This window comes from Anopheles marshallii, chromosome 3 (assembly GCF_943734725.1).
Source record: "Anopheles marshallii chromosome 3, idAnoMarsDA_429_01, whole genome shotgun sequence".
NCBI lineage: Eukaryota > Metazoa > Arthropoda > Insecta > Diptera > Culicidae > Anopheles > Anopheles marshallii.
Window position 1 is genome coordinate 46,833,756 of NC_071327.1, and position 134,158 is coordinate 46,967,913.

Here is a 134,158-nt window from a genome sequence, read left to right on the forward strand (position 1 = left end):
GAAAGCATCCTTACCGGCGCGTTGGGTTATCATTTTTCCCACTCGGTCCATTTCGATCCTCCGATTGGCTGGAGGAAAGCGACGTGTTGGATGTGCAAATCTAAATTTAATAGCACATAATTGCAATTAATGTACAGGCCGGGCACAGGGTGGCTTTCTTACTGCCACCACAGCTTAAACGGCTAAAGTACAGATTTAATTAGCGCCGCTTTTCAAACCCAACACAGTCGGAAAGCAACAGCTCTCCTCGGTGCGGCGGTTCTATGCTGCTCGTACCGATTTGGATGATTTAATTGAATGCAATTTTGCACTGCAATTAGTCCATATCGTTGAATGGATAGAAGCGCTAGTGCCCGCATCACGCCCAGCGGATGGGGAAAACCCCCCGGTAATGGGTCCATTTTACCATCACCGGCGCACCGGTGTCCCATTGTGGTAGCCATCGTGCGTAAGTTGGAAAATTGTTGCCAATTACATAAACCTATCACAATAACACGCTGTTGATGGTGGGCACGCCGTAGGCCACTGCCACTGACAGTGGCTGAAAAGGAGTTGAATGTTTTTCCTTCATTCCATTCCATCGAGACAGAACATCTCGAAAGCTGCGCGAGAACAGAACCACTTGCAGGATGGGTTTTCCCGGAGTGGCTTCGTCTGACGGTTTATACATTAGTATAATCCTTGTAAAACCCCATCCAAATGGTTAATGATCCTATTAATGATTCCTGTTGCCTAATTTCGTGTCTGCCGTGTTGCTAATCTAGCGAATACAGTTCAACAGAACAATACACTGCCACAATTATATATTTCCAGGGTTGAGTATCACCTTGGGTAATATTTTTCGCCATTATCGCTACAAATTTCCCTCTCTCTCTCTCTCTCGCAACGAAAAGGAAGTGGATAATGAAATTTATGTGCGGTTGACTGGCGGACAATAACATCTCTATTTGCTACCGGTTTCCAGTAAACACATTCCTTGCCTGGAAAAGACTTTCCCGCTTATTCCGACGGTGCAGCGGAAGCAATCGGATCCGGAGAATCGGTTTCCTACTAATTAGCGAACAAATTTATGCTAATCGCAGTCACACCGGACGGAACGGAATCCGCTGCGTGCCCGCTCTTGCCGACACCCTAATAAATCATGTTCTCACCATTATTTTTACATATCAAACACACACACACACACACACATACACACATCTAGGCGCGGGAAATGCATCCCTCTTGGGAGCAACGTCAAATGTCAAACAGGAGTGTTTTCCACACCGTGGCCAAAGACCCAAACCAATGGGAATGGGAACGTGATGTGAAAAATGTTTATTATAAGTTTATTAAAAGCGATTAATACCGATCGTCACAATGGGCCGTTATACGGTCAGTACGCCGATGCGCGTTCGCTCATTATCCCGAGAGGAAATGACGGCGAGCACGGCGACGAGGAAAAAAAACATATTCATGTTATTCAACCCCACGAGGGTTGACAAATCCATAAGCCAGCTTCCACGGGTAAGGGGCGATGCGTACGGAAGGGAGGTTTCAGAAAACGGTTTCAATTACACACGCAGCCTGTAGGATTCCCGCAGGATTGTTCCTTAGACCGGAGGGATTAACTGCCAGAAACGCTAGAATTGGGTTCCGTATCATCCCTTCCGTCCGTTCGCGCGTACGCACCGAAACGATCCTTTGGTAGCGGATTTGCGCAATCCCGAACGATCCACTCCACCGATTTCGCGTTACGCCACATTGCAAAGGGCAAACATTGGACGATGCGCGCGAGGAACGCAGCAAATGACACAAACAATTCCGTTTAAGGCGAGGGTTTCTTAGTGAGACCTCCGGGGAAATGAGTTTCCGTGGGGTTTTCGGACCCGTGCAAACTTTTCTACCTTAAAAGGTAGACTTGGAAGGCAAAAAAAAAACAACTGCCAATGAACTAAAAGAGCACCGAATTTGTTTGCCAACTAGAAGGAATGAAGTGCGTGTGACCTGTTTCGCTGCTTTTTTTTTCCTTTTCATTCCCATTCGAACAAAACCGTGATTGTAATTTGAGGTTTCGTGCACAATTATCATATGACAAACTGGATTGTTGTAATTGCAAAACCCGACACTCACCGTAATTGTGTTTTTATTTGCAAATGGGGGAAAACGGACTTCCTTTTGCAGCAATAAAAAAGCCTCACACACACACACATACCGCGACGGAACAACATTCCAAACCCATTTTACGTAAATCTCCACTGTCACACAACCGGCGTTTGGGTGTGTTAGACCAATTAGTGCCTAATAATGTCTGGCAGGGTTTTGTTTCGCTTCCCGCAGGGCATGGTGCACCTTGAGCGACGGGCCCAACACTCCATTAAACACACTGCGTAATGCGATTTACACGCAACGGGCAACGGGGCGGGAAAACCCACGTCAAAATCCCGAAACCAATCTCACCGCACCGCAACTACATTACTTGGCCATCCATTTTCGACCGCACGGTCGATTATTCAACCGAGCTAAGTGGTGCAGTGACAGTGGTGTTACTGTGGCGCTCTTGACCAACTACCGGTTGGAGCGATAGAGGTTGGTGGTTGAAATTTTGCACGACCTACCTGTACACGCGCCTCGCTGAGGTCTAACCGCATCGCCAGCTCTTCCCTGGTGAACACATCCGGATATTGCGTTTTCTCGAACGCCCGCTCCAGCTGGTGCAGTTGGTAGGTGGTAAACGTTGTCCGAGATCTAAGGGGAGATGGTAAAGTAAAGTGCATCCCGAAAAAAGATGGCCACCAACGGCTGTGTTATTAACGTTCATTTCGAAAACTAGAAAAAAACGCCATTTTACCTTCGAATTTTTCTCGGACGGCCCATATCGTTCGGATCGTTATCCATCGGATCGATGTCACCCATGATCGGTAGCTCATCATCGTTGTCCACATCGACGCCACCACCGTCGTGCACCTCCACCGGGGATCCTTCGCGTTTGAGCGAATTTTCCTGATCTGTCAGCACCCGGAAACGGAACATGGCAATGAAATGAGAAACAAAAAAAACACAAAATTAGACCACATCAAATTTGTAAAACCAAATCAATCCCATTGTACCGTGGTCAAAGAGAGCGTTTCAATAAAAAAAATGCAATTTCCTTTCGAAATTTCATTTACTTCGTACGGCCAAAAGAGGTTCGTGTCTTCCCACACACACTCTGACTAGTCTAACCACAGGGCTACAGCGGGTAGTATCGAGGGACAGTTTAGCTCGCGGCTAAATGCCAAAAATAATAAAACATTTTTTAAATGAGTTTCTACCACACACACGGTGCCAAATTTGTCTGCATCACTTTGAAGCCTATCGAACCGTTTTGCCATTGCGTTTCCATCGATGAGCAGCGTACAGGGGCCTCCATATGTTTGCTTTGTCCCGAAACTGTGTCCGCACACTGGACGGTTCATATAAAACAATAAAAAAAGAAAGACATCAGTGCACCGGACGACATCGAAAAGTTCCTGCCCTGGTGTGTGTAGTACGTGTTTCGGGGCTCGACCGAATGAATGCACCAATTAAATAATCATCATCCTTTCCACGCACAGCCAAAGGCGACTTGGATGTTGGACATTTTTCGTCGTCCATTTCGGTGCTTACGTTTCGATAGACGAATTTTACGATACCACACGGTACCAACGGTTTCGAGTATGCTTAATCCTTTGAATGTGCTTTCCTGTTCCTGCCGTCTGTATGTGTGTGTGTCGTTTCACCCAAACGTTCTTTCAACCCGGCTAGGATTCGTTTTCCGATGCTGGATTTAAATTTTTTAGCCCTTTTTTCGTTTTTGCAACCAACCCCGCAATTGGCCAATCAAGTGAACAGAGAAAGCAACGAATCTGTGAGACGACTCGTTGTTCATTTTCCGTTTTTGGGAAAATTGTGCGATTTATTATTTCCTCGAGCGATTCCAGGGTTGGGAGACCAGGTGGGTGGACCGGTCGGAGTTTGAGTGTTTGGTAGAGGGTGTATTGCGAAAAGGCTCATCCCGGTGTGTCTGTGCGTTGGATTTATTTTCTTTCCTTCGTTCATCGAGTTTTACCAATTTTGAACTATTTTTTATTTCGTATCGGAACATATTTTTGTCTGCTGAGCCACGAAGCAGATCCCGCATGGTAACGACCATGAATGGAAGTTGCAATAAAGCATTAAAAAGGGCTTTTATAACCTTATGACGTTTGATTGGGATATTGCTATCAACATTTATTTGTATCAAATTTTCTAAATTTGCATAAAGACCTTATGCTCATTCTGTAGTGAAATTGTTTTTTTACTATGAAAAAATTATTTAAGTGGAAAATAAACATCCCTTCCAGAGGACGTACTTTTCCGAGGCCGACTACAGTACTCATCTACACTGGTGTAAGTGTGTTTGTCGTTCAGGTGCATCCCCATTCCAATTTCTTTTCAAACCGTTACCTTTTCAAACCACGCAAATTAAATAGTTGAGAGCGCATTATATCATGCAAACCACCCTCGCGCTTTGCAAACAACAGCCATCATACTGAATGGGTATGCCACGGAACAACGGAAAACAACAGCAACAACAACAAAAAAACAGGACGACGAACCCGAAAGCCAAACACGGACCAACAATACGACAAATAATAATGCAACCGACCCTTCCGACCCGGGTGCGTACGGAGGGACCAGTTTTTATTAACAATAAACCGCTTAACAACTCGTGCAAACATTGTCAACAGAGGCTGATATGGATTGTGCTGGAGTGATCGCCCGATGCGTGTACTACCTCACCCGATCTCTCATACCTCCGGAAGTTCTGAAAAACGGACTCCTACCCCAACCCAAAATTTCAACATTATCCTTCAAACAACCAGCGACAACATTATCGTCATCATGCTCATCGCCAGCATCGGCGACGACATAATTTGCGTTCCCGCGGTGTTCCGGACGTACAGGACGTACAGTGCGCACCGTCATGTTGGTCCACCCGCTGCGTTGTGTGGGCCCTAATTGTGAGTATATTAAAATTCACCACCTCCGGAGCTGTGGAACGAGGTAACTGATGACAGAGGAGTGCGTATGCAAGCAGAAAACGTAGAAAAAGAGAGAAAAACTCCTGAATTTCCCCCCGGTAATGCGACGCACATTAACGAGTCGCGCACAATGAGCACCGGCAAGCATTAACCGGTGTCAATCGGAAACAGCTACATACACACGAAATCGAATTTATAACGATAAGTTTGCACAACGTTTTAATTCAATCAGGTGTTGTGCCTTCCCCAAAAATAAAAAATAAATAAAACCCACTCACATCCCGAACCATATTTCAATGGCCGATTTGATGTTCAATTTCCGTTCTGGTGCAAAGCAACAGCACACCAAAGGATTCTTGTGATCCGGAGCACTCACGAATCAAAAGCCCTGAGCATCCTGTGTATGTGCGGGTCGGTTTGACGCTCCGGAACCAAATATAAATATGTGACGTTTGGTGGGGATTTTCTTTTCCTGCCTACCCGCAAGGCAACAAGTTAAGCGACAGGACTCTCCGGACACTTTTCCGGAAAGTGTGTCTAACGATACAGCCATGTTGGAAGCATCATTCGCTTCGTGCTGGATACAGGTTCACAATCAATCTCTAGCCTGTGCGTAGGATCAAACGAAATGGAACACACACGGTGTAGTACGTCCCGTTTTCATCGGTTCGCGTTGCCAAAGTGTTAGCAATCAACGGAAGAGAGAAAAAATAGGTATCTCGATACCTCCATTTTCCCATCGGAAACGACATCTATTTTTGTGTTCGCCGTCGATCTCCGCTCCCATTAAGATATTTCAATAAAAGCAACGTATATACCTCCCTCCAACGTAGAGCGGAGTGACAAATAAATCGCGTCACCGCAGACCAATTAAAGGCGGCATGTTTTTATGTGCGATTCGCGAGTTCCAATTACGGTGGATTGTTGAAGGAAATAAATAAAAAAAAACTCCTCTCACTCCTATTTCCTTTCATGGTAAATTGCAAGCAAAAGATTGAAAATAATTTCCAACATGCTGTATTATCACATGCGTCATCACATGCTCGTCAGGTGTGTGAAAGGTTAAGGTGCAAATATACGACCAAATAGTACCGTTGTTAACACCATCTCGAAACTGGCGCGTCGTATCCTGTATGTCCAGCAAGGACCTGAGCCAAACTTTATGGTTTGTTTGGAGAAGTAATAACGCCCAAAAAAGGGGATCGTTAGAAGGGAACGAAAAGATGAGTTCATAAAACCTGGCCCATAGGATACCCCTTTTAAATGGAGTTCCCAACCAGAGAGACCAATGAAATGGAGAGGGAAAGAAAGGTAACCACAAAATCCTAATTAATCCACGCATCATTGCCCTTCGTGCTCTGTATCGTGCTCCTGCAGGTACTTAACCCTTAACGGTGTGATTTCAGGGGCTCTGGAGGTTTGACGCGTCCAAAAGGGTTTCAATGTGCGTGTCAAGGAATTACCGGTCATACTGGGGCCATCGTTCCAAATCGACCATCCCGGTGAAGACCTATAGCCGTAACAATAACAACAGTTGTTGCTCCGGTAAGCTGTACTAAATATACTTTCTTATGGGTGATCTTCTCCTGATCCCCGCCTGTCAGGTAAACGCTTAGACCAAATTGTTTTATGGCCCTCTTCACGAGTTCCCAAAGTGAGTGGCCAACACTTAAGGTTGACCGTTGGGTAATCGATTCTTCATCGATGTAGTGAACGGGTGAACACGGATGCTGATATTGGTATGGGACGTGGAGAATTACATAGTGCCTAACGCCAACCGGACGGGAAACATGTTTATGACGCTAGACAGGGAAATAGAAAAACCGTCATGCAAGATATGCCTACATTTATGACAGGAAGGCAACGCATTTCCTCCGAATGGTTCCACAAACAAGACTGCTGGATTTGTGCTTCCGGTTTGAACGTAATGGGGCCACGGCATACAATACAATAAAGCCTTATTGTTTTTTCAATATTTCAACGAAACATTTTTATTTAGGATGTTTTCCTCTATAAATTACCTTTCATCCTCTTTCCTATCATCTACTTTATTGTGCGACGAGTGCAAAGAAGTAGAGTTTTATCACCACCAACTCACAGACATAGATTAATTTGTTATATTTATATCCAAACAACACTCCCACCCTGGGAATCTATTTCCAACATAAATGGCTATTATCATTTCATTATTGTGTTCCGACTCAAAAAAATGAAAGCGCCAGGATATTCCTACATCGTGGCACAAAAAAACATCTGCTGATTAGGGCAGAAGGGCACATGTTATTTATCATCTGCTGGTCGCCCATTCCAGGGCGGCTACTTTTTCACCGACTAAACTCGCTAATGATGTTCAATAAAGCAACCCCAACACCCGAAAAAAGGGGTTCCTGTTATTTTCTTTTTTCGACGCGGAAAACACAGGTGTAAGTTTTGATCGTGTCAACCCCCTTCCGAACTGGATGCATGTGAATGTCTCATTTACGTTCGGTTCGTCCCAAACAATCTGAAGTTTGTAAGTAAACGCACCATTCACACCATCATCCTTTCCATGCACAAAACGCTTAGTTCCCTAATTCGCCGGTACCGCTCGGCACCGTGTCTATTCAATATTGCTTCCAATTCCCAACCCCGCAAACACACCACGTCTGATCGTTGGTTCTGGCATTAATTGATTTATTAGATTATCGATACTCAATTACCCAGGGGCCAAATGTTTCGATTCCCATCGTTTCGGTGGGGGGGGGGGGAGCAAAAAAATTAAACGACACTCCTTTCAGGTATATCGCGCCCCGTTCTGAGGGTGTAACTCCTACACGAAGTAGTGATCGCTCACATACACGCGATAACATCATGGACCCTGTTTATATCCCCTCGAACTAAACAAAAAAATACATACCGAGGCTGTTGTTGTTAATGGTAAGACTGTTGTTGTTATTGTTGTTGTTGTTGCTGCTGCCATTAGTCCTTCGCGTATGGTGATGATTGCCCAGTATTTGATCTATACTGTAGACCGCTCTCGGTTTCGATATTGCGCTGCTCTGTGGCGGTGCGCGGATGACGCGTTCGGCGTGCACGGCTCCTGACATCATCTTCAACATTGATTCAACAGTTATGATGAATGGCTCTAATACAATTCGCACCACACTTAGCTGCTGGAATATCTTAGTCTTTTGTTTCGTTTCGACTTGTGTGTAACTTAAATAATATTACACAGGTGTTTTTTTTCATTCAGTTTCCAACGTTAAACCAGTCACTTCATACAGTTTAATCACTTTGTACACTGCCGTAAATTCGTACGATCACTTCATATGGCGTTACAATCACTTTCAATTTTAAATCGCACAACTTGTTTGTGTTTTCTTCATCCACCTTTTCGCGTAACCATACCCAGCACGGTCCTGTTCCGTTCAACATCAAACGCAAACCACAATTACCGACCCTCCAACTGCCTAATTCACTGGCCGTCCGAAGTGATCTGCTCGAATGTCTGCCTAGAAGTGAACGTAAAGCAGTGCGTACCGTCGAATAAATATTAAAAACATTCCAAATAGAGTTTTCCTCCCTTCGAGCGGTTACAAACACCGTTGCAGTTGTGGAACCTGTGCCATTCTACAAGGTAACCCTCCCATACACAAACACACAGCCACTGCAAACCTAATGCATCTAGTGCGCATGCCGGGGTAGAGTCGGAAAATCGGAATGGAAAGAGAACGCACGGTTCAAAAATAGGGGTAGTTTTCTTCGATATCTCGGGGTGCCTGCGTGACTGGTGTCGTCCCGTTCCCGCAACCTGGCAGGTAGACCCGTTTCCCACCGCAGCTACACGCGCGTTTCATTCATCATCCCTTCCCTAACCTGTGCTGTGCATTGAGGCTTGTGGAAGTATCCCACGAATGGACACTGCACGTTGACATGGTGACGCTGGAAAGAGACCGTCCGTGGAGCGGGTGGCACTGGAGCATGGCAGCCGCATCCGAAGACGCGCGTGATTGGAGGAGGACACAACAAGTGTGTGCCAAAGCCTAATGTTGCACTAATAGGCCCTTGCGTTAGTTTGCAATTGTTACAAATGAGACATAAATAGAGTCATCTTTATGGGTAGTTTGTTTGACCAGTGGTGTTACGCACGGCAATGAATTATACACATTTTATTGTATTTTTATTTAGAGAAATCGGCAATAATTATTGGCGTCTTGAAATACGCAAAAAAGCAAAAAATATAGCAAAACATATTTTTGAATCAATTTTATGATACAATTACAATTATATCAAAGTTCAAGTTTCTTTACTTAAATGTTACAGCTCCTTTATAAACGATTAGATTAGAAATGTGCTCTAAATAAAGTTCGTTAGGTGACAATTTAATTAGCTGCACACCATCCACCACGACGCATAATTGTTGTTTTGACTGTGGCATTTCAAACATTTGTGCATAAATTAGCAATTTATTGTCGCCGTTCGTTCAGCGCATGCATGTTTGGACATTATTAAACATTTAAATAGAAATTCCAACATTCATTTCCGGGTAACAGACTTTTCCGGACCAAGATCTTCGAGCGAGGCGTATGTAAGTTTCCCCGCAATTAATGATCGACACAAAAGGTGTGTTATTCGTACACCTTCTTTTTGGCACTGTTTCGCAAGATGCAAGACCAGGCAAAAGATGGCGACTAATTCAAATGGTCTGCGGACGGAAGGAAAAAAAAACAAAAAAGTCCACTTTCAGGGCAAGCCTACCTCGGGCAACACGGTATAGGGTTACAGACGATGGTCAGCTTCTGTACCCCGCGTTCCGCTAGTTGTTCTTCATTCATCAAAACCTAAGGTACACTTAACTCTCTCCAACTTCTACCCCGTTGCGAGTTGATCCCGTAAAATCCCCACTCAATTTTCGACCTGTCCGAGCAGGCACCCCGGTTGAGGTTCGAGCTGGTGAGCTGAACCATTCCATTCAGTAACATCCAACGCTAGCGTGTAAAATGTCGCGACCAAGGCCAATCGCGAACAGGCGGGCAAACGAACGTAACCTTGCCGTGGCGATAGGTAGCGTCCAGCATAAATAACCAGCATCCTCGCCTGGAACGCTTCGCTGTGGGTTCCATTGGCTGGTGGAATGGTGATAGGAGAGGAAGTAGTCAAAACAAAAAGATTACAACTATTTAGACCAGAAGGCACCGGGCGTAGGCCAAACAAAGTTTTGCTGCAGGCACGCCACGAACTGACGGGTGCATCTGGACCATCGATGCGAAGGAAACCATGGAAAAGTTTTACGACCGTGCTTAGCTGTGGTTTTGTTATTCCTTCCGTTGATCCTCGATGATCCTTCGATCGAGGAACGTCTCTTGGCGGCAGGGTAGTACTTTTGAGACCAAGACCAAGGTATGGGGTTAAGATTCATTCATTCACAAACATATCACAAGATTTGCTTGTTGAAATTTAAACATTCGCATCCATGATGACGGTATCGCTGAGAGGTGCCTGAGCAAATTTGGCTGCCGCAGACCCCGAACTCTATTCAGTCAGCTCGGGGGTAATCCTTTGTTTTCATTGGTGCGAAAAAAGATTTCCGTACTAGCAAATGATTATTTCGAGGACAAATCTGATCCATCATATGACTGCAGCAAGATCAGGGAAACTTCCTGCTTAACCGCAACCGCAGCAGCAATTTGGAAAGCCCGATCCTTACGATACGACGGTTCATCCAGTACAGACCCTTTCACTTTGACCCGGGTGACACTAATGATAAGACTAATAATGATCTTCGCCACAAACGAAGCATGGAATCGGATTAATTTACATTGTTTTGGCAAAGCAGCGTTAGGTTGCGGTTAGACCCGAGAATCCGCAACCCTTCCTTCAATCGCTGTTGCAACAAATGGTACCAGAATCTTAGCGTAAGGTCTTTGGAAAGTCACGTAAAGTAAAACCATCATCATCGGGGATGTGTACGATGAGACATTGCGCGTTAACTGTCTTGCCCCGAACGAGCCCACTTGTAAGGGGTACCAAACATATCCCCATTCGGCAAGACATGCGCAGATCGATACTGAGCTTTGATTGGATGGCGTGAGGAATGCTTTGCCCGATGCGTACATCAGTAGCGCTAAATTGCAGTACAGTTCACACCAACACACAGCTACGGAGGGCGAGTGGTGATGCCGATCAGCTGGTGTTAATTTATACAGATGCAATTTGTCGAACGAAACAGGATAGTTCACTGAAGGATGCTGCTAACAGAAAACACTTTTCACTATCATTTGTTTTTTTTTGTAATATCATTTATAATAGGGGAAAATTCTCAATGCGTTTTTTATCTTTACTGCTTCTTTAATTCTTAAAGAACGGCCAGGTACTCGTTAGTCAATAATCTGGAGACTATTGAACTACCAGATGAACTGTTAGCTTTATTAAGAATTGCTAGAATAGTGCACCACATATTCTGGTGGGAATTGCAATTGTTAGAATAAGCTTTTTAAAACAAAAATGATTCTTCTTTTTTTAAATAATGTATTAATTCAAGTAATACAATTCCAATACAAATATAACTGTAGTATCAAATAGTAGTAAATTAAAAAAATATATTCTATTATAATTTTTAATTTGTTTTATCTTACAACTTATCGTATTTAACTAAAAAATTTAAAACATTAAATTATTTAAAATCTCCATTAGCTCCACAACATTCCTTTCATGACAGTAAATACCAACCTCAACCGAAATCAAACCAAACGTTGCACACTACCATTGCAGAAAATTTAATCATATTTCATCCCTGGCGAGCCTGTAACTCAAACACAAACTCCTATATCAATAATGCTACCCCGCAATTATCACTTATTCGATTTCGTTTCCCGGGCGTACTAAACACTCATTCGGCCATTTGCCCACCAACACACCCAACCCCCTCCCCCTCTCGCTCGTGATCCCGTCGCACAACGGCCGAATCCTCGCACTCAAACGGTCTTAAAAGGCAATCAACTTTTCAATCACAATCATCGAAAATCGCGAACAAATCTTCAATTTCCTTTTTGCCTGGCTGCCGTTTGAATGCTGTTGTGTTTCTTTCACATCGAAAACGGCAGGCAGCATCTACTTCTACGCCATTGTTACAAAAAAAAGCCTCACAGCAAAGCAATCGGTATTGGTGTGTGGTGTGGTGTACCCCTAATACCATCCCGTGGCCAAACGTAACGATCGAATCGGTCCAGAAAACAAGAGCATCAGAGGAGCGAGCAGAAAAAAAAGCAAGAAAAGAATCCCCAAACGACCCGTTTGCCCCATCACTTGACTGGGATGGAAAGTAGTATTCGAATGCCGTGACGTACGTCTCGATTTGAACCGGCACCCGTTCCACTTTATATTCCTCCCAACGTGATACATTTCGATGACAGTAAGGATACGGATTGGATCGCGCCAATCCGCTAAGCTCGTAGCGGGAGAAAAGTGTGCCGGTGGGAGGAGCACGGAGGACTTCGAGGACGATTACGCGACCGGAAAAGTGCCGTCAATCGATGGTAATGTGCCGGGAATATGGCATTCGCGCTCACCGAGATAGGAGATGAGCAATAATCGGTCCACTTATGCCGTCGAATGCCAGCGCACACGAGCACGGCAAATCGGAAGTGGATATGTGCGCACATCGGTGTGAAATGAAGGAAAATGCAATAAATGCTAGAATGGGAGAAAGATTGCAAATAAAGGAAAACAACATCATAATCGCCACAACTCAAATACTACGTAATGTCTACAATTGAATCATAATAAATCTCTAAATGGGGAATATTTAAAAATTCTACAGCAAAATATTCTTCTTTTTCACATTAACCATTGGAGGAAAAGTTTTAGTGAAATGATCCTGCTAGCATAAATGAGCGCAAGCAGTTTGAAAAATGGGAAGAAATTAACATGTATTGATGGAACGCGGTTGAGCTATTTGCCCTTTTTATCGATTACATTTATAACTTACAAATAATTTAATGAACAGCAATAAGTAGAAAGTTGTACATTCAACCAATTAGCGGTCTTGACATGCCTGTTTATTGCTAATTATTCCACTTGGGTCCACTCGGCATATGTTGGCGGCCTAAACAGACATCAAGGGTTGGGTCGTCTGGTGTCATTCTCATGACATGTCTAAGGGTTTGTTCTACAATTAGCGAGGTTATCGTTCAATTAATAGAGCACGTCATTCTAACGATTGCAAAAATTATGAATCTATCAAACCATTAACTTTTTCATGGATTTGAGGGGCGCAATTTAATTCGTACACATTACCGACTCTGACGAAACAACAAAAAACCCATCCAGTTAACAGATGAATGATTTTGGAAAGGTGTCTGCATTCCGTTCAAAACTCGTTGCTCTTTTCATCACATTAAGCTATGTAAAGTATGTGCCGTTTTATACGCTTTAATAAATTCATTTTCACACCCAATCCGCGACAGTACAGGCGGTGAGCAAAGTTTAAAATCATGCATGAAGCCGTTAAGCGTGATAAACAATTTCCGATACAGAGGGGAAGGATGCCATTTGAAGTGAAAGGGAAATTATCCATCATTATGTGACACGTGCCATTAGCACAGAAGGAACGTTTACATCACTTTGTTCTTTGTATTTTCTATGGCTGAAAATATGATGTGTTCTCTTGAAGTCCTAATCCGTTAAGAGTTGCTTCTTTTCAGGTGTAAAATAATTTCAAGAACATTCCTCTAATGACACATGTGATATAAGAATAGAAATGGAAATCTTTCACAACAGCAGTAGAGTATTAGTAATTCCCACAATACGTAAAACCTGCTTCATATTCCAAGTTCTATAAACTGCTTCATCCTGCCAAAGTGACCGAACTCGTACAGATCCAAGTTGCTTCAGTGTAAACAAGCTCCAATTTAAGGATACCAAGAACGACACCACATCTCCCTAGAGTCTCTACGACTTACACGCCATACACGATGAAGCAATACAATCCAACCGGTCAGATATCATCCACCAGGCTGCAACGCCAAACCAACACAAAGTTCGCAGTCGCAAACGAAACGATAAACTTCCAATCCGTACACCGCACAAGTAAATTCCCAATCTTGTTTGGCCCTTTATTGGCGTCCATTGGTGCCCCTCCCGTGTGCACTAGGAGCAGACCCGGTTCGCCGTTCTTTTTCAGCCGCCGTCCAGTCCGGTGAATGGAGAGCGACCGGTAAATGGAAACAACCAACAATCGACCTAATATCAAACATATACAGAAAATAATTCTCTAATAAACTTTATTACGGTCGTTCCCGGTGGAGATGTGGCTAGCGGCCAAGCAAGGGTACATACAGCAGCCGAGTCACACGGAACGTGTAATTTAAGTTCGAATTGGAAAATGCACATATCGTCCGTACGCTCGCTTGGGGTTTGTTTGATCAAACTTGCCAACTCAAACGAACGTTCCGAACTATTGATCTAGATTTTATTGGAACCGAACGTTCATAAAGCGTTCGTTGGGAGGTTCTTTGTGTGCACTAGTTAGGGAATTTATTACACACGTTTTGGGTGACCCGTAATACAAGCGAGAAGTAATGCAATAATAATTCACATTAGTTCCTGAAGGTTAATATTGTGGACCCTTTTACGAATTTTCAGTCATCGTCCAAGTACATGGAGGGTCTTCTTCGACAATGATCCATCCCCTGCCAATTTTGCCACAAATTTTTTCAACACCTGATTCATAAGAATGTTAAAAAAATATAAAAAGTTCAAGAAATGGTTGAACTCCCATTGATTACTTGGGATCTTTCTATATCTGTTGTATTCAGTGGTCTTGGTTCCTTGAGGCTTGTGCCATAGTGCACAGTGTCCTAAAATGATAGCTCGTTTTTTTCCATATGAGATCAAGATGAAGCATCGAATGATTTATGATTTTTTGTTTTGCATTTAATGGATAACTTTCCTACAAGAAAATCTGAAAATGACACAATTATATTCGTAGATAAAAAACAGTTAGAAATAATGGTGTTCCGTCATAACGGTTAGCAAAGATTTTTATTAGAGTTCAAAATGAATGCTGAGAGACCATAAATCGAAGGAAACAGAACGATTTAGTAATCAGAAGATCCTGAATTACTTTAAAATTGAACTTTCTGATCATATATTTTTGTATGGCGAACTGATAGGAATCACATATATGTTTTAAAAATCGTCGGATGTTTTAGCAAGTATATGTAGTCATCGACCTCTTAGCAAACCATTCGAAGGTCAATCTGATTCTATCCTATTTGGCTTTTTGATTTAAGAGGTTTGACGACCCCTGGCATAGATTCATAACAGTGCAACATCTTTAATTATCATGATTTATAATTAGCTGCAAATCCCACCTGTTGCCATAAACAATCAAAGTTCTTTAAATGAGAAACTACAAGAAGAGTTTAACAAAAGTGCCCATAAACACTTGCCGTGCCACTTTTTAACACACACACACACATACAAATGTGGAAAATCCTTTCCAATCGATTCACGATTGTCCTCGAACCAACTTTTCCCAGCCAATAGAAAACGGTTATTATGCCTTCGGGCTAGGATATCGATAAAGTTTTATTTATTCTGTACTGTTAATATCATTTATGCGTTTCATGTATGCCATCGTCTGCACCGTACGATTTGCCCTAGACTAGCCTAGGCACTAGAGTTCTAGGCTACGCTAGGGAGAAGGTGAAAAAAATAACCCGACCACCCAGTTCCGCCACGAAATTCTGCACTGAAATGGGACAAATCCGCACTGGCGTATACGATTTGGCTTTAGTTTTAGTTTTTCCGTCGTTTTGTTTACCATTTAGATTTCCATTCCAAACTTAAGAAAAAAGGACATTCGCCGCTCACACGGAACGGTGACACGCGCCCGAAACAGCTCACGGTCGAATTGTTTTGCCCCCGAGGTGCCTCTGTGTAACGGGCTGACCAACCGTCGGGGGAGCGTGCGGAGAAAATCAAATTCAATAAACCTTCCGCACTGACTGGCACGACATTTCCCAACCATTTTCCTGCACCTTGTGGAGTTGTGATGAGGCGAAGAATTTCAAGTCGCCGGTGCCTTCGAGCGCTGGTAGTGAAATGTCTTTTTCCTGCCTATTTTCTGCTGTTTGCCCGTGTTCGAGACGCATCGATATGGAGTTATGTTTGTGTGTATGTGTGTGATTGCCCATAGTGAAACGTATGTCCCTTTGCCGGTTCGTCGGGCGAGTAAACAAACAAAAATCAACAACGTAGCGACTGTCGTCGATTGACATCCTACTTTTTTGCTTTTGCCATTGCAAATCCGGCCATTCGTACGGTACGCCTTGGTTTGTGCTGATTCTCTTGCCACTCTTGCTTTATCTGGGGCGTAGGTAGCCCCTATCACCCTACCACCCCCCATCAACAACCCCTTATGTGACAGCCGCGGGGACACGTTGCCAGGATCGTGCAACCGTTTTGAAGGACTCCGGTGTACTGAGCTCCGAACCGAAGCGCAATTGAAGAGGATTCTGTGTGTCTGCCTGTCTGCCAACGGATATGCTCAACCCGGGTGAATCAAACGACGTCAAGCCTGGTCGTAGGGGGCGAGCCCTGCATTGCCCTAGGTTGTGTGTGGACGAAAATAGAGTAAATCAGTTTTGTATTAAATTGATTTTTGTAAAGTTATTTGTGGCTTTTGCGTTCGCACGCATCCGTGGCACCGTGGTGGTGCCGGTGTTTGGACAGTAAATATTATCGTTTCGATTTCGGAAGCCAATCTCGCCGATGCGGCACACGGCCGTACCGTGAAGCGGAGTGAACTACCCCTTTGGATCGATTGGTTGCCTGTGACAATCGTTCGTATCGAGGAAGATTAAGGGAGGAATCCCCTTACTAGGGAATGCACAGCAGCGAATAGACTGCAATGTGCAACGTGGCAATTAAAAAATATTCTTTTTAAACATTTACATTTACACATTTACAGCACATTTTTCGTTTTGAGCCCTTAAGCTAATGTCTAATTTATCCAATGAAGGTCTCCAATCCAATCTAACTAGCTTATCCAACGAAGTCAACTCTGTCATACTAAATAATGTTTAAAGATGTGATTCCTCGTACCGAAAATTGCTCATTTAAACCATTTTCAAGATGGCATCTTCACGAGATGACTGCAATCATGCTAAGTGCTTAAAATGTGCTTCATAAAAATATAATATCTCCAACCAAGATGATCTGTACCCCGTTCGCGTCGCGCGATCACGTGTGGAAAATGATGCGGCACCGTGTGGTACATGTGCGATGAAAGTTTCATATTGAAAGTTAAATCCACTCACGACAGCTCACCAGCTAATATCATTGCCCTGCTCTATGCATATTCTTCTGTATAATTACTTTTTCACTATTCGTACGTTCTGTTTCGTCTGTAAAAGGGGAAAACGCACAGAGTGAGAGAGGGCAATAGGTCAAAGCTTGGGGAAACCGTCCATAAGCGCACAACCAATGCAGAAGGAGTCATCTTTAATAAGCGCGTATTACACCATCCGGCAAGTGCACTCGAAAATTCAATTATACGGATTTAATTAAAGCTTCTTGGGCAGCGGCATTCGTACGTATGTGCTGTTTTGTATATTTTTTTAGCACAGCTTTTCCAACGTTTTGGTTTTGTGTCAACCATTTTGCCAGACTCAATCTAGACGAGATTATACAGAAAGGATTACAATATTGTCATGCACTTTTAAAAATTTCATGTTAGGGATGGATTGCAAAAAACAATACTCAAACTGTCCTTGCAGTTCATAACGTTTATTAAAATTTTGTTCCAAAGGTTTACTTTTTTGTGGAAAGTCTTATTTTATACTTTTTAGAGCGGTTGTAATCTTATGAGCCACTTTATTTGCCCCAATTGGCAATTTACAACAATAAAATGAATGTTTCATTTATTTCCAATTTAACCTTTATACTGCATCAGGGTAAGTGAATAACAGTAATTCATGGTTGAGGAAACACGAAGAGTATTATACTGTTAAATTAAATGTAGTTTAAACTCGTAGTAACTTTAAATTTTAATGGAAACAAAATGCGTTAATGAGAAGGAACATTATTATGTTTGATTGCAAATTTACTGTATCACAATCGAATCCTGCAGGGATTGAAGACTATCCTTTGCTAATTAAAAACGGACTAACGGTGCACACAAGTCCCCGCAAACATCAAACACCGAACCAGATCTTATTTGTGCACTGAAGCCAATTTACTCGCCAATGCAAACATAACGCACTCACGACTAGTGAGAACCAGCCCGATGAGAAAATTCACCATTCACAAACATTCACCCACCCACATTCCTGTCACCCAACAACAATCAACAAATCGAATAAAACTGATTTTCCCATTATTAACTCGTTTCCCCCTTCGGTTGCCTTTTTGTTTGTGCAGTGCTAATCGCGCATCTCCGACACTCTTTGCTCTTTTCCTCTGCGCTCTGTGCATTAATGGTCATTGTGGATGGTTCGCTCAACGAAAGGGATGCAGCTTGCAAACGGCACTGTATGTTTCCCATGAAAGTACATGAACTTTTGGTGGGCCTAAAATGTTTCTTCCAGCATCCCCTACTGCTACCGCCCGGCTTCGGCCGAAACGCAAGCAATGGGATTAGGGCCAATTTGTTGCCATGATTTCCGAGTAAATACGGTAGGATTTCTAATTGTGTCGAGGCGACAGGCGATAAACACAACCCGATTATTTTACCAGCCTAATAAAGAGCCAAGTGACGGTACGGCAGCACGATATCGCTCTCGAAATGAACAATCGCTGCTGTGCTGTGCTTCTGACCATGAGGCTTTTTCCGCAGCTGCTGATGGCCATCCATATGAGCGTGCTACGAATGTGTAGTTTATTGTTCAAGTCGTTCGTTTCGCCCAAGTTTATCGTAACCGATCGACAAAAGCAAGCTAATTCCAGTCGCTCCTGGAAAACATGTGGTCCAGCTTCTTTCACCAATTCCAAGACTTGCTTTCTTCACACTTGGGCATTCATTGCCGCATAAAAAAAAAACCAACAACTTCAAGTGGTTTCACAGCTTGTTTAATACTCTTTTTCGTCATCCGACAGCAAAAAAAAATGGCACGCCCTTATTCATTCCGACGACCGCGGACAAAGCGGCAAACTAAATTGACCGTACAGCATAATGGCACTACCGTGAGGGAAAAGTGGGAGAAAAATCCTCACATGAGATGCTTTTTACGTCGCCGACCTCATTTGTTTCCATCAGCTTGGCCAAAAACTCAAGCACTGCGTGTATGTGCCGTTTGCAAATCTGGTCCATATCCTTCGGGAGATTAGCGATGCATGTGGCTTTTGCAGGAACGGACAGCAAAATACACATCGATGCGTATCTATTACTTTGGTTCTAGTCTCCAAGAAATCGGACAATGGCGGTGCTGTGAAAATCAAGCACCTATCGCAAGGCACAAAAGAGAAATGCGTCCCGAAAGATGGCACACCACTGCAGCGAGGACATGGCAAAGAAAACAGATCATAATCTAGAGCGGACCGGGTAAGGATTAGGTAAATCCTTTAACATAACAGCATAAACATTACATTGCCGTCAGTGCAGATTGTACGGAATGTGCACTAACTTACTACCATTTTTGTGTGTTAGTGATTTTGCGACTACAATTAACAGCTGTTCAGCAGATTAGCAGCAGGCTTCTTCCACCTAACAAACAATAGATACTTCCGTGGAGCCTAATATGAGCAAATTTTATCGCTACAATAAAACGATACGCCTCCTCCAACGAGCAAAACTTAACGCACAAACGCTTCAACGTTACCACCAAGTGAGAAAAGTCTAGCCGGATCAGCGGAAAATGAGTATTCAAAACAGAGCGAACGTGTAGCAACGAGCAACCACAAAACCAACCTAATCAACCTAATCCCCGGCTACGCATCCCCTGGCTGAACGGTTGCTGCCCGCTAAGCTTAACCGCGGACGACAATGCACTCTATTTGCAAACATAATGCTTTGTTTTCATTGTGTCTCGGTGGCACCGGAGCTTTTCCTTTTGGGACGCATACCACCCGGCGGAGCAATCGTGCAGTTCGGCATGCATGTGCCGATCCGGTGCCCCGTTCGTCTTACGTGTGTGTGTAATGTTTTCCTTACGGTAAAGGGATATGTTTTCTTAGGATTTTGGCTCTACTTCTCGTGTGGTACGTTTGTCACTGTCTGCTGCCGGTCATTGTAAACCGGGCCACATCTATACAGCGCCCCCTATTGTGTGGAGCGAGTGAAATGTGAGCTTTGGAAAATAGTAACAATAATATGGAACGCATGCAGCGACACACGCATCGTGCCAAGCAGCTGCCGTATCGTTGCTTCCATATGTGTATCAAGTTCATTGCGGATAATTCTGCACGTGGAGATGTAAAGATTGAGGTCTACAGCAATGTGCTATCTGATTTACTAGTTCTCAAATTATTTCAGAGGAAAACTTCACATGTTGAATCCAGTAGCAATAGCAATAGCCAAAAAAAGTAGCATTTTGTTACACCTTATGTTATAGAATAGCCGTACATTTGATCTATTATACTTAGCAATGACGCAGACTTTGCATTGTCGTCTGTATTTCTCTAAAATACACAACGATCGAGGTCGCTTAGATCAGATTAGAATAGATAAACCACTAACCACCCATGTATTTTTTAAAAAAGGGACCAAGTGTTTCGATTATTCATGCCATTACCCTCCTATCTGGTGATCGGTTTACTAGCCATTAGGCTATATGTACTAGAGAATACTACATACTGATAACATTCACTCCATCAGTCGGTTAGCGTCTTGTTCTTATTGATCCATCCGGGAATAAACAAGTCTTCACATCACTAAGGAAACATCTACAAAATTCTGGTTCTTCTGAAGCAGCGAGAGTCCATCGATTGGAATCCTGATTTCGGCAGGCCCGAGATATCATCAGAAGTTCAAATGGAAGACGAAAGGCATGGCATATACCAAAAAGGTATATGGCTGATATCCGCATGCGGAATGATCAGTCTATTCAACGGTTTAAGATTCTGGTAAAAGTATATTTTCTGGCGAGCCTGGGTGTTGCTATGGACGACCGATCGATAAGTTCTGGGTCAATTTTGAGAAGAACTTATTTTCCAATAACTTCGTGATCGTAACAACAGACGGTTTGATCACAAAGTTTAACTAAAGAAGATATGTCTACAGACTTCTTTTCGTCACTGAGGGTTGTGAGAAGTGCCGGAAAAGGTTGTCGGTGCTAACCTTTGACCCAAAATAAGTGAACTTTGAAGGTGCGATTAACTATCTCTACGTCACCTCTGTGTAAATTAGTTTATTTATAATCATGGCCGCTAACGGTGACACCGTCTATTTGGTTTTTACTTCGTTAATTTCCGAACCGAGGATTTCTGCCGCCTGTTCAATCCTTTGGCAATCTGCTAATTTGCATCTGCTACGTAGGAGAGCCGTAAATCAATGGTGTACTTATAGTAGATGGTCCCCGGATTTTGCTCCTACGAGGTTGAAGAGTAGACAAGTTAGCTTATCTTCTTGAAGCAGACCCTTGGTAGTAGCAATAGGCCTGGAGAGTTTCCCATCCACCATCACCTAGTATGTAACGTTGATCATTGTCATTCGTACTAGTCTGGTAAGGTTGGCCGGGATTCCAAACGTATGCGCCTTTGAAGCCGATGAAGAGATGGAAGGAATGTAGCTGTTACTCCGCCATCTTCTCCAAGATCTGCCGCATGGCGAAGATCTGATCAATGGTTGCTTTTCCCCTTCGTCATCCCCTCTGATAGTTACCAACTATCTCTTCTACGAATGGAACAACCAGATCTTTTAGTACAAGCGAGACTGATCGCGATTTTGCGATTTTAACATAACTAGGCATTGTGTGTTAAAGCCAATCTAGCCAATCTAGAAGCAAATTTTAAAATAAATATTGTGATTATTGATGGAATGTTAAAACAAGTTTTACTTTAAACATTTTTGTTAAGCTACATCACATGTCATCGGACACGCAACGAATAGATGCTCTTGATGCAAATCACATGGCGAAGATTTTAGCCTTTGTTTTTTTGTTAATATTCGTTGAATGAAACTAGGAATCAGATATTCATTCGAATAAAATTGTAATCACCTTTCAAAAGCCTCCCTCAATCCTGTCACCAACCCACTGTACCACTGGCATCATTCGGTTGAATGGAAAATTAACAGAGAAAATTTTCAATTGTCTCCCGGACTGTGCACGAACCCGCACTTGCCACTTGATTCGGGCTTAGGCAACCATTACGACGAACCGGTGTACAAAACATTCCAGTCAACCAAATCCTGCCACTCCATCAAACACTTGCGGCAGAAAAGGGAGATGCCCTCTGATCTCGGCTGTGCCTTTTAATGTGGTGTCCTACGCGCACCGCCCGGGAGTGACAATCAAATGAGGCAAAGCCGATACTCTCGTCGGCACTCGCACTCGTAAATGAATGCAGTCAAGGGCTTGGGACTCGCGCTCCACCGCCTAGACAAAGTAACGAAATAAAGAGCCTGTAAATGGTAAATCCTCTTGAACTTTTCCACTTTTTCACTCGATTTGCAGCATCTCGATCGTACCTTTCGTGTGGTTGTGGGACGTTCTGTTGCTTCGCGTCCCTGCAAGCGCTCAAGAATGGAGGAAGAAAACTTTTTTCCGCGTATCTGGCGAGCGTGGAACAACAAGGGCGAAAGGCGAAATAAAATCGTACCAGTTGAAGCGGTCGGAAACGGAAGCAAAGTTTTTCCGTCCTCTGATGTTGAACGGCACGTGAAAAACAATCCGTCGAACTGGAATCGCTAATGCGCTCGAATTGTGATGGCGAGTATCGAATGAGTCGCACGGTTGGAGCTAAAAGATGAATGCGAATTCAATATCGCATTCGTTAAACTCGTGAAGGTGGTGGGGAAAATAAGCAAAGTGCTGAATTAAAAATTGCATTCAAACCGATCCTGCACGCTGGTGCACATTAACGTGTAGTGGGAGCTTTTCTTCTTCCGTTGAATATTGCATTGCACCCACAGTACTGGCTTGTGGCACAAGAAATACACAAAGTCAACTCGCACAGTAAGAACGAACGGAAGAGGCTTAAAATATGGTACGATGCTAGCGAGCGCTGCAGTTAGACCGTGAAGTGGAAATTCACAAACAAATAAGTCCTAATGGAAGTAGTGACAGATTGCGTGATACTTCAGTACGAAACACCTACAACGGAGCACAGCACTAACAAACTGTTGACCTCAAATCATTCAACACTTCTTACTTCACAATTGATGTTTGAAGACTGAGACTGGAGATGGGATATGTGCAGGAAACTATTTTACGTTGACCGCATTTTATTAAAAAAAAGGAATGATAGAGCGTTTAATGACAGAATCTCGTTGTTTCTGGAATTTGTTATTAGTATTAGGATGTGGATTTGACCCTGAATTAGCACCCCTTAACTTCTTCATTGGCGTAAGCCACTTTTAAACGTATCTCCTACAACTTACTATCGCTTTCGGACCTTTTTTGCATTGTTTTTAATTTTAAATTCATTTGGTCAAGTTCGATTAGGTCGCAGTATTTGAATTGATACCGCAACAATCATATTTACACGAATTTTAACAGAATCTATGCAATCCCCGAAGGTATGCAATTACCCGTTCTATGCCGGGTCTTTATTATTTTCCCCTAGGAATGGGAATGGGAATGTATAAAAAAAACACAACAACAACAAAATAAATTGAATGATTGTTGCTTACAGTGTGAAAAAAAAACTTTTCTAAACATTTAAACGTAAAGCTCTACAAATCATGTCTCAAGTCCACGAAGTCAAAAACTTGTCGACTCAAACATGTTTTCCTAAAAGCAATCTGTTTTCCGCTTCTCTTATATCTTGTTTGCAATAGATAATTGGCCCTATAGTCTTCATCATATAACCATGAGTGAGTTTGTACACTTTTGAAAAATTGTATAAAATATCCGACACCTTGTCAAACTACTACTTTCTTTCATATTTGTAACATTTGCTCTTATTAGATATGAAATCGTTCCAGTTTATACTTTGAAATACGCAATGGACTTTTGGCATATTTTACACCATTAAAATATAAAAATGCAGTAACAATTGGAGTAGTCACTCACTCAAATAAAATTAAGCTTTTACGATGTTTTATAACCTTCTAAAAGAATTTCATGTTATTATACATTTCAGTGATTTAGATACTAAATCTTCTTGATAAATCTTAATAAAATACCCAATTGTAAATTGTACCTCTCGCACAGTACGACAAGCAATGAATGTAATTTAATGAGCCGCTGTGACGATATGAAACCGAAAACAATTGGCATATTTCGCTCATTAAAAAACATTTCATTCCACCACATACACACATGTCGTTACAAACGAAAAAAAAGATGGTACAATATTTCCATCGCATTCGCTTCCCAGAAAGGAAGAAAACTGTAACAATTTCAATTACACAACACCATCCATGGCACCCGATGCCCTTGTCCTATCCCGCACGCCCTTGTACTGCACCTTATTTTATTATGTCTCATGAAAGGCAATCGCTCACTACTCTGCTCAAATGGCACTACCGGGACGGAATTTCGCGTGGAATGAATAACGCTTATTAAATTGCATACGTGCACACGGCGGATGGATTTTCCATTTTAAGATGAGCGGCCCTTTTGTAGCTAAATGGCGGTAAAAATATTGTCCCGGTGTAATCGGTGCGCAGGAAAGGATTGGGATGCCAATAAAAAGCACTGCACAGGTTCATGGCACTGGCTGGATGGTCCTGATACGCCGTACAAAAACCACCTCACAAGCCACACGCTCGCTCTCCTCCTTTCCATACCATCTCGTTACCACCGGTGAGTGAGTACCATCGCTATCATCTTACAATTTTCTTCGGTATGTGTTTGGCCAGATTGAAGTCAATTCACTCAACACGGTTGTACATTATTGGAAATTTAATAATGTTTTCCCTTTGCCGTTTTGCAAGCGAGAGTGGGAGCTAGCAATCGAATATACTGAAGGGAATTGAGTTTTCTTTTCAGCTTTCTGCCGTTTCCTCCGGAATGAGCTGGATGGGAAAAAGATACCAGTTAGTGTGTTTCGGGAAAGAGCAAATATCGTTTGACCTTAGTGTTCTACTTCTTTATTTAAAATGATGTATTAAAGTATTCGAAAAAAACATTTGTTAATTTTTGATATAAATGTATGCTTAGCTGATCTTATCTATAAATACCTTACAATTCACTGTGAACTATAAAACCTATACTTGCTCTTATTTTGTTCGGCACTGTACCTTCGGTTCATCCTTTCCAATCGATCTGCCCTGAAGGTGCTTAGTGTGCTTACTTTTCTCGGTCGTTGCAAAGCGATTCCGCTACGTTTCTGTCATCGATGGGGACACCCGCAACCCTACCCAATCCGAATCGTAAGGATACATATTGGGTAAAGTCAAATAAAAATTCAAAATTGAGTGAAATGAACCTTAAAAGCTTTGCTTCACCTCAAGGTATATGGGAATATGCAACTTCATAAGGATGGAAGGAGGAATCTCTCCAACCGTTTCGATGTGCTTTGCTCTCTTCGGTTTTGCTATGGGTTTTTTGTGCCCTTTTTCGTTGCCTTCTAAACTCCCATTTCTTCCATTCGAGCGTCTTACAGCAATGGCTTTGAACAGTGGGGCTGCGATTTACACTGCGCTGAATAAACGATCAGCTGCCTCACAGCGAGAAGGTGAAATTTTTTAATAAAATAAAGATTTTCTACACCTTTTCCTACACCGCCACTCACAAACATCTTGGATCGTACGGATAATCACCGGAAGCTGGTGCTGTCACGTGAAACAAAATCGTTATTCCAATAAGCGCAGAAGATTATCGGGCTGCCGCAAAGCTTTACCAAGACGCCAAACGCTTCCCGCTGCTACCTTCCACCACGCACCAAGACACTTGTTTTGTAACCTTTTGAATTCGATTATTTCCCCCTTTTAATCTCCATCGAAAACCTTGCGTGACATTCAACCGGAATGAACTGATGCGGCACTTGATTCTTGATCCGGTCTCCCTACCTTCACGGGACCCGAACATTTTGAGAGTGTGAGAGCGTTTATTCAAAAGATTGTCCCCGCTACTTTGCAAATAAATGAATCGAAATTTGACATTCATCTTGCTAGTTAGGCTGTGCTGCCGTTTACAGCAGGAAGCATTGCGGGGCAACACCCAATGAAATTTGTATCTTTTCCTGGGAGAGTAATGTTTACCGGAAGGATCAGAAAACCAATTTATATCGCACGCAGTAATTTAATGACAGTTTTGTACGACACTAATATGCATTCATTTGCAACACAATATGTATGGGCGATTTACAGCAACTTGATCTTGACTCTTCAAATTTATTCAGAGTTGGAAAGCTAAAATTCTACTTGCGGAAGATCGGTCTATGCGAGATTTGGCAGCCATTCTGTGGTGTAAAGTACCAGCGACATCCCAACTTAACCATCGCGCCGATCGATAAATTTGCTTACGACAAGAGGTAAAAGGTAATCTAAACTGTTCAATCTTTATTTTTTAATCGTAGTTTGTAAAGAATATTATGCATTTTTTAGGTTTTTATCTATATTAGATCATTTATAGCTAAAAGAATAAACGATTCTGAAAGACATTGCTAAAACCTTTTTCAATATGGTTTCCTTTCATCCTTTCTTAGCTACTAAATGCTTAAAACAAGCTAGAAATGAGTCCAATTCACGTTATAAATGCTATTTACCACGCAAAAAAAAAACAGCCAAAGCCAAAAAAACAAAGCCTTTTACACCCCTGGTCCAACGCTCCATTGCTGCCAGCAAAACAAATAACTATGACTTCACCAGAGCCATTGCAGAAACATGATTGTTTATCTCGTTTTATTCACACAATAATATTTCCTCCAAGCCGGATTCTGCACCGTCGTTCGTTTTGCTTTGAAATGGATATGTTTTTGACATTTGCCATCGTACGCCCGGGACAACCGAAAGGGTAGCTGCCCCTGCCCAACTATCTTGCTCCTACGTGCGCTGGGGGATGCAGTCGGTACAGAGAGCAAATCATCCCGGTAGTGCACCGATGTCCTGCTGATTTTTCCATTATTTTTTTATTATTATCATCAGTTTGTTAATTGAAAAACTTTTGACTGCACGGGGGCTGTTGTTTCTGTTGCTTCTTTACCATAGTCCGGTGTGGTTTATGCAACGCTTGTGCTAATAGTCTGCTGGCAAGATATGTCGTCTTCGCCGGAAGCAGACACCCAAGCACGATAGAAGCAAGCCCCCACCTCCCCCCCCCCCCCCCTCCTATCCAGTGGTTTAATAAGCCGGTTAGTTTGAAAATAATTATTCCCATTCAGTGACAACGGTAGCGATGAAACAGGTGCAAAGAGGGTTATGGTGCATCAAATTATCCGTTTGCGTGCGTGTATGTATGTCATGAAAACAAATCGCACAACGACAACGCAAGCTCAACATAATAATGGTTGTAGTTCAAACCAACGATAAAAAAGAAGCTTCACCCTTCAGCAAAACGGTATCTTAATTAAACCACATCATCCTTATGCCTATAATTCCTTGCGCTGTTGGCCCTAAGATTGCTGCTAAATGTCAACTATTTTCCGCCTAACATGATGGCCAAGCCGGGTGCTGTACAAAGGTTCGTCTAGCAGGTTTCCAGCATCCTCCGCTGGTATCATGATGCGCCATGGCATCGATATCACCAGTAATGTGGTCGTCTTCTGGGACGCCTTTGTGTCGTTACCGTGCTCGTCATCCTTCGCGTCATTCGCATAATAACTTAAGCAATTTAATTTCTTTTGTTCTCTTTTCCAACCTTCCAACCGACCAAGTCGAAAAGCGGGGTCCGCCGACCTGCTAACCAACCACACACAGCCGGGACAGGCACGGTCAAAAGTCTAACCCCAAGTCAGCCCAGTCCACCCCAGCTGTGGCGAAAAGAGAACACTGCGCTGGGCAAAGCTAGCGAAATCATCTCCTTCCCGGTGGGAAGACAATTTTTCACATTTTCTTTTCATGTCGGCACATCCGGCCGGTTGGCGCGGTGGGACCGACCGAGAAACCGTGTCTTTGTGTCTGCCGCATGGATCTTTGTTTTTCGCACCGGCGAAGCCTGCGGAAGGAACCCAATTGGCAGTGCAGCCATGCGGGACAGGGTCCTTACAACGTAACGGAACCACTTTCCCTCCCAGCAGACGATGGGTGCTCACCTCACCGACCGTTCCGCCTACCGGGGAAATGTTTCATTTTCATTTATTTATTGACCCACGGGTGACCCGGGGGAGGGTGCAGGAGTGATGACGGACGAGGGACAATTACGCTAACCTTTGGTCGATTTTCCTGATGAGGTTATTTATGAGTTTTTATCTAGCTCCTCCCCCCGCCGGCGACGGAAGCGGCAAAAGGGGGCAGAAAATCGGCGGGAAACTGTTGAAATTTGCCCTCATTTTACACTCAATTTTTCCTCAAAAGTTATTAATTCCTACCATTGCTGGTCCCCTTTTCGCAGCCATCAGACCGCACCCAACCCCGGACACAAATTTGTGTGACAGTTTCAGTCGGTTTAGCGCTGAAGTGCTCCATCCATCCGGGCCTCCCGAACGGAAACGCTTTGTTGGTACAGATTGCCATTTTACAGAACACTTACCTGCTGCGGTAGTACGGATCCTATTGCTGTTTCGGTGCGGGGACAGCACGTTACGTTACCTACGCGTGAGGGCGGACGCGTACGAGTGTTGCGCACATAGATTTCGCATAGTTTCGCATGAATTAGTTGCGAGTCCTTTGTAATGGATTTCAATTAGTGCTCCGGCAATCATCCGAAGCAGTTGACAGGTTTGTAATTTTCTTCCTTTCAATGGGTGCTTTTGAAGGTGAAATGGTTGTGCGCCTTCAGTAAGGTTGAGTCGAGCTAAGCATGTAATCGTAGTTTCAAAGATGCACACTGCATTCGCTTTCATTTTACGAAATCAATCATAAATCTATCAGCAAAATAGAGCATACCAAACGAGATGCTAATTTAAACAATTGTTTAGCAAATATTTCATAGCGTTGAATAACTCATGCATGTTATTTAGGAATACAGTGGATGTGCACATTTCATTAACTTTTTTCTGCTGCAAAATCTGCGTACTTAGTATTAACACTTAATTATTGTATTGATGGTTATTTTTAAACAATTTTGAAGCTGATTTAATTATTTTTTAATATTATTTGTTCGTACTTCAGAACATTTTGGTGCAAATTATGCTATGGTAGAATTATTTGACTAGAAAAATTAATGAAGTTAAAATGCAGGTTTGGCTTGTACGCTACCCTGAAGTCTAATTCTACGCTCTCTAAGCTTGTAGACTCTGATTTGACTTTTTGAGACTTTTTAAATTTGTAACTTAGTATGAATTTTTAAGTTCAATGGTGCTTCATTTTTAACTAATAAGTTTCATTTACAAATATTTACACCATTTCCAATACGCCTACGCTTATGTAACGCACATCACCATTTCTTGGACCTCATTCTTTGCCCTATTTGGTTTTCGGCGCCTAAAAGTAGACTTCTACATGCGAAGCTATGCGTCGTCCATTTATTACGAAACTCTTGTTCGGGATTTGGAGAGGATTCTTGTTACATTATGTTTGTGTTACACACAATGTAAGATGTTTCCAGTTCGCAAAATTTGTAAACTTCGAATACAAATTTAAGCGTTGTTCAAAATGAGCTTCTCCCTTGTCACCTATGATTGTATTTACATACGTATTCCCATTTGGGGCGGCCCGTTGGGTTATTGATAGGGGCGCCTGTCTTCACACGACAGGTCCGGTCCAAAATCCATCTAAAGCATTCCCCCGCACGCAGAGTTGACTGTCTAGCTGCGGATAAATTAAGTCAAAGAAAGTCAGAAATGACAGGCCTAGGTCTCTTTAGTTTGTTGTGCCGATAAAGAAGAAATATCCACTTTTGTAGCAATTATCTTGTGGTTGTACAAGAGTTTATGACTTAATTTATTAGTTTGTAACAGCTATTTTAAAACACGAAGCTGTAATGTTGCGTGCGCGAAGCTTACTTCGCGGCGCTTATCTTTAGACAGGTGCAAGTCAGGCCAATTAGAGAGCAATAATTCCGACGCGTTTGGTTGAAATATTACCTTTTATTGCACAACATATAATTTATGTACATATTTACAGCTTATCGATCGTGAATGCACTTTTACATTCACATTTTACTTCTATTGGCTGATCAACCGATCGTCCGATCGATGCGGCTTTAAATCGATAAGTGCACATTATGCTACACGTTGACTTAATTTTAACTGATCGACATCAGCAATCCTGGACACCTGGAAAACAAAGACATTGTTGAGCAGTGGTGATTAAAAGAAACATCTGATGATGTGACTCCTGATGATTGATCCGATACCACAATACTTGCATTCTCCAGATAAGCGTTGATGACTCCCTAACCAGTAAAAACTTCTTCTGCGGTTAACGATCACCAAAAATAAAATGTTCATCTCTTTGAGATTTGTAGTGATTGAAGAGATTAATATGAAATATCACGATCAACGTAATTAAGTATATAAATCCTAGGTATCCTAGGATATAATTTTTCCCTGAGGACAACGAGAATTGGTGATCTTTTTATATCCGCTGCTTTCGGATTTGTTTAGTTTACTGATTTGGTTTACATCTTCGGAAGTAATCTACCATATACGCTGAAATTTTGTCACCGAAGTACCGAATTTCATGATTTTGGTCGTTAAAATCCATTCCTTAAGTATTGTTTTATATTTAGCTTTTTGTTTAGAAAAAAAAAATAATGCGCAGTTTTTAACTAATATCGGGCGATAACTATCGTTCAAGGAGGAGTATGTTGTACGTGAAACAATTTTTTTCAACATTATTTTGTTTCTGAATGGTATTTCTTAAACATATTTTTATGGGTAACTGACCTTTTAGTTACTTCACGGAAGAATGTGTGATTTTTGTGAATTGAAATTATACGTCTTGTGTATTTTTTTCATATTTTTTCTACCATTGCTACATGTAATAACACGAATGGAGTCGCCCAGTAGCGTATGCTAAAATCTGTTTTACAAAAACTGTAATAACTTTAAGAGGAACAAATTCGTGCAGATGTTTTCTTCTACGAAACTTTGAGGAAAATTGGACTGTAACCTACACAAATTTAAAGTTTGCAATGTCGCGAAGTTTTAAATGGTTTAATGTCTAAAGAAAAATGTTATAATATGAAGAGTAACTTTCGTTTATTATGTTAGTGATTTAGAGATTAATACTGAAGACTGCAAAACTGCGCTTATACATGAAGAAGACATATAAACCTTCCCTTAAAAGTATAAACTTGAGGGTGTTACTATTACTTTTGCAGATTTAATAGTACTTTCGCTCGATTCAGCTAATTTTGTTTTAATCTATTGTTTTTTTGCGTTACGTAATGAATAGACGTTACTAAAAGGCATTTTGATTTTCAAGCAAATGCTGTGCAATTTTCAAATGATTTCATACTCTTATTGGTAAATATCTATCATCAAAAGTGAATTAGTCTTACAATTGGTTTTTAAGTCCTCAATATTCTAACACAAGCATTCGCGTATTATTGTAGATCAAAACTGAAATCAATAACGATGGTACCCAGTTCGATATCGAATCGAAATAATCAAATTTCGCAATGATTTCCCCATGCTGTATCGTGCCAGCACACTACGATCGGCCAGCATAATGCAAAACTTCTGCAATATTTCGTATATTGATCCTGGCGCACCATTCGTCCCCAACCCAGCACTGAAGCATACTTTCACTACCTACGTTTTCAGCTCATTCCTTGACGTTTGCGCTCAATATTGCTGGATCTGGGATTAACGGGATAAGCAAACAGAAAATAAAATTAATTATTCTATAAAATAAAACTGCTGTCAATGTTTTTACAACCACCAAATAAAAAAAACGTAACTCCCCTTAGCCGGAGGTCCTTTGATCCTTGGCGTTGCGTATCCTCCACAACCGTTGCAGGTTGGTGACTGTTGCTCCTTCCACCAGGGATTTGGATGATTGGTGTGCAATTTATTTAGCTTCAGCATGAAATTAACTTCCGAAATTATCGTTCCAACGATTGCCCGAACCCAACCTTGTCGCGGTTTCCTTCGCGCAGCGCCATTTTCTGCTACCGCTAGGGGTCACTTTGTTAACTTTTTCATTTATCGAGCTGTAAGGCAACGTTAGAACGCTTGCCAAGCGTTCACAGAAACCCCTTTTTGCCGCTATCTTAGTGAAACCTAGATGTTCCCAGCCGCGCAGAACAGCGGGTCCGTAGTGTGTGTTGAGCTGCAAGTAATTTTTTTAACTTTCTCCGATCTGTTTGATTTGGTGGCCGCTTTCCGGCGACACTGACGATCTGCCGCTCTGCTCAGATGAGGAAACGTAAAACACCGTCCTTGCGGGTGGATAACGATGAAAGACGGTAAGGTAGAATTTAATTAAAATTTGTTTTAGCTCTCCACTCTGTTTGGCTTTGGTTGGCTTTTTCACCTCGGCACACTGTGATGGAACGGATACTGGAACAACGCGTGGAACGATGGGTGGTTAAGGGAGGGGAGGCCCGCTTCCCAAGCAAACTTTTGGCTTGATAAATTTAAAATTAACTTAATGCTTCACTTGAATTCCGATTAACTGCTACAGTACTATCAGCAGAGAGAAGGAAAGAGTACTGCTTGTTCCTATCCCGAGGACGGTGCGAATGCTTTCGTCATTAATGTCACTAGGTCCAATTAATTGTCCTTACACAGATTCTTGTTTATACAGTTAAAATATACTTTAGTTTAGTTTTATTTATTATCATCAGCTGTCACATGGTGCTTTGCACATTTGCTTAAAATACATTACTCCAAATCGTCTAAATTCGTTCTTTAAACAGAAAATCATCCTCTCTTAGGCATTTTACTCTTTCTTATACTTATACGAACAGCCTGTTCGCAACATCACCTTTACGGGCTACACTCTTTGGCGGCCTTGTTGATTTTCACCGACAAAAACTGCCGTATCGTGCTGCAAAAACGAACCAATCGCACCGAGCCGGACCGGGCAAAGCACAACTCGCACCAAGGGCTTCCCTCTGCTAGCCGAATTTCAAATGTTGCCTTCACTAAAGATTGATTCATTATTTTCTTTTCCCCCAAAAAACAGCCTTCCTTCTAAGGCTGCAGATAGTTGAGACCCTGCAGATGTCCCTCGTCGCGTTGCCGCTGGAATGCAAGCCGTTCGTGGTGTTTGCCATCAATACCGAGACCTATTCGTTCGATTATCTTTTCACCACGGTACCCATGCAGCTGAAAAATACAAACACAAGGTGAATAGTTTGTTGAGTAAGAAGTAGAAGAAGGATTGTTGTTGAACAATATGTCTATTGCGTGCAACTAATTTTCCTGTATTTAAGCTTCAGCCAAATAGTGAAGCTCTTAGGCACGACACGTTTAATCACATTGTACAACACAATTTGCATGTCTAATGAGTAGAAGTAGTTATGAGCAGGCGTTACAAGTCTGATCATCAATGATTATCTCGAACTGGTACTGGATGTGGCGAGGAGTCGTTTAAAGAGTTGCGCAACATACAAAAGGCACTAGTTGCCAATGATCGCTCACTCGACACATAAGCCACTCGGGACTATGGTTAGCTTCATGCGCCACAAAACCCTCTATCTTATCTAGCCAATACCAACCTCATAGTATAGCTCCCTTCGTTTTTTGCTTATCTCCGGATCGAAGTCATACTCCTCCGTCTTGTGAATGAGCGGTATGCCAGCGACATTGTTTTGGATGAAGTCCGTTAACAACCTTACCACGGTTGCTTCAACACGATGTTCCACCGAAGCCACTAGAATGGCTAAGCATATCTGTGCAATAAATTAAACGTACACTGTAAACACACGATACCGATAGCCACAAACTACATGCTACACTTACAGCAACAGCCAGTTTGGTCATGGTTTCACCGCAACTTTAGCTAGCCCGAAACACGAAACACGAACTCTCCAGTGTATTAACCACGCACACAGAACATACGGTTCGTACTGCCACCTTAAACGTTCCTTTCCCAGTCGTTTACCTCCGAAGCCTTAGTTCAGTGCTCCCACCCAGTCTTAGTGCGCTCGACGCCCCGATGCCTAGTAGTATGGTGGAAAACCCACCATCAAGACACTCACTAACTCCAACTCCCTCCGTGGTTTGTTCTCAGACCGAAATGCAACTTGCAACGAAACCGGTCGTTCGATTGGTAACCTCGGCAGTACATGCATTAACAAAAGCACCACCAACGATCGTGTTCCTGGCACGATCAATGCACACAAAGGTACGAGGAAATTCACAACGGAGTTTTCCTCAAAATCTTTCTGTTCGCTTCCTGAAACAGCTCAGCAACAGTTGAATGCGCACGCGGAACACACCGCGAATGGGCGAAATGAACGAACTGCACTACGCTACGGTTCGGTTGATTATGGGGCAGACGATTAAATCATCTACCGCCCGGTAACAGACGACGGCAAGCCAAACGATGGGTTTCAACCGTTCCAAGCGCCAAGAAAGACGACGAAGAGCCATAACCAAGCAACATGAAGAGAGGAAAATACGTACAACCCAAATCTGTTTGCTGGACACTCCATCGAAGGCTTTCGGTTTAGGCATTAGGTGACCCACACCCAGCAAGGTGGAACGCGATCGCAATTGAGCATTTGACCCAATTTTTCTACCACCTGTGGAATTGCAGATGAGATCTGTGCGGAGATAAGTCGCTTGGCCGTTTGGCAGTGTTAGACAATCGTACGAATATCTTTCCTACATCGATACTGGTCTTCGTATCAACTTGCTACAACGAATCTTATAAACAACACACCGTTTAGGACAAAACTGTGAAATTTAATCACATCCAGCACCCCTCCCAATTGCCCTCAATGATGATGCAATTTTATTTCGAATCGCGTCCATCCATGGTCCGGCCTACGGACGATCACGCATATGATCTGTGTCACGAGCACACAAACCGACGCATCCCCTTAGTAAAGATGCTTCACACTTCCGTAAACTTACCCACAGTTCGCACATTGCTTGGTCTGTTGTTTAGTGTTTGATGACTCTGATAAATGGAAGTAGTTCAGGGTTCATACCATTTTTTTTATTGGGGAAAATATGCCACATTCAATGACCTAAAGGTCATTATTAATATTTGAGAAAATAAACATTTATATAAAAGAAGGCATTAATATTTCGTTGAATAAATTACATCGAAGATTGTTTAAATATTCGTGAATCATTTCCTGTCTTGCAATTCGTCCTTACAAACATTTCTGAAAACTCATTACACCGTAGCAAACGTACGGTGTCCTTCATAAAGAGGATAGTTACATCTAATTCCGCATGCGGACAGTTACTAACATTCGCTTATCCAAAAACTTATTTCATTGCTAACCTTCACTTAGCGCTATGAGATCAGCCTCCAAAACGAATGGCGTAAGAAACGCAACCGTCTCAATAAAAAACCGATCATACACAGATGAACCGGCAGCTTTAAACACGTGCGTGCATAAGCTGCGTCACGTTTTTTGGTCACTTGTATCATCAAGACCACCGCTTCTTGAAGGAATGTCCGATCATCCCAGCTAGCAAAAACATGACAACGGTTTCCTTGGTAAAACGCGAAGGTTCGTCGCTTATACGCGCGACCAGCTCTTTCGTTGCGCTCGCTCGTGATCGCGCGCTTGTATTATAACCAATACAGAGCCAAACTATGCGCACTGTGTCACTGGGTGTGCGTTGCTGGTAAGATCTTCGTACCAAAAAAACTGCATTTGCGCTTCTTGCCCATTCATTACAAGAATCCGGCCGCAGGTAAAACTGTAACTTACACTCTCGAAACTAGTGTAGCGTGGTGCTGGTGTTGTGATAACAAACCGAAGAGGAATCGCAAAACACACAGACTACGGGAAGGTGTACGTGCCTGGTGTCGGTCGGTTCGATCTTCGTGCTGCAGTACGCACTAGCATCAATTCCTACTTTCACTTTCCACCCCTTGCACCCCTCCCGGTTAGGCTGGTGGGAAACGTTCAACCGATGTTGTTGATCGCCACGATCACAAGTTCGCTTCCGCTATTCGCTTGTGAGGTTGCGTTTTGTTCATCGAATCGAATTTTACTTTTAAATTATGTATTCATTTTCTTGCATATAAAATTACCAACGTTACTATTCAATCAGACGATTTTTTTAAAAGAATGTAAAGATTATATAAAACTAAATTTACTTCACTGTAACACTTAAATATTTACACATTTTTACTAACTGTAACCAGTTTTTCGTGCAAATTATGTGTGTTTTTATTTCGGTTTTATATATTTTTTAGCCTATTTACCTTCACAATAATCTTAAAATAACAAAATGTAGATGTCTTTGGTGGATCGATCAAACGGTTCGTTTGTGACGATCGTGCCACACGAACAGCTCGTTTCGTTTTCCCACTCCTTCCAAGATCACCAAAGGTGGTAAAAACCGAAAGTACCGCGCAACCAGGCACGAGGCCACTGCTAGATCGTCCCCCCTACGGCATTTCGTTTCTGCCATTGTATCCGTGAAATGCGAATGCCACCATCGTTCGAACGACGACCTGCGCTAACCGACCGTACACGGTAAGACGATCATTCCGAATCTCAGTTTATGGTGGGAAGTCTTACGCGCCGGAGGTTTTGTTGTGAACGCGCTCGGACACATGCTTAAGCGTACAATTGCGTACAGAAACTGGTGACCTACCTCGCAGCTAGCGTGTGGTGTTTGTGTGTGCGAGTGAGAGTAAGTGTGAAGGTTGTGCCCCAAAACACGTTGGGTTGCTCCCTACAACGATCCGATCCCATCATCGTCTCTCATCAGCAACTGATCGTTCAACTGATGCTGAGCTTGTATCTTTCAGTTTCTACCGCAAAAGTGCTGCAGTGCCACAAAAGGAGCTACGGTACCACGGTTAAATAACTGTTTTGCGCCCCGGGAATCGAAAATTGTTCCGCGCAAAAAAAAACAAGAGGAATACACACACAAACACACGTTCATTCAGCAGTAGTGCCAAACAGCCGCCACCAAAATGCATAAGTGTGTTGCATTGTGTTTCACGGTACGTAGCGGGAACAAAGCTGGAGAAATTAACGAACCGTACAGTATAGCGTCTCATGGTATGTTCGTAGTTTGAACTGGGTCCCGGGAAAGTGTTACGCCCTTGTGAGCGACCATGCCGGGTTGAAGCAGGTTGTAGAAAGTGGCCGAATATTCCAGAACGGGGACAGTGCGTTCAACAACAACAACAATCCTAGTCGAAAAGCGCCGTTGAATTTGAAACGCGCGATCGCTCTGCGTACAGGCGCGATCAAATGATCCGTTGGTTTACCTGCCGAGCTGCACGTTTGCAGATTTCCTTGAACGATAGACCCCACCAAACAACGAACATCGCTGTTGCATAACCACGTGTAAAGGTGTTCGAGGGCGGTAGCATGACTTACTCGCGTCACTGTTTGTCTTTTGATGAGTGTATGTGTGTGTGTTGGAGCTAACCGTATTTGTTTATTGCGACCTTTGGGATAGATTAAGTGTTTGTCCAACATGTTGAAGATCATGCGAATGATGTAAAGATGGTCCTCGGGACCAACGAATTCCTTTTTCAACTGATTTTACTACAAATTCGTTATAAATCGGTACTAAATATTTGGGTCACTCATATTTACAGATTCTGGCTCTTGTGCTAGCAACCCTTCTCCCTATCGCAGAATCAACGCTGCAACCAAAAGCTCCAAATTTCCAATATTTTGAAAGGTAAAGAATGATTTATGGAATACTGTTTGGAGTATACTTTAAACACATGTTTACGGATTCCATTTCACAGGCCAAAGTACAGGTATCCTTACTACGACGAAAACGGAAAAGGGAAACTACTATACGGCTATGGAGGACCGGAGCTGTACCAGTACAAGAGCTTCTCACCTTTGGACGGTATTCATTGAGCCCCTTGGGTTTGCATTAAATTCATTTGTGTCCTGAAAGCAATGGAGCGATGTGTCGGCGCTTTATCAAACCATTTGTTGAAGGTGGCATCGCATTAGTCCGCGACTGTTTCACACATCCTGCAAGACTGTGAACTTGCGGTCGGATATCAGTAATGGCCAAGACTTCATTACGGCTACGACTAATATAACTAAGCGAGCTTGGGAGGAGCTGAGCATAAGAAAGGGAATGTTGTGTTAAAACATTTAAGTAATTTGTTACCAAATAAAGAAAACAAAAAACCTTCTTTTTACACAGATCCACCTTTTTTATTCTGCACAATAGCTGGCCCCACCTTAGACTCGTCTCTTTTGCGTCGAAATGTACAGTACATTATTTCCACGGATAAAGGCGTCCCCATATTTGTTCTTCAGTTGCCCATTTACGTACTCTTCGGTTTGGTCCAGCGCAATGTTCATGTATCCGTCCAGGCAAGCAAGTACACCTTCGTTCAGAATAAACATATGTTTGTTAATGTATTTTGCTTGCATATGGGTCACATATCACGCTCGTGCATTTACCTCTGTAATCGACTCCACTGTTGAGTTTGACGACAACGGGCCGGCCATGGATTTGGTTAATGAATTGAGAAAGCGCTTCTTTGCGGGACATTGTGAATCTGTGAATAGGACAAGGTGGGTGTTAGGCAAAATTATTCACTATCAGAAACACTACATTAACACTGCAGATTTATGTGAAAAGTCCGCTATAAGTATTTATGTACAATTGATTTTCGTGATTTCTAGAAGAACGAATCAACACCGGATGGAACAAGTTTTAGTTCAAGTTTAGCGATTAGTTTTTTAGCCCCTACTGGCCTGAATATCAGCTAGCTGATAAGAAATTATTAGTTAAAATCTTTATCTACACAGATTAATCACGCTAATCATATCATTCTTACCTTTAGTATATGTTTAATTCTCAATCAAATCTTGTTTAATTTCGCGTGTGAAGTGCGGTCTTTTGCTGTTTGTTGTAAACAATAGAAATGCGACGCGAAAGATTTGACACATGGTTTGACATTTGATTTTCCTTGGCATGTTCGAATATTTTCTTCGAAATTGTTTCGGATTGTTTTATTACAACAAACATTTGTGCATTCACGAACTAAAATTTACTCATCTAATAAATAAAACCAATTGTTTCAGTGATATTGTTTTTTCCTATCCTATTCCAGAATAACAAAATAACGTATAACAGCTCGTTTTCGAACCCGTAGAACAGAATTCGAATCGGACAAACTGCGAACATCATTGAACATCTCTCCACAAAAATAATGTACAATAAATTACTTTATTTTTATCTTACAACACAGCATCTATGTTCAATATTTCCCAAAATTCTTCCCAATCGCACCGTAGTATCGTAAAGCCTGTGGCGAATAGCCGTTACCGATCAGGGCGATCAAATTTTCCCCTCGATATCCAAATTGCCGCTGATAAGCTCCCCGGAGCTTCAATGCACGATCGGGATCAAACGGAATATAATATCGTTTCTCCTGCACTGGATGTCCTGCAAGCAAATTGTGAAAGTAAGTCACAACCGCAATCGCTTTTTGTGCTACAGATGCGTCTCGGGGTGGGAGCCTTTTGCCATGATGTGGATGTTTGAAATATTCAAATTTCTGAAGATTCAAATTGTAATCAAACGGATTGTAGAAACTGCACACTTGTTGTACCACGGCCAACAGTACAATCCAACATACGAGCTGTAGAACAAAGATTAAGCACATCACTTTACGCTTTTGTTTTATGAATTCCATGCAGAACTACAACACTTACTGATTTCATGCTGAGGGCACTTTTGATGAAAAAAAAAATACAACTATGCAACTTATCGCTTTCAATTCGACTAGTGGAATGAGCTCCACATGCTGCCAATAGTCGTTACTATCCCGGTGCATGGTAAATGTAGATTATAAAACAAATCTAATTGATATGCTCAACGGGTTCAATCGGGTAAAGCCATGAGCTACCCCACTTTCGATATGCACCTATGTCCCATCCATTGCGCACGTGACGTAACGAATCGAATCGAAAGTTTCAACATTACTAACATGATCCGTACATTAAAAAGCTTTTGCAAGCACGTAGCGTAAAATACTTTCTCGTCTTTTTCATATTAAAACTCAAGGTTAAGGAAAGTATTGTGTCATAAAGATATGGGTCACTATTTTTCCGCTTCAATGGATGGATTGGCCTATCGCATCCATTCATAAAGATTCAGTTCCTTCCTAATTTCTTAATATTCAGCACGTGGTTTGTATATCGTTTATCGTAATTTATTTGCAGAAGTTTGTTTCACTGAATAGATTATTCATCCAACGTCTAACAAACGCATAGCGGCACATTTTTTCATCCAATTTTATCCTTACGAGCATTCTGGTACTCTTTTCCTCTGATGCAGCGTCACTTTTTGCTGGACTACGCACTTTCAATGATTGCAGTTTATACAAAACATAAGCAGCAACTAAAGCAAATTATGTGGAACGCGTCTCGAAGCGTGAACTCATAAATATCAAACACCTTGTAACTGTTTCCGCTGGGAAATGGGATTTCGCGACATTTCCTTCAACTATTAGGGCGAAATAATGAACCCGGATTTCATCCTACAGCATCAAAAACGCCAGTGAATGAAAGTAAGTGGATTATTTGACAACGGTTAATCACTAACATAAGTTGACTGCAAAGAATACATTGATTTTGTTTGCAGTACTATGCTCTGGTTGTGTATCATTGCTCCTGATCCAGTCAGAATTAGTTTGCCCACGACATCAACTCCTTCATGTCTGGATCGTCTTCTTCGGCGACAGCGGCTAAAAAGAATATAATATTCATAATTTATTATCGAAGCATAGCAAGTCTTCCTTCCTCCCGCAAAATGATGCCTGGAAGAATTGCCCGCAAGAATAGATGAACAAAAACAGATGAATTCAATGGTTTGATTAACATTCGATTCCGTAGCAAATTAATGACCAGCTGCATCAAATACAGGAAGCGAATGTATATAGCAAACGATTCGGTAGTGAAGCCATCGAAGCGGGAACACGAATGCACTACACAATCACAGTTGTAAGCTACCTTTCTTTTTCTCCTTCTCCTTGGCCTTGGCTGGCAAGTCCGTGGAGGGAACTTCTGGTAGTTCGTCTGTTTCGGGCTGCACTCCAAGCAGTTCCTTGTCAAGCTCCTCTTGCTCGAGCTCCTCGAGCTCCTTCTCCAGCTCATCCTCATCGATATCCTGACCGAAGCCAACGGCAGTAGATACGGCATTGGATATTTCGTTTGCAATATCGTTCTGTTCAGCAATGTCGTCCATTAGATCGTGCACATCGTCAATATTCCTGAAAGTATTAACGTACAGCATCACTCATGGGCTGCCGTAATAGTCACCGCACGGTCACACAGCACATCCCAAATACATACATATCCTTATGGGTAACTTTAAGCGCATCGGAAGCCTTCTTCATCGTTTTCAGTACTTCTGCGTTTGTGTTCGCATTTTCCAACGCTTCTCGCTGCATTTCAATTGTCGAAAGTGTACCATCAATTTGCTGTAGCTGTTTCTCATATCGCTTCTTCCTCTTCAGTGCTTGGATGGCCGCTGTGGACAAAACGACACGAATATGACTCATGCTTTAGCGGGCCTACCACGCTAACGGCAATCGACCACCACCGCTTGGACGTACCTCGTTTGTTTTTGGTACCATTTTTTCTGGCTGTATCAATCTCGACCTCGATTTTCTTCTCTAGGAACTCTTGCTTCTTTGTGAGCATATTTTCTATGTCCCGCAGCTTCTGTATCGCTTCGCTCGGGGTCGGCGCTGGTTCGCCTTTTTTCCCCGAAAATAACTTTCCAAAGAAACTCATCTTCACTCTACTGTTGCTTACTGAGTGTACTATCGAGAAATATCTGCGATGATAGCGATCACTGATTATAAATAACAAATTCTAAACCGAAAGAAACTTGTGTTTTTCTACGATCTCGCGAACAATTGACGAATGCGTCATCCGTCGTGTTCAAAGTCAATGTCAACGAACGAGAGGTTAGGCCAAAGTCAGTCATTGGAAGCCATATTTATTTTTAGCTTGACAACAACAGTTGATGTTTATGTACAATAATGGTGCGATACGGGGAGAACACTATGCGGGAATTGTAAATTCTTCGTTATTTTTCGAGAAAACGCGAATATACGTTTAGAATAAAGTGAGATTTTTTTAAATAATATCGTTCAGTGCGAGAACGGCCCGGTGGCATGATGGTAGCGGCGCCGGTCTTCACACGAACGGACCGGACCAAAATCCCATCCGGGCCAATCCCCCGTAACAAGGACTGACTATCCCGCTACGTGGTAAAACAAGTCGATACGGTCAGGCCGTTCTAACGAAAATATATCGTGCAGTGCGAGTATTTATAGTACTAGTTTCATCCTATTTCCTTGGCTTTGCTGGCACCTACGCAATGCTACGTTCTTTCATTTAAAATGAATATCAAATCGTTTTACTACCCCATTTAGTAATGCAGCATTCTATACTAAAATAATGTATTTATCACATTCCAAATATCTTAACAGATGCGTGTAAGTGGTACCATATCCCGTGAGTTTGTTAGAATTTATCGAGCTGTGTTTTACAACGTCTATCAAGTCTACTTAATTAATTGATGTGTATGTAGTGGTTTGATACATACTTTGGAAAATTCTTGCAAATCTGCAACGAGAAAATTTACAAAAATAAATCATACCGGCAAATGAGAGAACTAGAATTATGGTCTACTTACATCATTAGGCACGAACAGGTGAAATAGACGGTGGCAGTGATTAAATTAAATGCGCCCGGATACCACGACAAAGTACCCTTGTACACGAAGGTGTACAGTGGTGCCGAAAACAGCGGAGTTATCGATTCGATCGATGTTGTCAGCGAGAAAATCTTTCCAATATCATTTGGCGGTGCCGTATTTGAGATAACGGCCCTGCTCATAGGACCTGCAATTCCTTTCATAAAGCAAATCGCTACACCCATGTACAATTGCCATGGTTCAGATGCCAGCCCGTGAACTGTGCTGTTGATAGCATAGAAGCAAAACCCGAGGGCGGCAAGCATAGTGACGGATAAGTTGAAAAGCTTCCGTATAACGTACAAACCGATCGTATTGCCAACAATCATGAACACAATGCTGGTTGCATCGTAAAACGAGTAGTCTTTTACTGTCCATCCGAAGCGTTCTCGTAAGAAGAGCAGAAACACCGTCTGGGACCCATCTGGCAGGAAATATAGAGCAGTGGGGTACATAAAATAAGTGCAATTTCAATTCAAACCAATGGCTGCTTACCCATAGCGAAGATGTTAGCTCCGAGTGCCATAATTACCAGCCAAATGATCAAGCGATCGTAATTCGGTCGTCGCTTAAAGCACGTCTGCATAAGCTCGGAAACTAAATCCAGCCGGAACAGTTCCCGCAATTTGCTGTTCGTTTCACTCAGTTCGTTCGGTTTTATGCTTTCCTCGATGTAAAATATAATGTACAGCAAGCCGAGAAGCACTGACCCGGCTGCAACTGTAAACACGGTGGCTCCATTTGTCCAGCGGAGAATATAGCTGCTGCTCAAGGTTCCCGCCAGCAGTCCGGTAAACACAGCCGCTTCTACGATAGCCATTCTAGATTGGAAAACAAACAACGAAACGACATTGAGTGAATCCGACATAAGAGCGACGCGCTGTAAAACACATCGTGCGCGTAACTCACTTTGTAGCGCGATTTTTCTCCTGAGTTACATCGGCAATGTAACAAAACACCCCGGTAATCAGCGCACAGGTTCCACCGGACAATGCCGTCGTGATCGAGGCTAACACATAATACCATGGGTTGATTGTGTAGTACATGGAAAGGTAGCTAATCAGCGCGACAATAGCGTAGGTTAAAAAGGCACCCGTAAAACAAGAAACTAGCACCGGTTTTCGGCCGAATCGATCCGACCATGGACCAATGAACATGCTGCACAGTGCGGGCACGATCGATTCCACCAACGATTTTGCCATCATGATGTTAGCCGCGTACGGTTGGACCGCCTTTTCCAGCTCCAGAATCTCTTCCGTTTCGTTTTCCGTACCAAGTTGATCGCAGAGCGATTCATTTTTGCCTAAAGCAGCGGTACAAGTTTGGTACACGATTTGATTTGCAAAGACAGCAGCTAAAATGACAACAGTAAAAAGCAGTAAGATCGCATATTTACGCAGCGGCTTGCGCATACTTACACGCAACATTCCAGGCGAAGAATATCAGCAGAACAGCTGGTTCAAGTATTATATATCGATACTTCCGTTCCAGTATCGGCGGCGTTCGTTCCGTCACCGGATCTACGACCGAAATTTCTTCACTTCTACCTTCATTGTCATCCATTTTAGGCCAGATAATTTTACATTTAATTTAAAAACTATACACTTCTTCCCATTCAACGGGTAAAGTTCTACTTCTACTCTGTGTGTGACCCTGACTAAAAAGCAATTATACTATCTTTTAATGTTTGTTTTCATTCCCGTTCTTAGCAATAGAAGATTACACATCTGTGCCTATTGCTGACGCATCCGTCAAACACAAAGAACTCTTCCAATAACCAGTTAATAGTACGCGGAGGTTCTAAACGAAACCTATACACACACTCCACAGCAGCACACAGTTTTACGACGATTCCCGCACTACTTGGATACGACAAGGTGACAAATCCGTCTCTTGGTCCCGTTATTGCAACGCTCTGAAGGAAGTAGAAAGCACTACAGCAAGTAGATTCACGCACTCCTTACCGTACAGGGTAGTGTATGATAGTAAAGACACCCTTCGCGAGAGTGGCTGTTGATACTCGTTGATGCTAATAATGTTGCTTGGCCGTCTCTTATCACTACCATTTGCACAATATCACAACACTCGCTGCTATGGCGCAGGATTCAAAACAAATGCGCTAAATGGAATGTAATCCCATTTGACAAGCCACAGCTGATCGGCGTACAGTGGTGGCCGTAGCAATAAGTGAACTTACATTCGAAATCTATTTGCAAAGGAAATGATATATTTTATTTAATTTTTTTTCTACACAAACATTTGGAAATTATTTTACAAAAAGTGTTCCAAAAACGTTCCCAAATCTTTACTTTGCATCTCATTTGCATAAAAATCTACAAAAGCAGTTCTGGCTGATAAAATCGACGAATGAGATTCGTTATAACTCTGTAATTATGTAATTAGAGATAAACATTAATGTGAAAAAAATTATTAGAATATCGCCTAATGTATTCCCTACTTACATCATCAACAACAGTCCCACGCCAAAGAACCCGGCAGCAACGAAGTTGAATATTTCCGGAGCAGATTGTATGGTGCTGTCGTACACGAATGTAAACAATGGCGCCGATATCAGCGGGACGACGGCAGTCAATGATAGGGCCATGGTGAAGAACTTGGCCATATCTCCGGTAGGAAGTATTGTAGAACAGATCGTCATAAGTGCAGCTCCATCGGTTCCCTTCAAGACGGTGATCGATACAGCGAGATACAGCATCCATCCGCTGGTTGCAAATCCCATAATCAGCGAATCGATAATGTAACTGGCGATCGACACTATCGCTACGGTAGTATCTGAACAGTGCAGCAGCTGCAGAAGAAAACCAAATAAATTAGAACACTATCAATGAGAACATTACACCATTCAACACTTACCTGCTTCAGTATCGGAATTCCTACAACGTTACCCAAAATGATAATCAGTATGTCCGTAAACTGAAAGTAGCTATACTGTTTCAAATCCCATCCGAATTTTCTTCTTGTAAACATGTAAAACACACCCCCATTACCACCGGCAAGCTCCGTGAGTCCGGTCAACAGCACAACGGCCCACAAAATTTCCCTCACATAGCCCGATCGGCGCATGAAAAATGTACCCGATAGTTCCCGTACCCGTTCACAAGACACAAGGTCCCGCAGTTTCTCCTTCGTGGAGCTATCGTTACTTAATATGATGCTGTCCTCAGTGCAGAATATAACGTACACGATCGCTAGCACAATCAGTACGGTAGCAATCAGAAAGGTAGCCGGCACGTTCAACCATTCCAGGATGTAGCTGCTGGAAAGGAATCCCAACAGCGCCCCGGTCATCATGGACGCCTCCATAAAGCCCATGCGCATGGTGCGGGTTTGTTCGTTTGTAACATCGGAAAGGTAGCTGAAGGCAGCGGCTGTAATCACGGTCATACCGCCCAGCAGCGAGAACGGAAGATAAGCCGCGGTGTAATACCATGGGGTCACGGTGACCCGCATCGATAGGAACGTTAGCATCGTTAGAAGAAGAAAGGAACACAATACACCTACAATGAGAGGGAACGATATTGAACTAGTCCTTGCCAGCACGCCTGACTATCGGCACAGCAGCAGCAAAAAAAAAAAAACGCACCACCACTCGCGATCAGCAACGTAGGCTTCCGCCCATATCGATCGGACCATGCACCGAGCAGCAGAGCGCTCAGTGCGGGCAGGACAGATTTTATAATCACTATCACCATCGTTACATTGGCGGCTATGGGTTGCACCTTCGTTTCGATGATTGCCCGCTGGGAAGAATTCGAATCCATGTTAAGCAGTTGGCAGTCGCTATTATCGAATCCTTCCACGATGCACGTCTGCAGGATGATGTGATTCGCCAGCACGACCTCTGCCGAATACAGGACACAATTACACATCACGGTATTCCGCAGGATCGCATCAATAACCCACACCTGATATACTCATGGCAAAGCAGAACATCAACAGTGCTGGCTCGAAGCTAATGTACTGTGCCTGCTCACGCCAACGGGCGGAATTTCGCAACCTCGCCAGGCTCTGCTTGGCGAAAAGGTCCTCTTCGCCACTGGAGTACACACTATCGGAGCGTCCTTCTTCCATGGTGATCACTGTACCACTGATTCCGATGTCGAAAAGAAATCAGAATTGCATTGCATTGCCCGTGCTGTTTGGGGAGGTAGGTTATCAAATTCTTACCACACATGCTGTGTTCGATTGATTTTTGTTTGTTCCTTTTAATATCGTTGAGAACCAAACAATGCCTAAGTTGCCTTGCGTGCTGTGGCTCATGTGCAAAGATCATGTCATACCTTTTATTCTCATCGCTACGTAGAGTTTTGTTTATAAAATTTCTTTTTTTTTACAAAGCATTAATCTTAAATCATTAACCTCCCCGATGGCATTATCCGTGAGGGATTTAGCCGTCGGCTGTGTTGCCTCCATCGGGTCTTCTTTTATGTTTCCTACACAAGGTCACTCCCTCCGTGTGTTTCAAATAAAGTTCCTCCAACTGTTTCCAGCAATTCCGTATCGTTAGCGCCGGCAGTTTATTACGCTATTAGCTTGGTAAGAGCCAATGAGAAGGATGACTAGGTGGTTTAGTTTTATTGTAAATTATGCGAGAACTCATCTAATAACTGCTAATTGCGAGTTGTATATAAACCTTCAATTTCAAGCGATTACTTGAAAGAACTATAGGAACCTATTTCAACGACTCTTCTGCAGTTGTTTTCTAACGATATAAAAACCTTTTGTGGTAGAACCTATAGACATGGGGCGGCCCTGTGGCATGATGGTAGCGGCGCTGGTCTTCGGACCGGACACGAACGGACCGGACCAAAATGACGGGCCAATCCCCCGTAGCAAGGACTGATTATCCGGCTACGTGGTAAAATAAGTCGATACGACCAGGCCGTTCTAACGAAAAAAAAAGAACCTATAGACATATCGGAAATACCGAATCGAACACATGTCCTTTATGTACATAACCCAAAAGTAATGAGCCTCTTTTTTCTGACACGCGTTTACATTACGATATGCTCCGCCGCTTGGAGCTGGCGATGAGATGGATAGGCTTAAACGCGTGCAAAGCGTTAGTCGGCTCCTAAGGTTTTTAATTCGCTAAGATTCCTTGTCAGATTTGAGCTTTCAACACGATGCAATGGAGGCGCCCAGTCATATCGCGTTCCTCGTGACCTGACCCGAATTCAGCTCACCGTGTTTCCATCGTCTCTGTATAGTCCGAACTTTTCTCTACTTGCTTGCTTATCCGGCACGCTGCTTCGCGTTTTTTGCTGCAGGAGACTTCTATACCGCTCACGGGGCAGTTCGAGCGCCATTGTCGCCGGTTGTCCTTCCACATATAAATATTTCTGAACATCTTCATAAAAAGGTTTCGTTATATTTGGACAAAGCCCATGTATCAGAAGCGTATTTGAGTACTGGAACTAAAAGATTTCTAAAAAGTCGCACTCTGAATAAAGAAGTTTCCTCAGACTGCAGAAAGACCGGTTGGTAGCTTGGTCCCTAGAGTGTATCTCAACTTCCATGTTGTTGTCGGTGCTGACCTTTGACCCAAAATAGATGAAATTTTGTACGACGTCGAAAGTGCGCTCACCAACCCAACCCTACGTAACTAAGGTTTCGTTGGCAGGGCTGCTGGCAGTGATACCATCAGCTTGGTTTTTGTCTTTGCCTTTTGTCTCCAACCCGAGGTTTTCCGCCGCCTGCTGAAATCTTCTGTAGGCCGTCGCTACGAAGTTCCTTCTTGCCAATTTTTCCGATTTCCAAGCGTACCTCTTTTTCCGGAAACCCCCTTGTAGTACGCTTCGAGACCCTTTAACGGATGGAGAGAGTTAAAGATTTTTTGGTTAAAGCTCCCCCCCTCCCACCATCACACGGCTTTTGGCGGCCGCCTACTCCGCGTTCCGTTGGACCCACCACTGGGCAACACGAAGTAGTCAAAAGTAGGTCAACCAATAAAAGGAAGAGGAATGAGATACTTCTTGCTCGATTTTGTGTTGGAAATCCAGTCCCTCTGGAGCATCTCTACAAACTCGTCGGAAATTACTTTCCATCTTTCCTAAAGCATCCACAAGTGAACAGGATTCCTGATCATCTTTTCAAGAAGATGAACGGTTTCCAAACGAATAATGTCACTAGGTTAATACATAAAGCATCAACACTATTCAGACAAGTACTCAGACCAACATAAAACGATACAAATATATAATACTTGTGCATAAGTCAACCCAGTAGCCGTACGTTATAAATGGTCCATTTCTTTGTTTGACTGTTGGAACTGCAACTAGTTCATCAAAGGATCACAAATTGCACCCTGTAAATGCGATCACCGGTAGCAGATAAGATGCATGCCATACAGCGTGACGGCGTTTCCCATCAAAGGTCTAATAAACACAAACTCTATTAACGCCGGATCACAGCCATACTTCTCCAGTCACTTTCATTAGCTCGTAAACAAGCAACAGTGAAGCGGCTGGGTGATTACAGCTGGGCGGCCACGCTAGAGCATGGACGGTGTTCTAATCAACGTACAATACCTGTGCATCGTTATCGCCCCATAGCTCATCTTGGTGGGGGAGGCAATTGTGTACGATTGGTCGCAAACCTCGCATTGCCCGTATCGCGGCAGTGATTCACCAGCAGTGGTAGGCAGTAAAATCGTAGCAAAAACATCTGACAACTCGTCATCGATATCATCCGAGAACACTGTGTTTTTTTTTGTGTTGGAGCATTTCGAGTACAATTATGACCCGTTCACCTTAGACACAGTTCAGCACACGATCGCGCTGGACGTATAGGCGCGAAGAAAAACTCGCGCCACTAACCCGCTGCGCAATCACGCATTATCTCATCAGCATCAGCAGTGGTTCGTACTTTTCCGGCAACATTGTGTGGCGTGCGACGACGCTTGCCCACATAAGTTTACACAAACAGTTCGCTTGGTACGTGAAATAGTTTCCGATATCGATAACGACCGCACAAGGTATGTAGACACTGCCAGCAGCAGCATCCTTCAATGCTCAGTGAGTCGCCGGCCGTCGTCGATTTGAACAGAGATGCTGATCAATGGGATGCTTTCTATTTCGTACTAGAACCACCACGCTCCGCAGGACGGTACTGAGTGCACACAGTGAGAGTGGTGTTTGACGTGCAAAAGGTGTACTAGCAGGCCAATGCGCTACCCGCTGGGGATTACAGTACGCTGCCTGTGGTGGTGTGAGTCATAATTCATCCACTCTGTCTGTCTGCAGCACCACGGTGGTGAAGCTTTCACGCTTGTGTAAAGATAACTAAGGTATTAGCACGATAAAACAGTGTCCACGCGTCTCCAAACCCAAACGTTTGGCTGCGCGCGCTTGTGTGAGTGGATAGCCTAAACAGTGCACCACGGTAGTTTTGGTGCGGATATTGCAAGGTGAGGTAAGGCAAAAGCAGCTGGATTAGTGTGACAATGAGAAGCGATATGCGACGACCCAGTCTACACAGTCGCAGTAGCGACGAAGACACTCCGCTGTTGGCAGCTCCCAGCTTAACATCGATGGCAGGTTCAACATCGGCGCAACCAGCAGCAGCCGGTTCATCGTCCACCTGCTCATCATCCGGCACGAGAGTGCCCAGCGTATCGGATCGATTGTGCACATTCGAACCGATTCTGGTGCTGCTCTGCTTCGGGCTCAGTGTGTCAGGTAGGCAAGTGCGCATTCCGTCTGTGTTGATTGCGTTTATCGCTGTGCTACTAGGTCGACACGAAATATGACTTGCAAAATGTATCCCCAACTTTCGTCGTTTACCTTTATACTTTTCCCACTAGGCGTGGTGTTGGCGGACCAAATTATCTATCAATCGTGCGTCGTTACGCTCGGCTATGATCGAGCGCTCTGTGCCCAGCTGGGCACCAAAAGCAACTCCACCGATGTCGCGCAACTGGAAACGATCGTGCAACCGTACGCGGCAAAGATCACGATGGTGAACACGATCCTGATGTCCGTACTGCCCGCGCTTTGTGCACTGTTCATGGGACCATGGTCGGACAAATATGGCCGCAAGCCGGCAATGATCGTGCCCTCGGTTGGATTCATCACGACGTACCTGATGATCGGCTTACTGTCGCTCCTATCTAAACACTTCCTGGTGGACCCTTGGTGCTATGTGGTGGCACATATACCGGCCGCCGTATTGGGCGGCACCACCGTACTGATGGCCGCCATATTCAGCTACCTCACCGATACGACGACGGAAGATAATCGTACGGTGCGGATAGGTATCCTGCAGGCCTGTACCATGCTCGGTGCCTTCATCGGACTGTTGTCGAGCAGCTTCATCCTGCAGTGGACTAACGTGCCCACCATGTTCTTCCTTTCGGCCGGTACCGTGTCCGCCAGCAGCGCCTTCCTGTACTTCTGTCTCGAGGATAGCATCAAACCGGACGCAAACATGGTGCATCGGCAGGTGCGGGAAATCTTCCGGTTGAGTCATTTATGTGAGCTGCTCAGAACATTCTTCAAGAAACGATCCTCGTACGATCGCGGCATCGTATGGTTAACGATCTCGATCGGTGTGATCACGGTGCTGGGTGCCGGTGGAGGGACAGTGTTTTTCCTCTACACCCGACGCCGCTTTGGCTGGACGATACAGGAGTTTACCATCTGGCAGGCGGTGGAGCTACTGTCGATCGTGGCGGGCAATGTGATCGGTATATCGGTGCTGAAAACGCTACTAAAGCTGCCGGACATTTGGCTGGCGCTTCTCTCCGTACTCAACTATTCGCTCGATGCCCTCATCAAGGGCCTAGCCAGCCAGGGCTGGGAACTGTTTCTGGCCACCGGCATTACACCGCTGAAAGCAACCGAAGGGGCGGCACTGATGGCCATCTGTTCGACCATCATACCTTCTAGTGAAATAGCTAAATTCTACTCGATAGCGATGGCTATGACGAACACCGTTTCCTTGGCGTCTGCCCCATTGTTCACGTACATCTACAATGCGACCGTTGCAACGGCACCGCAAGTATTTAATTTTGTGTCTTCGGGAATATTTTCTCTCAACGTCGTGCTGGTCGGGTAAGTATTGTGATGTACTAGTACGAGCATCGAAGTGTAAATGTGGCAACTTAATTCATTTTCTCTCTCATAGAGCCATTGCGGTGTTGCTGCGTAAACGAAGGAAAGCGCAGGTTGATCCATTGTTTACACGAGATAGCGAAATCTTAACGTGAAAAACGTGCTAAACGCCCCATGTGTCGTCCGCGGAATGTTCCTAGTCATGTCAATAAATAATAGTTAATGCACGTCATGTTTTACAAATGTGATGTGTAGGTAAGTATTCCATGCTTGGATAGTTGAGAGCAGTGGATATATGTACATGTGTATGTAAAAGGTAGCACAATGCAGATGGGTCCGTTTGTATGTTTTTAGATAGTTCACAAAAGCAAAACATTAAACAGATTTATCAAAACAAACTGTGGAAATGAACCGAAAAGTTTTTGTTATTAATAATTTTGGGTACAATGGATTCAATTACGCTCTCGCTTCAATTTTCCAACCATAGGAATGCATGGATAATCCCGCCAACATATATATCTATTCTTAAAAAAAATGCGATCACATGTGTTTCAATTCTAACAGACTACGAAGGAAAAAAAGAACAACTATTAGTCTTCATCATGGCTCTTATTTGCCAGGCCATTTTACACGATTGCTCCATTAATCACGTGGAATGTAATGAAGTGCTTCGGAGAGGAAATATTACAATTGATTTGAATTGAGCTATTTGTGTTACTTCAATGGAAATTGTGTTACAATTGTATTGTATTGGTTTTATGAAGGAGAACACTTTTTTCATGTATAACGGAATATACATGAACTCCTTTCGTAATGTGTAATTTCATTACATTCGTTTGTAATTTTCAAAAAAAAACGAACGACTCCCGTTGATCCGACAAAAAAGTTCCGACATTGATGTTTACAGCGAGTGACGTTTAACCACTGGCTAATATCGACACACAAAACAAGTCAGCTGTCAATGTGCGCACTACGCCGTACCATGCGGTTTGTTGCTTCTCTCGCAAAGCAACAGAATTCTTTGATTTTTAATTAGAAAACATACATCATCACCAACAAAATGTCGTTGTTTAAAGCTGGCCGCAAGCAAAACGAAAAATTAAACCGTAAGGTAATTGTCTAATGTGATCGTCCTATAAAAAAACGCGTGCACCAACGGGCAATCTCATTTCTTAGCGTTCCAAGAGCGGTCCTAAGGGTACCATCATACCGAGCAAAACATCCCGGCGAGACTACGAAGATGAAGATATTGATAGTGATGAAGAGCTAGAGAAAGAACAACAGAAACAGCCCGAAATTGATGATGAAGTGGCAACGCTCGAAACCACACAGGACAAGCGCATCCGTTTGGCCAAGCAGTATTTGCGTCAGGTACAGGAAGAGGAACAAGAGCGGGATGATTACGCAGACGAGAGTGAACTTGCCAGTGGCATGGCCCGTACACTCAAGCAGTCTTTCCTCAGTGCAACTGGCAGATCTCACCGTACACTCGGTGGCAAGTACACAGGTTACGACCTGAACAAGGCGGTCTCGTTTCACTGGAAAAAGCAACGTCTATCGCCGACCTGCTGTACGCTGGCTAAAGACGATGCATTCCTGTACGTTGGTTGCAAGAGTGGTTGGGTCGTCCGTTGGGATATCAAGTCGAAACAACGTACATCATACTTTCAGGCAAAAAATAATGCAATACACTCGGTTGCTGTGTCACACGATATGAAGTATTTGGTGGTGGCGGACGGAACGGAAGAGATTAAGGTTCTTGATGGTATTAGCTTGATACAGCTAAACACACTCAAAGGACACTCGAAACCCGTCACGGGAGTAGTGTTCCGGCAAAACTCATATCAACTGTTCTCGTGCAGTGCTGACCGAACGGTGAAGGTGTGGAGTTTGGACGAGATGGTGTACATCGAAACACTGTACGGACACCAAAGCCAGATATCAGGCATTGATGCGCTCTCACTAGAACGTGTCGTTACGTCTGGTGGAATGGATCAAACGATACGCATCTGGAAGGTGGCAGAAGAGTCGCAGCTTGTGTTCAACTCAATTACTGAAGATTTCTCCGCCGTAAAGTTTGTTAGTAACGATCTGTTTGTTTCCGGTTCGGTGGAGGGTTCGTTCTCGCTGTGGAGCAGTGGCAAAAAGAAACCACTGCATCGCATAAAGCTGGCCCATGGGCAGCAGGACGCTGGTCACCCGAATTGGATAAGTGCGGTGGGCGTTTTGGTCAACTCGGACATTGTTGCGTCCGGTTCATGCGATGGCACCGTTCGTGTTTGGAAGCTTACAAACAAACGACATACCATACAGCCATTGCTGCAAGTTCCAGTAGAAGGATTCGTAAACGCGATCGAATTTACTAACGACGGTCGGTTTTTGGTTGTGGCCGTTGGACAGGAACACCGACTAGGGCGCTGGTGGACCCTACGAAACACCAAGAATCAGGTTCTATTGATTCCGCTGTCCATAGAATAATAAAATTACGCAATAAAAAGATTTTCGGAAAGACATTCTAATGGTATTCATGGACTTTGTCCAAATCTGACGATATCCTCTTATGAAGAAATTACGACGGATTTTTGGCTCCTTGGGTGTGGAATGAAAAGAGAGGTGTCGCCACAATGACGAGCTCTACTAACTGTACAATGAATTCACTGTCAGAGGCATGGTAAGACCCAAATTAAGATGGAGTAATGAATCCACCAGAAAGTCCGGGGTATTTGATTGGCGCTAGACTGTCAGCGGTTTAGAGGTCTCCTGCAGTATACTAAGGCAAGAAACAACATAATGTTTTATTAGGAAAAAGTTTCCGGATTCTTTCAATACTATAGTATCTAAAAATTGTAACAAAGTTTTTAACATTTTAAGTTTATTTAGAATTCGCACACAAAGATTGTCTTAAAACACCACATATTAACGATTTAATGCAAACGGTAGTGATTTATGTAGAATAAAATCATTACTATAGCTAAGAAATTGACTAACTTTTGCAAAATATCAATTGTCAACGGCCCCGACTGCTAATAAAAGGGATTGCAAGCGCGGGCTTAACGAGGTATAAGAATAGAATTGAAAATAGATGAAAAAATGATTCTAAAAAATTGTAAAAATAAATTGCATAGTGGAAAAAATACTGCAAAAAATGAAACAAACATACCGAAACTTGTATCCGTATTCGTAAAAGTGTATAACTGGGGGAGGTCAATTCGTTTGGGCGTAGTGCCGCTACTGTACCGCTTCATTAGCCTTTCGCTCCAGCACATCCAGAACTTTGGATAGATCGCAGTCTTTAGCAATTTTAGCGTATTTCACCTTTCGAACCTCCGGTAGCGATAACCAAAACGGAACCAACTGGGCTATCATTCGGATATGCTCTTCCAGTTCCTGTAGCGTCAGTTTACCACGGTAACTGTTTTCGATTTTCACTACTGGCGTTTCGAGAGGTAGCACGTTCTTCCGTTCCGTCACAAAAACGTTCCGCAAGTGTCGAGCAATCTCCGGCAAACGGCTGTACTTCATCGCTTCCTTTTCCTGTGACGGACGTCTAGTCATCTGATCCAGCGCTTTGGCCGCTTGCTTTGCGCGTATCTTTTCTAGCAATGCTTTTGGAACGTTTCTAAGAAGATGCTCCGCAGGATCTTTCGGGTTCGCTGTAGGAACAATAGGGGTGTTGCTGGTGCCAGTATTCTCCTCCTTAATTTCGACCAGATGTTTATTCTCGGCGGCAGCAAGTGTCGTGACGGTAGATGACGCTGTTGTCGTAGTATCTTGCTTCTTTTTCTGCTCCAAACGTGCCAGTGCACGCTCCATTGCGGTGCCACAGCTGAAAAGGTTTCTTGCCGTGGACAGCACCTCCTTGGCGGAGGAGAACTTCTCCACATTTGGTGGCTGCGGTAGCTCCGCTTTCTCTATGTCGGGACAGCTTTCCAGATCAAAATCAGCATGCCAGCGGACGATCTTATTGCGCGCAATGTTCAACGGTGGATCCAAAGTTTGCAGAAAGGCTTCATGAGCGTCCTTCGTTTTTTCTAACAGCAGATGGCGAAAATGCTGCGAACGTTCCATCAACACCTGTGGATTTACGGACTGCTTCGGGATGGTACGTAGGAAATCGCTTTCCGGGGATTTCTTCGTTTGATCTACTGCACCTTCCTCCATATTGGGTCTTATCACTAGCTGGTACGTTTCGTATTTTGTAGCCGATCCGTAGTTCTTTGTCATTTCCTGGCTTAGCGTAAATGCATTCGGGAAGAGGGATTGAATTTGTGCGAGGTGTGACTCGTAAAAGTTCTTCCGTGCCATCCGCTGAACAGCTGGTTTGAGCTTTTTGAAAGTGATCTGCTCCTTGCGATTATGAAACATGGAGCAGACCGTGTCAGTGCACTTGAACAGCTCCAACAGTGATCGGTACTTGAACGGCAAGTGCAATGTGGGAGTGCCCGCTTCGACCAGGTTGTGGAAGCGCTGATATGCTGGTAACTTTTTCGGACTAGCCGTAATGGGTGTACCCACCGACGGATCCTTTATCGGGCTCATAAGCGCCGATATGCGCTTGGGTGTTACATTCTTCGATGGGGACAAAGAGTTGGATGCATCTTTCGTTGGTGTGCGAAGCAACTTCGAAGGAGAGATAGCTGTTTTCTTTGGGCTGTGAAAAACAAACGTAGAAACTCATTAGCGACGTCTGGCGGAAGCGTACGGCCAAATCATTATGGGCTAATTATAGGCGTCATCCTTACCTCACCATCACCTCCAAATCAAGGGTTGAAAATTGCTGTAGATTTTTCGCCGCCACAATCGGCGAGACTGCAGGCTTTTTCCCTTCCAGACGCTCCATTCGACGACGGTCTATTTTATCCAAGCCGCTTTGAATGCTGTTAAGCTTTGTTTTTAGCTCCGGCAGGCGAGGATGTTGAAGCAGCTTGCTACGAATATCAGCAAGTGACATGGAATCCTTGTCCTTTCCCAGCTGAAGCGTTTTAGTGACGGTGGCCTTTGTGGGTGCCTTGGCCACATTGTTTAAGCTGTTTCTGGGAGAAAACTCGACCGCAGCAGGAGCGCTACCGGGAGTACCAGCATTATCGACCTTTTTCGGAGATGCTAGCTTCTTCTCCGGTATGACGGGATGCTTTGAGGGGCTGGCCGTGTGGACGCGTTTTTGCGGCGACAAATTGCCCTTCTTTATGAAAGACACCAGCTTCGGTTGGGCCGACGATAGTAGGGTTTTGGTTTTCTCATCCAGCTCGACCGGACCAATCCTTTTGATGGCCCTTGATGCCCTCGTAATACGGCGTCCCATCTCCGCCGGATCGGGGTTAGCGCTGGCGCCGCCCTCATTATCTTTTCCGACGGTGTCGATGCTCTTCAAAGTAAAGTTATTATCGTTAGCAAGTACGAAGCGTAGGTCTTCGTGATCCGAGTTCTGCGAACTGTTCGTCAAGTTTCCAATTTTATGCGCTGTAGAGTTTTCCAGTACCAGTACCTTATTTCTTCCTACGCCACCGCCAAGTGCATCGTACGCCGCACGTTTGCGGGTGTTAAAGTAAGACGCTACCGTTGGCTGCGACATTCTGTAGACGATAGGGGGAATTCCGATCTATCTAATGATACCACTGTTTTCACTGGTCAACTTTTGGCAGAAGAAAATTGTTATCAGTGGCACGCGTTAGCAGCCACTTCTGTACGCAAAGATGGTGTTCTGTCAGTTGATTTTCCCTCCAATTTGAAACTGCACTTGGCTGGTGATGCGCAGGAATTGCATTCCTGTACATAATCGATGAAAGCCTGCGTCAAAATCGTCGATGAAGGGACGTTTGTTTACGTCGTGCGGTCGGTTTACGTACCATTGTCGAGTGCTTCCCGTTGTACAGAGCCCTTCAAATAATGACAACAGCATAACAAAACAATTTATTTTATGGAGAATTGAAATGCACGAATTGCTTAAAAAATGTGTCCATTATTTTTTATTTTTTTGATATGGGCATAAATGCCAAATTTGAAGGCTTGTAATTATTAAAACAAGATCCAACTTTTGGAAATCGGACCAATACATTTGTTGGCGACACTGAACTTTATCGAGCTGCGGAATCGATGTTTTCGGCATCAAAATATTATTTTCGTCGAGTTTCCATTTACTCGAGTTTGCCTCACTACATCGATTGTGCAGGTTTGATCGATTATGAAGCAAATTTTCTTGATAGAGTGCTTGTGATAAAAAAGGTAAATTTTGAAGTGAATCAACGAGGTACCAGCTTTCCTTCCCTTACGTTGTAAGTTGTTGCAATTTCTCGAAGAAACCGAACCGCGCCGTAGGGAAAACGGGAAAATTAGCAAAGCATCTTGACAGATGCGCATTGTTCGCGGTGCGCATCATCTTGGATTGTGCGAAGAAGCAGCTGCGACAAGCAACAGCAACGAGCGAGAACAGCGGCGTGAAAAACGTGCGTGTGGTGTGTGGTCGTAAAAATTTTCGCTACTTTCCGAGCGAGCAGAACATTCCGGATGTATTCTGCACGGGTTAGGGCGGAAGCAGTAGCAGATACGGTCAACGGTGGCGTAGTGAAGGCACGGCGGCGGTGCACGGCAACTTTTTGATTCTGTGACAGCTTCCCTTTTTGCTTGGGCAGTGTATAGCCACTTGTTTAGTTTCCCAGAGCAAACTTCGCCCCGTTCGATCGTAGCAGTCTTCTTTTAAGTTCTTTTGCTTGGGAACATTGTCCTGCCTGGTTGCAATCAATGAGCCAGAAAAAGTGATTGATTCGTTTCCTTCTTTTTCATTCTTTTTTAGTTAGTCTGTTTTCGTTGCCTCTCGAAGTCCCGGCGTTGAAACCAAGCATTCTTTCGGTGATTGAACGTTTGCTCCCTGCTCCGTACCGCGTTTGTTCCGTGCGCTGCATCATTACGTACGCGGGTCGTTTCGGAATCGCCACTGTCCATCGCAGGATAGTGTATCGGACGTTGAGGAAGGGCTTGAACATTTATTCCGTGTGTGTGGCGGTACAAGCAAGGTACAAGGTACAAGCAAGTTGTAAAGCCGAACAAAAGCATCACTAGCAATTGCATAAGCGAAGGCACCCTAGGTTCTTTGTGCATGGGTTCGGGTGCGCTCGTTGCAGTAATCCCAGTGGAGAAGAATATTATTGTTGTTCAGAGGAACGGAGTACTGCTGTCATACGGATTTGCAGAAAAATCGGGAACGGTGCGAGTGCGCGAAAGAAAGTAATAGGCGAAGAAAAGAAAGAACAGAAGAAAAAAATCCGTCGGCAAGACAAAAACAATAGTGCGCGACCAAAAGAGATAGAAGACTGAGAGGAGCAGCTGTGCGAGAAGAGCGCATCACGATACGGTTGTGGCGTGCAGTTGACGTGCGCGCGAGTGCTAGAACGGGCGAGAGCAATAATACGGTAGCCGTGTAGGCAACGTAAAAGGGGTGCGTGTGCAGCGCCGCGGTGTTTTGGAGTAGCAAGTGAGAAGATTCCGGAAGAGGCGGGCGTTACAGCAAAAAAAGCAATGAACATAAAACCCGATACGAACCGACACGTACTGACGATACAGGCGAAGAAGAAACGTCATAAGACGGCGAAAAAGAAGGCGAAACAGCAGGCGACGGCAGCAGTGGCGGCGGCGGCGGCGGCGCAAGCAGCGGCGCAGAACAGCAATAGTTACAGGAGCGGCCAGAATCACCAGTCGCCTGCAACGGCGGCTTCCATTGGCGGTGGTGCTTTCGTGGGCGGCGGGTCAGAACTCCACGAGGACGACGACGAACATGACGATATGATCCTGGGCTCGACGTCGGGTGGTGGCGCGGTGGTGGTCGGTGGTGGCGTTGGTGTTTCGATGAACGACAGCCAGCATTCGGTGTCAGCTGTGGCAGCGGATACGGTACGACGTGGTTCAAAGTCAGCAGTGCATACGGTGGCAGCGCTGGACGCGACCACTAGCTCATCGAACGAGACGATCGAGCAGGACCGGGATGCCGATGGGTACACGAGCGAGGAGGAGGAACAAGAGTGCCGCGAAGATTACTGCCGGGGCGGTTATCATCCGGTGAAGCTGGGTGACCTGTTTCTGCAGCGGTACCATGTGATCCGGAAGCTTGGCTGGGGTCACTTTTCGACTGTGTGGCTCAGTTGGGACCTCGAGGAAAAGCGGTACGTTGCGCTGAAGATCGTCAAATCGGCACAGCACTTTAGCGAGACAGCAAAGGACGAAATACACATTCTCAAGACGATCCTGGACGCAGATCCGACCGATACAAAGCGTAACAAGGTGGTGCAGCTGCTGAACGACTTCCGGATAACGGGTGTCAACGGTACGCACATATGCATGGTATTCGAGGTGCTCGGGCATAATCTACTGAAGCTCATCATGAAGTCAAACTATCGCGGCATCCCGCTGGCAAACGTGAAGTCCATCATCCGGCAGGTGCTCGAGGGGTTGGACTATCTGCACACGAAGTGTAAGATCATCCACACGGACATCAAGCCGGAAAATGTGTTAGTGTGTGTAAACGAAAGTTACGTGCGTAAATTGGCCTGCGAGGCTACGGAGATGCACGCAATGGGTTGCAAGCTACCGATTTCGCTCATCTCTGCCGCGCCACCCCAGTTCCAGGAGCAACCGATGAGCCAGAATATGAGTAAAGCGAAGAAAAAGAAGATGAAGCGAAAGGCGAAGATGCAGTCGGAGCTAATTCGGCTGCAAATGGAGCACATTCAGCAGCTGGAGTTCGGCAATACGGTCGGAATGTCGTCCTCCACGTTGGGCCTGTTGGAAAACGGAACCGATGGAACAGAGTCGGGTAAGACAGCAACGGCCGTTAGTGGAAATGTGGACGATGTTGGTGGTAGCACGGGAATGAAGGGTGGTCGCACCGTAACTACACTTGGCAGTACCTCTACAACTGCCACTAGCACCACAACGACGACCGCCGGCACGACCCTCAACTCTCCGCTAGAAAGGAAAGAGCCGACCGAAACGAGGCGGCTGCTAGTGAACGGAACAGCCGGTGGTGGCAGTAAGGAGAGTGCCGGTGACGACGGTACACCATCGTCCGGAGAAGAAGATCGGCCAACCCTGACGCCGTGCGCGTCAACGCTTTCCAGTCCATCGAGTAGCGAGGCAACGTCTTCGAACAACAATGACGATATCTCTAGCGACCGGAAATCACCCGCCAGAAGTGGCGGACCCGATGTGGAGAAAGAAACAGATGGTGACAGGGAGCACGATCCGAAATCGCCGGACAAACCTTCCTCCTCTTCGGTGCATTCGGGTACATCAGCATCGAAGCTCGACATTAGTGAATCGGTGCGCAAAATACTCTCGTCGGTGCAGGAAAGCAAAGATCCGGCGTTTGAGGTGTGTGACATTGATGTGAAGATAGCGGATCTCGGCAATGCGTGCTGGGTCGATAAGCATTTCACCGATGACATCCAGACGCGCCAGTACCGTTCGCTGGAAGTCATCATCGGTGCCGGGTTTGACACGTCGGCGGACATCTGGAGTACCGCCTGTATGGCGTTCGAGCTCGCGACCGGTGACTATCTGTTTGAACCGTTCTCCGGGAAAGATTACTGCCGGGACGATGATCACATCGCACACATTATCGAGCTGTTAGGACCAATCCCCAAACGTATCGCACTGTCGGGTAAGAACTCGAGCCATGCCTTCAACTCGAAGGGTTTGCTGAAAAATATCTCCGGCCTGAAGCCTTGGGGGCTGGTGGATGTGTTGATCGAGAAGTACGAGTGGCCGGAGGAAGATGCGTTCGAGTTTAGTGATTTCCTCAAACCGATGCTGGATTATGATCCACGAACGCGTGCCACAGCGGCCGACTGTCTGCGTCATTCGTGGCTGAATCACTGAGCCCCCGACCAGCTTTGCGGGCTGTGGCAAGTACGATGCACCTCAATAAACACCCGATCAGTATCATGAAGGTGGCAGCGTTAGAGTTGAGAACGAGGTGCATTATGTGAGAAGTGCTAGAGCTTTTTCTCGTGCGTGAGCGTGTGTGGATATTAGTTGCTAACTGCCGGCTAGCTGACATGATTTATATTGAGTGTAAAAAAAAAAATTATGGACGATTAGTGCAGATGGTGTAATTGCGGATGTGGTGATGTGTGCGTGCGTGTGTGTGTGCGTGTGTTGTCATGGCAACTCTTGACACGCGGAATGGGAAATGATGCAGTGCATGGTGCAGCTAGACGTGCGTTGTGCAAACGATGGGTTTTGTAATGAAAACAACGGAAAGGAAGAGTGCGTAATTGCTAAGCAAACAGCAGACGAGTGATAGTATAACGGCAGATGAAAACAAGAATCGAAAGTGTGGATGAAATGAGATGCTCAAAACACGTTGTGTGGTAGTAAAGTGCTTACTGCCAAAAGTGTTCGACTGGAATGCAAGAAGCACATCACACACACGGAGTGTAACATACGGAGTGACGGTCATAGCATTATTCGAATACAGTTTCCGGTCGAGAATTGCACAATGCAACCCACATCAACAACAGCAAACCAACCTACACACTCGCACCAGACAACGGGGCCGACTGGTGCATCTCTCACCGGCAGTCAGTTTCTTCGTTATCACGCCAGAAATTCAGTTATTCGTCAGTCAGGAACAATCGAATGGTTAGTGTTAGTTAAAGCAGTTTGGTGAGGAATGACTGCTAACGACGATGGTGTTTGCGCAAAAGAAAATTGCTCCGCAGCGCCCTGTGCACAGCTGCAGTTGCCCGTTGTAACAGTGTGTGAACGTTTTTTATAGTGGGTATATGATGGTAGCTGACACATGTAACATACAGTGGTGGAGACCGAAATTCTTAATGCAGTTTGTGTAGGAATAATATCCCAATATCCCCGCATCAAACGATCAGCTTTACAAATTAGAACAATAGATGGTAAGTACGCATACATACGTATTCCTGTGTGTATGTATGCATTAAAATGTCATTTTTGTTCCTTTTTCCGTTTGAAAAATAATCTTGTTGGCATTATTGTGACCCCGCAAGGAGAGTTTATGTTTTGCAGACAAAGCTGCAATATGCAATCGAGCAAAGAGATATGTGCTAGTACGGTCTGCAACATAGCTAGAAGGCATCAAGTTTTTTGACAACGCAAGACAAAGATGACGAGCTAAATGTCTACGTTAGGATAAAAATTGCTCCATGTAACTAAAGGACCACCTACGAACAATCGTTGTTTTTGTTACGTATCATCATTCAAAATTTCGGCCAACAGTGCTTGTCGGTTTTGTTAATAGAACGTTCTTGCGTCGGAGATATAATACCCACAAGTTGTATTGTGAGATATTATGTTGGGGAAAGATAAATCTCTATTTTTCGTTTTTTAAGCAATACGTATTGGCCGTTCTTCGTGAATAAACAAGAAGGCAATCTTGATTATGAGTTGCGGAAATTTTAAATGGAACAACGATATACAGTCGATATCAGAGATATGCTGATAATGCGTTCCAGAGAAATCCGCGTATCTCGAATGTCAACGTATCTATCTATTAAGGGATCGATTACTTATTTCCACGTTACGATGCATATTCCAAATAGTTATTTATACGTTTATTTCAAGAATTTCAATATGATGTTATAAAAACGATTTTTTATAATGATGAAATGTAACGTATTTTTGAAACTTACAATTTAAAAAATAAATTCTGCATGCAAAACTCCGTGAAAATCAAATTTTATCCAAAAAATCCTCGTATCTCCGAATCCGCTTAAATCGAGAACCGCGTAATTCAGGTATTGATTGTAGCTCAGACCAGAAGATCAAAACCTTTGTGTGATATGAAATACAAAATATAGAAACAACATTAATTTGTAGAACATTAATTTTCTCCATCTCTTCAATTGTCAAAAAACTAGACGCCTTATAATCATGTTGCGAACTGTATAATGCAAAATCATTTTATTCATTCATCGAAAAGAGCGCTGATGTTACCGTATTTTAGCGTGTATAACGATCGCCTTTCAGTTCGTAACTGATCAAAGGCCGAAGAAGAGGGTCGTGATACACGGGTAGTAACTTTTCGATACTAGCACGACGAGGATGACAGCATTTGACAATTGTAAAGGTGGAAATGTGCTTGAAAACACCGCTTTCGGACGACATGAAACAATAATGTGAATTATAATGTTAATTATGAATTGTAATGATACCATTTTTGGTACACATTCGGTAAAATTAGATATTGAATATTTTTCTAAAAACTTCGAATAATTAATCAGGGGAGTCGTTATACACGCGAACATACGGTACATTTGTTTGTTACATGTACGGTTTACAAGTGTTGGGTGAGTCTGATGCAGATTCTTGTATTTAAATGAATCCTCGAACGGAATGATTAAATCTGAATCTCTATTCCATCCAAGAATTATTATCTCCACCCATGAGCTTGACCGTCATGTACACCGATCAGCGATCACCGATCACTGATTCGATTTCTGATTTGAATGACTCCTCACTAAAGCTTCATATGAACGACGCTTCTCAAATGATTTATTAAGCACACCACTGATGATTACGTTAGTTTTACATGCATTCTAATGTTAGTTTAATTTTACAGGAAATTAAGGAAAATCTAAAACATCAATGTGCCGTGTGTGCCCTCGTTAGCAAACTAAAAGCGGAATCGGAACGAATGAAATGTGAATATTGAAAAACAAAACCGTGTCACATAATCAAACGAATCAAGACAAACGACCAGAATGGGAAACTGTATCATCACAATCAGCAATAGAATTTCGGAGCCGCACAGACAGCCATGGAAGCAAAGACAATGGGTGCAAATTGCAAATGAGGGGTGGATGTGTGGCACCACCGCACTGATCTAAAACTAATTCGATGCAGTAATAGGGCAGGCAACAAAATTTCGTTACTAGCTATTGAGCGCTACGTAATTAAACAAACAGAACCAGGTAGCAACATTTTTAAGGGAATTATAGAAAATAGATAATATGGATGCTAAGAGAGGCGGAGTTACGAAGAAGAGGCGGTGTAGTAGTATCTTATACATAACTATTATTATTATAAATATTATGTTACGCGTATATTAAACATCCCTTAAATACACCAGCACACTATTATGCGAAACCAGTAGCCGACAGTTTAGCTGGAACGGAGAAAAATACCAAAATTTCACGACCATCTTCGACGAGTTCGTTCGGTGTCGTACCGTTTTCATTTCGTAATATATAACCAACAGAAACCTCCCTGTCCCGAAAACTGCAGTTACTATATGGAGTGCACACATAGCATCAAAAGAATTACGGGAGCAATACCAGCAGCATTTTTTACCGTTTACACACGCGGAAGAAGATCAACTCACGTAGTCCGTCCTGACTGGAGGAAATACGAAAGACGAAAACACGTAATTAAACAAAAATAGCCACATGTAAAGCTGCTGACTAAGCTGCAGGACTTTCGCATTGATCTCACGCGATTGGATTGATCGTACTAGAAAAGAAGGTCTTGCGTTGACGATCGGCTGGCTGTGTGACAGGAAATGTTTGTTTCTTTTCTTCCAACTTCTTACCTCACCGAATGGTGTTCCTGGTGTCGATCTGCAGATTGTTGCGTTGTACAGATGCATGGGCTATGATTGCATAGCGCAATACACGTAATTGCTGGTTTCCATGGTGTGCATTCTTGAAGATTTGTCAAACTTTCCGTCAAAAGTTGACCGATCGTGAAGTCGATCGGTTCGATCAACAACGCACCGTTTTGGTACATGTGAGCGTGAACAAAATTGGAAAAGGAGCATATTTTTTAAAGAAATAACGTAGATTGAAATAATAATAATGATAATAATAATAATAATAACTGCAGCTCTCAGTGGTTTGCCTAGTGTTATCACAAGACAGAACCAGTTTCAAAACCAGAAAGATCCCCTGTAGCAAGGACTGATCCTTCGGCTTCCTGGTAACATTAAGTCTAGTAAGCCAGTTATGGTAGCAATGAGGCCACAAAAAAGGAACTCTTACACCTGATTCCTACTGTTTCGTTGCTAAAAAGGGGGAGATCCAAATAAATATTGTTTCACTGGCTGTGATTTATGGGTCGGTGAGTTCAAACCCTTTTTGATACGAATGTATATCAAACGGAGCCATAGTTTTACGGAAATGTCGATGATCTTTAAGATTGTGCATCGTATAAACCAACAGTAAGACCTTTTGACTTTAGTGGCAACTCATATGTGACGCTAGGTGACAGTAGAGACTACTTTTCGCTTGACGATAATCAACCTTTCCGTACATTCTACATAATCACAATCTTCCAAATCAGACATCAGGCAAAGAAAAATCTGCATTCACCCCATAATGTCGCTTGCACACTCGCTAGATGAGAGTAAAAAGTGGATGGAATTTTTCTGTGTGTGGACTTTATTTATTTGAGTTTTGTTGAGTTGTACTGGTGAGCCGTACTTCTCAATTTTGAGCGTTGAAGAAAGGAATTCAAAATTAATATCAAACCCAAGTAACATTGATGATTGTTTGAATAGAGTGGGATTCAATAGGCTGGTAGCTCTAGAAATGTAGATAGAAGAGTAAATATTTTCATTTCAATCTGTTCGTTTTGTAACTCTTCCGGCATGGGTTGTGCATTTCTACTGCCAATCTATACAGGGTGAATTTTTTAGAAAACTAAAAAAACTCCTACAATCATATGATGGGCAACACGGGGGAGATGTTCGTGTTTGTGGTGGAGCGAAAGTCAGGATTCTAGCGAAGCAGTTTCTTTACCCAGCATCATAAGGAATTTAGAATATGGAAACGTTCATGTATCACCTTCACTGTACTCGTTCCACTAGGCAAGCGTAAAGAACGAATGCATCTGTTCGTTAAACACAAACGCATCATCAACCGCCTACCACCCAGTTATATAGATCATCAAACTATCGTTTCCATATGGATGCAACTGCTTTCAGTTTTTTTTCTTCCCAGTGCTCGATTACTCAGTGGAAGTGTCTACGTACACATGCATACACATTTATAATAGAAGTATTCGATTGAATAAAAAAATGACATCATACGGGAGATTTTCTTTATTCATTAGCGTTCGTCGGCTATAGCAGGAAATTCAGATGAGCTAATTGAATACAGAGGAGTGTGATACTGTAGACAAATGACTTCAACCTGTAGCTCTCATTATATGCCATTGTCCTCGGATTTTATTCATAGCCAGGATTTATTAGAAACCGCTATGTTTTTTAGTTGATATATTATAATTATAATATCATCCATTATAGGAGATATAGGAGAAAAGATGATTTCATTATGGATAAAGGCCTATTCATATTTGTTTCATCATCTATTGAGGCCGTTACTAAGCTTTAGAACTGCGATATCAACCGTACTGGTCAGATGTTGTTGTCGGCATCGAAACAACTCAACGACGTTGTGCGATGTGAGTTCAAATACTTGAATTTGGGCTACTGTACAGTGAATTTGGGCTGTTGTACTCTTCGTATACAGTGGGATTTAACTAATTTGCCGTGAAACCATAGCACAGACAAAAACCAACAAAGGTTAACTGAGCTCCCATAATAAGCAGGAAGAACTTTTCAATATGCATCTTTGAGGGAATTTGTAAGACAAAAAAATAAGTTTTGTTGAGTATTGTAGCAGTATCAGGTGTATAGAAATAAAATATAATTTCCGAATTCCAATTTTCCAAAATGGACGGATATTCAAGATTGCTCAATTATGAATATGTTTTCGTTGCTGAATGTTGACTTTTGCATTAAACATTTCGGAAACATTGTTTTGTATATAGAATCAATTTGCAAAGCCTGTTGCAATTTTTTGTATTATTTAAAACGTAAAACACACATAACTACTTATCAGACGCTACAAACTCGCTGTGTGTTAACTGCTGGGTAAGGCAATTTGTTTTAGTTTTCAGTTTGTAGTACAGTCTTTTCTCACCTTGTTGTGTAACTTCTTTGGACAGATTTGGACGACTTAAAAGATGCGATCATATCTTAGTGAGCATTGCCCCTGCTAATCTATTTCTGATTATTATCATCAATTTGTTTATTGGTCGATCCTTTTTAGTAGGATTCTTGGAAGAAGAACAGCAGACTACTGACGTAAGTCCATGTTATCACTGCAAATCAAGAGTGTTAGTTCTTAGTCTATTTCTAATCTCCAGATATTAATTTACCGTTTATTTCTGAGAATTCCAATCCAGCATCACGAGAGGCGTGTAATTCGCAAGACAAATTTTGAAACTAGAGGTGGTTGAGTGTTGGCATTGAATTTTTAATCTTTACTATTATTTTGGATAGCCAAGTCCTGTGTACGGAAGAGAATGGTTCAGATGGGGTTTTGTACCAATCCTATCGTGTGAATACAGGTTATATTACCGGTATCGGGTGTGCAGCTTAACTTGCAACATAGTGAAGTTATGTTTGCTTTCTTGAACTCCCGACTTGAAGCATCCAATGTTCTGCTCAGCATACAGGCCCAAAATTCGTTAGTTCGGTGTTATTTGTGCATTAGGAATCTCAGCCCTGATTTCTCGAAGGAAAGTGTACCAAGTAATTTGCTTTCATGCTCCACTGATAAGAAAAACCTTTCATTTCGAAAAGCAAATAATGTATTATTTACAATTTGTTGCGAAAATTGAACCTGTCAGCAAAAGCTAAACGAATGCGTTGTACCATGTCGAAAACATCTACAGCCCGCATTACGCATCAAATCCGCATTCGCATTAAAAAACGTTAAACAATAGAAAAAACAGCATCATCATCGTTAAAATTCAACCCCATCCCCCCATGTATGACCAAATAAAAGCGCCGATTAGCAGCCGAACGTACCGTGAGCTACTACAATATCCATTTTTTGTCGATGTAAACTGTGCGCAAATGATAGTAGGAAAGGAAAACTCCCCGATAAACGTTGACCATAGATTTCACAATAAAACTTGGCGTCCAACAAAGTGTAACTGCAAACTAGGACGTTAATCATTACATATTGCAAACACACACCAAAACTATTCAGCAACATCCAGGGTGTAGGGGTTTTTAAAGGCCTTCAGTCATCATAAATCCTATTTGCAATAGAAACTGTAATTGGTCTGTAGTAGAAGCAACTAAAAAACACACACACACACATACGTTTATGTTTGTATAAAAAATACACGCAAAACTAGGTTTAATTTATTGTGAACTAGTAATGTTTACTGCATGTTTTTTCCGTGCCAACACACCGTTTACGGCACCACTTACCCCATAATGTCACATAACCGGAGGGATGAAGGATGTTGGTGTTAACCACTAGAAAGCGCATTGACAAAGGAACGAAAAAATGAATAAGAACAATTAAGTAATTTATACAACAAACAAACAAACAAAAAAAAAACATATAGTGAGTTAAACAAAACAAAACATAAGGTTGAAAACTATGAAGTAGCAAATAAACTGTGTAATTTTGATAAATATTTCAATGTGTACCGGACGCATACAAGAAGTCCGGCAGGTGTATGTTGAACTTAAGGAGCAAGTTGTAGCAAGAAATAGAGGTACCTAGTGGCAACGGCGTAATCCGTAGGGGCGTCCGGTGTATGCGTGTGCTGCGCCCCGGTACATGTAAGCAGCAGCTGCCAAGGTCGTGCAAGATATGTACGAAATTAAACAGCAATGCTAAGGTGTAATCGGCACCGCTGCGAACACCGCATAATGTATGCAAGGATGCCGAAATTGGCCGACAAGCGGAAACCGAGCAAAGTTAGTGATGTGTAGAAGTTTTCAAAGAAATGAGAGCTAATGCAAAAATCGAACAGAAAAGCGGATGGTGATTTGGTTTGCACTTTGTATAATTTTCTGAACCAATCATTAATATTGTAATTAAGGAGCGATGCACACACACACACAAACACACACACACACTACATACGCATAAAAAAAACACTCACATACACGATTACACGAGAGCTCACACAAGTGTTACATGGGCAGTAGGTGTGCACGCCCAACCCACACATCGTGCAACAGATCATGCATAATTAAATTAGTTTTATTGAATCTTTCGATCCCCTCATATCCCTGGTTTTGCGCGCAATGATACTGTGTGAGTTACAAACAAGAAAATGCACGAAAAATCGAGCACGATCGTTAGGGCAAAGGTGAAAATTTTTGAGCAGCGAGGGACAGCGGCCGAAAGCTGGTGACGATTAGTTGAGGGTGCTAATACGCACGAAAAATGATGGTGACGCGCGAGAATTAGAAAGACAAAGGCAGACAGACGTTGCCCCTGTGTTGCACCTACGTACGTACGGTTCGCGGTGTAAAAAGCCTACCGTTAGCAGGTGGCAAACGGAAGGGAACGGTGTGAGACATGTACCGAAAATAAAATAAGAAATCGCGTGTGACGATCGGTTCACGCGCCGTCAACTGAATTTGTTTGTGCAACCTGCGTCCGCGTTGGGGTTTTGTTCACAATGAGAAATTTGTTTTCCTTTCGCTTAAGTTTGCCAAAGCAGAACGCCCCGGAATTTGCCGGGGTTGGTTTACGTTGATGGGGGATGGGGGAATTTTCAGTGTAGCATGTTGCATTAGGATAATTAAAAGTGTACAATTGTTCCACTGTTCCATGGTGTAATTGAAAGGATACAGAAAACCGGGTAATGTATGTGAGTCCGAAATGTGTTGTCCTTTTTCGCAAAGGAAAGAGTTAGGGACAATGTTAGCCAATGGCTATTGTTCCTGCAAGAGTAAGTATGTTCTTTAAAAGCTGAAACGGAAAGTTCTCCGGTGGGTTTCAATGGTTTGTAGTCCGATTTATAGGATGAGTTCGAGTGGTATTATCGTTACGCTGTTCAGGTTCTGGTTGACTGTCTACAGGTCATATTAACGTGTGGGGAAACTTATTCACTCAAATCAACTGTCGCACCGATCAAGACTGAAACTATTCCAACCATTTATAGTCGCTATCACGACTCTCGCATAAACCACCTAGACGCGAGCTTTGCTCAAAGTTGATGAAAACTTTTTAACTGACCTCTTGTTTAAGGCGGAGCAACTGCTATAATGTGTAACTATCGTGCGACGACAGGCTCCAATGGACTCGTCATTCCATTAGAAAAACATACTGGCTAACATAGGATGTAAAGTCGTTTTATGTCAGAAGTTTATTGAACGTAGTTGGGCTCAAACTGTAATGAGGCGTTAATGCATCCGTCAGAACGATCGGTTTAAATCGACGATGGAAGACGACAATCGACTGTGGGCGTTCTACAGATCTACAGATCTTCAACACAAACGTCGTATTGCTTGCAACCTGAAAGGTTGACTGATTTGTAGTATGAATGAGTATGCAACATGCACCGAAGAACGATGCATGATTATGTGAACTATTTGAAAATAAATGTGTAATTGCTTAATCCTCAAAATTAAAACTAAAAAAGCAGATTTTAAAACTACGTACGACGAAAATATTGTTAAAACAGACGTTTCATCTCATTTATTCGTTGTATTGGATAGAAAATTAATAAACATATTAATTTGTTAATTTAAACAACAGGCTCTGAGACGTCGTTAAATAAACGATCGTCAAAAGCGGACGCGATACAAATTAACAGTCGTTTTTTCAACTGTCCGAAAATTTTACCCGTGTTTCCTATGTGCCTCGACGACTAGTCGTTAACTTTTTTAACAGTCGTTTATTTTAACAGAAATGAACAACTAATGAGTTCTCATTAACCAACATGAACTTTTAACGACTGTTAAAATTTGTTAAATGCTCCGCGATACCGGCTAATGTTTTCTAAACAATATATTTCACTACGGCAGGTCACCCGATCAGGCGCAAGTATAAATACCCTAACATAATGGTCCGGATGAGATTTTGATCCGGTCCTGCCGTGTGAAAATCGGCGCCATCGGCCAGTCATTAGTTTGGTATAAACTTGGGTGAACTGGTTCGTTCGTTGTGAAGAACTGAACGAATGGTACAGATCTTTCGTTCTTTTGTCTCTCATCCTTCATCTCATTTATATAGTTCGCTCAACCTGCCGTTAAAGGTCGCTCATCAAATGATCGTACATTCGGCGGGTAGTTCGCTCCACCTGCGTTACATTCCGTTCAACCTGCGTTACGGGTAGTTCAACCTGCGTCACGGGCAGTTCAACCTGCGTTACAAGCCGTTCAACGTGCGTCAGTCAACCTGCTTTTAAGCTTATTTAATTACTTTTACATTTAAAGCATCTCATCCTCATCCGACTTCGAGTTTGTGTTTTCATCGGAAGCCTACTAGGACCAGTAATGGACAATTTAATCCTTTGATGTGTCTTAAAGCGAATGTTGTGCTAGATCTGTATCTGTATTTGTCTACCTCTATGGCTAAAGACGGAGTCTTTAAAGGTCTTCAAATGCAGATGCAATGGTCCGAAATTTGTGTGAAAATGATCTAAAATAATAATTATTATTCTTTGAATGAATGCGTAACTGACAGTGGCTAGAGTTAGTAGTCTTCTGCAAGATCGATAATTGGGACAGCCCGAAAAATCGGTGGTACGGGCACAAGCCCTCATGAAGCCTCAGGAAGTTATTTTACCAAAAAACAGAAGTATGGAAGACGTAAAAGATTTGAACGGAGACCGGGTGTTTTGTTAAGCTATGTGCATTATACACTCTGCTGAACTCTCTAACAACCAATATGTTGTCAGAATTTTTCTGTACATAGTTTTTTTGGATCCATTCAACATTTTGATCCCGACTTTCCGTACAGTCGGCGGTGGCCGTGAAAATATTCTTTAAAAAATATCAAAAATTGATATGATCCCGGTGGGGGACCAGATCGGTATAAATTATTAAAATTTGTTGAAATCGACAAAACTAACACTAAAGAAAGCTGCCGAAATTAATTAATGAGATGAATGGGGATTAGATGGTGGATTCTTCCCCATACATGCTCAGGATATATCCATTCATCAGAATATTATCTCCGTTCCATTCGATGAAACATGGTTCTAACTGATCAACATTTCCAGTCACATGAGGTAATGGTCGGGATTTTCTAAGACAACATCTTTTTTCGTCCTTCGAGGTTTTACAGAAATTCACCTAAAAATCATAAATAGCGATGAGTCTCTCATTGGGAATTGAAATCTATTTCTTCCCTACGGTCAGTGATGTGAGTGTTTCTACTAGTATTTGTCACTTCTGTAAAAAACGAACGTCATTAATGGGTTGGACCAGTGGCCACAGTTTAAAAACAACATCAAGGCACGATTGATTTGTGCGACACGTCGTGTAACGCCAAATGTGATGACAGTTTACTATCCCTTTTTTTCTCCTCTCTTGTGCAGAACTTTTTTTTGGCAAATCTAAAATTAAATCACGCTCGGACGAAAAAACATCTTCCATAGAAGTAGCTATTTATTGCGATATCGCATTTTTGCTTCGGATCAACGTAATGGAGGAAAAGATAGGTTTATACGTGCCTCTTTTTCGCTTCTTAAAGTTCATTGCCCATTGAATGTGTTTGGAAAACGGTAGTACAATACATTGTAATTGAAGCTCGTAAAGCTTCCGAGTCGGCCGATTTCGCTTACCAACGTAGCGACAGAGGGGCATAGCAATAATAGGAATACGATTATTTATCCATCATTGAACAAGCATTGCAATAAACAAGCACCAAAACCGGCCGCTAGAATCGAACCGAGAGGTGGGAAAGGAAAATGGTAAATCAATCAACGGTGTTGTTACTGTCGCGTACTTGCTTCATTCGGTGCTTTTTCGCGCGTTCCTATATAGGTGCTCTCAGCCCAACTGTCTAACGTTGTACCCATCCGGTCGTTTTGTCAATAACCATCATTTCCGGACGAGCGGCAGAAGGGTGAGAAGGGGGTACGGTGGCCACATTGGGTGGGCGAGAAGCGATCTCTGCATGCAGCGACGGGTGAACACTGGCGTTGTGGAACTGCAGGAAAATTCCTATTTGGTTGATTTGTTTGGTTTTGAAGCTGACACACATTTTGCACACCGAAGGCCACCTGATTTCGGTGAACGGATAGGGGAACACTAAACAGGGCACGATCACTGAGAGGGATGGTACTGCAGTTCGTTTCAAATTCGATTCTTCTATGTCTATGGGATGTCGATTGGAATGGATCAACGGCGGTGACCGGATGGCAAATCTGCGAACTGCTTCCGAATACGAGTGAGCAATCACAGGAGCAAAATGGAGTTTCGAAGAAAAACATAATTTAATCTCAACCTCCCTTTGCTGCTACCGATATCCAATGGTAAATGTTGGAGTTTTGGAGGGAAATGAAGCATTTTGAAGTCTGTGAGGCCGTGTCGTTGCCGATCGCATACATGTTGTGATTGCTTGGTATAGAAAATTAACGGACAAAATTCAAAAATTTGAGAAAAATGCCCTGGAAGAATTTTGAAACGTCACGATTTTGTAGAAAATAAATAACAACATTAAAAGTACATCATCGATTGATAGTGTAGAACGAATTGTATAAAGAAAAACTTATAATTGGCGTATCGATTGGGCACACTTCAGCCAATCAAACGGTGATTAGATAACGTATTGTCGTGCAATAACTCATTTTACCTTTCTAAACCCAGCTGTTTTTGGTGGGATTGTTGTGTCTCTGCGAATGATTCCATCGAACATCACAACTGCAAACGAAACACCATCCCAAAGCGGTGTTCGGTTTGCGTCTTTATCAACGCGAAACTGAGATTCTACTCCGCATAGGATGTGTGTCTACGGCTTGTTGTCTGCGGACTTTGTTTACAGCACAGCTTGAATCGAGCACTTCCCTCGTGTTGTGCTCCTTATCGCAATCGAATCCACGACGCGCAATCTATTTCACCCATACCAGTTTGAATCGCTGTACTCGCAGGTCATCGCATCTACGGTACAACCAATTTTCGGTCCAGCTGCTCCGATTGCTTGCAATCCTTCAGTTCCGCTAAACGACGGTTTCTGGCCGGATCGAACGCGCAAGGTGTCCGTCGTAGTTGCAGCATCCAGGAAGCCATTGCAGTTCCTTTCAGTGGTGCTAAGTGTATTGTGGCCGTGAGTTGCAGTTGTCGTCTGCGGGAAGAACGTAAATAGAGCCATTCCCTCAGGTGGGTAAATAAAAATACTTCAAGACGGTCCCGACAAAGATCTTTGCGACCGTATCTGCTAGTCGGTGCTAGTGTGCGTATATGTTTGTTACAAATGATGCGTACGGGAGAGTGAATGTGTGAAGTCGCTCTCTTGTGAGCGTGAGTTTCAGCCGAGAATCATGGGTAAGAACGTTGCCAGTTGCTGCCCCTGGGTTTGCCGGTGATTACGCAAGAGATGGAACCGGTTTGGGTGGATTCGAATAACAGAAATATCACGGGAAGTAATAGAACAGAACAAATTGCACAAAGAAAAACTCTCCCACACAGAGAAACACACGCACACACACAAGCACGAGTCCTTACTCACTTCAACCAGCTGTTGATTTCAATGGCAAGGCCATATGATTCATATCGTGCTGTGCCCGTTGTGTGTATGTGTGCTTTATGTATTACAAGCACTATTTCTCGAATTGTGCAAAGCACATGAATGAATCCCTTCTGTTGGATTTATGTAATAAAAAAAATCCCTCTAATTCTATTTATATTCCTCGAAACCAATAAAGCAATCTTGCTGAAGGAGAAACGGCCATCTTCGTGCGTCCTATCAGGCACAATAAAATGTGCTATATAGCTAGAAAACGAAAAAGAAGAAACCCTGGTCGCCAACAAATCGCCGTACATGGTAGGGGTGTGTGTAGACACCGTATATAAATTGTATTACGAGCAACTGCTGTATAGTATGCCGGTGGCCTTTAAAGATGGAATCATGCCAAACAGAAAAGATAGCTAAGAGCCGAGGCTTGTGTGATTACTATCAGTTTAATTCTTATTATTAAAAAAAATGGACGTAATATTGTTTTGTTGGTATTAAAAAATCTCAGATTGTGTCTTTGTAGTCAGTTTTTTCTGTTTTTGCTATACCATTGCCTATTTGTCACAAACTACCAGGTCTACAAATATAAAACCCACGGTTTTACCCTTGGAGATACGGATAAAACATCCTTGGATGTACGCCTGATGTTTAAAAATTGTTAAACGCCTACTGTTCAAGCTAATTTCCATCGTGCAACACACATTCTAGTCATTCTTTTTGACAGTGTATGAATACCTTGACGACACAATTTTTCGTCTTTGTTCACTAAGCCTAAATTGTGTCATTTTTTAACGTCTTCGTATGAATTGCAGCGCGGCTCGGTGCCAAGTCTGGGAAGTAAGCGAGGTGAGTCAACGACTCCCAATTGAACGATTCCACTAATTCCTTTGGGAAGCACTTGTCCACTGCAGCCTGCTAATTTTATAAATAAAATATTATTTTTTTATGCCGAAATACGTATTCTGGTCGTTTCTGACGTATTGCGCAGTTTAACTTGGCCAGTTGTAGTTGGTAGAGTGCACCGTCAACCGTTTAGACAGCTGGTACCGAAGAGGGCGGCTTGGGGGTGTGGTAACAGGGTCGGTCTTCACACGACAGGACCGATCCAAAATCCCATCTGGACCAATCCTCCGTACGCAGGACTGACTATCCGGTAACGGGTAAATAAAGTCAAAGAAAGCCAGAAATGGCAAGCCTAGACCTCTTGAGGTTGTTGTGCCGATGAAGAAGAAGTACCGAATTCTACCAAGTCGGTGCCAGAAGTGCAGCATCTTCAAACTTTTTTGGTGGCCGGTAGCGCTCGTCGTTTCTAGCATCAAAATCACCACTTCAGAACGTTTGAAACCATTTCCGGTACTGTGTTTCACGTAAGGGATGTCCACCTTAAACTTCTACAAACATTCGATGTGCCTCAACAACGGTTTCTTCTGGAAATTAAAGCTGAAAATCAAAATACCCTGCAATTAGGTAGATTCAGGCGCGAAGCATCCGATATTGTTGAGTACACGAAGTATTGTCTTGTCCTAAATTTGACACATGATGATTTGGAATGACAATAAAAATTATAACACTTTTATATGTCATACGTATAACGCTACCGTCATTTATAATTGAACAGCGGATTCAATTTTGTAGCTCTGGTATATAGTCAGTCCTGACGAACAAGACATGATACTGGTGTCTTATCATCGCTGTGAGTTATGACTTCCGCTACTACTGAACAGATACTTAGTAATCATGAAGGTCAGCAATCGTATTAGAGTTTCAAATATCTTGAAAGGGAGAGTACACGCGTGTGGTATAAAAAATGGTACATTAAGAGATTTCTTAACGATGTTGGTATATGAGAGACAGCAGTGAAATATATTAATTTACTTTACCTGTTTTCGGTTACAAATATATATATTTTTAATATAACATTGGACAATCTCTTCGGACCCTGCACCAGGAGGTTCTACCTGTGGTTCGTCGGCGGAAATCATAGAGGCCGCATTGTTAGGAGTAGAAACAAATCTTTCTTCTTCTTCTTTGGCCCGCTCTTATTGTTGAGCACGTCGTGCTGACATGGCCTGGTCACCAATATGTTTGCGTCACCATATATATGTGTCCAAAAAAAAAAAAAAAAATCTTTATTTTTCTCTAATTATTTAAAATTTCCTATAAATTTTCATACGTAGGAATTTTATATTTTGCTATAAAATGGAAAATTGTCAGAACCAGTTTTTTGGTAATAACAATGCACATAAAACCTTATAGGAAAAGTTATCTTTTGGACAAAAAACTATGTTTAGGATAAAAAATATCCAGATAAAAAACATGAACATCTGACCAATCGTTTTAGAGTTATGGTCCCCATAATCGTGTATCATGCATTGAGTCTCTTCGACGCTGTTTGGGATGCACGTTTAGAATGCGTGAACTTCGTGTGGAGTTTAAATGACAGAAGACACACGAAAGGATTTTTCTTAGAGCGTGTGCTACCTTCTTTATCTGAGAAATTGCCTTGAAGCTAGATAGATAAGGTTAGGCCACAAAGTCTTTGACAGTATGTTAACAATGACCTTAATCATGTAACTAACTGTGCTACTAATCGTGTTCTCAACTACATCCTTTCATTCTTCGAAAGAGTTCCTCAATTCTTATGCTAATGTCAGTCCCAAGCCAGTTAATTTAAAGCATATATTGAGCACGAATAAAATTGAACACACGAATGTTACTCAATTTCACAATCCTGCACAGTTACTGTTTTATGATTGTGCTGCCATAGAGAACCGTTCCGTACCTCGCTACATTTATTGGCACATAATATTTGGGAAATCGACCTTGTTCCATCACATTGCCGGCATATGTTTCGACCGTTCGTTCGTTGCCATTCTATTGGAATCTATAATAAAATCAGTAAGAATTTAGGCTACGGGTTGAACGGAAAACAGGGCATCAAGATAGCAAAATCACCCGACACCGTTCAACCCCGGGTACCGGGCGATGCAGTATAACTGTATCAACCGACCACAAATCGATAGCAAACTATTCTACACCAACCTGTTTTGCCTTTTTCGCCCTGCTGTATCTCTTTTCCTCATCGTCGGTTGTTTAATTTAATTTTTTTGTCCGTAAGTTGCAGGGGAAGCTTTCGTCAAGCTTTACACATCCAACCGTAGTCTCGGATTTGTGGCGCAATCGGTGAAAGGACGGTGTTGTCCTGCTGAAAAAAAATATATATATACAGCGACAAAGAAAATCTTTATCGACAATGAATATATGCGTCGTTGGAGCGGGTGTCGTCGGTTTGACGACCGCGCTGGAGCTGCAGCGTGAGATGCGGAACGCCAATGTCACCATTCTAGCCGATCGGTTCGAGCAGGACACATGCAGCGACGTTGCGGCTGGCCTATTTCGCCCCGGAACTAGCTTTTCCGGCCCGACCGAGGAAATCACCAGGTAAACAGCTAGCACCGGTAGTAGTGTGGTGTAACAAAATGATTGGTTGGGGTAATGGGCCGGTGGAATTGGGGTGCGAGATAGGAAACGTTGAACCCATTTTCACACTCACCAGGTCGACGGTTCACTACTATTCACGCTGATGTGACAGCTTTTACAGTGATGGAATATTGAACACAAGTGATTTGTTCTTTATTTTCTCACAGTTTGCTTAACTTTAAGAGTAAAATTAATTAATTTATCTATTAACTTAAATTAGTAAACAGAAAATGGTAATAATGTTGTTATACTTTCATATAAAATAAGTAAAACCTGTCCTGCATGAACCTCCCTCACTGTACGTCCACCGTCAACAGTGCCAACAGGCGGACAACAGTGGACCTCGCTGTTATCATCATTTTTCATTTTCATCAACGTCAAAGTCGTCCTGCGTTGCGTGAGAAGCAATTTAATTTTTCATCCAGCAACACCATCCCACACTGACGCACGTTTAGGCGAAAGGAAGATTAATACCCTACGGAAGGTATCTTGAGAACGAGAGGGTTACTTTTGTGGCGAAGGACCACACGGCCATCGGCAGAAAACTGTAACCGACCTTGCGTTATTTAAATTGCCAACTGCTTGAACTTCCAACGAAGTGACAATTCACAATTTCTGGACTAAATGTCAATGTGAGGAATTTGATTCATTCCATAACTACGTTAGAAAGTACTCATTCGATAATTGCGTTCTGGAAAGGATGGATTTGTGACTATTTCGCTACGAAGATACCAATCGACTCGTTTGTGAGCGATCTGCAACAACCAATGCTGGGAAAAGTCGGAATCGATGATTGAAGTGGTCCCGCCGCTGCATTGTACGTGTGTGCAGTGATTCGCTCCATTAGACACCTGTCGAACGGAAGAACGACGGAAGGTTCTTCCTGCTTGGCTCGGGGTCAAGTCGAGCGGTATCGAACATACCCCCGACAGACGGTCACGATCGATAGGATTTCGTTGCCAACGGGTGTTGTGCCTCTCTTTAATGTCTTGCTGCACCTGGTGAAACACCGTCAGGCACGTCACGGGCCGGTTAGTGGTGGTCGCCAAAAGAGACGACTCAAGTTCCCGCCATGGCCCGTCCCCTTTTTAAAACCGTTACCATCTCGCCCGCTCTCGGGTGAATTACGTAATTTACACGCAAAATGATTCACGAGAGATGGCACGGGGAGAAATTTGTTTGCGAAACAAGAGGGGGGCTGTGATGTGACCGGAGCACAGGGCGGCTGTATTTGAGGTTTTCCCTTTCCAAGTGGTCATTCTTCCGTGGTTCGCATAGTTTATGCTTCGATGTTCTTTTCTGCGCCAACTTTCCTAAACCACCCTGGTGCACGGCTGGCATAGGGGGGAGGAATCTATTTTTAGCGTGAAGTGTATGCTTCCGTCGCTCCGAGCCGTACAGCGCACGGCCGTCCGTCGTTAGATATTGAAACCATATTTACTACACGCTGCCCATAAACCACACACGTTTTAAGCAAAGCGCGAGGTTCGCATGGGACAGGAACGTTGGGCTGGGACGATACGGCACAACACGTGGGTTAGAGAGAGAGTTTGAAATTAGGAATCCATCGCGTTATGCAGCGCATTAGCAAAATAGCGCTCGGTCGTCTAACGGTGGGTGTTCGTGTTGGCAACAATTTCCGCTTCACATGCCATTTCATTTGGTCGACTAATTATTTACACTATTGTATCGTAAAGACGGACCACTTGTCTTTTTAGACATTGTTGGCGTTGTGCTGCATTGCATTTACCTATCAAAGTGTCGCGTCTGTTAGTAGACTGATTTGCGGTACATACATTTGTCACTATCAATTCGTAAGAATGAATCATAATGTGATTAAAATATAAAATAGTTACTATAAGAGCCGTAAGTCAATGATGTCTATGTCATCCGCATATGCCAAGACCTGGATGCACTTATAGAAAATGGTGCACGAAGTTTCCACCTCCAAGTCATGGACAACACTCTCTAGCGCTAGGTTGAAGAGTAGACAAACTGGGCCATCTGGGCCATCCCATCTGGTTGGCGAATGCTTCCAATTTATATGTTTACACCCAATAGAAAAGAATGACTTTCCATGTCTTCTCGTTAACTCGTTATCAAAGTATTGAGCTGGCAGCGGACACAAACCAAATATATTCTTGCTTGCGCAGCAGTGACGTGCAGATAGGACAGCGCACTTTCGAAGTCGTTCGTAATTTCAACTATCTTGGGTCAACAACATTGATGTTGAGATACGCGCTAGGGTGTTGGCCCTTCTACACTATGAGGAAACTGTTCTACTCAAGCTGTGACTGTATAGAACTCATATAGGTTCAGTACTCATATAAGGCTCTGAGACATGGGCATGAAGGTTGAATGGAGGAACCGCTACAATGACGAGCTCTACAAGCTATGCGACGAACTCACTGTCGAACAGCGAGGCTCCGGTGTGCTGGACACGTCATGAGAATGACACCGGACAACTCAGCTCATAGAGTCATTTCGGATCGTCCACATACACAGAGGAGGCATGGTCCAAATTGAGATGGAGTGATGGCATTGATGCGTCCATGAACGGTTTATAGGACTCCTGCAGCAGGCCAATACTTACTATAGCACCTGATTAGCTAGGAAACAATAAAGATATCTGCAGCTCCAGCTATTCTACACGTTTAATTATGATATGTTTGAGATGTTCAAAATGGCTTTAAAAGAAGTCTTGAAGACGAAGAAGTTAACATCGGGCTAACATCGAGCAGTAATCTTGTGAATGAGATCTAAACCAGTGGTTTCTCGCATATCTCATTGATATTTGAATTCATCGAAAACTTAGTGTCTACATGTGTACCAAGATCACGGACTAAAGATACACGGTTCAAGGCAAACATGTTGAGAAAGTAGTTAAAATGTATCGGAAAGCGGGAGATGGGCTCAGAAGTATGCCGTTTTACTAAAGATTTTCTAGTGCTCAAACTATCCATAGACCACCGCGTCACGTCCAAATGTTAAGGTTGAAGTAAAACTAAAAGGACGAAAATCCAGAATACCAGGTATGGCAGGTTGGAAAGGCAATAATTAGTAATTTGTAAAGAAACAGTTCAGAGTTTCAGAAAATTTTCGTAATATTTTACATCAATTTACGTCAAAATTATCCACCACAGCTGATATGTCTTGTTGTGTAAATGTTGTCCTGGTTGTTTGTGATTTTATTACGTCGACACCAATACTTAAAGAACGTCTCCCTTTCCTCTCTACAGTTTATACCTAATCGATAAAAAATGTAGATCACTCTCATCCGACAACTATTGCAATTAAAATATTGCATAATAAAAGATCACAAACAATTCTGTCTTCTTTGCTCTATAGTCTATTGGGGTCTAGAATACTTTACTTACTTACTTGTAGACCCAATAATATGACGTAATAAGTAACACAATTCGTCGATACTTCATCGTAGAATAAATTGTTTACCGCTTATTTGTTTATTGTTAGCAATGGTACGATGTGAAACCTTTAAACGTGTAAAAAGTGAACTGTTGATAGCAAATTCCGTAACGTAACCTACCATCGGTAGGTCAACTGTTTCACAACCAGCTGTTGTATTTCCTTCGTCTACTTCTGTTCGCGTTTTTTTGTTTTTGTTCTTTCTTTTGCCACATATTGCTTCCGTCTAACCAACGGCAAACGAGCTGATACTAATCACCGTGCTGGCATTGATTTCTACCGTGCGTAAAGCGAAAGGCAGGGAAAAAACAAAGAATCGATAGACACCGAAACCAGTATACGGTATCACACCATCGCCACACACCAGTGTTGTCACTTTTGCTTTCTCCTTCCCATTGACTTCTCCCGTATCTGTTTCCTCCTCGTCCGAAGGAATGATGCCGAGCGGAAGAAGCCCTTGAGCGAAACCATTTGGTGACATGAAATATATGAAAACCCGCGGTCTCTAATGGGATAGTCGGGGGGGAAGATGAGCACTGTTACATTCAGGCTACACGGTCACAATCCATCGCTGGTTGTGCTGGTGCTGGAATGGACGTACGTTCTTGTATTTTTTTGTTGTGTTATTTGTAGCAGACACATCACGAAAATGGAGACGCCTGGTGGCGGATAATTTTTTAATCGACTACTTTCCGGGTCAGGATTCTTTTCTTGTGCCATCGAACGAATGTCGACCATAGTGGTCGTGTGACCGGCTTTGCCTTTCGATAAAGAATTAAATTATACAACAAACAACCTATTAACGCATTACAACTGTTTTGATTTAAGTACAGTAGCGATCGGTTCAGTGTGATAAAGTTAGACCAATTATAGGAGGGAACTAGGTTAAAGAAATGGCCATCGAAACTTACTCTGCTCATAAACCATCGACACATGTTGCATCAATTTCTTCCACAACGAAACCATTTACCATCAAACAAGCTTGTGGAGGATTAATTTACTGCTGGCGGTTGAGACGGGCCGGGCGAAGTTCTTGAGCTCCAATTAAGAAACACCCGGAAGTTGCAGCAGTGACTGGTGCTTTTGACCTGCGAGAATGGAGTCTTCCACCCCGCAATGGAATAGCGGGTCACTAACGTGATGATTTTCGTAATGTGCTCCAGTCATGCGATCTCCCGAAAGCGCCGACAGTGCAGTGAAATCTATTGTGTCAAATTGCTAACCTTACAACACACCAATTCGACCGGTCGGTCGGCCGTTCCGTCCAGTAGCGGTGCTTTGACCTACCGATTCGCGTGCACGCAGTGTGTGTCAAACTGTCCCAAGTGCATTAGTGGCGAGCGGGAATGTAGTTCGCGTAAATATTTACATACAAAGGACACGATGGCGGGAGGCCGAAGCAATCGATCGCAAAGGGGGCTGGACAAATTATGGGCAACCAAACGCAGTGCACAACCCGCAACGGGTAAATTACTACAACAGTGGAACAGAAATAGAACGTACGGATTCGAAGAGGGAACATATCAAGGGTCAAACAGTCATCCGTACTGTGTATGATATAATACTCCTAATGGCACTGAGTGTGCATTTTTTCGCCCATATAGAGTGTGTAACACAAACAGAATGGAACAATTCATCATGTTCGGTCGCACAGTGACCGGCGAAAAAATGAAGCATTAGAGCCATTTGTAAGAAGGTTCCTTTTTAAAATCCCTGTACATATCAGAACCATTCTTTTTGCACATGTTCAGATTCTTTTAGGTTCATTTGATATTTTTTTTCATATTTCATACAATATACTCGCTAATTTCAATTTGCCGTGGACGGCATACTTAATCATCTTCAAATAAAAAGATCGTTTAATGGTAAAATATATTTAAGGAACAATTCTCCAGAACCCATTTATATAAGACCCTGGAGTTATGGAAGCATTTTCTACGATCGTATGTATCCAAATTAAATCTTTTCAATAACATGCAGAAGTGATGAAGGACTGCAGGATAGATATGTCCAGCCTACCATTAATCACGGTACGGGTAATGTTACGGTCTGGGGGTGCTTTTCGTGGTTTTATGTGTGTAATCTAGCATTAGTCAATGGAATCATTACAGCAAACGAGTATATCGACATTCTACAGCTACAAGGCACATACATCTTCCCGCAATATAATGATCCCAAGCATACGGCCAAGAAAACAATTGCTTTTTTCCGATCTTCTGATATCAAACCCGTGGAATGGCCCCAGAGCTCTGCTGCGGCTTTGGAGAAGGCTTGAAGCGAACAGGATCCCTGTTACCTGAGAAACCTGGCGGAGAGCATGCCAAAACGGCTACAGACGATGATTTAGGCGAAAGGAAATCACATTGCTTACTAACTATTTCATTTAAACGATTTATGTGATGAATTGTTGATATTGACTCCTTTTTCATATCCTGTCATACCCAAAGCAAAGCAAAGCCAAGAAGGTTCTACTGTTCGAGGAAACTTCTCTGCTCAAAACCACAGACACGACGAACGTTACTTGAACTATGTAGAACTTACATAGTTCCAGTACTCACATACGCCTCTCAGACATGGACTTTGTCCAAAACTGACGATATCCTTTTAGTCGCTTTCCAAAGGAAGATGCTTAGAAGCATTTTAGGCCCCGTATGTGTGTAAGGACAATGGAGGAGCCACTACAATGACGAGATCAATTATTTATACGATGAACTCACTGTGATTAACTCCAGTGAGTTGGTCATGACATGAGAATGACTCCGGACAACCAAGCCCGTAAAGTTCTTTTAGGTCGTCCATATGGAGATCGAGATACGTCCACCAGATAGGTCGATATATTGGATTGGTTGACAACGGCGCTCGACAGTGAGTGGTTTAGAGGACTCCTGCAGCAGGTCAAGACCGCGAAGCGGTTGTAGCGTCTGATAAAAAAGTATAAAGTATAAACTGCTAGTAGTACTATAAAAAAGTATAAAGTATAACGTAGTATAACAGTATAGTAGTGCTATAAAAAGTATAAAGTAGTTCTAGTTGTACTATAATCTTAATAAAGTAGTATAAACAAAGTTTGTATTTTCTTGGTTTGTTAATATTTTTTCGTTTGGGTAATGAACAAAACATTATCAGTAACCCAGACCAAACTTCAATGTGTTTGGTCTGACAAGATGTATCAAACCGCAGAGATCTTTTGCAACTCGTTTACTTTTTTTGAACATCGTTATTACGATGTTCATTACGGACGGATTTTTTTTTTCGTCGCTCACTGTATAAAACAGCTTTCGAATCGAACTCCTTAAAGCTGCTATCCTGATAGGCGTCGGGGTTAATGTTATAGCACTTTCATGCCGGTTCGGTGCTTACACTCATTTGTTGCTTTCCGGAGTTTATGCGGTCGGACGTTATTGCTTGCGGCTTGAGGGTTGTTCTGTCATTTCCTGCCTTCCGGGGTAAAAAAAACGTATCCGGGCCTGGATGGGACCTTCTGTTTAATCGACGCCATTCTTTCCTCAAGGGGGTGAACCCACTTTGCCACTCAACTCGCTTTCTTTGCTCCATACAGGAAATGGATTTCAGACGCGTACAACCACTGGGATGAACTACGGAAGACGGAACATGCTGCCCGTGCCGGTGTGTGCCAGTTGTCGGGTTACATTTTTTCCAGTCGTGATCCTGCCATTGTTAGGGTGAGCAATGTTACAGCCCGGTAGTGGGGGGGCCTAACTAACGGCTGGCAGTTGCAAACTAATTGTTAATGTTTAATCCATAGAATCACTACATCGAAAAGGTCCTGCCCGTGTACCGTGCCGCGACCGAGCAGGAACTTCAAATATGTCCGGGCGGATGGAAGTATGGGTCGTTTTTCACAACCATCCTTACCGAGTGCCGGCTGTTTCAACCGTGGGCGACAGAAAGGTAGGTCATTGATTGGTTCGGGTGGCATCGTTCGGTACGGGGTCATAGCAGCAGTACGCAAACAAGTACGGCGAAAGCGATTATTAATGGGTTACCGTTTTCTTTCTACAGGTTTCTTGACAATGGCGGGCGAATTGTTACCGTTGCCTTGAACAACCTGCAGGAGTTGCGCGGCAGGTACGATGTGGTCGTGAACTGTGCCGGATTGGGGGCCAAGCGGCTGTGCAACGATCATAAATTGGTACCCATCCGCGGGCAGGTCATAAAGGTACGGGCGTCTTGGGTGAAGACGGCATTCTATGCGGACTATGATACGTACATTATACCGGGCATCCAAGGCGTAACGCTCGGGGGATGCCGTAATTTCGATAGCTACAATACGGAGGTCTCCCGGCATGATTCGGCTGCGATTCGTGAACGGTGCGAATCATTGTTGCCGAGCCTGCAAGGGGCACCTGTTATACGGGAATCGGTCGGATTGAGACCGCATCGTGATCCTGTGCGCGTTGAAATTGAATTACTGCCTACATCAAACGGAAATCTACGCGTTGTACATAACTACGGCCATGGAGGATATGGGGTAACGACAGCACCAGGCACGGCAAAATACGCCGTTCAACTTGTAAAGGAAGCATTGCAGGCTAATAGCAAATTGTAAGAAGGAGGTTAAGAGTATCGTGAGTGGAATTATATGATATCGCTAATGATATCATGAGCAATAATTGAGATAAAATCATGTTGTATAATCGAACAAAAGTCAAATAGAAAACAGAGAATAAATAATTATTGTTTAGTTTTGTATTTATTTGTTAATGTGCTGAAAAAAGAACGAATTAATGTCGTCTTTAATCGATTGTTGCTAATAATTTACATGTAGTAGTCTCTACATATTCTTTTGTGAATAGTCAATTAGGAATGTTGAATATTAACGAAAAAAATAGTTGATTCCAGTGAAAATGTGAAATTCCAGTGAAAAAAAAAACAGTTGTGACTGTGAAATTAATTTTGCTAGCCTGATAATTTGAATTTGCATAAGCCGTCAATTTTCGCCTATGTCGACGAAAAGTCGACGCAACGCAGTTGAAGGGAAAGTCGACATAATTTGAATAGTGATGGGCATTGAAAATGTGATTTAAATTCAACACAGCTACATACATTGCAATACACTTTTGTGCAATTTAGATTTCAGACATGTCTCTCATACAATGGGGAACCAGTTTGTATTGTGTTCCTGGAGAGATAAGCCTTCTTGGATAGATTTGCTTTTAATAACTCACGCAACTGCATAATCTCACATCAAATACCTGCTGACGTTTATTCGATCTAAAACGTCAGACGTGGTTTTGTTTTTCTTGGCGTGACCAACTGTCAAACAGCGCTCGGATGGGCGTACCATGCCGTTGCACCAATGTTTACCAGTGCTCAGCTAAAGTCGCCGCATTTCTTTCTGTGATAAAAAAATAAAACATTTAATATTCTGTGCAACAACAAAAAAACAACAAGGACAAAACGAAATCTGCGCTAGCGGAAGGATTTTCGTAGCCAGTTTGGTGCTACGCTGTTGTGCTGTGGTGTTATTCCCTTGAATGGTGTAAATTCTATGAGCAAACCCGACTGCTCCAAAAAGACGGCAATGAGTCCGTCCGAGGTGAGTGGTATTGTTGTTGGTGGTATTTTACGCAAGGAGAGCCAAATAAACACGTTCACGAGGTACCGTTTTTTTGGAAACGTGCTGGTCACTTTGTTAAAATGCATAAATAAATGTCGCACGCAATGGAATCTAAGTGGGTTCAACCAGACGGAACCGTGGGGATCGATGAAGTTTATCTTCCTTTAGTGAAGAATGTGTAGATCAATGTGAATGCTGAAGATAATCAATCATAGCGAGTTCAATGCATCTAGCGAAGGTGTATTACAGTGGGACACAATCAATTCGTAATCGTCCTCCTCCGGGCAGCCGTTATCTACCCTGTATGGGTTATCTTCGAAGTGGCAGAAACAGCTACGGCTGAGCTCAAGGTCACGCTGGAGTTTTTTTTGTTCGTTTGTTCACAACCCTCCCCGGGTTTGTTGGCCCTCTGCCAGAATCGATAGCCGTGCGTCACACCATCTGTTGTACGATGAAGGTAGCCCCCAACAATCCTGCACATGTCGGTATCGTTTTGGCGTTTGTTGACTTTATTAAGAACATTTTATTTTATTTCAGGCATGCACGCCACCAATGCGAATGGAAATGTGAAAGATTTTCACCGTAATGATATGACCACTGCATTGGGTTAATGTGCAGTTATCCGAAACAGCACCATTCAATGTAATGATAACTCAATGCACATTCTCATCGTTGTTGCAAAACGTTTGATACCTGCACGTATTGGACGGGAAGTATACACTTCACTCTGCACTGATGAAATGGACCTTAATAACGGAAGCGGTCCGAATGAATTGCTCGTTAACTAACAATCCCCTTCTAAGCACGCACGGTATCGATAAATAATTACAATTTCCATTTTTCCAAACAGCCACTCACGGAGCTCCAAACATTTATCAATTCTTTCGACACTTCTTGTCGGTGCCGTGCGCCGCCAGTTTTGTCGGATGCTGTTGATAAACAAAAGCCGTGAATCATATCGCAAGGGTGGTATTGGGCAGACACACAACCACACATGTCCGAACGCTGAAATGTACAATTGATTCAGTCGTTCGAAAAAGGTCCGAGAAAAAGAAGGAAACACAGGACTTGATGGGCGGTGCAGCCGGGTGGGGTGGCGAAGGATCAGTGCGCCATCATCGGCATACTTGCCTGTTTGGGAGTGGCGTTGAGAAGCGTTTGATGAAATTCGGTTTCAGTTATTTATGTTTACCGAAGCGGCGCTCGATGAGGTCAATTTTGGGTAAACATAATACACATTCACACCTTCCGTCCCGACAATGGTCTTGGCGGAAGGAAGATGATGCCGGCGTTCAGTTTTCTTTCTTTCGTTGCAATGTCCGTTGGGCAGCAATGTGGGTACCGAAATTGGTGCGATTGATGCGTGATGTATCTATATAGAGTAGGCAAATAGAACACTCGTTATGTTGCCTTGGTTGTTCGCTCAAGAAGCAAAACAATCCTTGGCATCCACTGCAGAAAAACGGGTTTGGTGAAGCAATTATTTTGAGTGGTTTTATACAACTGCACTGGCTTATATTTTAAACGTCTCCATCATTTTTCTTACGAAAGACTAGAATAACTATTATAGCATGCTATATAGTCTTAAACTTCTTCTTCTTCTCTTCATCGGCACAACAAACGCAAGAGGTCTAGGCCTGCCATTTTTGGCTTTCTGTGACTTTATTTACCCGTAGCGGAATAGTCGGTCCTGCGTACGGGAAGTCCTCTTAAATTTGAACGTAAAGTGGGCTAATGTTCAAAAATTCTAATAATATTGTTTGTCTTGTGTGGTTTAGTATCTGCAGTGTCGTGTGTTAGAGCAGCCCGGTGGCTCCAGACTTTTCAGACAACTTAAATAGTTTTGTACTAGGTCTTGGGGGTCCAGGTCTTCTATTTCGGCTTTCTTTGACTTTATTTACCCATAGCCGGATAGTCAGTACTGCGTACGGATGTTTGGTCCGGATGGGATTTTAGACCGGTCCTGTCGTGTGAAGACCGGCGCCGCTACCATTACACCACCGGTCCGCCCCGTTAACAAATAATCGCTTATCTCTTTTACTCGATCTATGAATATTCACTTGACTATTTGCTAAATCATGTATCCTCAGTTATTGAACTCAGAGAGGTTCTCGTTAAGAAGTTGACTTTCAATTAACATATTGGTTTTGTAGTTAAAAAGGCCAATCGGGTTAATGACATCATGGAAATGAACTCATGTCATAATTGATTGTTCTGTAAATTTGTTAATTCATTAAGCAAATCAGCTTGTTCCACTAGTTAGGTATGGGAGAATAAAGTTTTAACTAGGTCCGCGTTGTTCTAACGGCTATAAGACGGGATCTAAGATCGTTCGAGTTCATCCGTTCCATCTTACTCAGTTCGATGTCAGATGCTGAGCCTAGTGTCGCTAGTAGATTGGTGTGACATACCACAAGCCTTATTCATAGGTGAATTGCTTTTACGGAAAATTGGCAGCTCTTTCGAATTCCCTTTACATCCCTTCTAAATTAGTACGTCTTTGTTCTATTTTGTGAACGTAATTTCAATGCTCTCCTCCTTTTAGATGTTCATGTTTCATCAGCTAATTTCCATAAACTGATTTGAGACACTGAATTCATAAAATTTCTTTACTTTACTTTGGCAGTTTAGAAATTGCTTATGAGGAGAATGGAGAGCTACATTTGTTTTACTCTTAACAATTTTCTATTTTTATTTTATTTTTATTCAAAAAGGCGGCTTATAGCTTATGGTAACTTTATTTATGGTAAAATTCACATTACTTTTGAGACATTTCTCAGTGAAAGGGAACCTTATACCGGGTGTACTCGGTTGAAATTGTTATAGGTATTCCTATTAAAATAAATTTTACAAATCCAAGTTTAAATATTGTGCTTTTATTATTCTGTTTCGCTAAAACATACATTTTCCTTCATGTTCTGAAATAATTCGTTGCCTGTCGATCTTCACTTGAATGAGTGTCGAGTGTTAATGAATTATGCAGCTTTTCCAAGCAGAATAAAAAACGTTATCGAAAGCGTGATCCTCGCTAACCAGCTGCTAACATTTCCCCTTTTGCAATGCAGCGTAAAATGTGCAGTACAAATGGAAAGAAAGGAATGCATTTTGCTATACACTTCGCACCGTGCATTCGCTTTCATACCGCTCGACGGTGCATTTCGGTTGCATCGGCTATTTATGCATGTGAAGAAAACGGCGGAGAGAAACATTTGCATTGAACGATCGTAGAGAAGCACGACTCATTTACACCGTTGCGAAAAAATAGCCAATGGTTAGCAGGAAGTTATAATCTTTCCGTTCATGCTGCTCTCCCGACTACTCTGCCATATGTTTCGTTGTACAACTAGCTTCTTTGTGTGGAGGAATAGTTTGCTTAAAGTGTTTTGTTTTGTTTTGTTTTTTATCTCTCATCCTACACACCCAGAAATGTGCGATCTTCGATGAGAGACGGGACGCGTTGCGCTTAAATGGTTACTTGGGAATATATCTGATATTTATGTACCAGTCAATTTCTACATAATCGATCCATCGTCTCGACATGAATGCGCCCCGAGTGTTTTCTCATTGGAAGGGAGAGCGACTGCAAATACAATGATCTCCATTTTGTTTACAGCGCACGCCAATAAATGGATCCATAATCCTACTTTATCCTAGGCAACATTTTCCTCAGTGGTTCGTTTGTTCGTCTGGTGGTAGCTGTTTGGGAGCGTGTGCTTCAAGCGTCCATAAGCGCAAACGACGCATATGGCTGTGGTGTTAGACGCGAGCGATTAATTGTACAACAAATTTGTACATTCTATTGTGCTTCAAGTGTCATAAAAGATGTGCAATTTATTTCTCCCGTTTCGAGGGAAAACAGATGCGCAAGATTAGCATTAATGGGAGCTGCTTGTAACTTTCCATTTTCAATTCTAAAACCATTCGCTCTATTATCACACACTCGATTGAGTGTGGATGAATGCATCAAGTCATTAGTATTAGCCAAGACGTACGTGTGAATAAGCGGGCTTAATTGTTTTTAAATTATGAAACATTTAAGGGTGGTTTAAAATAATAACCATCTTGTTTGCACCACCCAGGAAGAGCGAGAGAAAGAATTCCTTGTTGAATTGTATTCAATTTAATATGCAAAATACTTTAGATACTATACATGTAGATGGTGTCCCACTGTGCGAATTTTGCGAATATTACCTTAAAAAACGTCAAAACATAAAAACATTAAAAATACTTTGCGAGAGAAAAGACAAAAGATTTTGTGCAAAGATGTGAAAAATGACAAAGAACCACATAGGGGAACAGAACCCTACAAAGTTTACCAAGAAATACATGGTTTCGCACGCAATTTAATATTGTGCTCAATCAAAGTAGTGCGCGTCTGGTAGTTCGTTACTACCGAGACAGTAAACCTGAAGATCTACCTTAAGGAGTGTCTACAGATACGCCTGCTTCCGCTATAGAAGTAGGGTGAAGGCCCAACGATTTTCTGGCCAGCAATCGTGCAAATATACATTTTTTTCCTGGTATAGCCTGATCTCCCCCTAGTAACCGGAACTAACGGAATTTCCCACAAGGAACCGGAACTAATACCCAACCAAAAATACTGGGCACTATGGCCAAATCTTATTATGATTATTGTTATTATTTATTCATTTTCCTTTAAAGGATAAAAGAAATGTTAAGCCTAATCTTAACAACTAAGTTTAATATGTACTGAAGAGGGAAATATGTTATAAGGACAAGTAAGGAGAAGTGCGTAAGAAAAATTAAAGGTGGACAATTAACTAGAATAAACATAATTAGGAATCGTAAACACGAAAACGAAAACGGAATTATCATACAAATGGGAATAACAGCTAAACCATCTACACACATATGCAATGGGTCACTACTGTCAAACTCTTACGCAGTTTAGATAACCCTGAGAATAGACCGGATCGAACCATACGGGATGGAATACAAACTTTTAGTGCAGAGAACGTAAGGCTGGGGATTATCATGGATTGAGGAGATGAAAACTTGGGCATGAAAGGGTCTTGCTTCAAGACTTTCAAGCCCCAATACGTTAGTGCGTTGGTTAGAGTTAGTGACATGGTCCTAAGATCTTTCGGAATGCGAAACGCGTGAATTCTTTTATTTACTTTAAAACACCAACTACTTCTTCTTCTTTATTGGCAAAACAACTTCAAGAGGTCTAGGCCTGCAATTCCAGAATTTCTTTGACTTTGGCTGGATAGTCAGTCCTGGTTTATGGGGGATTGATCCGGATGGGATTTTTGACCGGACCAATCGTGTGAAAACTGGCTCCAGCTTGTAGACCGGCTAAAAAATCACGTCCTCGTTCGTCGGGTTAGCTTCCGATATTTGATCTTCTTCGCTCAGGTATCTTCGGCTCTATCGGTTTCGCCGTTCGATGCAGCGCCATCTACGGTCAAACACTCGAAGCAGGCTATCGCTAACGAATCGAACGTTGATTAATATTCAACAACAACTATGGGCTTTCGTAATAGTTTTCTCGTAGTGTAACGGAGTCTTTGGTCTAAGTACATGCCAAACCGGGTGGTCTACATTCATTGAACATGTACAGCAAAAGCTGTCAAATTATATGGAGAGTGTTTGTTCATGGCACACATTTTCTATACTATTTGACAATTCTTGTTCAATATTCAATGACTGTAGACCGCTGGGTAAGTCTTTCGCAGACAAGTAATTATATATTTTATTGTCTGAATGTTCTAAATGGATCGGTGAACTAGTTAATTCTCTACAGCGTTTCCATCGTGATCGAATTTGATGCAGGACACCCTTTGTTTTAAATGTTGATTTACTTTGAAAAAACTCTCTAGACTTGAATGGAACAAATGTTTCATCTTGCTGAATGAGACCGTCATCTTTGACCAGTGTTTCACCCCTGCAAATTCATCCTTAATTCATAGCAGAACTCATCGAAACTAACCATCGAACGGGGAGGAAGCCACTAGGAGCACATGTAAACCCTTTCGCCCTCAATTGGATCGGATTTCAGGCCAGAATTGATGGGTTCAATACCCTCAGCTGCGCCGTCCATTGTGGCGCGTATCAGTCAAATTGTGTTATCTGATTGCCGGACGACGCCCACGCGACACCATGCCGATGGTCATGGTCAAAACACAAACATAGGTTTTGCGTACTCGGTCATCATCCTTTTGATGCTCCGTTCGTATGGCAAGGGACAGCTCTCACAGCTACACGGTCGTACAAAACTCACTCTCTTACCCCACTTGGGAACTCACGCAGCTCGCGCGCAGCTCGCACTCGCACGAACGATCCTCGAGCGTTACTTTTGTTCGAACGCGCGCGTACGCCAGCAGCTCAGTACGAATGTAGCCGCGGTTAGTGCCAGTAGCGCACGACAAAGAGGTTGTGTGTTTTTGCCTTCCGAGATCCCAACGCAAAGCCGCGGCGTGAGTATTCGAATGCCCACATCGATCCATCGTTTGTTGTGTCGCGCGTGAAAGTGAACGCGTTGCGGGAAAACGACGACGCGCTTCGGGTGGTTGCTGGTTAAGGATTTTACATCAGAGTTCCACCAGTCCCGGCCAGTGCAGGGTGGCAGTAACACTACCGATAGAGTGGCGCACAACATTAGACCGAATGCGTGGTTGGTGGTGCTGCTGCTGATTAGTGTGTTTCCTTGTTTATAAATATTTTGAGTGTGTACGCTAGTGCGCGCACTTTTGCTCAGCTGGAAAATCCGGTTGTCTTCGGCTTACCGCCTAATATCGGCTACGCGCGCACGTACAGAAGGGAAACCGTCCGACCAGAAATTCTTCCCGAATACCCCCTTTTCGCAATGTCGTTTTAGTGGCTCGGTGTGGTGTGTGCACGGTAACAGAGCGGAAAAAATAAGAGAGGAATACGGAAAAACCTGCGAAAAACCAGACCCGAAATTAACTCGTGTGTAGAACAAAAAATCAACTAAAACAGAAAAGACGGTGCGAAACACTTACCGTCTGGCTGACTACCGTGTGTTCGGGAGAGCGTTTTCGGCAGGAGACTCTAGTGGTTCGAGTGTGTCATCGCCTCAGGAAGTGTATCGCTTACCGGACGGAGCAAACTTGTACACCCGTGCACAAGATCGTCCGCGGGGCAGCGTCGCAGCAAGTAACTTGATCTTCTGGCGGTTTGTCGGTAACCGGCGGACCGAGAAACAAACGTACGAGCATCGTGGCAATTTATTATGAAAAGCGTGATAAATTCGGTTTACTGGTTGGCTGGCTGTACAAGGGCGTAACAGTGTCGTTTCTTTCAGATGGTGGCCCTGCTACACTTGCGGGTGTTTGTATATTTTCGGTACCGCACGCAAGTTGCGGTTTGGTAGATCATAATTTTGCCCGCTTATACCACCCTGCCTGTTTGCACAGCGAGTAAACGTGGCAAATTACTGTGATATAATTTTATTGACACAAAAACAAAAAAAACCACCACAAATAGCAAATGACGGTCGGGGGATGCAAAGCTCGCATCATTTTTTCAACCCCTAGACTCATCATTCCCATATCTGTCTTCCGTGCGCGATCTCGCAAGATGTGTGGAGACGATTGTTGCCGGAAATGCTTTACGATTGCTTCGTGCCATCGGTGCAGATTATCATCAGGAAAGGAAACGATCTGTTCAGCATATGATTGTTCGATCGATACGAACAGCCAGCAGCAGAGGCAGCACCCCGTCGCGCACGTGATATATGCAAATTTTGTCACATTCAAATATGAAAGCCTACCCGCCAAACTAACCCAAAAGCACGTGGTTTGCATTTAAAGTTGAAGTTCTGGACGTTGGTGGATTTTTTTCTATTGGTCTGTTTTGGAGTTCCAAACTGAGTTTTGTATGCAAATTTGTTTAATTTTGCTAATATCTTATGTTTATAGCAAGAAGTCTTGAGGTTTTCATAGAAGTGTCTTTCTGCGAATGTTTCAGCGGAGCTACTATCTTGTCTGCTTTGCTGCATGGCAGCGATCGTGCATCGCTGTGGGTGATGCGTCTAAAGATACAACGCAAATGAAGAAGAAACACAAGACCCTCCAATACCGCCAGAAGACACCCTAATGTCTTCCAGCCTGTGCTGTGCTGGGTTTCGATGCGCCCTTAGGAAAATGTAAGACAGCGGAGGTAGCTTTTGAATGTCATCGAGCACATCATTGCGCCATTACGATGGTAAGCTGGAAGAGAGCGATACATATTTGCTCTAAAGCGTAGCGATCAGTGGGCAACACCCCAAGACACCCTCCCCCGAAAACCAGTGCAAAGCACACCCCCGGGCATTATTGGACACTGGAGTGCTGGAATTGGATGTGGTGCAAGAAGGTAACACAACACCCCCTCCCCAAACGCTGTGCAATGGTGCTGCGGCATCTGGTGCGGGTATGCCTTTTGAAGAGTGTTTGTTTTCGTATGAAATTAGAACGCTTATCTAGAGCCGTGGTCTCTCCGCTAGTTGGATGCGCACGTATGTATACCAGCGCTAGACATTTGGTGTGCGTGGAATGATCTTCGACGGAAGTAACGGAATGGTAGCAGCAGCACGCTTGGTGCATCATCGAACCTGTTTCTCAATTGCAACAAAGACTGTTTCTCAATTCTCCAAGAAACACGAAAACATCCTCAGGGAGGCGATTATTCTGGCACTACTTTGTATTGGAATTAACTCGAAAATCCCTCGCAATCACCAATGTCGGAAATAAAGTTTCTTTCTCGATCGTTAAATTTCCTTGAACTTTCCCACACCATTCACCAGTCGCTGATGATGCTGGGTGCTGCGGAGGAAAAATATCGTCAAACCCGTCATCTTTCTTTAGCCCTTCATTTTTCATACCGAAAGGGCCAACAGGGAACGGGCATTGTTTGGATGCATTCGTCCTCCGCTGCCAATCTTCTCGCTTATATATTGTGTTTACTTATGGTCTGTTCGTTTCTGCGCCGATCTGTCCATTTCTTTGCCCCGACATCTCCGTGTATTATTGCCTTCCCGTCTGGAAAGTATCCATTTTGCGACTGTAGCATGATGCATTGGCATTACGCTTTGAAGGATGGTGATTGTTGTTATTGCAATTTATGGTTTATCGCTAACGATCATCACACCAAATCCACTTAATGGCGGCATGAAATTGTCTGAATTATTTTATTGAAATAATTTATTTTTCAATTGCAAAAAAGGGGGGGCTTAAAAGCAATTAAACGGAGGTTCGTAGTAATATTATTGCTAAGAACGGCAAATCGTTTCAAAGAATGATTCATACGAACAGAGAGGTATGTTCAACTCTTTTTCTTTTATTTCCTGTGCTATTACAGTTGTAATACCTTCATATTTCCTGCAGTTTCTTTGTCCTTCAGTGTCATCATGACGTCTGTTTCTTCTTCTAGACTTAACAAGCTACTAGATTATATCAAACATTTCTGGCTTTCTTTGATTTCATTTTGTCCTAGTCGGATAGTCAGTCCTGCGTACGGGGGATTGGTCCGAATCTGATTTTGGACCGGTCCTGTCGTGTGAAGTCCAGCGCCGCTACCATCACACTACCGGCCGCACCATGATGTCTAATGTTCAGAATTAATCTAAAGACATTACGATTCTTAAAAAAATGTTCAATTGGACTCAACTTGCTCTTGCATGTACAGACTTTTGTGCGGAGTCTTTCGAAATACCTCGCAATCTGGCAACGTACTTCTTGAAGCTGTCGAACAATTGTTATAGTTGGACACGGTGCAGTACAACAGCAAGGCAATCCCTGTCTGGTTTTCTCTGTCAACACGACCGAGAAAAGATGCATACGGTCTAGAACTTGTTTCAATGCCCGTTTCAACCATATCCCACATTTCTCTTGCTTTCCCACACGCAAACGCTCTCCTGCAGATAATTGCGATCGCTGTTTCGTTTTGTGGGTGAAGGTCTTCGAAGGGAGGGTGCAAAAAGTTGACTGCGCTCAACCAGAGCCGACACTTTTGTCAACGCACCCATAATGGCGACTGGCGTGTCCTTTGACGATGGTGATGACATGCACTTAAAGTTGCAGTTGCGAACTGCCCCCGAAGGGTGGTAAAAGAGTGATGTCGTTGCTGTTGCTTGCGTTTTGTGCTGTCAACAGAACCCACTAAGAAGCGATCCGAATGGGATGCTGTGCTTCATTTGTCAGTGAAGGGGGGGTTTCCTATCTGTGCTGTTTTGTTTGGGCAGTGTTTTTTGGGAAAGCGTTTTGTTTAGTTGGCAGGTTGGCACGGAATGTAAAGCAGTTGATCGCGTTGAGATGTCGACAAACTACGCATTTGGCAGATAGTATGCATTAGTACATTGCTAATCGAAGCGTTGGCTTCTTCTGTGGCTTGCTCGTGAAAGGCGTCTTAATCACACCGCACGTCTTAACAAAGGGCATACTATGTTGTTGCGAGCACAACACTGTCCTATGTTTGTATTTTGCGTGTAAGCCAAATTGTGCAAGATATCGTGTTGTAGATAAAGTTACGGAAAGGCAGGTCTTCGACTCATGCCATGCCTTGTTTACCAAACAGAGCACGGAATCAAGTGCGATAGGTATGTTGGCCTGCTGCTCGGCAACAGCAATGGATCGCCGGTACCAAGGGGCCGACTGGGATTATGGTCTATTCCCGGTACTATCCCCAAACGAACAGTCGCACGAACACGAGGCGGGCAAATTTTACATCACCCTCAATTCCCAATTCCCACCAGTAGTGTGTGGATTGCATTGTGAGGCCACGTCTTTCAAGATCACTGGCGTTGGGGGAAAAACTGGCTGGGGAAAAAAAAACCCTCGCAGCACCCTCGTGGCAACCAATGTACCCAACGGCCTTTTTTCTGCTGCGATCAACGAACGGAAAATCGGTTCAACTTTCCCAGCGAATTGGCATGGTGCGTGCAGTTTTCCCCCCTTTGGTGTGATGCGTTTTTCGTACATTAAGACCCTGGCCAATGTTCTTCCACGTTCAAATGCCGTTTACGCAATCAGTCAGGGCCCGCGTGCGTGGAGCAAAAAAGGGTACAAAACTGCTAAAAAATTGATGCAATAATGTTCACGCTCTGTGTCGAATTCTTTCGACAGATGCACACCAACGCCCACCCTTCCATATTAGTGACTTTGTAACTAATTAGTTGATTAGTTGGCTTTTCGCAAACGATTTACACCGAAGCTAGGTGCGCAGACGGGGAGTAGTCGGCGGGTGTTACACAAGGGTGGGCGAATAGTTTGCCGTTTGGTTTTTGCAGATCGGAACCATGCCCGCAATTTAGGATGTCGTGACTTTCGGTGACCTCCTTCCTAATTTTCAAACCCACAGCACACACACACCCCGGCGCGGTTATGCCGCTTTCCGTTCGGTCACTCACCTTCGGCTGACAGCTGGGTATTTTCCAATTTCCGCACATGTTCCGGCAACCAAGCACGCGTCGTGGCACGGTCTGATCGTGGTTGATCGTTGCTGAACCCACGGAGTGGAAGTTTATGTTTCCCGTTTGCACACTCCTATCTCTCTCTGTCCGTCTGTCTCCTGTTACTCTTCGGTTGGATCTATTTTTGTTTTTCTAGCTTTGCACTCCACGCGGCGAACGATGGTTTATGATTTGTTAGAATAATTGACAGCGTGACCGGGTTTCGAACGGGAGTGTGTGCAAGGCATCCGCTTTCGGTAAGGGGTTTGGACGCTTAAGTGATTGTCTACAATTAACCCCTCAACATTCACTTGTAGACTGCATATGAGTACATTTTTTCTTTTGAAAGTATGTAGTTAATAAAAAAAAGTTAAGTAATGAATTACATGTTTTGTTCGACAAAGTCTCCTTTTTTTCGAATTCAGTACTAAAAACCTCTAGAGATTTTGACCCCACTCGGTCTCACATATCAAGTCCTGCAGACGAGTATCGATTCTGCTGGGTTTAGATGTTAGACCTGACGTGTGAAGGTCGGCACGTACATACCAATCTGTCATCGGGTCTACGTTTTGTCGCTACAATTTATCTTCTATGTATTACAAAGTCTGCACCAAACTTCAAATTTGTTAGTTTACGCTAACAGGTTGGCTGATAAGTCCCCGGTCTAACAAAGAAAAACACATATTTTTGTCAAAATTCGTTTTTATTATTCAACATAGTTCCCTTCAAGAGCGATACAACGATTATAACGATCTTCCAATTTTTTGATACCATTTTGGTAGTACTCCTTCGGTTTTGCCTCAAAATAGGCCTCAGTTTCGGCGTCCACCTCTTCATTGCAGCCAAATTTTTTCCCTGCGAGCATCCTTTTGAGGTCTGAGAACAAGAAAAAGTCGCTGGGGGCCAGATCTGGAGAATACGGTGGGTGGGGAAGCAATTCGAAGCCCAATTCATGAATTTTTGCCATCGTTCTCAATGACTTGTGGCACGGTGCGTTGTCTTGGTGGAACAACACTTTTTTCTTCTTCATATGGGTTGCTTCAAAAGTTGCTTGACAAAGACGCTCTGTCTCACAAACTAATTGACATACAGACGTCAAATTTTGACACGAATCATTTGAAGGTTGGTACTATATAAAAATAATATGCATTTAATACTAGCGGCGCCATCTATGTGTCAGACCGGGGACTTATCAGCCAACCTGTTAGCACTTAGTACGCTAGTATTGGGTGAATGTAATTCAGATGAATGCGCCTGAACCAATCTTTGAACTGAATTAATGATTCTGTATCTTAATGCTTAAGATATGTGAATTTTCCGAAATTCATGCATCCTTAAAGATTCAGGGATCTTCCAAGATTCGAGAATCCTCATAGGTTCATGGATCTCCATTCAAAAGTCAGCTCGATCGATTTTCCCAATCGAATGCTAGCAGCACTCACCTGCAGAATAATTATTTTGACGGCTGCAACATTAATACAAAAATCTTACAATTATGTTTTCGGAGATGTTCATGAATCTATGAGCACTCGTAAATCTTTGAGGATTCATGGATCTTTGAAGATTCATGAATGTTTGAAAATTTATGAAGCTTTACAACTATGAAGATTTATGAAACTTTTCAGAGTTGACTTTTGATTTGAATGACTCCGAACCAAATGTTTATAGGACTGTCTGTTCTCAACAGATTCCTTAAGTACAACAATTTGTATAAAAATATCGAACCGATCCAAAACCTTCTGACGAACCTTACCAACTGCTGCTGCATGGGTTTATTTTAAATGCCCGACAGTTTCAAACGCCGCGTGCAAGTGTGTGCTGCGAGTGAAGGCCAGACGGGCGTTTTCCGTCGATTGCCAGACGTCAGATCTGCAACGGAGCGGCGTCTTGTCTACCGCAACGCAACCGAGTGCGATGCTCTCCTAAAACACAAAATTATACACGTCTGGTGTTTTATTTTATTAGTCATCAATCGGCTTATGCCACCATGCCCGATATGGCAGGCAAAAGGCCATAGTAATGCAAAGCCAGTGTTTGACGATGAGGTCTGGTGTTTCTCCTGGAAGTGTGGACCCGAAGCCTGTGCATGCAATCAACTTTACGGATCGCGCGCCTTCGTCATCATCATGATCGTCGTCGTAAAGGGTAGAAAGATCGCATACGAATCGGCGCTGAGAATTAAAGCCAGAACAACCCTTGTCCACAAGACATCATTTCTCTGCAACGCCGTTCAGGAACTTTTACGATTTTGATAGCGGGTCTGCCTCCGCCATACGAGCTACCCTCCACGCTGTATATTAGTTGTTGGGACGCGCAAACGAATTTAATATGCGCTAATTTACGATGGTGCTGTGTGTGGGGTGGTGGCGATCGCCAACAAGAAGCGGCCAATAGACGGTGAGTCGCATCTTAAGTCAAGTGGTTCATTAGCCCATAACTCCGCACTGTTCCGTGCAGCGATCGTAGACAGGTTCTACGCGATGAAATGGGCCTGATATTATGTGAGATTGATGTATGTGGTCAAGTGCCCTTTAGCGTCTCGCTCAAGTGCCATTATTTTCGCGCGAAAAATCCATCGGAACCACTTGGCGTTTGGTGTGCTACAATCGAATGATTCGCTAATAAGATACTTCCCATCCACTGGTGGTAGAAACAAGTTGATGAAAAAAGCAGCTTATCGAACTTTTACATCACAGGTCGTTAGGAATTAAGGATGGATTTAAGAAATTAGGAAACATATTTCCGCTCTCTTACATTGGAGGATCAAACTCACTCAAACAAAGAAATGTTTCACGAAACCGAAAACGTTGTGGAGACCCGGCAATGGGAAAACACCAACGCAACAGTGTTGGATTATGGGCTCGGGATTTAATTGCATTAATTTTTCAAAGCACCCGCTTAGCGGATGCCGCGGGTCTTCTGTAAACTGAAAAGAGAATCTTCTGCAGCACAACGGTGTAGACTGAATAGCTTATACGTTTGTGGGACGGAATTGAAGGTTTTCGTGTGGGGCCAAGACTCGATGCACACGGTTTCCACGAGTACCGATAACTGTATCATTATTAAAACAGACTTTTATTTCGCTTTTTACTGAGCTGTTTGTATGTCAGAATATATTTCTACAGGGTGTTTGACAAAAAAATCATCAACTCAATGTTCGATATCTGCTGAACGGTCGGATTTTATAAAATCTCTTGCACCTTACTTTTGCAAAGATTTTTTTCAAATTAGAGATCAATCATAACAGTTTACAGCGCTCAGTTTTTCTCGGAAGAGGCAGATGGATATTGTTGGAGAGTTGCCTGTTTTGCTTATGAATAGATTCTTTTATCTTCAAAACCTAAAGCAGCTCAAGACTTAAGAGCCTGGAATGTGTACTAGAAGCAGCTCTGACGCTGAGATCAAGATGCGTTCGACAGCTCGATATAAGATCGTAGACGTCCCTAAGATGTCTCATCTATACTTATCTAAATCACACGGAGCTCGGGGATACTTGTCTTGAGAATTTCGCACCAGCTGTAACTTTGGTAAAATTTCCTCAACAAAAACTCATCTTCCCATGTGAATAATACTATCTTATTGAGTAAAGTTAAAACTATAAAGTATCAATTCTCAAGACTCCACTCCATTGAGAATACTCTGAGATTCCTCTTCATCAATTTTGTGTAGCATGTGATCTCAGTACTATACATTGAGCTAAACAATTCCCATGATTGAACGCCTGCATTTCAATTATTTTTCAATATATTTCTAAAAGGGTTGATGCACTTATGTTTGATATATTAACAACAAATTTTAAAATCACTTGGTTTTAGTTTAAACTTTGTTTGACTTTCGTAGGATAAAGCATACATACGCTGCATGGATGTGATATTCAACAGGCGTTCGATAATTTTCTATCTCCGATGTTTTCATATTGTGAGAGCTACTATGCCGCGCTGTAAACGCGTTTAGCTCGAGGGGTTCAAGAGTGATCATCATGCAGTGAAGCGATAAATGTTGCTAGATTGCTTCTATCATCGTCTCGACTCGTGCCGCTCAAAGAGTCTAGGACACGGTGCCATTTGGCTTTAGTGTAATGGTGCTGCAAAACTGGGACGCTACCGATGCCTAGTTTTGATCGCAGAAATCATAGCCGCGATCGATTGCAAGCGATCGTATCGTTAAAATAATGTTGCTGTAAACATGATGCTACGGTTTGATCGGTTGCTGTCAGCAAAGCGAAAAAGAAACTGAGGAAGTATGAGAGAGTAAAACATGCACTGCAAACATGCGGGTATTTTGGTTTAAGGGCAAATGCTGAAGGGAGAGCGTCGAACTTTATGGCATGTTGTAAAGATAACTTATTATTACGAGAAGTACGCAGGCAACACGTATTAAAAGAATAAAACTTTGCTTAATTTCATGTTAAGTTTTATGTAATTACTTCATAACATAATCGTTTTTCAATGTTTCGCCAAACCGCCGTGTCTCGTTGCTTGAACGATCGTACAAATTGAGCAAGCAATAAAGAAATACATCCAACCATATTCCGAAAGTCTTCGTTAAAGCATCGCACTGCTGAGCAGGACCTGCCTTGGCGAAGGTTATCGGTTCAAGTATTGTTTGAAGCGTTTGTTTTAACTTTGGCGTGCCCCCGAAACACGTGTTTTGCTTCTAATAAATGGCCATGTCGCCTTTTTTTTTGTACGGTCAGTTTCACCCGTCGTCGGTAAGTGCCGCGATACCGCGGCGGTACATTAATGAATTGAATATTCAATTTAGCTTAATTGCATCGCCTCGCGCGCCCTGCAAGTCGTGGCTCGTGCGCTGTCTTCTTGCGTGGGTTTATTGTTACTATTTTTGCTCCCTCACTCAACGACACATTGGTCGCAATTAAAGTGCAATATTTCACCAGAATTTAGTCATCCTCGTTGGTATCGATCGAAAAGGGAAAGGAAGGAGCATCCGTAACGTTACGGAACGGTGCACAGTGCGGATCGTGAAGTCATTGATTGAATACAATGTGGTGTAGCTTACGGGAGCAGTGGTTCTTTCGGTCCGTTTGCTCTGGTTCTGTAGATGTTTTGTTTTGCTTCATTCATATCCAATTGCTTCCTGGTTTTTCATTCCTACGCCAACTGCCACAGGTCACGCTGATTATGATATCTTCCAACTGACCATAACGCGGATGGCACGGTGACGGCAGCCAGCACAAGCACAACTCAATAAATCGCTTTCACTGACAGAAGGGACCGCAAAGAATTTTCCTATCCGTGTTCATTCTTGAGTAAATCTTCCTAACTCACTCGGTATACTAACACACTGGGCAAGTGATTGTTTGAGAGTCGTTCAGCAGGACCTGTCAGCGCAGCTGTCTGTCATCGTAGCTTCTGATGGTTGAGTTTTGTGGCAAAACCAGATTTACGACATTCGGCTGTTTATGATCGTAGATATGCCAATACGCGTTGGTTTTTAAATGGCAACCGTTTTTATTTCATCGTTAAAATTTTGCCTCATTCGCGGGAACATTCGTCTACGATCCCTGAATATGTGCTTGTTTTGAGAGCCAGAATAAAGGACGTTATAAATAGACTCATTTCACAATGGGCATTTGCTGCCCACTGTGCCGTAAGATGTTTTCCGTATGGATAGAATATATTTTTATCACAAGTGTCTCGACAATCTTACACATTATCGACCGATTGTGATAGCCTTCAAGGAGATTGTTTAGCGAATTATTTCCTTTTGGTAGATTGTTAGCTGATGTATCTTATCAGACGATTACGCTAAAGTGTGGATGCAGGTCGGATTAATGAATCGACTGCCTCGCATTATTAACATTATTCTGATCGTCAACAATGAGGCTGCTTTGAAGCACTCTACGTAAGCTTTTATTTACCATCCAGTAGCTTATTGTTATAATCCTGATTGCTTCATACGATGCCATAAAAAAGGTTATGGTGGAAAGCTATAAGCTATAAAAATATCATGTTTTGTTGCCGTCAGTAAATTGTGTAGATGAACAGTGTGAATTACAACGATCACGTAGAAAAGTTGTTTAAGATTGGTAGTATTAAAGAAAAAAATGCGTTTGCAATGAACAAAATGGCACGCAGCAGCAAAATACCTTGCGGTAGGTCAAGATTGTTTGCTTTGTTTCCTTCTCCTCTACCAACTCGAATGTTTCTTTTTGTGTTTTTGCTTGCTTCTTTGTGCCCGGTGCTCGTACAGCGATAAGATGATGGCACATGCAGGAAGACTTTCCTTTTGCGGCGCTGTTTTGGCAACAAAACACAAACGCGCATTTGCTTTCCAATCCGTTAGGGTAGGTTAGTTTCCGTATTTCGTTTAATACCCACGGAAGCCCACAAACGGTTCCTGTTGTTGTCGCGCGCGTTATCTTGCCTCACGACCTGTGTGGTCACGAAGGTGTGTTCCGCGTAGAACTGTACACGAAGAGGATAAATCGCTCACGTGCTGTATGTGATCAATGTATGGGCATAGCAATCATGCTTCCTTATTCCTCCCATATATGGCGTAGTTTGTACAGAGCTAACTGTTACGATCCTGCATAACACGTAGATGGTGGAACACGATCATGTGGCATCGAAGAAGCGAATTAAATAGCTTTCGTGTGAGGTTCGTGCTCTGGGAGTAGGATGAGATATGCACTTATGTATCGTTCTTTGCAGCTTACAACAACTTACTATCATGGTTTCACTATTCATTATGCAAACGAAATGAATTACGCAAATTTTATTTTGTTCATAAGCTTGCAATACGTTTCCGGGATGCTAGCAGGAGCGCTAGATGGCTAATTTGTTTTTGTTCGAAAATCCATCAAACTGTCCTCATATCATATCTGAATGTTAACGGTGTGTAGCTGTCTACACCATCTTATTGGAATACATAATGATGAAGGTGCTGACAGAATGGTGCCAAGTTTTACTTCTTTAGCGATAAATATTAATAATGGTTTACAAATGGCGTCCCAAATCATCACTGCATAACCTTTAAAATCGGAAACTAACAATTTGGGATTCAAGGATATTTTCCTTAGTCGCTATCCAAAACAGATTCTTCCGCTGAACAAACAGAAAGCAAATAGTATCTTATCCGCGAAAATGAACTCATGGCTAGGTTATTAGTGATGATAACTTAGAAGTGCTTATAAGCTTGAAATATCTCATCTAATCCAAAAATTAGGAGGCAAATGGACCTGGATCACCAGAATTTCCTGAAGAAATCTCCAAGTCAGAGATGAACAGAGATCACTTGGTCTTATCCGATCTAGACCTCTGATGCGATTACATATGCACTCAACGTATTTCCTTTTCCTTTATTGGATCTTTCTATAGAAGACAGAAAGAATCCTGATTCATTTTGCAGTTGCTGTACATGAAGTTGAGCTTAATTCCAAGAGACTTTAGATACTTTTACGGAGATCATCTTTAAAACAATCATAACAATTTATCTTCATTCTTTCATTGCTTTTTGCAAGCAAATAACAACTGATAAAAATGTCAATCATCGGATGTCACAATGTCAGTGTACAGATCGATTCTAAGCTAGTATTAACATATTTACAAGCCATGTACATTTACTAATTGTATGTCTTTAAAATTAGCACTAAAGTTACCCTTACGTTCATACATAATGTACGAATAATATTAACATAGAGGAAGCGGTTCAGTGATCTTGCACCTCGTGGTTCGGTCTGACACACCGAATGTATTAGTTAATCGAATATCAATTTGAGCAGCCATTGGTAACAACAAGAAGGTTTGCCATATCGTTTTGCGTGGTTGAAATGAGTTCTAGCTGTAAGCTAGACATGACCTCCTCGTAGGTCGTTACACTAAGAAGCAGAAATTTCACAATGCATTGAACCATGAAAGGAAAGGCAAAGCGAAAAAGAATCGCTTTTCATGCTCCGTAAACCGTAAGCGTGTGCATGTCCCGCAAATTAATGATTGGAATCATCAATCCCAGTCCCATCTCAAATCTACATCATTTGTTATCGAATGGCCATTGACTCTAGCGACGATGCAATCTGTCATAAGCGCACTACTCTCAGCATCATTTGTGTCACCAATAAGGTCTGCGATCATATTTATTGCAAGCAGCTGTTAATCCGCTTTCTACATTTCCAATGGCACTTCCATGTTACATGTCTGTCACGGCCATTTTGTTCGTATCATTCTTTTTGCTGGTCTATCTGTGTGGAATGAAGTATCAAAAAACAACAGCAATAACAATAACAAACAGATAAAGCATCGGGCTTTATGTCTTTCTATCCCATTTCGCCTGCCATCAGCAGCGTGATCAACTGAGTAATATTTCCTGTTTGAAGGACGCATGGAGTATAGGCGCGTGTGATTTCCTGTAGCATCAAAGATTCCCATTCGTCTAGCACGCGGACAACTTATGGGACGATAGCTACCGTGCGTGTTGTGAAGGAAATAAAACACGGAATTCATGACGAATAAACATTTCATTTTAATTTTGCTTCAATTTTGTCACGTCCATGTTTTCGGGCGCTTGAAAGTTCCGCAACATCGATTTGTCAAAGCGGCCGTGTTGTTGCGCAGTTCAAATGGCATCAAGTCCAGTTCTGGATTTGTTAAAAAGAAACTAGAGATCACCACTCAACCCGCGTGTCGTTGCTTTTGTGAATGTTCTGATGGATGGTTGCCTAGCTGAGGAGATGGAGAGGAGCGCAGTTGGACGGGGCGATCATAAATCGTTTTTAATAACATAGGCACCCGTCGGCCAAAACATGATCTAAATATACATATGTTTATCAGCTGCATTAGAGTTCGTTTTCCCGCTGGCGTTTTTATTTCTTTTCAACTTCACGCAAAGTGGACACTCGTTCGCTTTATTATCGAGCACATCGGACCGGGTCTTTATCGATGTGTTAACATAGCCGCGGAAGGTTGGGAAGGACCACCAGTATACGATGTTGATTCAACATGTGCGCCATCTAATGCTCGACGTTGGTGACCTAAACTCGTGCGATGAGGTCATCGATACATAAATGACCCTGTACTTCAATTTTCGGGAGTCAATCAGTCCACAACAGCTTCCGGATGTGGTGTTTGTAAAGTTGGTGTAATTTGTAACAAGTTAAAGCAAGAATATATCGGAATGTAGAACTGGAGTAGTCTTAATCACTTCAAATATTCTTAATTATTATTAAATTATTAAATCAGGACTAATTTAACATTTATTATGTTTGAGATATAAGGATTGTTTTATGTTAGAAATTATTCTTACTTTGTCTCGTCAAGTAGATTGTGTTTCATACGTGAGACAACTTGGTACTGTATTACTTCCAGTAGTAGACATCTACAATGCATAACAATCTTCCTTTATCTTGGGCCATCTGTTGGAATCAGTAATCAGCTATCATCCCTATGATTGAGTTTAGTTTAATTTACATTGCACTATACCACACCTCCCACAGTGTTTACAACTCTCTTCGTTCACGGATGATAGGAACCGCAATTCCCGTCAGTAGTTCGCGCTGCCGTGGATGATTAGACTGTTTTCGCAAACAACGGTTTGGTGGCCTCCTTTCTTACCTTGTTCTGCACCATACGTCCATCTGGAAAAGGTTATCTGGCCACGCCAATCGATGATACCGGTTCCAAGTGCATCCGAATGATGTTATTGAATGATTCGATCTGTCTAGCTTTCGCCCGCTCAAAGATTACAAGATGTTTTCAGGGTTAGTTCGCAGTTTACATTTTGACGAGCCAGTTTGTATATTTGTGTAACTGGTTAATGCCGCACGGCACTCTCAATACCGGCTGCAACATGGCTGTTAATTAAATTCATGCAAATACGAGTGCACCACTCGGAGCGGCCCATGTTGCCTTCAAGATGAAGTAATTGCATCTGGAAACTATCTTGACAAGAGTGCGTGAATCTGTTACTTAGCCACTTAATTTAGTGTAGGATCTCTCGTATGCACTAACATAGGCTCTTTCAATTTTACGGGTTTGGAATAATGACTAGTGAAAGGCGACCTTGTGATGGTAGTAATCATCGGATACGAAACAATAAATTTGCAATTTTTTGGCCACTACAATATTTTTTTTTTTATCACGAAGCTTGTGTAAATGGTAGTGTTGTGCTTAATGAATCTTTTGACTAGAGTCATTCAAGTGCATCTTGAGTGCGGAGTCATTTAAATCAGAAATCAACTCTTAAAAAATTCATGAATTCACAGATCCAGCTCAGATCGGGCATTTGTGGATCTAGCTCCGTGGTACGACCTTTTTGGCAACTGATGACCAGGGAGGGTGGGGTGGGGAGAGGGGGGGTTTATTGATTCCTTCAGTTCAAAGATTCATTTAGATTCAAGATCTGAATCAGACTCACCCAACACTAGAAAATAGGCATGTTTAAGCAACGGTTCGCTATACATTAAGTAGGTTCCATCTGTGGTTCCATTTTGAGTTCTTTTTAAGTTGTTCTAGAATATGTTGAGGAACTTATGGAATCATACAGTCCACAATTTTTAACCATTAGTTTTAACCACACGCAGCTTTCCAATTTTGTGAGTTAAGAAAGTTTTGAACCGACTCGATCTCAACTTGTAAAGGTCCTGAACACCGGGAAAAATTCAAGCTGTATATTGACACATTCTAGTTTAACTTGAAAAGAATCTAGAAATGGTAGCAACTTTGGTAATTTTAACTCTATACTAAACTTTTAAACCTTGTCTCCGCTTGGGTGTTTGAATAATTAATATTATTTGATTTTTTAGCTAATTTATACTGATCTATTCACTTTCCACTCTTCACTCCAACCAAATCATCTACTTTTCACATTACATCCAAGACAAACATTGACTATTATTAGCAAATAGAAAACACCCTACTTACGATTAAAAATGCATCGTTTTGTTGTGTTCCAGTAGGAAAATATTATTCAACTTCCTCTTCGCTTTTTTGCATACGAGACATTCGTACGTGCGCACCATATCTCAACGGGGAGGTACACGAACATTAGAGTATGATCACCGATGTCATAACGATTATCTAACGTACGACGAACGTCAGAACGTGTTCCAGGCGGCAAAAGTTTTCCTTTTCTAGAAGAGCATTTAAAAGTCGTTCTACGGAACATACTTAACGTGTATGCAGCTGGATATAATTATCGTTTTATTCCACCGGGGTTTATTAAATAATAAAACGATCGAGTCTGTTCTTTTTTTTTCTTTTCCCCGCCGCTGCTTAACCGCCTTTGCGCCCCGTTTTAGGCCAAGTTCAGCTGATTTTATGTGCGATCGGTATGGACAATTTTATGCACGTCCTTAAACTTGAAACTTACCTATATTATGTGTGCTGATTAATCTCAAGGGAAGCTTGCGATGCAAAATGTTATTTCTAGAACCGCGATCGATTTTGTGTGTTGACATAACCTCATTTTATTGGTTCACTACCCCCACACCACCACTGGGCAGGAGGGCGATCAGTCACGATCGCGTTGGCGGCCGGTTGTTGTTTTGTTTCGCGCAAACAGACACACACACGCTCGGTGTCAGCTGGCTTAATCGCGAAGCTTAACCATTAAGTACGTTCGTTAGCCACCGTCCGGGTGGTGGCCATATCGTAATGGAAGATTGTGCTCCGGATTTATGCGTGATTTGTGACGCTGAGTAAACAAATTTACGTCGCCCGACAATGCCTTTTAAGTATGGTGCGAGTGTATGCAGCTTTCGGCCGTACGCATTTTAAGATGCAGTTGCATGCATTGACCTCCGTTTTAAGTGAGAGTATTGTGTCTATTAACCTTTAAATGTTTAGAAAATGTATGTACTCGATCGGTCGATGAATTTTTATATGATTTAGACTAGCGATGGGAAAAGTTTCGAAAAAACCGTTCTCGAGCCGAACCGTTCACTCTTTGAAAGAAGTGAAACTGCTCCAACAGTTTTTTTTAGCCCACGGCAGATTAAGCCTCTCGGATGACCGATACCACACGAGGATAAACGAGGATATCACAGTAAAAGCGTTAAAAATATTATTAAAGCACAATAGAGCGATATTTGGAGCGCTATCGGAACTGGAGATGAGAATAATCGCTTTTTTCAGAGATTTGAATCAGAGTCAAAGAGTGGGTTTAGGGAATTGAAAGCTTTATCCACTGTTTTGAGATCCATCAAATAATATTACACTGCACTAATGTTTAACCACTCTTTTTCGTTAATATTCACTCACATTTCCTGTGCCGGCTAGAGACTCATGCAAGTGTTTGACATTCGTGTTGGTTTGAAATCAATGAATTTGAAAGGAGTGAGTGAAAGTGTTTTATTACTCTTTTTGGATTGAAATAATATTTCAGTCATTTTACATATTGAAAATATATAATAAGTCACACCAACAGTATTAGGTCAAACCAAAAAGAGTGATAAAACACTTATATTCACTCCTGAGCGAGTTTCTACTCGGCACAGAGAGTGAGAGTGAGTATAACAGCAAAAGAGTGGTAAAAGGAGTCATGAAAACACTTAGTGCTGAATAATATTCATTCACTCCCTCTAGTTTCTCAACTCACTCACTCACTCTTACTCATTGTGCACATCTCTAATCGGAACGGAATGGAAGAGTGAAATATGTTGAACCCGTTGTCATTCGCTCCATGTAAGGAGCGGAGCCGGAGCGTTTCCTTTCAAATCGTTGAATAAAAAATTTAGATATAATTATTAATAATACATTTAGTGTAAAGGTTAAAACTATAACTAAAATAAAATTGGATGAAATTTCCAAAGAGCACTGCCTTAAATGACAATCCCCTCAAGGGTTAAAAGGTGCACCGGGCGGCCTGCAGTTGCTCATTTGCATGCATTGTGTTCGCACCGTACTGGATGTGTGTTTTTTTTTGCGGGTCTGCACAAAGGCTGCCAATGCAAATACGTTCGATGTGGTTTCTTTTACGCCTTTTCCACTTTCAGATGGTCGCTGAATGGCCACAACTTAGCTTTGTGTGTGCGTGGACCAACGAGGTGAACAAATCCCGCCTGCATACGAGTGATTTCCTCTGTCGCGTTCATGACAGCACTAGAGTGATTCATCTCGTTCTAAAGCTAACGTGATGTGCCTCGGTGTTCTTCTTCGTGCAACTTAAGATTGCGGTGCATTCCGGTAAATGTTTTGCAGCCCAACTCTTCACTGCAGAAGAGCATATATATCGCAGCACCGCGGCAAATGGTCAGGTTAAGCACCCTTCTAGCAGCAGTCATCTGTTAACGGATAACCTACGGTTGCAAACGTTTGAAGTTCATTGAAATTTAAACCCCTCGTAACCATCACTGCAAGCTGCCATGGTATGCGAATTTTTTGTGTGCACGCACACACGGCCATACTGCTGTACTGCATGAACAGTGCAAGCGTGCACTTCAATGCTTTGCACCGCTTGCAAATGCGTTTACCAGTGCAGTTTTCGCTTTCGATTTCGCTAGCATTTTTGCAGAAGTTTTTTTTTGCCACTGGTGTGGATCGGTTGCTGCGCCATGGGGGGTTGAAGTTGTATTTCGGTGCAATTTTTGTGCCCACCGCACGATTTCCAAGCGTACCGTGTGCCAGCGGTCGGTCTTGAACAAATGAAAACTGGTTGCTGCGTAAGCGTTTGCGAAATGTGTGATTCACATGATTAACGATCCGGTCCTATGTTGTGGTCGATCTATCAGCCTAAGATTGCTGGGGCTGGTTTAATAAATTAAAACTAAAGATTTGTGTTTGAAGTATATGATTCGCATGAAGTTAAAAAGTGCTAGAAGTTTTCAAAACGATTGATCTAATAAAGAAAGAATGTGGCAATGAATCATTACGTACTTGTACAGCTTTGTCTGGCTCCAACCGTATTATCTTTCATCATCCCATTTCGCTGAATAAGGAAAGAAAACAGTATGTACGCTTCTGTTCTTTAGCGGCCAATTGGTTGCAGCCGGGAAATGATTGTTGATAATCTTCTTTGTCCCCATGGCAAATCTCATCCGCTTGCTCGTTTTGTGAGGAAGAAATATAATCTTTCGAAGCGACAAAAGCATAAACACACGCGATGTGGTATTTCCATAGGAATTACTCAGAGACGCTCCATAACAATGCAAATCAAACCATGCCTTGCCAGAACAGCAAACCGTTGCTTACCGAATTTATGACGCTGTTGGTTAAATGGGAATATTTGGGCATTTAATTAAACAATATCAACTACTCTTGCAGATAACAGTGTACTTCACATCCGTCCAGATAAATACGAGCCAGATCAGATCAATGCTTCATCGGGCGGATCAAATTGCATCATCTGGCGCCCAGCACAACGAAATCCAGAACCGGCCAAATTTGATTGTTACCAGTAAACCTTTATGACTAGCAGTCTGTTTTGTTTGTTTTCATTAGCGACTTAACTAAATTTAGTGCAGAATTAGTTTCGCTTGAAGATTTTTTTTTTATTCAATAAGAACGGCCAGGCCGTATTGCTTTCGCTTGAAGATTACTGTACAGACAAAAGTAATCTTAAATGCCCGTCAGTCGTACGGAAAAGAATCCTTCGGCACTTCTTTAATTCACCAACAAATATAATAAATCCCCGACTGCAAGTTCATAAACGGCATCAAAATGTTCAACCGGCTACGAATGCGCAAGGAGAAGCCGTCGAAATCGGAAACGATTTCCACGACCAACACCACCGTCATACAGGATGCTGCAAAGGACAATAAAAAGCTAATCCTGGACAATAGCCGCTGGGAGGCAAGTTTGTTTGAGAGTGCATGACATTTTTACAACTACATTTTTGGAATTGAAATGACAATGTTTGGCTTTCCTTGCGATTAAAATTGATATTGCTGTATGCCACGGCCACTTAATATCATCTTTATAATCTTTTTTGTTTTGTTTCACTTACAGAGACGCCTCCAGAAGGAACTGATGTCTTTAATAAAGGAACCCCCGCCAGGCGTGTCGGTGGATGAGGAAAGTGTCAGCCAAAACCTAACCCAGTAAGTATGGCATTCTGCCGATAGTGTTTTACACCCTCACGAGATGATGATAACAAATGTAACTTCGTTTTGTTCCAGGTGGATAATAAACATAGACGGTGTGGAAGGAACACTGTACGAGGGTGAACATTTTCAGTTGCTATTCAAATTCAACAACAAATATCCGTTCGATTCGCCGGAGGTAAGTATCTGCGTTTTGCGATGATCGCCGAACCGCTCGCTTTTATGCTACCCGTTTCGTTTTAGGTTACTTTTATAGGCTCAAATATACCCATTCACCCGCACGTCTACTCGAATGGTCACATATGTCTTTCGATCCTAACGGATGACTGGTAAGTGGAGAGTAAAACTGGTTAATCATACTGCCGATAGTGATGTTTCTCACTTCTACTAACCGTAGGTCGCCAGCGTTGTCAGTACAATCAGTGTGTCTTAGTATATCATCGATGTTGAGCAGCTGTCGAGAGAAAAGACGACCACCAGACAATGGTATATACGTGAAGACATGTAACAAAAATCCCAAGAAAACTAAATGGTGGTACCACGGTAAGCTAGACATCACTGACAATGGACCCGCTTGGAGAAACGGTAACGATGTATGGTTTCCATATTTCACAGATGATTCCGTGTAGGAAGGCGCCAGGCGTGAGGCGTGTAGGAAGGAAGTGGCATAAATGACGCAACGACTGGAGGTTGACAGGGAGTTCCGATGTAGCCGATTCTAATACTGAGTTTGGTTGTATTTTTCCGCACACTCCCACTTAAAAACACGTCAAAAAACCCAACCAGTCGTCTATTCTGTATCTTGAATGTGGTTATAATTTGATTTGAGAGCACTGTAGGTAAATTTTCTTCATTATATTCTCGTTCACTGGAGCGTAGCGCAGATGTAGAGTGAGTACAGTTTTTACCATGATTCTCCTCTGGTTTGTAAGAGATTTGTAACATATGTCGGGAATAATACCATTGCGATCGTCCCCCCAAAAAGCTTACCAGCAGCTTATTAAGGAATAAAGCGCTTAAAAATCCAAGCTGTCGATACAAACAATACTGTTGCTTTACGGATTACCGACTGGTGCAGCTGGTAAATATTGAGTTATGTTTATTCTCTATGACTTTACTTCTGACGTGCAACAGTTTCAGATAATAGTAAGCCTCAATGCAAAGCTGTGTCCTTTCCGCGATCGATGCTTTCGTTTGCTCCCACCTATATAAGCTAAAGTAGTAGAGAGTGTGGAATAGGACAAGAAACAAACTATTCAATCGGTCTTAACAAGTCCGACCGACGAAAAAGTGATATGAAGTGAAAGATGCAAAAAAAACACACACACACGCAAACAAAAACCTTACATAAACAGCACGACTGCACGATATAAGTAGGGTTAGCGCAAGAGCAAAACAGCAAACAAAAAATCGATCAGATGTAGTCTGTTTAACGCCGTAGTATTGGTAGCATAATATTCCTGCGAATGCTTAAATATTATTTTGATTTATTTATTATTACTTTCCTATTTGTGGCACATCTGGTTCGAAAGATAATGCCACGTCTCTTGTCAAATAAGAGAACAAAGAAACCAGTCAATAATCTTAGGCTTAACAATAATTTTAGTTCATACTTAGTGTTACGAGCGGAAGCGATCCTTCGCACACGAAAGAGAGTGGAATCCGTTGAAACCATAATTCTATAAGCGAAGGCGCGTGCAAAAGGCTTTTATAGCTGGCAGCAGTTTTATTAATACCGTCCGTCCCAGTGTGTCTGGGAAAGCGGACCCGTATATGTTACGCCTAAGGATGAAAAGCCTTTTTGAAAGCAGAAAATGCAGAAGAAAAAAACAAAACAGTTTAAAACAACAAAAAACAACCCGTTTTGATGATTGTGTTCAAGTTTGGTTTCTGTCACGGGAGGGTTTCGCCACGAAGCAAAGCAAACTATATATAAACAAAACAAATAAACAGATGAATAGTTGCCGGAGTAAACTAAGAACGTTTAGATAAAACAAAACAAATGCAAATACACCAAATATCAAAATTAATCTGCAAACATTCCTTCTAGCTCTCACCAGTAGACAGCTGGCACGAAAAAGAAAAAGATAACAAAAGCATACTTGAGCATAAATGCAAAAATAACGAATACGAGGAAAAACAAAACAAATGGCTAAATGATAGCGTCGTTGTGTTTTAATTTTACTTACCGGGCGTATGAGGTGACGAGGTTAGACACGTAGCATGTAGTATGAAATAAATGATTAAATTAAACATGTGCCAGCGGTGTGAGCGTGTGTATGTATGTGGGCGCGCGCGTCTTCTCGGTCGACCAGCGTATGTGCGTATGTATGTGTGTGTATGTGGAAAAGCTAAGCTTAGAAACAGGAGGATGGATAGCAGGTATGGTTTTCTTTTTGGATGCTAGACACCGAGACGCGCATTACATTCTCTGGTACGTAAACGCATTCGAAGTGCCATGAGAATGTTTGCTGCGCGAAATCAGCAACCCCATTCGAACGGGATGTGTAGAAGAAAAATGGTACGAAATAAATGTGACGTGAAAGTAAATAGTCATTCGCCAGTACCGCTTGATGGAAATATCCAAAATCGTGGTGAATGGAAAGAAAGATGTTTCTCATAAGGGTCCATAAGGGTCCCCCTTCTGTATACGACATTTGTATTTGATAAATAACGTTCGATTGAATCTTATATCAAGGGATAGAAAAAGCATGGTAATACTTCGTAAGAGATATACTATCATAGAATACACTAAAGTAGTGCAGGTTTAATCTACGACGGATAAGTCCGATAATTGCTATGACTCTGGTAACACGAGAATCTTCTAGTGGCTCTTTAGATCAGTTTGCATCACCAAACTAGAGCTTCCAAGAAGGGTGGACGACTCTGGTCGATATGCAGGAAATGGTGACATTCAGTGAATTTCTTACCTATGGTGGATTCAACTTTGACAATTATCTATTTTGAAAACTCCTCTTATTGGGATACAAAATCGATGTCTGTTGTTATCTAAGCTGCTGGATCAATTGGAACTTGCAGCCCATGCAGTTTCTATGCAGAATTCGCCAAATTGGACTCTGCGAGAATTTCTGAAGTTTGTATGCTTTGCACTGAAGAAACGCAATTCAAAAATTGATAGGACATCCGGAGATTCTCCCGTTCGGAATGAAAGGAGGACAGTTCCTGCTACTATGTGAAATACTTGATTTTCGAATATAATTGATTTCCTCTATGGCTATGATTTCGAAATCGGATGATAAAGGAAAGAATTTACAGAATTTTCAAGCATCCTCCATTTAGCTGGAGAGTCGTATCATTTTTTCTATTGTTTCGTTTTTATTTCATTATTTATTCATTATTTATTGTGTACCTCCTGTACATTAAAACTTAACTATAAATAATAACTTCATTCGCTACAATCGTTCTTCGTACACTGTTTCATCGTTATCCTCATCACTGTGATGCTCTTCCACCTCTATCCGTTCGACGATTTCGTTAAATTTAACGTTTTTCGGTTCGCTGACCGTTTCCTGAGCCGATGTTCCGAAAATGGCAGCACCATACTCGTCTTCTTCATCCAACCGGTCGGTTAAAGATCGTGCCAGCCGGTTGTTGTCCATGTTGGTATCTTCGGACTCTGCCAAAATGTGTAGTACAAAGTGTTATATTCTTACATGCTTAATGTCACCTTCTTCATCTCACCACTTCTTCACGTACCTTGCATCGTAATACCGACAATGTTGATCGATATTTTCCGATCGTCGATCATCTCCGGATCAGCGATCGGGTTCTTCTTGCCGCCTGACGTAGCTGGACTTGATGGTGGAGTAGTGTCAAAGTCGTTTTCAAGCTGCACTATATCAGAGGGGTTGCTCTCGGTTCCTTTCGATAATGGTCTCACGTACCGTAGGTATAGTATAGTGATAACGGTTAAGCTGATGAGAAGCAGTCCTCCCAGCACCGAAGTCGAAGCTATTAGGCCACTGTTACTGGAGCGACCCATTAAGTCTTCCGGACAGTTGGGTGTCGAAGGACAGGAAGGATCCGTACTATTGCCATAGCAAACGGCATTATTGAACGAAGTTATTGCTGAGGCTGCAATGCTAGGGAAGACGGCCCTTATAGCGCTGCAAATTGAATTACAATCAGTTTTACAAAAATACGTTAAAACTAATCATCTTTTTTTTCTAACAGTATTGCTTACTTTCGTATGTCGTCCGTGTTCAGCAGCTGATTGTCGTCGTTCAGAGCGTAAACAACCAAACGCATAGTACTTGTCGAGGCTCCTATATCGCGTGCAGCCGCAGAACGGCTAACGCGAACACTTGTGGTCTCTGTTTCTGGAATATAAGCTTGACGAAGTACCTTCAGGTGGAAATCACGCTGAACATTTACTTGCTCGACTATATCCTGTACGGTGTCTTCGTCGGCTGTTGTTACCGTTACAAACGCTATGTGATTCTCATTAAGCCGATGTACAGCCAGCTCAAATTGACTAATTCGTCCGTCTAGGGCGCCGTCCCGATCCGTAGCCAGTACCGTTAGCTCAATGCGATTCGAGTCTCGCAGAGCATCTTTCGTCGGTTCAATCGTGCCAGTTTCGGGGTTTATCATAAAGTGCACATTCTCACTCAAGCTGTATCTTATTTTCGCATTCAAACCTTCGTCCGCATCAGTAGTTTTGACAGTTATCAACCCAGAGAGCATCAGCCGGTTCGCTAAGGATGGTTCGGGAAACCCAAGATGTACTGCGTTTCCCGATAAGATTGTTGGTTCTACGAAGACGGGATCGTTGTCGTTAATGTCATCCACGACTATGGTCACAATTGTGACATCGGACGCGTAGTTAATTGTGTCCGTTTCAATGAGCGATCGTTTCACCAGTGATCGTCGATCGCGTTCACGTGCTTCGTCCGTCTCGAGACAATTCAACCGCATCACCAGTTTGAACTGTGGTATTTGCATATCTCCGAACAACTCTTCATCTTCCCGATCGAAACTTCTTGAACCGAGCCAGTTTGTTACCGGATCGATGTAAAAGTAAGGCTGTTGGTTATCAGTGGGATATTCACTGACCAGTTCGTACGTACAAGATGGGTTTAACTGTGCAGACAAAATGGACGAATACGGTCGCTCTTCTTCCAGATGCTGCACTATCAGTAGTTGATCGACGGTGGATTGCTTATCACCTTCGGTACACTCGAACCGATTCAGTACATCTAGCCAAACCTTTGCCGTGGCCTTCTTGCCTGCTGCTGGGTTCGTCGCGTGCACTAGGAACTGATACACGTTCGGTATGATTGGATTAGCAATCATTAGCAGTCCTTCGCGTGTTATAGTGAGTTGCGATTGTAAGTAACCTGAAGGCAGACATTGAGAGTATCGTGAATATAAGTCTACATATGCCATTCATTTGCAATTTCAACTTCAATCATAATTTATAGTGCGATTTATGGTTAAAATTCTAAAGTTCCTTTTCCACTTCAGTATTTAATAGAATATGTTAAGTATAGATAGTATAGCCTATCAAAAAACTCTCTAATGTTTGTGTCTAAGCGTCTAAGCGAGATAGGAAATATAATCCTTTTCAATGTTTAAAATAGTTTAGTCTTAGTTTTAAACGAAATAAATACAACAGTGCACGTAAATGCAATATAAACGATACTCACCGTCCTCTACGTCTAAGCTATGCTGAATTACGGCCGTTGGGTCCTTCGCTGTAGCGGTCACTGAACCAACTGGACCGGTAGTATCGCTCCGTAATTGAAATCGGAAATTGCCATACGCAAATACAGGCACATCGTCCTGGACGCCGCCTGTTGTGCAGTTATAGCAACTGGAACAGTCAACCACCGGTGGTAAGGGAATGCAAGGTGCTGCAATCAAGTGAAGGCAAAAATGATTAGAAAACGAGCTTGGTAGAGTACTGGCAAAATACAGCTCTTACTTCCTTCGGGAACCATAAGCGTTACTGAGCACGTACTCCAGATGTCATCAGAAGCTTTGGCTAACAGCACAAGTCGTACCATCTCCAGACCCTGAAAGTCACTAGCCGAAATTGAGCGGGAAAGCTTCAGCTGGATGCTTCGACCGTTCTGTTCCAGCGACAGAAAATCAACATTGGACTCGATCACCGACACAAGCATTCCGTTTGAGTAGCTGGCTTGCGTTATCTCTATCGCATCGGCCAACGATAAGCGGAGATCCTCACCGAAAGAACCGGTGTAGATGTGTTTGGAAAACTGAGGCACTGGAAGCTGACGATTAATCATCACGATGGAGTCGACTGCACTACCGGTCGGGTTTTTAAGCGTAACTCTGAATTTGAAAGTGGTTCTGGACTGCTGTTCGTCGGGAATCGATTCCTTTAGACTAAATTTAAACAAATCGTCAACTAACGATGCGTCAAACAGCTGATAGTCATCCCCGACTAGATTCCACTGATAGCCCGGTACCGTGCTGTCGGCCACTATCCTCAATTCTGACCCCTCCAAAAACTGCACCTCACGTTCACCGGCCGCAATGTACCCGTGGGCCGAAGATTGGGCAAATTGCGGTTGCCGCAGCTGTTCAATCTCTACTGTAACAAATGATGTAGACGTTTCGCTGCCAGGATTTGTAGCTTGCACGTACACGCTTAGATAGTGCTTCGATACTAACTCGTCCCAGTTGAGGGAATCGTCTCGAATCTTCAGATCTATCGTGGGCCCATCTCTGGAGATGGTAAACAGTCCAGCATCAGTTCCGCCCATACCTATCTCCGTGTTTTCCGAGAATGTACCACTGCTCAGTAGGATTGCGTCTTGCAGCATTAACTCGCTAGTACCCTGCACGATACTACCGTTGTACAGCAGCTTCGAAAAGGTTGGAATAATGATATCGTCCAGCTTGATGGTGATCACAATGGTAGCCGCATCATCCGCACTGTACGCATTGTTGACGGTTAGTATGAAGCTTAACATATCGCGACCCTCGATGACGCTCGGTGCGATGCCATCCTTGAGCGACACTTTAAACTTGTTGTCATCCACCAGCACCACATCGAACAGACTGGCATCGCCATCGGCAGCAGTGTACTGAAACGTGGACATGATCGTCCCCGGTAGTACGGTGATCGTATCCGCCGCAGAAAACATAACCTCCTTCGCACCTTCTTGCAGCGAACCGCGGTAGATGGATTTCGTGAAGGAGGGTGTGATTGCGGGAAGATTCTCTACATCGATCACGATCGTACATTGCGTCGTTTCGGAACCGGGATTTACAGCTTCTAGCTGCAGCTGATAGTAGACGTTCGATCTCACCTGGTCCCACTTCACGTCGGACTTCAGAAGAATATCGACTGTGTTGCGATCCTCCGATATCTTCACATCAAAGAGATTGTCGGCATCAACGATAGTGAAGGTGGTTGTTTCCTTAACGCTCCCGCTTTCCCAGGCAACCGGAACACCTGCAAAGTCGACGGTGGTTGTTCCTTCGCTAATTTTACCATGAAACGAGCTACTCGTAAAGGTGGGCTTTACTTCGCGTACTATTTTCACCGAACAGGTTACGGTTGCTGGTTGGCTAGCACCTGCATTAGTCGCAACGACTATGAATCCAATCTCGGAGCGTGCTTTTAACTGGTCCTTGGACACTTCGTCGCGCAAAAAGAAACTCAAACTCTGGTCGGCCGCTACCAAGTACCGCACCAGTGCGCTATCGTGTCCCTCTATTTTGTACTCTGTGTTGGTTGCGATGGTTGGCGGCGAAAGAGCTATTTTTTGGCTGAATGTTATATCCTTTGAGTCCTCTTTAACCTCGCCGGCATAAAAGAGTTCGGGAAACTGTGGAGCACTGACACGATCAATATCCACGAGTATGGTAGCGAATCCGGATGCCTGCTCGGGGTTAGTACACTCTACGACAAGCTCGAAACGACTGACACCATTGACGGACGCTGCATCTAATTCCTTCGCCAACTGTATTGTGACAATCCCCTGCTGCAGCTTCACATCGAACAGCTCACTATTGCCGTTACGTATGGTAACCGTGGCCTCGTCCACGTAACTGCCACGCTCTAAATTAATCTGTTCAAACGGAACAAGCTTCAGGTCTACATCGATGCTGGACTTGTAGAGTGGTTTCTCGAAACGGGGAATTTTCACCAAAGAATGCTTTACGTACACTATCACCGGTACAGCCATGCTGGCTGACAGCTGGGGGTTGGTGGCTTTCAAGCTAAACTGAAAGTGATCACGACTTTCAAACTCTTCGTCGCTCAACGGTGTCTTCAGCTGTATGCGTACACCATTCGTAACCGGTACTAAATGTTCCAGCGAGAAAAAACTCGCATCTTCACCTTCTAGCGCGTACAGGACGCCTGCATCAGTGGATTCCGCCGTCAGTTTAGCTACCATCTCTTGTACCAATTGTTTCGTCTCATCAATCACACCATCGTAGATCAGTCGCTCGAAAGCTGGGACCGGTGTTCGAATGATGTCAACCGCAACGAAACAGTAAACCGTTTCCGAATTAGGATTGCTGGCTTCCACCGTGAACGAAAGCCTCCCGATGCCTTGCAACATTTCTCGCGTGACATTTCCGTGGAGGTAAAGTTGGAACACGTTCCGTGGAAAATATTCCTGAATGCCGAAGAAGTGCCGATCATCCACAACGCTTAGTTTGGTGTCGGTTGTGATGGATTCCAGCACAAGCTCCACGTTCGGAAGGCTTACCGTGAGCGTTTTCTCATTCAACTCACCCTCCAGGAAGGGTTTGGTAAATTGAGGTAGAACGACCGGTGTGCGCAGTACCTTGAAGATGACTACAGCGTGAGTTACCTCTTCGCCGTCCAGTTTCGCCACGATGGAAAGCATGATGTAGCTTTTGTCTGTCAATTTGTCCGGCGTAATATTGTTCGATGTTATGGTGATTGTGCCGCTAGTGCCAGCGTTAATCGTGAACAGCGAAGTATCTCCCGCGTAGCTATACTCCAAACCTGCCATAAAACTGTCCGGTGATATTCGAACCGTAGGCACGTTTAGTACACCAGCTTCCGTAACCGTACCTTCGTATACCAACTGTTCGAAATGTGGATCTTTGAGGTTAGCTTTGTCCACCGATAGAACTATCAGCGCTTCCCCCGTACCGACATCTGCTTTGTCCGCTTGCACAGTTACCAGGAAGAAATTCTTCTCCTTCAACACCGAGTCGGACAGTAAGCTTGAAGGTGCGACAGTAGCTTGATTGTTAGCGAACGTCACGGTGAAATATTGAGCATCCTCTCCTGTCAGTTGTACGCGGACGCTACTATCACTGGTGGACGGAATAAGTTTGATGCTATCGATTTGAATCACTTTGCTAAGATCGATGGTACCGCTGTATAGAGATGCTTCGAAAGTGGGCACAACTTGCGGGTCAGTTGAAAGTTCCACTACTAATGCCGTCCGGCCTACGTTTTCCGCTCCCGAGCGAGTGGCCGAGATGGTAAGAGCAAGTAGTTTCTTTTCCGCATCGATTGAGGTGCCTGACCGTAGCGTTACGGTGGCACTGCTGCTATCTGTGGCAGGTGTAATGGTGAAATAACTCACATCCTCTCCGGAGGATTCGAAGCGCACGCTAGAATCGTATGTCCCCGGCAGAAGGTTGATACGAACGGGTGTGAAGAGATCGCCAATTTTGAAGGCTGTTTTGTAGAGATTTTGTTCGAACTCCGGTGGTGGTATAAACACAATCACTGGATCACCCTGTATGTTTAGGGTTGCTTGCGATGTCCTCGGAGGGTTGCCAGCATCCTAAAACCGCACAAATTGATGCGTTTTACTAACATTGACTTCTGAGCAGATAGTGTTGTGATAGTTCGCTACTGAGCTAATTCGAATAATTAGATCATCTAAGTGAACAAGTACGAGAGCTGACGGAAATGGGAAAGTTTCTCAATAATCATTTCAGATACCAAACGATTATATCACAGAGGTTCCCATGTGTTATCTTCCAACCTCCATGATTACGATCACCACCTCTATCGATAAGATCTCTTGATATTCAAAATGATAGAACTGACAACTCCTAATTGTTTTTGATGCATGGAGTTTTGAACGAATGGAATCTTTGGATGATTATCGTTACCATACTTACCACCGCACTAATCTGCAAGGCGATCGGAGGTTCTATCTTCGTCAGCGTTTGTTTCGTTATCAGATGGGCTATAAACTCCGTACGCGACGAACCGTTCGCTGTTTTCACGGTGAAGTAATTATTTTCCTCGATCGAAAATGTTACCGTATTTTTTGTGATATCATAATCATTCGCCACAATCCCATTGCCCTGAAAAGATTGCAATATTTGTAATGACTCAACCCTCCTCAAATGTACTATTAGATGATAAAGTAACCTTACATCGGCAATAAACTGTTGTATGTTGAACTCCCTTGGCAGTGGCAGCGGTATCGCTATGTCGTACGTCTGTTGGTCAAATAGTGGAGCGTGATTGTTCTCCTCCTTGATCGCCTGCCGGAACGTCATAGTGCGCTCGGAACCCGACGCACAGATGAAGATGACATTGTTTAGGAAGAACAGTGTATCCTCTTGCTTTTCGTAGTTCGCAAACTGTTGATTCGTTCTGATGGTGAGCTTTCCGTTCTCGAGCACAGCATCAATGTACACCGGCAGGTCAGGTGACAGCGCGTTCACTATCGACACCGAGTTGACGTTGGACACGTCATGTTGGGCCAGTGTGTAGCCTGCACCGACGGTGGCCGAAATTTCCGGCCCAATAGGAAACGGCCCGCCGAAGCTGAGTGTGGGCGATGAGCATTCTGTATATGATGGAGAAATAGCAGTGTTGGTGGTAAGGCCTGTATTGAGTTTTGTGTTGTACAGCACATTGGATAGTCGGTAACAGATCGAAAGTTATAATGGAGCCATCAGTGAAGCTCTTTGGTTCCACTCAAAGATTTCTCTCTGTACATCTTAGGACAAACATAGGTAATATGTCAAAGTACTAGACTATATTTCTGTGAATCGTGGATAAACTCCAGGCCAACATGGTTTTATGCCAGGAAGGACTGGACTGTTACCAATCTGTTACAGATCGTTTCTTCCACAATCAATTGTATGGATCGAGGACTCCAGACTGATGCCATGTATACGGATTTTTCCGCGGCTTTCGATTGTACTCTATAGCATTATTTGCTACTAGCGAAATAAAAAAAAACTCCCTCAAGGAAGTGTCTCTAGTGTCCTTTTTGTTTTTCTTGCTGTCTGTAGTTGATGTTTCCTGTGTCCTTCCCACCTCAACGCTGGCGACTATCCAATACCAGGTCGTGATGACTGTTCGTCTATCCAAGCAGTCTACTTAGACTGTTTTTGTCATTGGTCATCATTTGTCCCGTTAACCTATTCACTGCAATTATAACCTCAACTCTGTCCAGTTATGTCGTGTCGTGACCCCCTTATGTGTGACTCTCGATTGTAAACTAACTTACAATGCCCACTTCATAGCCATTGTAAAGAAAGCTTTTAAAGTGTTGGTCTGAGTCAATGACATCAGAGATCCGATCTGTTTGAAGGCGCTCTTTTGCTGTTTAGTCCGTACTCCTCTAGAATATGCATGTATTGTTTGGAATCCTGCAGCTATAGTTTGGACTACGGCAATTTGAGCAAGTGCAGAGATATTTCACGGGGACAATTTTTCGACAAAATCGACGCATTCTGGGTTTCAATTTTGACTCAATGCCCTCATACGACGTGCGATGCCAAATGATTGGTCTAGAATCTTTGGAGAATAGACGGGACCGTGCTCAAGCAATTTTTATTGGCAGGCTGCTTCTGGGCGTCAGTGATGTGCATTTACTCCTTTCTCGGGTTCTTCTCCACGTCCTACGATCCCGATCTTTTCTCTCTGATCTTGCAAGGCGCACTTGATACGGCTCTAATGACCAGTTTCTTGTTTGGTTTAGGCGCTTCAACAACCTGTTTTACCTTTTCGATTTCAACCTTTCCTTGACTGCTATCCCTTCCGGCTCCCGTCCTACTAACATAAGCTTACGTTAGGCATCTCATAGTATTTAATTTACTTTTGGATTTAATCCTTTGGGCGGACAATTTTAAGCATTAAATACAAACACAAATACAAATCATCGTACTATATAGCAGAAGCTCATCTAAACGCAAAAAAATCTTAGCCTAGTAGCAAACACCACAGGACTTGATAATAACTGATGAACAGATGAGTGGTAACAGTTCAAATTGTCGTATTTACGATAAACGACGACGACGAGGATTTTAGTTAAACAGAGCGTACTTACGTACAGTCACTTGAGCTGTGGTTCTCGAGAAAAGCCCCGAGGATCTTGATGAGCTTTCGTTGCAAAAGTTCATCTATAGATATCTACACAACATTCATGCAGTTAGATAACTTGTAGTGTAATGGATAACTAAAGACGTTTTTAGTTACTTGCTACACCATTGGATCGATGATAATCCAAGAATTTAACTCTTAAACTGACATGACTGTTAAGCAGATTGATCAACATCCTTATGTTAACTGTATGTTTTCTATGTCGATTAGCATAGAACAGAGGTCTACAAGCTATAGCTTTCGAGAACCACTAGTGCGGCCCATGCACATCTCCTACGCCAACTCTCCTTTATTCCATCCATTCGAAAGCAATTCGTGTTTCAAAGACTTCACCATTAAGTGACTTGCTCTCCAAATATCACAATGGTGCATCGTGATATCCACGTAATGCCTTCAACATTGCTAACAAGGGAAGTCACTTCAAGATACTTAATGATCGACTTATTGATCGATCTCTCTTATAAGGTCTTATATTTCCGGGAAAGTAGGATCGCTTGTGTCTATTGGTTTAATGACGAAGGATTGATACAGCAAACCGATTATCTATTAGCGTCACATTTTGTCTGATAAGTAAGTGAGTTATATCGCTTCTTGTCCCAAGTGCGCTGAAATCTATATCTAATGATAATATAGAACACGGATGTAGATTTCAGCGTAACTCTACGATTGAGCAGTATGAAGTAATATTGCGCTGAATAACGTGATAACAGCAACGTACAATACAGTGCTATCAAATATTCAACCTGATAACACTAATTTAATTGGACTCGATTGTGGTGATATCTTGCAAAAAAAAAACCCCCAAAAACGATGTACTTTGAAACTCCCACACAAGTGAATCAAGCCTGATTTGGAATCCATGGTAATAATTGTGCACTTAAGCTTCTGACCATTATGTTGCTACAATTTGTTGAAGCTTATGGTGGCACCCTTGCCGCTGCAACGATGAATCAAACGTGTAATTCACAGTGATGTGGGGTTTTGCTCTCTATATCTGCACCACTCACAGCTGACACTCAGCGAGACGGACACATTGGGCAATCCATCAAAAAACAGGCCCACGGCCCACCTGGTGTGGTTTTTGGGCGAAGACGTTTTAATAGACGTGTTTTAACAGGCAATCAACAAATGGGCGATGATTGTAGCTGTCACTCTGATAGTATCTACCATCACCGGGCGCTTTGCTTTGTCGGGTCTAGCTGCTTCCATTCTCACCGCAAATGAGGTTGTTTTGTGTGTATGTGCGTCTTTGTTTCGCTTTGACATCTTACAGTAACACCGCCGATCACTTTCTTTTTACGCTAGTACACGCTTTAAACTAGAACACCGATTCTACGGATTTCGTCTAAGCCTTCGTAAGCACTAAAGCACCTGTAGCACCTTCATTGAGCACGTTTAAGATTTCGCACGCAAAACTCGATTGCTCACCTTGCGCACTGACGGTGGTGGACACGAGCACCAAACCAATAATCACGATTAATGGTCGCCTTCTTAAGGCATCCTCCATCACTCTACCCATTGCGCTGCCGGCAGATGCTTAAAAATGACACGTGAGAACACATGAAGTGACACACTCGACGACACTTATTCACCGTTTTCTTCCGCAAACTGTACTGGAACCAGCTGGAAATCGACCCGTTCGCACAAGCGTGCTCCGTTCGGCTTTGTTGCTCACTGACGACTGGCCGCGACCATCGCCAATGATAGGCGGTATGTGGCGGTACCTCTTTTGCCACCCTGCCGTGATGTGTGTGATAGGCAATATCGAGCATCCGTCGATTGATTCTGTTATCTGATAAATTAAAATCAGATACGGCTGTACGGGGAGCGCACGGAGATGTCAACAACTGCGGTAAGCGCATACAGGAGGCACTCGCGCAGTATCTATAGTGACCCACTACCACTTACTGTTTACGGAGGATGTGACGAGGCAAATGATTGTGGATTTCTTTTTTTTCTGTTTTGTACTGCGAAGCATCATGCCAAAGGAACAAATCGTTTCACAGGTCTTTCATGTCTATTTGCTTCAATTTCTATCCAATTTGTAGTTGTTTGTCTAATCTAAAGATTATCTGTTCAACACTTTATTGGTGTAGAATGAACCCTCGGCAGGAATAACCTACAGTAACTAAGCACTGTCGGACTGACAAGCAATGGCGTATCTAACGGTGGGCTCAGTAGGCGGCTGCCTAGGACCTTGCCGTTTGGAGACAGCATGCCAGAGCATGCTACGACTTCGAAGACTTCAACTCCAAGATCCCAATAGGAGCACCAGAAGTTGCATCAGTATTTCGTTGGTTATTTGGAGGACATTGCTGGCCGAGTACCCCCGAGATAAGGTGCCCTTTTACTGTTTGATGAAGGAAATGTCTTCAAACTAATGTGAATTGTACCGTAGATTAAGTTACCGAATAGCTATAAGCAATACCGTCTGGCTGTTCTTCCTGCATAAAAAAGGAGAGCATTGTTAGTCTGCATGGATCTTCTTTCTTCAAACAGATTATGACAGCAGTGTAAATTTGAACACGTTCTTAAGGTGAAATAATCGAAACTTAAAACCGATGCACGAAGGGGCTACATTCCATTAAAATATACAGTGTCTTCTGAAGATTCTTCTTTACTTTCCCTAAGAATTTTTCTGTGTGAAAAAGAAAGTAGAAACATACTTGTCTGCTTCTGCAGTTGTTCAGCGGGGTTGCTCTTTTGCAGATGTCCTTAGAATCGTACAAGATGTTCAGTCGTCTTCCAATTACTTACCTATCCAATTGTTGCTAATTAATCTAATTTAAGTTAATTGAATATTAAGATCTATTCTGATATTTTCGTTCCCAAGTGTTAGATGGTCCTTCAGAAAGGATAATCTAGATTTCAAGAGGAGATAAGAGGTTCCATAAGTGATTCAGCCATAGATCCTGGTAGCTGGCAAAAGGATCGAGAATTTCACATGGCATGATCACTATCGTCCTGTGAATTAGATTGGCCATACGCCGGTGCAATGGTCAAATATTAGACCAAGTCCATAGAGTCTGATTGGGTAATATGTTTTTACCCTTACTCCGCTATCGTGTCCTTGAAACTGTTGTTTCACTTATTCTTCAGATTCATTAATCTGCCTCGTGGTAAAGATCTGGTCGATGATGGAATTTTTGTTTAAAAATCCGCTCCGATAGTTTCCAACTATTTTTTCATTGAAGACACACGTCGTTCTTGAAATATTAGAGAGAATATCTTCTAGGAGGTGTTCGCCCATTTATTTCCCTTCTTTGGCTTGGAAGTCCTCTAATACAGTGGCGTATCTAACGGTAAACTCAACAGCCCGCTGCCTAGGGCGTCGGCCCTGCCAGAGTGGGCCCCAAAGTTTACCGCAAGGGGCCCCTCAAGGATTCCCCAACCTCCGGGGCTCCGGAGCTCCACAAACTCTTACGATCCAAAGCCAGTTAAAACCACGAACTAGCTGAATTGTTCGGACCAGCAGACATCCTGACGGTTGCCAAAGTCAGAAGAAAACGGAGACTGGGGCACGTGATAAGGATGGCGAACATATGCCCTACCAAAAAGCTCCACTGGCTACTGAGTGGCAAGATCATCCATTCTTTTCATGTCGTCCTGTCTCTACGGGTATGATATTTTTACGTAGACTTCGATTATCCTGGTAAAGCTGTTTTCGCATACAATAACATATTTCAATTTCACAACTAACTTCTTTCGGATATAAGTGAGCCACAGAAAAGAAAAAACATCAACTTTCCAATCAACCAAATATTTAATTTCGCTGAATCACACTCTCAACTCTTAAATTCATTCACCTGCTTCCTTATCCTTGTTCAATGACCTGCCTGTGCAGGCATGAAGTTTTAAAACGCATTCGTGCTTGAGCCTTGTTGATTTAACTTGGTTTGTTTTGTGTTTAATATCCTGCAGCAAGAACGGTTCGGAGTGTTCCACGTTTGCGGCTAGGAAATAACATTTACTGCCGCGATCGGTGCTGAATTGAAACGTGAAATCGAAAATTAAAAACCACTCACTAGGCGAACACAGCTTCGTGTATGTACATTGTCGATCCGTACCGTACCGCTTTGCCTTTGCGGTTCGTTACACTTCATTGTGTGACTCTCCGGTGTCGGCCTAGTGTGCTGACAACAACAACAACAACAACCAAAATCGAACTTAAGAATGTGTGCCTGTTCGGGTGGAGCAATTCCCGTACTTGCGGGAGAGGAGAATCTTGCATGCTTTACTGCCGTCTACAACAACTTCGAACACCGTTTTGCACCGTAAACTAGCTACTACTACTTTCGCTTCCATCGCTCGGTTGTGAAATGTCCTAGTCATATCCGTGTATTTGCAGCGTCTATAGTGTGTTTTGCGTTGCTTTCTTATTTCACCTCCCTAGGGGAGCCGGGGCGTTGGTTCAACAAGTTAAATAATTCTTCTGTGTTGCGTTCCACCCTCTTCCGTGCCATGATTTAAGCTACAAACTTTTAACTACAATAGTTGTGTTGTGACACGGTTGACCGATGTTTGGTTCGCGTTCAACCCATGCAACTACCACCACATCGATCTGACTACTCCATCCGATCGGATCGACGAATCTGTCCTTCACTTGCTTAGTACAAAACAAAACAATCAATTGGTGTTTGCTTGGTTCAACTTTGCGATTAATATTTACCTTGTTTTTTTTTTTTGCTATCTGTGTTTGCATCTATGTTCAACATTCTTATGTTCGTGTTTAGGCTGGCGTAGGCGTTTGATTTGTCGTTCATTTGTTGCTACAGCGACGTCGAGGATTTTCCCCCTGCGTTAAATTAACGTTTGAATGTGCTTAGCGCAATGGTTTTTATTTTCGGTTCTCCACTTTTTGGGATACTTTTTTCTAACTCTTTTTTGCCGCCGCCGTCTCATCTCCAAATCTTACAAACAGCATGGAATTAAAGTTTTTCGTTTCATGTTACTTTTGCTTCACCTAGCATCACCACTACATTTGTTTCGCTACATTACAAGCCCTGAAGAAGAAAGGTTGTGTTTGTTGTTGTTTTTTTATTTTGTGTGCCGCGCAGGATGTGTATGATTATAGTGGAATGATGGTTGCCTTTTGTAATTTGTTTTTGTTCGTTTTGACTGTTTTTTTTAAACACTCGATAAAGTTGTAACCACGAAGAAAAATTGGCACATTCAATGTACGGTTTCGAACAGGAATGATACACACCAGCGCGAGAGAACGCTTTTGAAGACGATTGGGGAAAAAGTTGTGTGTGCCAAAATTCGATAAACAGTGCCACCGATAAGGGGATGCTGACTAACGATACATTCTGTACAAGCCATTGAAACATTTCCTGTTTTCTTATTTTGTGGTTAGATCGAGTAAAATAATATGTTGTAACCAACGTTAACTCATACAGCAATACACTTAAGGATTTAATTTGGTTAAGGCATTTGCAGCAGATGCCCAGATGCGTCTGCTAAAGCATGGGGTTTGTTCCATTTTGTGATAATCATTCCCTTTTCCACGAACTCACTACGAAAGTACACAAGAAATGCTTTCAAAGCAATCGGAACATTCTAATCAAGTAATGTTGTTTCCATTCGTGTGTAAATATAGAACAAAATCTCTTGTATTTCTTGACTAAAAAAAATCATGTCTAAATAGAGATAAAAACTAAACACACTATTGACAGGAGGAAAGAGTATAGCATATTGTAACAATAACGTAACGTTACGTAAACTGTAACAGCCTACCAGCGGGTTCTGTTAGATAGCATTAGTATGCCCTCCAGGATGCACCTGGCTATTAGAGCACATGGAGCTCGTTACGTTGCAATCAATTTGCTGTGATTATATGTCCCTACAACTTTAACCGCGATATTTAACAGCATTTTCTTAGAATCCTCCATATGGATTACGCCAGGGTGCTAAACCAATAGCCTAGTATTACTCATACATCTTTATGTGTGTTTTATTATACATTAGTGTGTGTATGTATATATGTATCAACTTTTTTTCTATTGCTACTACGCGTTTGCTCTAGTCTCTCTCTATACTAATATACTCTTTGCTATAATACTTTTCTTCTGCCGTGACGTGACCGCTCTGGGATGATGGCGTACCTTTTCGCCATTGTACCGCTTCATGTCCAAAGCTCGATCGCCACATTTGCGGGTTGTGAATTTTAACAGTACGCGAAATATTTCCATCTATTTCACGATCCACGCGTCACGACTCCTGTCTGTGGGACAACTGGATGTAGTTGCAGTACACCTACGATTCATTACATTCTGGCGTTACACCCAAATTCGACCGAAGAGTGGATTGAAAATCAAACAACGTAGCGCTAACTGCAGTGTAGCCGAGATGCTATGCTTTTCTGTTGCCGAAAGACACTCCGGGCACGGCAAAGGAAACGATTCTCTATAACACGTGGTTTTCGTTTTCTCAAAAGCTCATGTTAAACGTAAGCTTAATGTTCACACTTTCGTGCATTAAGATTGCTATACTTCAGTTGTGTTTGTTTGTTTTTCTTTGTTTTTGAGTAAGTAACAGTGAGGATTTCCCCTCGTTAGTAAAATGTAGTTACATTTGGCTTTCCAGGCCACTGCAAGCCTACGCATCTAATCGAAAGTCAGTAAGTAAAGGAAGAGAACCTTCGAGGATAATAAATTCGTTTAACACTCGGGCACGGGCAACAACCGCAGATGTTTGCCCTTTTTTTCCTACTGCGGCTCAACGGTCAATAACAACGATTCAACTGCTCATAACAGGGTTTTGGCGGGAAAAAATGGGTTTATCTACGCGCGCGAGTGGAGGGGGTACGGGTTCATTTTTCACACGCTACAATTGCTTCTCAATATATGGTTGCGCATCATCATCTCCTTACGAACTGTGATTAATTTCGCTTCGATTAGCGCGATGAGCGAAGGCTTCAGTTTCTATGTAGCATTGTATATCTGAGAGGATGCAACACTCTCACCAGTGTGTGGCTAAGTGATAAATAGTGTGTACGACTCTTACTAAACCTTTTCTGCCATTTTGCTCTAGATAGTAAAACACTTTCATCGTTCAATGTTTTGAACGTTCAAAAAGAATACTAAACAGCGCATCAAAATATTCCTTTTTTCTTCAATGCAGGTTTGTTTTCTCGATAGTAGCAAACATCTCTGCCATCTGTTTGTGTAGAGTTTTGCTTCTGTTTGTTATAAATCGATAGGATAGAAAGGTAAACGTTAATTACCGATTTGATTTGTTTCAATTTTCCTTACAGTAACCTTTTTTTTGCGCGAGCACATACACACAAACACTCACAAAACACCTAACAATGGTTTTGGAAGGGAAGCAAAGATTTCGGTTTTCAGTTCCTCCTATCATTAGTAATTAAGTTGTGAT

At 42.8% G+C, this 134,158-nt stretch overlaps 15 protein-coding genes across 15 annotated transcripts in view; 6 read left to right on the top strand and 9 right to left on the bottom strand.

Annotated features, from left to right (window-relative positions):
- The window catches only part of LOC128716360 (retinal homeobox protein Rax), a 13,798-nt gene extending 5,676 nt beyond the window's left edge, over positions 1-8,122 (bottom strand). Inside the window, exons 1-3 of the mRNA XM_053811280.1 lie at positions 7,921-8,122; positions 2,831-2,987; positions 2,598-2,727 (exon numbers count right to left, since the gene is read on the bottom strand). Coding sequence (XP_053667255.1) covers positions 2,598-2,727; positions 2,831-2,987; positions 7,921-8,122 — 489 coding nt within the window. The remainder of the gene's footprint in view (positions 1-2,597; positions 2,728-2,830; positions 2,988-7,920) is intronic.
- A 25,174-nt stretch (positions 8,123-33,296) lies between these two features.
- LOC128714550 (uncharacterized) lies at positions 33,297-34,088 on the bottom strand. Its single transcript, XM_053809425.1, has 3 exons — positions 34,068-34,088; positions 33,824-33,997; positions 33,297-33,431 (listed from the first exon to the last, which is right to left on the bottom strand). The coding sequence occupies exons 1-3, from the start codon at positions 34,086-34,088 to the stop codon at positions 33,297-33,299; spliced, it is 330 nt and encodes a 109-aa protein (XP_053665400.1).
- Positions 34,089-37,221: 3,133 nt separating this feature from the next.
- LOC128714008 (uncharacterized) lies at positions 37,222-38,131 on the top strand. Its single transcript, XM_053808885.1, has 3 exons — positions 37,222-37,251; positions 37,858-37,943; positions 38,014-38,131. The coding sequence occupies exons 1-3, from the start codon at positions 37,222-37,224 to the stop codon at positions 38,129-38,131; spliced, it is 234 nt and encodes a 77-aa protein (XP_053664860.1).
- A 336-nt stretch (positions 38,132-38,467) lies between these two features.
- On the bottom strand, positions 38,468-38,783 carry LOC128714496 (U6 snRNA-associated Sm-like protein LSm6). Its single transcript, XM_053809371.1, has 2 exons — positions 38,693-38,783; positions 38,468-38,616 (listed from the first exon to the last, which is right to left on the bottom strand). The coding sequence occupies exons 1-2, from the start codon at positions 38,781-38,783 to the stop codon at positions 38,468-38,470; spliced, it is 240 nt and encodes a 79-aa protein (XP_053665346.1).
- Positions 38,784-39,495: 712 nt separating this feature from the next.
- Positions 39,496-40,957, bottom strand: LOC128712699 (uncharacterized). The gene is made up of 3 exons (XM_053807585.1): positions 40,941-40,957; positions 39,953-39,971; positions 39,496-39,879 (listed from the first exon to the last, which is right to left on the bottom strand). The coding sequence occupies exons 1-3, from the start codon at positions 40,955-40,957 to the stop codon at positions 39,496-39,498; spliced, it is 420 nt and encodes a 139-aa protein (XP_053663560.1).
- Positions 40,958-41,234: 277 nt separating this feature from the next.
- Positions 41,235-42,037, bottom strand: LOC128710959 (charged multivesicular body protein 4b). Its single transcript, XM_053805823.1, has 3 exons — positions 41,857-42,037; positions 41,594-41,771; positions 41,235-41,511 (listed from the first exon to the last, which is right to left on the bottom strand). The coding sequence occupies exons 1-3, from the start codon at positions 42,035-42,037 to the stop codon at positions 41,235-41,237; spliced, it is 636 nt and encodes a 211-aa protein (XP_053661798.1).
- A 782-nt stretch (positions 42,038-42,819) lies between these two features.
- Positions 42,820-44,570, bottom strand: LOC128712700 (proton-coupled folate transporter-like). Its single transcript, XM_053807586.1, has 5 exons — positions 44,426-44,570; positions 43,917-44,361; positions 43,503-43,828; positions 42,948-43,431; positions 42,820-42,877 (listed from the first exon to the last, which is right to left on the bottom strand). Exons 1-5 carry the CDS (start codon positions 44,568-44,570, stop codon positions 42,820-42,822), a joined length of 1,458 nt encoding a protein of 485 aa, XP_053663561.1.
- Positions 44,571-45,340: 770 nt separating this feature from the next.
- LOC128714114 (proton-coupled folate transporter-like) lies at positions 45,341-47,301 on the bottom strand. The gene is given in 6 exon segments (XM_053808990.1): positions 45,341-45,392; positions 45,470-45,816; positions 45,882-46,525; positions 46,612-46,928; positions 46,930-47,120; positions 47,122-47,301. Coding segments are annotated over 6 exon segments (1,731 nt in total).
- A 3,171-nt stretch (positions 47,302-50,472) lies between these two features.
- Positions 50,473-52,236, top strand: LOC128714213 (proton-coupled folate transporter-like). Its single transcript, XM_053809088.1, has 3 exons — positions 50,473-50,707; positions 50,833-52,081; positions 52,155-52,236. The coding sequence occupies exons 1-3, from the start codon at positions 50,473-50,475 to the stop codon at positions 52,234-52,236; spliced, it is 1,566 nt and encodes a 521-aa protein (XP_053665063.1).
- A 905-nt stretch (positions 52,237-53,141) lies between these two features.
- Positions 53,142-54,559, top strand: LOC128714340 (U3 small nucleolar RNA-interacting protein 2). The gene is made up of 2 exons (XM_053809216.1): positions 53,142-53,192; positions 53,258-54,559. The coding sequence occupies exons 1-2, from the start codon at positions 53,142-53,144 to the stop codon at positions 54,557-54,559; spliced, it is 1,353 nt and encodes a 450-aa protein (XP_053665191.1).
- Positions 54,560-55,309: 750 nt separating this feature from the next.
- Positions 55,310-57,653, bottom strand: LOC128714493 (DNA replication factor Cdt1). Its single transcript, XM_053809367.1, has 2 exons — positions 56,824-57,653; positions 55,310-56,732 (listed from the first exon to the last, which is right to left on the bottom strand). Exons 1-2 carry the CDS (start codon positions 57,651-57,653, stop codon positions 55,310-55,312), a joined length of 2,253 nt encoding a protein of 750 aa, XP_053665342.1.
- A 1,885-nt stretch (positions 57,654-59,538) lies between these two features.
- LOC128715851 (SRSF protein kinase 3) lies at positions 59,539-61,948 on the top strand. The gene has a single exon (XM_053810769.1). The coding sequence runs from the start codon at positions 59,594-59,596 to the stop codon at positions 61,946-61,948; it is 2,355 nt and encodes a 784-aa protein (XP_053666744.1). The 5' UTR covers positions 59,539-59,593.
- A 16,842-nt stretch (positions 61,949-78,790) lies between these two features.
- On the top strand, positions 78,791-87,022 carry LOC128713675 (D-aspartate oxidase). The gene is made up of 4 exons (XM_053808538.1): positions 78,791-78,987; positions 86,012-86,135; positions 86,219-86,364; positions 86,476-87,022. Exons 1-4 carry the CDS (start codon positions 78,800-78,802, stop codon positions 87,020-87,022), a joined length of 1,005 nt encoding a protein of 334 aa, XP_053664513.1. The 5' UTR covers positions 78,791-78,799.
- Positions 87,023-114,058: 27,036 nt separating this feature from the next.
- LOC128712701 (ubiquitin-conjugating enzyme E2 W) lies at positions 114,059-115,070 on the top strand. The gene is made up of 6 exons (XM_053807587.1): positions 114,059-114,190; positions 114,347-114,438; positions 114,517-114,619; positions 114,685-114,770; positions 114,839-114,984; positions 115,057-115,070. The coding sequence occupies exons 1-6, from the start codon at positions 114,059-114,061 to the stop codon at positions 115,068-115,070; spliced, it is 573 nt and encodes a 190-aa protein (XP_053663562.1).
- A 2,784-nt stretch (positions 115,071-117,854) lies between these two features.
- LOC128714520 (uncharacterized) lies at positions 117,855-128,300 on the bottom strand. Its single transcript, XM_053809395.1, has 8 exons — positions 128,210-128,300; positions 124,819-125,237; positions 124,558-124,746; positions 120,389-124,214; positions 120,111-120,317; positions 118,646-119,801; positions 118,159-118,568; positions 117,855-118,078 (listed from the first exon to the last, which is right to left on the bottom strand). Exons 1-8 carry the CDS (start codon positions 128,298-128,300, stop codon positions 117,855-117,857), a joined length of 6,522 nt encoding a protein of 2,173 aa, XP_053665370.1.
- Between the last annotated feature and the right edge of the window lie 5,858 nt (positions 128,301-134,158).

Excerpts from the sequence above, each read along its gene's own strand:
- LOC128714550 (XM_053809425.1), bottom strand. The coding sequence starts at position 34,088 with ATGACCAAACTGGCTGTTGCT. Across the intron at positions 33,998-34,067 it reads TGACCAAACTGGCTGTTGCT|ATATGCTTAGCCATTCTAGT; the intron begins GTAAGTGTAGCA and ends TTTATTGCACAG. Across the intron at positions 33,432-33,823 it reads GAAGGGAGCTATACTATGAG|CTGCATGGGTACCGTGGTGA; the intron begins GTTGGTATTGGC and ends TGTATTTTTCAG.
- LOC128714008 (XM_053808885.1), top strand. The coding sequence starts at position 37,222 with ATGCATAAGTGTGTTGCATTGTGTTTCACG. Across the intron at positions 37,252-37,857 it reads GTGTTGCATTGTGTTTCACG|ATTCTGGCTCTTGTGCTAGC; the intron begins GTACGTAGCGGG and ends TCATATTTACAG. Across the intron at positions 37,944-38,013 it reads AATTTCCAATATTTTGAAAG|GCCAAAGTACAGGTATCCTT; the intron begins GTAAAGAATGAT and ends TCCATTTCACAG.
- LOC128714496 (XM_053809371.1), bottom strand. The coding sequence starts at position 38,783 with ATGTCCCGCAAAGAAGCGCTTTCTCAATTCATTAACCAAATCCATGGC. Across the intron at positions 38,617-38,692 it reads CAGTGGAGTCGATTACAGAG|GTGTACTTGCTTGCCTGGAC; the intron begins GTAAATGCACGA and ends TTCTGAACGAAG.
- LOC128710959 (XM_053805823.1), bottom strand. The coding sequence starts at position 42,037 with ATGAGTTTCTTTGGAAAGTTATTTTCGGGGAAAAAAGGCGAACCAGCG. Across the intron at positions 41,772-41,856 it reads TGGTACCAAAAACAAACGAG|CGGCCATCCAAGCACTGAAG; the intron begins GTACGTCCAAGC and ends TTTTGTCCACAG. Across the intron at positions 41,512-41,593 it reads AAAGTTACCCATAAGGATAT|GAATATTGACGATGTGCACG; the intron begins GTATGTATTTGG and ends TAATACTTTCAG.
- LOC128712700 (XM_053807586.1), bottom strand. The coding sequence starts at position 44,570 with ATGGATGACAATGAAGGTAGAAGTGAAGAAATTTCGGTCGTAGATCCG. Across the intron at positions 44,362-44,425 it reads CTTCGCCTGGAATGTTGCGT|CTGCTGTCTTTGCAAATCAA; the intron begins GTAAGTATGCGC and ends TTGTCATTTTAG. Across the intron at positions 43,829-43,916 it reads GAGAAAAATCGCGCTACAAA|AATGGCTATCGTAGAAGCGG; the intron begins GTGAGTTACGCG and ends TTTCCAATCTAG.
- LOC128714213 (XM_053809088.1), top strand. The coding sequence starts at position 50,473 with ATGAGAAGCGATATGCGACGACCCAGTCTACACAGTCGCAGTAGCGAC. Across the intron at positions 50,708-50,832 it reads CTTCGGGCTCAGTGTGTCAG|GCGTGGTGTTGGCGGACCAA; the intron begins GTAGGCAAGTGC and ends TTTTCCCACTAG. Across the intron at positions 52,082-52,154 it reads CTCAACGTCGTGCTGGTCGG|AGCCATTGCGGTGTTGCTGC; the intron begins GTAAGTATTGTG and ends TCTCTCTCATAG.
- LOC128714340 (XM_053809216.1), top strand. The coding sequence starts at position 53,142 with ATGTCGTTGTTTAAAGCTGGCCGCAAGCAAAACGAAAAATTAAACCGT. Across the intron at positions 53,193-53,257 it reads ACGAAAAATTAAACCGTAAG|CGTTCCAAGAGCGGTCCTAA; the intron begins GTAATTGTCTAA and ends CTCATTTCTTAG.
- LOC128714493 (XM_053809367.1), bottom strand. The coding sequence starts at position 57,653 with ATGTCGCAGCCAACGGTAGCGTCTTACTTTAACACCCGCAAACGTGCG. Across the intron at positions 56,733-56,823 it reads GATTTGGAGGTGATGGTGAG|CCCAAAGAAAACAGCTATCT; the intron begins GTAAGGATGACG and ends TGTTTTTCACAG.
- LOC128715851 (XM_053810769.1), top strand. The coding sequence starts at position 59,594 with ATGAACATAAAACCCGATACGAACCGACACGTACTGACGATACAGGCG.
- LOC128713675 (XM_053808538.1), top strand. The coding sequence starts at position 78,800 with ATGAATATATGCGTCGTTGGAGCGGGTGTCGTCGGTTTGACGACCGCG. Across the intron at positions 78,988-86,011 it reads CCGACCGAGGAAATCACCAG|GAAATGGATTTCAGACGCGT; the intron begins GTAAACAGCTAG and ends TGCTCCATACAG. Across the intron at positions 86,136-86,218 it reads GTGATCCTGCCATTGTTAGG|AATCACTACATCGAAAAGGT; the intron begins GTGAGCAATGTT and ends TTTAATCCATAG.
- LOC128712701 (XM_053807587.1), top strand. The coding sequence starts at position 114,059 with ATGTTCAACCGGCTACGAATGCGCAAGGAGAAGCCGTCGAAATCGGAA. Across the intron at positions 114,439-114,516 it reads GTCAGCCAAAACCTAACCCA|GTGGATAATAAACATAGACG; the intron begins GTAAGTATGGCA and ends GTTTTGTTCCAG. Across the intron at positions 114,620-114,684 it reads ATCCGTTCGATTCGCCGGAG|GTTACTTTTATAGGCTCAAA; the intron begins GTAAGTATCTGC and ends GTTTCGTTTTAG.
- LOC128714520 (XM_053809395.1), bottom strand. The coding sequence starts at position 128,300 with ATGGGTAGAGTGATGGAGGATGCCTTAAGAAGGCGACCATTAATCGTG. Across the intron at positions 120,318-120,388 it reads GCTTATGGTTCCCGAAGGAA|CACCTTGCATTCCCTTACCA; the intron begins GTAAGAGCTGTA and ends ACTTGATTGCAG. Across the intron at positions 119,802-120,110 it reads TAGCTTAGACGTAGAGGACG|GTTACTTACAATCGCAACTC; the intron begins GTGAGTATCGTT and ends GTCTGCCTTCAG.